At 38.0% G+C, this 115,064-nt stretch overlaps 2 protein-coding genes, 1 long non-coding RNA gene and 1 gene segment (V, D, J or C); 3 read left to right on the top strand and 1 right to left on the bottom strand.

Annotated features, from left to right (window-relative positions):
* Window positions 1-14,124: 14,124 nt before the first annotated feature.
* On the top strand, window positions 14,125-18,691 carry trdc (T-cell receptor delta constant). The gene is made up of 5 exons (XM_084912348.1): window positions 14,125-14,332; window positions 14,493-14,640; window positions 16,616-16,897; window positions 17,189-17,215; window positions 17,844-18,691. Exons 3-5 carry the CDS (start codon window positions 16,747-16,749, stop codon window positions 17,951-17,953), a joined length of 288 nt encoding a protein of 95 aa, XP_084768474.1. The 5' UTR covers window positions 14,125-14,332; window positions 14,493-14,640; window positions 16,616-16,746; the 3' UTR covers window positions 17,954-18,691.
* A 4,846-nt stretch (window positions 18,692-23,537) lies between these two features.
* Window positions 23,538-86,279, top strand: LOC146368659 (M1-specific T cell receptor alpha chain-like). 10 transcript variants are annotated; one of them, XM_084912330.1, is made up of 5 exons: window positions 23,538-24,920; window positions 69,632-69,835; window positions 70,207-70,251; window positions 70,339-70,446; window positions 71,683-86,279. In XM_084912330.1, coding segments are annotated over exons 1-5 (513 nt in total). In that variant the 5' UTR covers window positions 23,538-24,766; the 3' UTR covers window positions 71,685-86,279. The 10 variants fall into 10 exon arrangements, with proteins under 10 accessions (XP_084768456.1, XP_084768457.1, XP_084768463.1 ...); XM_084912331.1 differs by lacking the exon at window positions 23,538-24,920 and adding an exon at window positions 25,233-26,010; XM_084912337.1 differs by lacking the exon at window positions 23,538-24,920 and adding an exon at window positions 26,017-27,513.
* Window positions 86,280-108,676: 22,397 nt separating this feature from the next.
* Window positions 108,677-109,439, bottom strand: LOC146368658 (T cell receptor alpha variable 18-like). The segment is given in 2 exon segments: window positions 108,677-109,195; window positions 109,281-109,439. Coding segments are annotated over 2 exon segments (438 nt in total).
* A 3,501-nt stretch (window positions 109,440-112,940) lies between these two features.
* The window catches only part of LOC146368657 (uncharacterized), a 15,791-nt gene continuing 13,667 nt past the window's right edge, over window positions 112,941-115,064 (top strand). The window contains exon 1 of the long non-coding RNA XR_014797593.1: window positions 112,941-113,270. This is a non-coding gene — a long non-coding RNA (uncharacterized LOC146368657). The remainder of the gene's footprint in view (window positions 113,271-115,064) is intronic.

Here is a 115,064-nt window from a genome sequence, read left to right as displayed (position 1 = left end):
TCAAGTCTCACTTTAAGCATGAGAAGCATTAATGACCTCAGTGATGGAGAACATTTGGCTCGTTGTGCACACAGTGCAAAGTGCTCCCTCCTCCCTCCTCACAGTGATTCAAATGCTGCTAACAGTCTGTGAACCAGGAGGAAGAGGAAGTGAGAGAAGTGAAACTGAAAGAGGAGACAGAGGGCGACATCATCCAGTAGGCGGTGCTCTCCTTCTGCACTGTGTTCAACCATTGTGTCAATAATAAGTGCTGCTGTGAAGAGAACAATTCTCAGACTGAATGTTGAACATCAGCTAGTTTCTCCTGTTGATTTAAACCTTGTTGTACAGATGGAACATTGGCTGTGGATTATTCTTGCTGCTCTTTTCTTTGGTGAGATACAAACATCAACATGTTTCCTCTGTTTAAATAAATGTGTGAGTCTGATTAATGGTGAGTTTTTAACCATGTTTATTGATCCATCTCTTCCTCTGCATGTTCTGTTCTTCCTCAGAGTGTAAAGGAGAAGACAAAGTGATCCAGGAACAAGGAGATGTCATTGCTGCTGAAGGAGACACAGTTACACTTGGATGTAGATATGAAACATCTGATGCATTTCCATATTTGTTCTGGTACAAACAAGAAATAAACAACTTTCCAAAGTATGTTTTAAGACGTGACACTACAGGAACAGAAGATAATGATCAGGAGTTTCCAAAAGACAGATTTGATGCTGAGGTCAAGAAAACAGAAAAGTCAGTTCCTCTGAAGATCCAGAAGCTTCAGCTGTCTGACTCTGCTGTGTACTACTGTGCTCTGCAGCCCACAGTGACAGGAAACAGCAAAACTCTGTACAAAAACCTTTGGAGCAAAGACAACAGAATACTCCACAACATCCACTAGAGGGAGCCACACACTGTTAAACCTCTGCAGTTTGTTAGGAGACAGTGTAGATCCATTTTCATCACGAGATACGGCTGTGTTAAAGAACACAAGGTTTACACCTGCCCACTGGTAAATGCAGCCCGTGTGTGAGCTACATTTACCTCAAAATGAAAACAATTTCATCTCGGAAACAAATGTTCAGCTGCTCCCATCACAAACCATCAGTTTAATGTGTTGCTGCTTGATCTGTGTTTCAGCAGAGGAGGGAAGAGCCTCAGATGAAATACAATTCTTCTCCTAAATGCAACTTTACATTCCAGCTGTAAATGATGGATGACTTTAAAGATCATTTTTAGTAATAATCATTCATTGTGCCAACACACATTGTGGTACTTTATGGTGTGTTTTATGAGTTGGTGTGGAGAAACTGCTCACCTGCTCCCTGATTGAGAAGTGATCCCACAGCGAGTCGTTCCACGTGTCTGAGGTTTCATGCCTTTCCTCAGACTGTGGACCTTTTGCTTGTTAGCTAATGTGTAATACATGAAAGTTCACTTTCATCTCCGGCACCTGACATCCAGAGACCTACCAAAAGTTTGATCTTTGCTATGACAGTGGAAGTTATTGTTCTAAAAACTGTTGCAGAGACTTTGGAGAAAAGCTTTCCTGCAAGTCTGAACTCTTTCGTTCATTTAAAGTGCGTCCAAACCTGTAAAACCTGCTTTCAGAAACCGCAGCTGCTGTGTCGTCACTCAACTGCCACTAGAGGTCACTGTGTATCTGAAGTTTGACTTGAACTTGCTCCCGGAGGCTTAACTGAGGTCAGAGGTCACATTTTCATCCATCTTTGTTCAAGAGGAGTGAGGAGCTTCCAGAGGGAGGAGATCCAGCAGGGACAGTTTGGTGCAGAACTCCAGGAGAAACAATCTGACATGATGCACGTTTGCATTTGAAAGCAGACGTCTCTGCTTCTTCCTAATGTTTGAACACTTTCAGCCATTTTGGGTTTTTTGTGTGAGATCACAGGTTTAGTTAATGGTGTGGAGAGTGATTTACAACCAAGTTTGTTAACCTAATGTTAGATTGTCATTGATTATTATAGATCTAATTATTAAGTACACAAGTATGTTTTATTCACAATAGAGCAGTGAGGACAGTATAAAGTACACTTTTATACATGAACATATAGTTTCACTTTCAGTAAACTATATGCAAATCATTATGGCTGTAATGTTTTCATGTTTCAGGTAAAACAGGACATAATATTTTGTCAAAGTAGATGTTTTTCTCCAAAACACAGTTTTTAAAAATTCTAATAAAAAAATCTCCCTGCTCTCTGAAAGATGAATTAAGGATTAATCATCTATTTATAAGGAGATCTGCAGTTTATGATTCAGTATCAACACTTTCTACGAAGGAAGTTAAAATATGACTGACTATGACTGTTTTAGGACCAGATATTCATGTGTAATATTAGATATTCACTGAGGTTCAGCAAAATCACCAGAATAAGGAGCTGTGTGATGCACTTATTTAAACTCTTCACAAAAACTCATCTTCACAATTAAAGAATGTAGGTAAGAGAAACAATGAGAAATAAAAACTACAATCATCACAGTTTTCATACTCATCTTTTTTCAGAGTCACTGTGGTGCCTCAGTCGTGCATAAATGATGAACATTATTCGAGTCGGACCATATTTAGGGTAAAGAAACAATAACGAGCAACTAACACGTTTCCTTGTGTTTTTGTTCTGGTTCGTTTTAGACTCAAGATGCAAAGATTATGTAATGATTTTTGGTCTTATTTGGAGAATTATAAGTAGTAAGAGACTCATCAGCGATTAGTTGTCATATCCAGTTAATCCCACCAGGTGTCACCATACTAATAGTTATTAGTGAGAGGTTTGAACTAATAAGCAGAGCAATAAATTTCTATGTAAGTGTGTATGCATTACATTTTCTTTGATCTATAAAACACACAACACGCACGCACACACACACACACACGCACACACTCTTCGTCTTGATGCATTCTCAATCATCCAGGAAAGTAAATCTCCAAAAAGTTGATTCTGTTCACCTGAGATTCAGCCTCAAAACCGGATTACTCCTAAAAGTCTGCAAATGAGCTCAGTCTATTCACACCTACAGGCCAGTGGACACTCTTTCAATGATGAGGATGTAACATCCTGGACAGGGAGGAACGCTGGTTTGAGGGCGGAGTCAAGGAGAGAAAGACCATCTCTGAATGGAGGAGGGGCCTAAGGGTACGTCTGTCGCCATCTTACAATGCTGTGATTGCAGCCATTCCCCAACTCTCTGTGAATGGTGCTCATGACCATTGATCAGTGGTTGTTGATCAATGGTCATGAGAATTTGCATAATTAAGATTAATGAACTGACCTCACAGCCCATTGTTCCTTCAGTGGGCTGGTTTCAGTCATTATACAAATGTCCTGTTTATAAGATTTGGGGAAACCTGCAGTCAGCTGAGACTGAAGACGTCACCTGATGATGATGAAACGTTTCTCCCACAAAACGCTACGTACAGATGAACAGAATCAACTTTTTGGAGTCTTGAGCCTCTTTTTTATATTTTGCCAGGAATTTTAATGTATTGCAATTTATTAAAATTTACCAACATAAATCAAAATAAAGTACGTGGTAGTGTAGTACATATGGGGAGAAATCATGTGTTTTTGCTTGTAACAAAGTGCCTAAAGATACAATTTAAAAGTAATTCTTTGCCAAGTTGTCTGTTATGTGTAAACACAAATCTTGAGTTCATCCCTTGAATTAAGAACCTTTCTAGTGTTTCACTGAGTCATGTGCCATCTTTAAGGGGTTTAACAAACAAAGAGCAATTCTCTGAAAATGGTCAGGCACGAGGACAAGACTGAAAACAAGTGAAAAAGCTGCCAATGTCCAGGGGAAACTTGAAATTACAACTTTCAGCTCCACTGTTCAGAGCTGTGAAAAAAGACTAAAACTGAAGACTAACAGTTTACTTTCACACAAAGTCTGTCGTTAAAATAAATTCAAAAGAAATTTGTGGGACATAAAACATAACATAAATTAATCACAGGAGGTCACTCACCTGATGTCCAAGTTAAGTAAGCTCATTTCTGCCACTCAGGAGCAAGACCTGGGGATACTTAAACTTCTGCACTCTTGGCAGCAACTCTTCGCACCCCATCCATTTCCACCTGAGAACCATCGCCCTTCAGACGTCCTCCTTGTTTTGCTTTTTTGTCATGGGACATAAGGGTTGATTAGAAGCCTTTGTTCACTGCTTTGGGCACTGCTTAGCTCTAAGGAAAATAAAATATTCACTCGGTCGATGACTTTAATTTTTCTTAACTAAGTCACTATCATCAAGGATACCTATTAAACGTATCTGTGACTTTGATGAAGTTGAAGCTTGTATAAACATATAAGCAATAAATAATTACTATTTATTGCTTATATGTTTACGTCTGAAATAATTTCCACCGCAACACGGTGGCACGGTGGTTAGCACTGTTGCCGCACAGAAGGTCATGAGTTCAATTCCACCATCAGGCCGGGGCCTCTGTGCTGTGGAAGGCTCTGAAACCAGACTGATATTTATCCAGAATATTATGTGTGTCCAAGAATGAGGATAATTGGTGGAGGACAACTTTCTCGAGAACCTCAGACAAAAATGGCAGCTTAGAGATTGGTCTGAAATTGCCAAGAACTGACGGGTCCAAACCAGGTTTTTCTTAGAAGCAACTGGACAACAGCTTGTTTAAACGAATAAGGAACAGTTCCATTTGAGAAACTCCAGTTTACAATAGCGCATCTCTGAGAAATGGCGTAGGTAACACATCCAAGGGGCAAGTAGTTGGTTTCATGTGCATTATTATATCAGTAAGATGGGATAATCGTTTAAATTCAGAGAAAAAGAATGAACATGTAGGTGTTTTCGAAGGGTCTTGGGATGGGAGTGGGATATGTGCTCTGATATTATCAATTTTTTCAGTAAAGAACTTTTGAAAATCCTCAGAAGTGTGTGAGGCAGTCTCAGATATGGCTGAAGTGGTGGGATCAACAGAGTTGATTGTGTTGAATAGAACTTTAGGATTACCAGAATTCTTAGTAATGACCTTGGAGAGATAATGTGCTCTTTCTACCTTGATGGTGCGCTGATAGTTAATAAAAAATCCCTAAACACTTGGTAAGAGATGTGGAGCTTGTCTTTCTTCCATTTTCGTTCTGCTTTCCTGGCTGACGGCACGAGTGGCAGCTCTGTACAGCCAGTGATTACATTTTTACTTTTTTCTTTATAGATTTCATAAATGGATAATGTACTGGAATGTTATACATTCCAGTACATTATCAATCATTGTTGTCATCTTATCCACCACATTAAATCTCAATGATTTGTCCACATACACGGCCACTCCTCCTCCACCTTTGTTTTGCAGAGTTATAAATGTGAATTCATAACCCTCCAGTTCAAAGTCTGTTCCTTTTCCCACATTAATCCAAGTTTCAGATAAGTCAATGACACTGAATGGATGTGAAAACTGGTTAAAACATTCTTTGATATGATTAAATATAGCCTATAGGCTTCTACATTTAAAGTGGATAATTACTAATTGATTCTCAGTTTTATTCCTCTGATTGTACTCTTCATTTGTAGCAGCAGTCGTCATTGATACTTTAATTGTTGTCTGAAACTGTTTCATATTCCAAGTCCTGTGTATTGTGATTCACGTGGGCAAATGTTTTCTGTTCCATTTGATCCTATTCTGCAGCTGTCTGATTGATGCAGTTGTTTCTTCCAGATATAGCTGAGATGTTTCTTTCATTGTGTGTCAGAAGTGAGAGTGTAGCTGTTTGTTACCTTGTTTGTAGTCCAGATCATGTTGCTCACTGATATTTTTTGAGATCCACCATGTTTTTAATGGTCAAACATGCATCCCATGTTTTCTCTGCCTGGATAGAATCAATTTGAAGACCACAGTTACCTTTCTTTTTCGTTTTAACTGATAAGACTACTTTAGGCAGTGCATTACATGAACTGTAACCTAAAATAAATACGTGTCCTTAACTCACGTGCTTTCCCTCTTCTGTGGAACCAGTTTCCAGTTTGGATTCAGGAGACAGACACTATTTCTACTTTCAAGATTAGGCTTCAAACTTTCCTTTTTGCTAAAGCATATAGTTAGGGCTGGACCAGGTGACCCTGAATCCTCCCTTAGTTATGCTGCAATAGGTGTAGGCTGCCGGGGGATTCCCATGATGCACTGAGTGTTTCTTCTTCACTCACTATGTTTTTATACACCTCTCTGCATTTAATCATTTGTTGTTATTAATCTCTGTCTCTCTTCCACAGCATGTCTTTATCCTGTCTTTCTCCCCTCACCCCAAACCATCACGGCTGCCCCTCCCTGATCCTGGTTCTGCCGGAGTTTTTCTCCCTGTTAAAAGGGACATTTTTCTTCCCATTGTTAGTGTTTGATAATAGGGGTTGTTTGCTTGTTGTGGTTTCCTTCTGATCTTTACCTTACAATATAAGATCTTTGGGATGACGGTTGTGAACTGCTGCTATATAAATAAAACTGAATTGAAAAACATTAAAACCTTTCTCACTGGTGTTGCAGAGATAAGGTTTCTCACCTGTGTGAACATCATATTATCAGTAAAAATCAACAGTTCAAAATGTAACATTTGACCAACATGCATCTTTAAACATTTAAGTGCTCATTTGACATTTCACTGTTTTAACGTCTTTAAATCTTTTCTGACAGGTTTTGCAGGGGTGAGATTTCATGTGCTTTTATACCTTTAAATGTTTTAAATGATACAATTAATCAGAAACTTTAAATATGTTTGGCCAAAGTCTTTTAGTATTTTTTTCATGTGTGTACATGTGCACATGTCTTTAAATATTTTCTCACAGGTGTTGCAGGGGTAAAGTCTCTCTGTGTGAGTCCTCATATGAAGTGTAAAATCACCACTTTGAAAAATGTTCTCCATTTTTTTGGCATGGATATTGCTTTGAATCTGTGTGTCATTTGATTGGACATTGTGTTGTTTGTATACATTTTAACTTTATTCATGTTGTTGGACAGCCAAGCCTTCCTACCTGTGATTTCCTAATATTGACAATGAACTGATTCTTTTCCCAAAAGTCTAGCAATAATGCATCTTCTAGGCTCTTACAGCCTTCTTCAAAGGTTCAGAGGTATGGTTTCAGGGTTCAGGGATAATTCATATACTGTTTATAAACATTACAAATATATTGTTGAAAAAATAATGAAACAACAGGAAAAATAAATCAGCTCAGAAAACAAAAAGAAAACATTAAACACAGAGCATAACTAAAAGCAAAATTTGTCATGAAACGCAGAAGGAAGAGAACCGAAACACATGAAACAGGTAAGTGCAAAAACTTTTATTTCAGCAAAGTCTAAGAAAACAATCCAAAGACAACTACATTGAGATTTTTCAAATGAAGCCAAAAAACACACACACAGGATCAAATATGAGAAAGTCACACAGAAGGGAGACAAACAGCCACTCTGACAAGGAACAATTGGAAACTAAGACTATAAATAATACCTAATTCTGCTAGAACAGGATCTTGGATCTCTCAGAATTGGAGCAGAGCCTGTGTTATGAAATCTGGCAGCTCGTGTCAGTAAAGTTAGCATCCACACTGGCTCAAATGTCTGTGTACATTTTATACAGATACACGAAACAACAACAACAAAAACAAAGGCGTTCACAGAGATGCATGTAGGCTTTTAGAACCATGGACAGAGCTCTTTGTGTGGCAGTGCTATTACTTGATTGTGAAATGAAATGAGAGAGAGCAAGAAACATATTCACACAACATTAATTCAGTTCAGTTAAATTTTATTTATATAGCACCAAATCACATTAAAACACAATAATACAGAGAAACTCAACAACTGAGCAAACACTTTGGCAACAGTGGGAAGGAAAAACTCCCTTTAACATTAGGAGGATTTTGAGCATCACACAATGAATTAGCTGCATTTTGATGATAAAGTTATATGCATTAATTTCTACACTTTTTAGCATTTTATGGAAATATTTCTATTTTTATAAAAGAAAACATGACAGTTTAACACAATGAAAATAGTCAAAAAGCTATAAAAAGCAAACATTTGTGTTAATCTGAGTGCAAACATGTCAAATGTTTGAATTCACCTTTAACATGACTTTTTTTGACTGATGTTCAGTTGCATCAGATAAAAATCCTCCTCTCTTCAAACAAGCCACAGAGGCTGATAAGAAGAAACCTCAACCCACGTTCAGCTGCTTGTGCGACTCTCCCATAGAGAAACAGTTCAACAGTTTTTGTACGAGTGTTTTTCACCGTGTGGTCGTACCACAGTGACTGAAGTCAGTCTGACACCTTTACAAAAACTCCCAACAAGCTTTTCTTTATATCTGAGCACTGTTCCTGAGATCACATGAGTTATGTGTGAGGTTTCTAACCTCAGCTTTTATGTTGTAGATATCTCCTGATGCTAAATGAGACTTTCCCTCGTTTGAGTCGTGACTTGCTGGCTGCTAATGAAACCTGCTGCTTAACTGCAAAACACTGGTGTGGTCACTCCAGTAAAAGATAAAAACCAGAGATAGTAAATGTAACTCTATGCAAAAAGGAGGAACAATATTAAAAATACGGCCCTTATTGTGCAATATTCTACATTAAATCTTACAGATCAAATAATATTGTGCACAGTATAAACAGATTTATCGGTCTGCTGAGGTGAAACTGAGATTTAGCATAAAAAAAAGAATTCAGAAGATGACAGTGATGTGATCCTGTGGATAGCAGCTGGTACTTCAGTGAAGAAGGTCAGGAGGCTCTTTGTGATTCCTATGATGCTCAGCCTGTTCAGAACACACCAGTTAAATATAATTACAATAGTAATTTTGCTCAGCATGGCAGTAAAACCTCTGAAGCCCCTTTTTTGGACTGATGCTCAGCTCCATCAGATAAGAGCATCTGCTGTCTTCAAACAAGCCACAGAGAAGAAACCTCAAGCCGTGTTCAGCTGCTTCTGCACGTCTGCCATAGAGAAACAGTTCAACAGTTTTTGTACGAGTGTTTTTCACCGTGTTTACGGGGCACAGTGACTGAAGTCAGCCTGACACCCTTACAAAAACCCATCCACAGCTTTTCCAGGTCTGAACGCTGCTCATGCAGAGCAGAAGAATAAAGTTCACAGGAAGGCCTCTGTCCAGTCAGCAGGTTCACACATATTTTGTTTGTTTTTAGGTTCTTTGGAGACTTTTTTAACCATAAAAATAAAAACTTTATTAAAAAAAGACTTTAAAAGAAGCTCATGGAATAGCAAGTTTCATCCTTCAAACAAACCTTACATGTTTTTTCATGTTTAAGTCTTTACTAATATGTTTGTTGTTAGATTGTTCAGACCAGTTTCTTACTTCCACTTTTTGTTTTTAATTGTAAATGATGTCAAACAGCTTGAATCTACTGGATTGATTTTTAAAGGTTTGCATTGTCTGATTTGTGTTTTGATGTATAAACTTTACCTCAAGAGGAACTTAGCACTAAGATTGACTAAATAGAGATGAAGTTCAAAAACGTCAATTTTTACTCCAAACAAAAAATGTGGAGGTGAATCCAGGGAGGTGGAGGTGGGGGTGGGGGGTGGGGGGGGGGTGGGGGGGTTTGGTTTCTTGCAGGTTTATAAGTGTTAAATCCAAAGTAACTGCTGTAATGGTGAGTGAGAACAGAAGGTGTGTAGGGATTTACTTTGAAAGGAACAGGATGCTGGTTGAAATCCAGGTAAGTTTTAGCATTGCAGGTTTGAGCTGGCAGGTGGAGAAGTTGAGGGAGGTGACTGAGGTTGGTTTGATGTGTCAACCAAAGTATACCAGCAAAATGCACAAACGACCAAACAACAATACAATACAAGACAATCACATCAGTTTGTATTAAATGCAGTTAAAGCTTAGTTTTGATGTATTAGTATATCATGACTGCAGGGACTGGTGTACACATTTACTTTATGTCTGTTATATTGATTAGCCTTATCAGTTCACATTTCCTTGTATTTATTTTGTGTATATTATTTATATAATGTACTAATTTTGCTCCACTTGTACAATGACAGTAAAGATATTCTCCTCTTGTATGTGTGGGTCTTAAACAGTACAGTGAGGTCCGTGTATATTTGGACACAAGATTTGTTTATTTGCATGTTCACTGAAACATATTGTAGTTATAATTACATATTGGACATGGACTTAATGTAAGTAAGTCCACTGCTCCAACCGCTCCTTCCTTTGTGGTAACACAGATCAGTGGACCTCTCCAGATTTTCCTCTGAAAGGCAGAAAGTAAGCACCGTGGCTCAAGCCTTTTATTATTTCTCTGTGCAATCTTCTGGAAAAGATTATCCCTAACTGGTCTCTGTCCTCTACCCTGCACCTCCTCTGTGCGGCTCCCAGTCAGTCCTGCCAATGCAACATACAAACTTCTATTAACTTTGTTAATAAAAGACTTAAGCACAACCATTCCCCGTCTCCCTGTTTGGGTTTTGCTCTTGACTTGGTTTTACCACCAGTGTAGCCAGTTCATGACAGCTAAGTCTCTTTTCCGCTGCTGGAACTGCAGCTGCAAGAACACAACAAGAAATCCTGTTCAGTCGATCCATTTCACTTTGATCTCCAAACAAACTGAAGTGATTCCCACGTCTCCTCTAAGGCTGTGGGACAGTAAGCTTGAATATTGAAGGTCAGACGTGCAGGCATCGCATTAGAAACAGCAGCACTGAGAGCACACGCTCCCTCACAGTCACAAAAGAATTAACTAGAATTAAAAAGCTTATTTTACCGCTATGTGCACTAAATGACCAGAATGCAGATTCTCTGCAGCATATTGTCTTATTTGCAACAGTGTTACATTTTATTATATTTTTAAATGTTCTTTACAGATTTCAACTTTTATTTATATTCTATCATCATCATCTGTATTTCATTTTATTAGGCAGCACTCATAGGGATCATTTTAGGATCTTGCACATTGACAGCTGATGACCTCTGTTGTGATATCTGTTATGTCTGAGTGTAGTTTTAGTTTTGTGGAGCCAATGAATCCAAAGATTCATTGGCTGGCAGTCAGTAGGAGGAGCATTTAAGATCAGCATCTCCACCAACTCTCCTCCAGTCCATTAACTACCTTATGGTTTTTGTTGTGTTCTTTTGCGACCGGTTGGGGAGAGAGAAGGAAGACGGGATAAAGACATGCTGTGGAAGAGAGACAGAGATTAATAACAGATATGATTCAATGCAGAGAGGTCTGTTAACACATAGTGAGTGAGAAAGGTGACTGGAAAGGAAAAACTCAATGCATCATGGGAATCCCCCGGCAGCCTACGTCTATTTCAGCATAACTAAGGGAGGATTCAGGGTCACCTGGTCCAGCCCTAACTATATGCTTTAGCAAAAAGGAAAGTTTGAAGCCTAATCTTGAAAGTAGAGATAGTGTCTGTCTCCCGAATCCAAACTGGAAGCTGGTTCCACAGAAGAGGGGCCTGAAAACTGAAGGCTCTGCCTCCCATTCTACTTTTAAATACTCTAGGAACAACAAGTAGGCCTGCAGAGCGAGAGCGAAGTGCTCTAATAGGGTGATATGGTACTACAAGGTCATTAAGATAAGATGGGGCCTGATTATTTAAGACCTTGTATGTGAGGAGCAGGATTTTGAATTCTGGATTTAACAGGAAGCCAAAACAGGAGAAATCTGCTCTCTCTTTCTAGTCCCTGTCAGGACTCTTGCTGCAGCATTTTGGATTAGCTGAAGGCTTTTCAGGGAGTTTTTAGGACTTCCTGATAATAATGAATTACAGTCGTCCAGCCTGGAAGTAATAAATGCATGAACTAGTTTTTCAGCGTCACTCTGAGACAGGATATTTCTAACTTTAGAGATGTTGCGCAAATGGAAGAAAGCAGTCTTACATATTTGTTTAATATGTGCGTTGAAGGACATGTCCTGGTCAAAAATGACTCCAAGGTTCCTCACAGCGTTACTGGAGGCCAAGGTAATGCCATCCAGAGTATGAATCTGCTTAGATACCATATTTCTAAGATTTTCAGGGCCGAGTACAATAACCTCAGTTTGATCTGAATTAAGAAGCAGAAAGTTAGCGGCCATCCAGGTCTTTATGTCTTTAAGACATTCCTGCGGTTTAACTCATTGGTGTGTGTTATCTGGCTTCATGGACAGATAGAGCTGGGTGTCATCTGCATAGCAGTGTAAGTGTATGCTATGTCTTCTAATGATGCTGCCTAAGGGAAGTATAATGTCTGGTATCTCCTCCTCCTCTGTCACAGAAAAGCACAATGTTATTATCCATTGTTCTACTGATTCTAAGTTCTGGTTCAGGATATCTTGTACGGACGCTCTAACCCAGAGACTTATTCTAACCATTTTCTGTGTGTGTGTGTTGCAAACAACCCTCTGCAATACAGTTCCTACAATATCAGTCACGCCAAACGACGCTTTCAACCTTCAAAAGACGGAGTGCCAACTCATTGAGCACATTTGTAGTGTGTATATAAACATAAATAAAACAGTTTTATTTACAGTATACTAACAAAACAAAGGTTTTCAACCCTAACATCATCACCAGGCCAAGTAGAAATTCTCTGCATGTTTTTGATTGAAACTAACTTGTATCTCTTCTCATGCTGAATTACTCGCCTCCTTGGCTGCTGGAATACTGGATAACAGCTTGGAAGTTGCTTTCTCCTGATTCCCTCCCATCACGTCTACTCACCTGCAGATTCACTTCATGCGGATACCCTCTCGGCGCCAGCTGTGGTCTCAAGGCTGGAGCTGAACAAAACACCCTGATAACGACTGTGTTTAGACTGCTCCCCCCATTCCATGCAAGGCCACCTGGGTTGGCTGGAAGACTGTTTACTTAGCCTGGCGGGGCAAAGGACACTGTCTCAGCTGAACTCTGGACACACACACACACACTTACACTGATATGCACACACTGATCCCCCCTCCCTTTCCATTCGATGCTTGTGCCCTCCCGGGGAAGATGGCAGTCGACTGGACCAGCGCAGACATGCTGCAGGCCCGGATGCGCTGTCTACACCGGCTCTCTCTCACCCTTTACCCGCCCCTGTTGCTTGTCTTGTGTTTCTATGGTGTATTGATAGTCATGTGCTTTTGGTGCTGAGGTGTTTTTTCTGTTATCAAACTGTTCTCCCACTAGGAGCTCAGTCTGAGTGGAGTTTTTTTCTCCTCCTCTTACCTCATGTTATGTATTTTCATTGTTTTTTTTTTCCTATCAGCCGACCTTTCTGACATGTCTCCCCAATGTGATGTTTGTGTAAAGTTGGTCAGAAGGTTCCTTTGTAAGTGCGCATGCGCCATTAGCGTGCTGCCTGCTGTAACCCTAATTTCCTTTGGGATTAATAAAGTATTCTGATTCTGATTCTGATTCAAGTTAGCCTCTCACCTCACCTGTGTTACTGAGATTTCTGATTTTCTCCCCTCCGATCATCAACTCTTCTCTCCTCTGTTGCAGTGTCTTTTCCTCAGAGACTTGTAGACAGAACTGCTGTATTTCTTAGCAAAGATAAATATAACCTAGTGTTTGCCAAATTCATTCTCAGGGATTTCAAACAAAATAAGAGGAAACTGGAAGAAGATGGACGGTTCAGCAGCCTTGTGCCACACACACACACACACACACGTTGTTGCCCTTCCAGTATTTCCCATCCATCCATACCTGTGTTCATCTATCAGCCTGCACAGGATAGACCTGCCTCGCACTCCTTGTACTACAAACAATCCTTTTTTAGCACATTTACCAGCGTTTTTGTTTCTCCTGGTGTTTAATCTTTAATTTTGTTCGTCTTTTTCAGTGTTCTGTATTTTCCTGCTCTTTCTGATTTCCTTGATGACTTTTCTGTGTATCACCTGTGCCTGGACGGCCTCTCATGTCCTTCATTTAGCTCCTCTTCCTCAGTGTGCTTCAAGTTTCCTTAAAATCCCTCCTCTCCCTACGCAGCACTTTGCAAATGAAGATATTTGTTAAATAAAATACAGTCAAGTGCAATATGGTCGTGAAAGGTATTTGAAACTGTGTCTTTGATTTATGTGTTTGCAGCATTTATTTCCTAACATGCAGAAATGAAGTAAAGTCGTCAGTAAAAGACAGAGAGTCACAGAGAAACAGTCACAGTGAGCAGTAAGTTTTTGTTCATGTGGCAGCGACTCCCATCTGCTTCCTCCTGCTGCTGTGACAGGTTTTTGTACGAGGGTTTTTCACTGTGTTGGGGTGGTCCACAGTGATTGAACATCCACACAGAGCTGAACAAAAACCCTGCAGCTTCATCTGAACCGTCTTTAAAACATGGAATCGGCCAAAGTTCAGAAAAACATCAAGAAACAAAACATCTGCTTCAGGTGAGTCTTCGGCAGCTCGAATTCTACATGGAAATGAATATTTCTTCACTTTTCTGACCCTCATGCCTCTGCTCTGTGTGCAGGTACACGGTTTTATATTTGTACTTTAACCTGATGAAAACTTACAAATGACTTTCTGATTGTTCCTCTGGTGTAACAGCTCGGTGTCTGTCCTGTGGAAGTGGATTTTTGAACGTGTTTGAGCTGCTGTGAGGACCTCTGACAGCCGAGAGGTTTTTGTACGGGGCTGTAGCACTGTGATGCACTAACATTTGGAGATCCGATCCGTCTCACCGTCACCCCTAAAGGTAAGAAAAATCCCTTTTTCTTGGCTGATACAGTGAGAAATCATTTCCTTTTAAAGGTCTGTTTAGTCCAAAACGGAGTTTTTATGTTTTAAAGCTTGAACTTGATGGATCAGTAGTGGAGCGATGTGACGACGAGCTGCTGTGAGACAGAGCTGCTCTGTCTGACGCAGGATGTCCTGAAAATGCCTTAAATCCTGTTTTCTGTTCATTCAAAGTGTGAAAGTGTCCAAAATAGAGTCAAGTCAGCTGCAACATGTAGCTGGTGTGTTGTAACTCTGCAAATAATGACAGAGCAAAGCCAAAAGTAAAACAAAGGAGAATAATCGCCAGTAAAAAAGAAAAAAAAGCTCAGAGGGAAACCTGAACATTAGCTACAGAAACATGTCAACGAACCAACAAACTGTCAGATTTAAAAATCTGAAATTCTGTTTTTAAAATCTAGTTTTGAAAATATAAAATCAAACAAAGTCGGCCTGAATTCTCTGAAACGTCTTTGTTTTGATGAGTCTGCTGAAAATATCAATGAGTAGAAATAGTAAAGATATATTTAATGTTAGAGCCAAAGAGTCAAGTCTGTTCAAACAAACAACAAAACAAAATGTAACAGAAAGCTGCTGATAAGGACTGTAAAGCACTTAGTGCACAAAAAAGGCAGAAGAGTTATAAATGTGTACAATTTTAGTGACGTAAATAAAAGAAAATGCATCATATTCATGAAGCTGCTTTTGCAAATTGGCACAGAGAAAAGAAAATCCTGGATAAATAAATAAATACTACACAGGACAGAAGTTCAGGTTCTGGCAGTTGAACACTTCAACATGAGCTCACAGTGACTTTCTGAGTGTTACTGTCTGAACTGAAAATAAAGGTAAAAGCTGTGAGAAAAGTTCAGTTGTCGTCAAAAACATCAAATTAAAGCACTGAAGGTTCGGCACAGATAATATCTGTTTTTATATCAGAGCTTTCAAGGAAACACTCAGATGTGATTATGTCATAAATTATGTGTAAAGCATAAAAAAGCAGAACTGAACAGTTTGGTCGAACGTACGTCGGCAAGTGATGATATATAGTGTGGACGCTGCATTAAACAAAGATAAATGCATCTGAAAATAAAGTTTATACAACAGAAATAAAGAAGTTTAATATTTACTCAAACATTCAACCTCTGATTTTCATTTATTGGCTCAGTTTGGACCAAAGTCAGTTTATTTTATTTTTGTCGGACTGAAATTTGACTCTCAGGTCAAAGAACTCATCGTTAGTTATGTGAAATACAAACGAACATGATGGCTGGGTGTTATTGGCTGAATGTCACGGTGTTTTTGTCAAACTCTTAAATCCTAAAATAAAATGATTAAAGTGTTCGGAGCGGAGCGAGCAGCGTCTCAGTTCAGTCGGCTTCCTCTCAGTTTGACTGTTAGTTTGTGTCCACAGGAGCTTCGTGTCAAACAGTCGGCTTATAAAAAACACACAAACACGTTGCTCAATAATTAATGTCACCTTCAGAGCAGGCGACTAAACTGCTGATCTGCAGCCTGCTGTACGTACAAAGAACAACTAAAACTATTTTGTTATCCTTGAAGTTTAATGTACAAATTTTATACCACATGAATTTGGGGAAAGACTTTTGTGTGTCTTCTCCATCGCACAGTCTTTACTAACATTTAGACACCCTGGACACGAGCAAACTGTTCTTAGCTGCAAACTGCAACACAAACCCACAACAATCAATAAAGTAACAGAACTGAAATATCGATCACAGCACTTCTAAATGTAGAATCAAGGATTCAGGGTCACCCGAGTCATCATGTTTGGAGTTATAGTGTTTCATAAGATTTCATTTAGAAATGTCAGATAAATGAACCTGTTTTAAAGCTGAAACATTAACGTTTGTTTTGTGGACACTGAAACTTGGTTATTTTCTACTTTATAACTTTGTCTGTGTGGTTTTGGTTTGTCCTGTTTTGCTGTGTAGATCGGCCTAAAACGACCCCGTCCCTTCACGTTCTGAACCCTCTGGCACCTTCTGCTTATCCACCGCTGCCCGCTGATGCTCTGGGCCCAGAGGTCTGTCTGGCCACTGATTTTTATCCAAAGGAAGGAGAAATGATTATGAATGTCAGGGGGGGCCCAGTCAGCGTGAACATCAGCAACGCCGTTCTGTCCACAAAGACTAAAAGCTACTACTTTGTTGGATTCAGCAACGAGACCATCCACTCCTGCGAGCTGTTAGGAGTCTCCACCAATAACGAAGCTGGTATGAAAACAAACTCACTGAAACAATAAGTAACGTCAGTGTGAGACTCATAAACTTCAGCTGTGTTTGTTTCAGACACTTTTAATCTTTTATTTTTAACACAAACATGTAAATATGGTCATTAATAAAAAAAAAGATCAATAAAATGATTTCATGTCATAGTCGGTTGAGACTTTGTTTGACATTTCCAAATTTAAACCCTTCTTATATTATTTCGGGTAACAGTTCATCGAGCTCACAGAATCTGTGTGACGTGTTTGTGTGATTAATGCACTTCATATTTCCACACAGATGACGCCTGCAGCAGCGTCTACCCAGGTGAGCGTGCAAACACACCTGCACACCTTCAGCTTCTTCACAGTCACATGAATGAGACCCTCATGGACTCATCACTAACAGCATCACTGCTGTCGGGAAGATTTTGAATTCATTCACACAATGAAAGATTATTGTGTAACCTCAAATATTATATATAATATAATATTTGAACATGCAGTTCATATCAGAGAGCAGCAGAAAAACATCTGTTTGCTTTTTACTCAGTTTCATTTCCAAAAAAACAAACAACAACAAAAAAACAAAAGAAAAGAGAATAAAAGTAAAAAAGAACTAAAGTGTAAATATGATAAAACATGTCATCAGTCCTGCCTCGGTCTCATGTGTGGGTGCTGATGCATCAGTGCAGAGAACAACACACTGATGTGTTCACGTTAACAAACAACATGCAGGAACATAAATATAAAGAGTTTAGTGAGTATTAGTGTTTATTAATTAAACTGCAGTCATGAAAATGAATTTCTTCTGTGTCCTTTGTCTCTGTGTAACTGAGCAGCTGTGGTGACGATCGACACAGGAAACCTTTTTTATCTCTTTTACCTTCCTGTTGAAGTCGTGTTCGTGTCAAAGATTCAGTCCGAGCTAACGCGTCTGTCTCACTCCTGTATAGAAAAAGCAAAGCTCAACTTCTACCTGCTGGTGATGAACGGAGTCAGAGTGCTGTTCACCAAGACTTTGGCCTTCAACACCATCCTGACCATCAGAGGCCTGCTGGTCTGAGTCCATCAGCAGGTCGGCGACATGAGATCAGAGTTTCAGTTTCTTTCTCCTGTTTTTGATAAAAGCACAAACGTTCAGGAAGTCTCCTGTAAATTCACACTTATAGCACAAACATTTTTGGGTCTGATTTTAGGATCGTTTGCCTTCATATAAGAGCAACGTTTCAAATTCCAACAAAATCTAAAAGTAAACACAGAAATTTTGACCCAAATGGAAAAACATGGAAACTCCTGAAACATTTTTATCATTTTGTTGTAAATACATGCAAAATACATTAAACCAGAAACATAAAATCTGTTAAATGTTTCAAATGATTTATACAGCAAACACTTAACGTCAGCGTGCAGCGTGGCTTTGCCGAGCTCGCTGACGTCGCCATCTGGAGCTAAACTTTAATTTAAACATTCGTTTGAAAGAACAAAGACTAATTAATGAATCCAGTCAATTGATTCAACATGAAAGGCCCTGATGGTCTCAACAAGAAGAACAATGTCGTGTGTTAAATCTGCTGATGTGTGAAAGTGTGAGGCGAGCTGTGCTGACAGCTTCGTCTTCACTCTGCTTCGTCCTGCTGTAAATACAACCTGTCAGCTGTTTGTACAAACATTACATTTAGTTTTACTTCCTGTCGTTTATAACAACATCGTTTGTATCTGACTTTTGTCTGTACGTTTTATTCTCCGCTCTCACTGAAACGTCGTTTGCTTCTAATACAAAATAAACTTGCTTGTGTTTGAATCTTCTCTTCCATTTTCTGATACTGATTGAAACTTGGGCAGCATCATTACAGTCACTGCAGGTCTTTGGTGGCTGCACCGTCACAGAGCATGTGAGCTGCCACAGGGTTAAATAAAGGATTGCTCTTTGATTAAAAGCTTCCCTCCAATCGGATCATTTACAGTTTAAGTTTGCTCACAGGTGAAGTCTCTGTCTTATTGGACCTGTGACGTCGTCATCAGTTGACCCCGTTAGCCTCATCGTGCTTCACTGAGTCTTCCTGCTTTCAGTTGAAACCACAGTTCAACTGAAAGCTGAACAGTCAGACGTGAAGCTGCAGATAAAATCAGACAGAAACCAACAAGAAGCTCCGTTTCACATCGACAGGAAGCTGTGAGCAGCTCGTTTCCTCGCACGCTTTGTGCAACACTTTCACAGCAAGTTACGCGTGACAGCATCACACTGATCATTAAAGGGAAAACATGCAGTTCTCTTGTTTTATTGTTAATTAACTTTGACTTTTATCACACACTAAAATCAGATACAACAAACAGAAAAACATGTTTAAAACACTTTCATGAGACAAATGTCCTGTTTTGATGGTTGTAAGTTCAGCTCTGTAAAAGCTGCCGGAGGTTTCTCCTCTTCAAGCTCACAGATGCATAAATGATAAACTGTTCGATGCAGGAATCTTTGATTTCCATGTAAATCGTAAACCTCGTTATCGTGCTGCTTTATGGACATTTGGTATTGATCTGTTTACATCAACCAAACACTGGAGCGACCTGCTTTGGTGGAAGGCAGTCATGTGATCCCTGACAGCTGACAGGTTCTCGCCTCTGATTCTACACCTCTGATCTGACTCTCGTCACTACCTTCAGCAGCCCCATGAGCAGCATTTTATCCCCACAAAGTAAATCAGCTTCACCCTGAAAACTCAAACCTGTCAGAGTTATTTCTAAAAACAGAAGTGACAGCAGCACAAACGCGGCTGCCACAGAGAGACTCTGCCCCCCGGAGGACGGGACAGGGAGAGCATCAGGTATGCTGGGGCCTGCATACCTGCCCACGTTTACAGCATTGTGGCCTGATGATGTTGGCTGAGTCTGACTGCCAGAGGCCCACCTAATGTGAGTCAGATGAATTAGGTTGGCAGCGCTGTGACTGAACTGTAGTTAGCAAACATGGAAACTTGGATTAAGCTCAAATTATTCTGCAAACTGGGTCAGAGCCCAAAATACTCACTAACAGCTGGATCTTTTATTCACACTGTTTTTAGGCCACAGGTGAAGTTTGTCTGAGAAACAGGTCACATCAGTTCTGCTCTCTGCTTCCTGCGTCTCACACAAACTATAAATGTAGTCCTGGATGAGTCTGTGTGTGAGAGAAGGAAGCAGAGGAGGCGTTCGTCCAGAGATCCAAGAGACGCTTCAGTCAGGCTTCCTGCAAACACACTGTGAGTTTCATGTGTAACACACACACACACACACACACACACACACACACACACACACACACACACACACACACACACAGTTCTGATGAGTTTAGTCGAAACTATTTTTAGCCTGAATGATGCAATAATCTCCAAACTGTTTGTCAGTCAGCTTGTTTTAAACTTTCAGCTCATTTTTCATTCTTTTACTTTTACACTAATGACTCATTTTTGACTGAATCATTTCCATCATGTGTTTCAGTTGTTCTCACATCTGAGTTAACAGACATTTTTAAAAATATGGTTACATTAGCCTCCATCACTCTCTGCCGTGCATCCGTCTGACTGTAGGCACCTCCCCATGATATCCAGACAAACTCTCAACAGGAAGTGACATCACAGTTTACCTGCTGGGCAGCCTATTATCAGGTTACCACGACTACAGAGTGGATTATCACCAAATATTAATCAGGTGATAGCTAAAAGCTAACACAGACACTAGTTTGTACAACATCTAAATAAAAGCTCTGTTAGTGCCAGTAGCCGCTCAGCGAGCTGTATTATTGGTCGCTGGTTATTATTGGTCATTAAAAAGGCTCCAACAGCACAAACAGGGTCCAGAGGTCCAGCTCAGGGACTCTAATTAACTGAGGTGAAACCGAGCAGACAGCAGCCACCTGTGTCACCATCCACCTGTCAGTCAAAGAGGCCACGCCCCCAATAATGCAAACATTAAGCTTAAAATCAGCCCCTGTACTGTTGTGAACGTGTTTACGTCTGATGTGATGTGAACACGTAAGTGTTGCAGGACTGAGTCACTTTTAGAGGAAGTTTTTCTTCAGAGTTTGATGTTTGACAACAACACCAACGATCAGCTGAACTGAACTTCAGTTCTAGTCTTAAACTGTAACACAGCTAAACTTCACTGATGGCCACAGGAGCTGGAGATCGTTTATACAGAATAATCCTTTCATGTAACGCTGATTATTTCTGCACCGCACTGTGACCTGTGTGAGCTCTTAAAAGCTTTAAAAACATTTTAAAGTAAATTTGAACTTTTGTAATCTGGGTTTTAGGCCACACCCCTCTGACAGAGGTGGCACTCATGGGAATAACTGGATCACGGGACACAGTGACCTGTGCAAACACAGATGCTTCATCCAGAGGAACACAGACAGCGTGTTTGGTTAGACTCAGTCTGAAGGATTAAGGTGGATTTCTGAAAACGAGCACAGTGACTCTTCCACATCGTCTCGGGTAAGTTTCAGTTTACATGATTTTAATTTGAACAAACAGTGTTAGAAAAATTTTTATTTCTATGTAAAAACAAACAAACAAAACAGGATAAACAAAGTCTCGTACAAACAAAATGGAGCAACACAGAAAAAAGTGAAAGACACAATCTTTGTGGAGGAAATATCCGTTTTACTCTTTGATAGCAAAGCTTCTTTTAATGAATGTGTAATTATCTAAATGTTTCACACTGTCATCAGAGAAACGACCAGTTAATGCAAGAAAAGCAAACAAATGCAAACTGTGAAGGTGACAGGAGGAAAAAACACTGATCACGGACAGAAAATCTGAATATTTGACATCCACACGAGTCCGTGAGTATTCGTCACAGTGTGAGTCACAGTGTGACCAATCAGAGGACAGACAAACTTTATTTTGGTAACGGAACCAAACTCACTGTAGAGACAGGTAAGAGTTTTCTTTGCTTAAATGATTTTAGACTTTAAAAATAACTTTCATTTGTATTTTTTTTAATTTATTACTTTTTGTAGATTCTAATCAGTGCAAACCGAGATGGTTTCATGCAGTCTCAGTGAGAAACATCAGCTCACAGTGTGAAGCTTCAGCTCAGAACAAAATGTGAAACATTCAGAGAAGAAGAAATAGACACTGAATGAAAACAGCGCAGAAAGCGTCAATACAGAACCTGCAGTCAGGATTTTTATTCGCTTTCATTTTTGTCTGATTCGTTCGGATTGAGTGAAAAAAACATCAAAAACGGTAAAAACTGCGACACAAGTTTGAATATCTGAGACAAATAATTAAAATAACACATAAACAGATGTCCTGAAGATTAACGAAGAGACACAACAACAGCAGGAACAGAGAGCAGCAGTATTTGTCACAGTGTGCGTTACTGTGTGACTGGAGGGAACGACAAAATTTATTTTGGCAAAGGAACCAAACTGACTGTAGAAACAGGTAGGAGGACGTTTGCTTTCTTTAGTGTTTCGTTTTTTGTGCGTCTATAGAGAGTTTATGTGTGTGTTGCATTTGTGTATTTATAGAACTGGACAGATTTTGATTGATAGAAATAATCAGGCTGTGAGCAACACAGACAAACATGCAAATAACATAAGAGTTTAAAATGAATTCAGATTTGTTGATTAAACGATTAAATGTTCAACAGCGTGAATAAAAATATGACTCATGCTACTGTAAAACAATGAGATCAGTTAATAAATGAACCCAACAGAAGCACAAACAGATGCAAATTCGTCCATAAACACCATAAAAATATGAAACAAGTTAAATTTCCAGTGAAAACATCAAATGTAAGCTGTGAAAGACAAAAGTGGTATTTGTCATAGTGTGTGTTAGAGTGTGAATCAGGGAGGAAACAGCAGACTTTATTTTGGCAAAGGAATTAAAGTGACAGTAGAGGCTGGTAAGATGATTATATTTCTATATTTTTATGACTAACACTGTGAAACGAGCAACTCGGTTAAATGTTTTAATATTTTACTGAAACCATCCAGACTCTGCAGACAGTAACCATGGCTACACGAGCACCGTGTGTTAGACGGATTAATGAAAGAAATAAGCACAACATGAAAGTGAGTGAAAATCTAAAGCTGACCTGAAACACGGTGCAGCAGTTTTTGTCACAGCGTTTGCTGCAGTGTGACGAGAGGAAACGACAAGCTTGTCTTTGGCAGCGGCGCCAAACTGAGCGTAGAGACGGGTAAGATTTAACGTGGAGTCGGGTTTATGATTTTATGATCAGCTCAGAGTCTGCAATCACTGTTTGCATTTATTGAATATTACATATTTGAAAGGTTTTCGCTCAGTTTGATGGGCTAACACTGCAGGCTGACGACTGTCTGGGAAAATAACAGCAGTTAAAAACACGATTGGTGATACTGAGTTTAAATGTTGGGATGAAACAACTAAACTGGTTTAAACATATGAAAAACCCCAAAAACAAACAGGAGAAAACAACACAGAATGAGACTGAGTGCAACATTATAAATGACACAGAATAAATAAACAGAAAGAGGAGAATAAAGAGAGCAGCAGTATTTGTCACAGTGTGCGTTACTGTGTGACTCAGGGAGGAAACTACAGGCTTTATTTTGGTAAAGGAACCAAACTGATCGTACAAACTGGTAAGAAGAAGATTTCTTTATTATTTCATGATTTACATTTTTGTCTCATTGAAGTTGAATTTAGGCTGCAGATCGTGAAGTAAAACATATGAACACATTTATAAAATGTATTAAAATGATTTCCAAAAAGAAACAACCAAGTAAACCAAAAGATAAACATCATCAAAAAGACATCAGCATGAAATCTGGAAACAAATACAGATTCATGCAAAAACAACAAGATGAATAAAAACCAAAACGTTTCAGTGAAAAACAAATGGAAACAGTCCTCAAACTAACAAGGTATTTGTCACAGTGTGTGTTACTGTGTGAATAACCAGGGAGGCAAAATGGTTTTTGGGAGAGGAACCAAACTGATCGTACAAACTGGTAAGATCAAAAAAATGCTTTTATTAGTTTTAGTGTTGATGGTTTTATTGGTGCAAACTGGCTGCAAATGGAAATAAATAACATTTGTTTATTTTATGTGACTTTTAACGTAAAAAACAAACAAACCAAACACTGAGACTCTACAAAGACCTGATGTGAAACGTGATTAATAACTAACAGATGGGAGATAAAAACTGTGCAGCAGTATTTGTCTCAGTGTTTGTTACTGTGTGAATAATCAGGGAGCAGCCGGCAGACTTTATTTTGGCAAAGGGACCAAACTGACTGTAGAAGCTGGTAAGACTCAGATTTCTTTTAACGATTTCACACTTTGCAGATGCAAACAGCTGCAGACAGTAATCCTGTCAGAAAGGAAAGAACAGTTTATTTTGTGGCATTAAAATGAATAAATATCAGCTCTGCTTTCATCAAAAAAATCTGACAAGAAAAAAAAACATTCAAAAGATGAAAAATAAATAAAACTAAATCAACAGAATAACAAATATTGATACAAATAGAGACATAAGAAACAACAACACTGTAGCAGAAATATGAAACGAGCTCAGCCCTGTCAGTATTTGTTGGCGTGTGTGTGACAGTGTGACTGACCAGGGAGCAAGGAAACTTTATTTTGGCAAAGGGACCAAACTGACTGTAGAAGCTGGTAAGATGCTGATTTTCATGAAATTACTTTAAGTAGTTTTGTTTTAGATGTAATTTTAAAATGAGTGTATTAGAGCTTTATTTGGACCAAATAAGAAACAAGAAGAAAATTCAAATCAAACTGAGGAAACGTGTCCAAACCTGCAGCTGACGACAGACAATGATCACAAACAGGTTCAGAAACATTTTCAGATCCACAGAAACAAAATAAATGACTCTTATAATTAGATGAACATGAAGAACCGTGGAGTAGAAACAGACATGAACACACACACAGAGGAGCTGACACACAGCAGTTTTTGCCAGTGTGTGTGTTCCTGTGTGACTCAGGGAGCAGACAAAATGATTTTTGGGAGAGGAACCAAACTGATCGTACAAACTGGTAAGATCAAAAAAAATGCTTTTATTAGTCTTAGTGTTGATGGTTTTATTGGTGCAAACTGGCTGCAAATGGAAATAAATAACATTTGTTTATTTTATGTGACTTTTAATGTAAAAAACAAACCAAACACTGAGACTCTACAAAGACCTGATGTGAAACGTGATTAATAACTAACAGATGGGAGATAAAAACTGTGCAGCAGTATTTGTCTCAGTGTTTGTTACTGTGTGACTCAGGGATCAACCGGCAGACTTTATTTTGGCAAAGGGACCAAACTGACTGTAGAAGCTGGTAAGACTCAGATTTCTTTTAACGATTTCACACTTTGCAGATGCAAACAGCTGCAGACAGTAATCCTGTCAGAAAGGAATGAACACAGTTTATGAATAAATATCAGCTCTGCTTTTTCCAGTTTATTAAACAAACTGATGAGAAATTCAAAAGATGAAAACAAAGAAAGTCAAACTGAGTTTAAGCGTAACTTAAAAAAGAGACATTTGCAGTGAAATCCATCAACAAATAAATGAACCGTGTCAAAAACTGCAGCTGAGGACAGAAAATGATGACAAACAGGTTCAGAAACATTTTCAGATTCACAGAAATATCATAAATTACTGCTGAAATTAGCTCAGAATGAAGAACCATGGTGTAAACATAGATATGGATAAAAAGATATAGATATGCTGGCACACAGCAGTTTTTGCCGGTGTGTGTGTTACTGTGTGAATCAAGCAGGAACCAAAATGATTTTTGGGAGAGGAACCAAACTGATCGCACAAACTGGTAAGATTAAAAAAATACTTTTATTGGTTTTAGTGTTGATGGTTTTATTGGTGCAAACTGGCTGTAAATGGAAATAAATAACATTTGTATATTTTTATGTGACTTTTAATGTAAAAAACAAACCAAACACTGAGACTCTACAAAGACCTGATGTGAAACATAATTAATAACTAACAGATGCATAAAGTAGGAAAGATGGGAAATAAAAACTGCAGCAGTATTTGTCACAGTGTTTGTTACTGTGTGAATAATCAGGGCGTGAACAGAGTTTTCTTTGGCAGTGGAGCCACACTGATGGTAGAAAGCGGTAAGACTTTTTTATTGTCATGATTTTACACGTTTTTCATTAAAGAACCTTCAGTTTTAGTTGATGCAGACTAGATTCACATGCAGACTGTATGTGCAAGAAAAGTTAAGTAAAATGAGTTTTAGGAGGTGAGCAAATCCAGGATGGAGTAAAAAAAAAAAGTAGGAAAAGAAAATAATTTAAACAAAATAAATTAGAAAAATGACAATAAATAAAAAGTAAAACATTCTGAAAAGAAATGCTGAATAAAAAGTCTTAAAGTTATAAAAAAATTACTTAATTATTTTGGATTTCAGTGTAAGTGCAAAGTGTTTCTTCCAGTGACTGATAAACTGAGTCTCCTGTTGGTGAATGTGAGGTTTGTGAGTTTTACAGTTTTTTACTTTTGTAGGGCTAAGGAGGAAAAATGAGAGGTGACGAGCAGACGTTAAAGTTTTGTATTATTCTGACTCAGATGGGAGAAAACTAAGCAGTCAAACTGGTCCCAGTGCAGGCAGCTGTTTTTGCTGAGCGCTGTATCTTAGTGTGACTGGTCAGGGAGGCTACAGGACCGTGTTTGGACCAGGAGTAAAACTCAGTGTAGAGTCCAGTAAGTAACTTTAAAATGATGTAAAACATGAACTGAAGCTGCAGATCACAGAAAATGTTAAATACTGTGATGCTGTGATAATCCAGGATTATGTGTTTGATGCACATGAATCTCAATGAAAGCCTGATTTTTACAGATCACATGAACTTAAACAACATTTCTTTAACTTTAAAGTTATTTAAAGTTTCCACAAAACACTGAATATTTTCACTGTAACAGAAGCTGTAAACTGTGAATGAAGTCAAACAGAAATAATAATAATGATTCTGCTGAAAGTCGAATGTTTGTTTGAACTTTAAAATGAGGACAAGCGTGTGTGATAACTGTTTATAAGTGACTATAATGCAGCTGTAATTAGACCTGATTACATGTTGGACGGTTCAACATTAACGTTTGTCTTTCTGTCCACACGGCTGCCTCCAGCTGTTCACTGCCATAATATTAAACACATATTTCTGTCATTTGAAACCAGTCAGTGGATTAAAAATGATTAATCAGGAACCTTTCACTAAAAGATGAATGTGAGGTTTTTATCACACTGTTTGTCAGTGTGTGAGAGGAACTACAGACAAACTGATCTTTGGCCGAGGAACTCGACTGAGTGTTGAATCGGGTAAGATTTTATAGATTTTATAGACTTAAAACATAAACTCAGAGGAGACAATACTTTAATCCAACACACAGTTCAGTTTTTAATGATTTATATTTAGTCATTAAGGTTTCTTTAAAAATGTGAATCCCTGTTTTAGTGCAATGAAAATATTTCAATCATCAAAACCTGAAACGATTCAAAGTTAAGATTGAAACATGAGTTTGAACTTTGGGAGGTTTTTATTCAGCGATCAGTCACAGTGTGAAAGGAAATGCACAGAAAATGATTTTTGGCCGAGGAACTCGACTGACTGTCAACTCTGGTGAGTTTAAATATATATTCAACAAATATTTAGGACATTATGTGCAGAACAACATGATTTTATTTTTAGAGCTAAAGTCCAGTTTGTGTGAAGGTTTCGCCATCAGAACGAGTCAAAGTGAAACTGTTGTAATGCAGAAACGATGGTTAGATCCTAAACCTGTCACAGATTATTTTCTATGAGAGACGTAAAGTTTTCATTCAGAAAAAAAGTTCATTTCAGTGTCAAAAAGTAAAATATTCTCCTGAACGAGGACTGAAAATAAAAACTCTAATCAAAGAAGATCTGTAACTACAATCTCCCGTCATATTATCTGTCAGTGCGGTTCAGTAATGCTGCACCGCTGTGAAGTTTACAGCCTGTTAACCAGTTTAATTTTGACAGGACTTCATGGTAGAAACAGGCAAAATGTTTTAAACTGAGTCTCCACGTCAGACTGCATTTTACTCCTCGTCTGCTCGGTGAGATGAAGGTGATTCTTCAAAAACAAACATACACTAAAGAAAATCTCAGCATTGCTGCCATTTCTGTCTATAATAATGTCTCAGTGAATATTTCTTAATGATTGTGTTTACACCAAAACAAAAGTAGGAAGACTGTGTGAGGATTTGAGTCAGCTGTCAGTCACTGTGTGAGAGGAAGTGCAGAGAAACTCATCTTTGGTCGAGGAACTCGGCTGATGGTCGAATCAGGTCAGTTTAGACTGAAAGTTTCATTAATCTGCTGATAAAAACAAAAATCACGACAGGATAAAAGAAAATATGAAATCATTTAATGACTTAAACATTTATTCTAAAGAGAGAGAAATGTAACTGTAACTTGTTTCAACAGTAAAAGTTACATTTGTTTCATTAAGAGAATATTATGAAAACAAAACAAACATAACAGCAAAAGTTGATTCTTAATCTGGAACAAATGTTTTCATGTACTGGCAGCACAAAAGTAAAGAAACAAGAAATCTTTGAAACACTTGGATTCAGTTTAGTAACAAACAGACAATGAAAGGCTTAAAACTGTGTCATGGTTTAGTTGACGGTGTGGATACTGGAAGCACAGCACTGGTGTTTGGATCAGCGCAGACCAAATGTCCACGTCTGTGAGTTTAACACTAGAATCAGTCACAAGACTGAATTTCTATTTTTCATATTCTAATAGTCGAAGCACAGCGTCAACGCAGATTCTTTACAGTCAGTGTGAAAATCACCTTCAGCTCAGGAACGTTTCGGCCAGCAAAGAATTGAATGGAACAGAAGGAACATCACAGAAGCAGAACCAGGTTTTTGTTTCGTCGTGTGTCATGGTGTGAATACTGGGGGCGGTTATGGCAAACTGGTGTTTGGATCAGGCACCAGACTGAACGTCCAGAGCCGTAAGTTTCAATTAAATTATTAAAGCTGCTGTAATGTAGTCTGAGTTTTCTTCTTCTACTAAACTTATTCAGCAGAATCATAATACTCGTTTAATCAGCCTTTCCCTCGATTTGTGATGACGTAACAGTCACACCTAACGTAGAGAATGAGCTCATGAGTGTTCAGTTAAACTTGTTGGAAATGAACTAAACTGATGGCAGCGTCCATTAATCCAAACAAACAGATACAGATAAACATAAAAAAAATATTTAGTATTTAAAAATATATTCTTTCTTTTTGGCAGAGTGAAAATAATATCAGAACCATAAGAAATCATGATGACTGTCCACAATCTAACAACTGCATTAAATCCTAACATCAGGACGTCAAATTGTTCCTGACAAATAGTTTTAAGAAAATAAACATCATGAACATATTATACTGGAGCTCAGCAGCTGCTGTAGGCTGGTGGTTTTTGCTGAGCTCGTTTGTGCTGTGTGAAGACTGGAGCAGCACAGAAGATGATGTTTGGTAAAGGAACTCTGCTGACTGTGGAAGCAAGTAAGAAGTTTCTAACTAACAGACAATAATCAGTCTTATTAATAACTGTTTTCACTTTGACAGGTTAGATTGAATTAGTGACTCGAGCTCTTTGTCTAATGTTTAATGTTCAGTGAGTCATTCAATAAAAGTCCAAATAAATAGTCTGTAGTTGTTAGAAAGGTGAGTTTGCCACATTCAGCTTGGTGATGTTTCAGTAACAGCTGTGAGTTTGTGTGAAACAGATGAAATCGAGCTGAAGTCTGAGCAGTTTCAAGCGTCTCGTTGATGTTTCAGCTTGTTGTGTTCTGGTCTGAATACTCAGTGATTTTCTCAGCGATGCTGTTAAATCCTGAGAATATTAGAGAAGAACGAGTGTGTTGGTGTAGTTGTGCTTTTTGTCAGGCAGTGTGTTGCTGTGTGAAGAGCTCTGGTGTCGATAAAATCTTGTTTGGAACAGGAACTAAAGTGATTGTTGAAACCTGTAAGTCTGCTCATCTTTATCTTTTTATTCTCATTGAAGCTCATTTACTTACAGTAAACCTGCAGGCGTGTTGGTGCACATTTAATCAGAACGTTTCTGCATCAGTTTCTCACCGTGATCATAAATAAACACTTAAAAACTAAAGTTCATCAGAGACGTTCAGCTGTGTGGTGACAGGACTGCTGTGCATTCAAAATTCACTTCTGATCTTCAGTTCAAAGACCAAACTCAGAAAACATGACAGCATATTAAGATTATTATATCAGTCTCACACAGACTGAAGTGATGTGTCACAGTTTTTGCACTGACATTTGCTGCTGTGTGAAAACTGGAAGCAAACTGGTCTTTGGTTCTGGGATCAGAGTGACGGTCGAGTCCAGTAAGTTTTATCTCATGTGTGTTTTACTTGGACACAGTCAGGTATTTGTAAAGTATTTAAAACTAAGCCTTCCCTCTACATACAGTGAAACAGAGAATATATACGTTTGTGTAAAAGATAATAAAATGTTCATCTGAGCCTTTTTGAGCTGAGTGATGTGGAGCTGATCTGCACTCACATTAAGTGTGTGATCAGTAACACTGTGTGAGTACGTCTTCCACCGGAGGATGGAAAACTGTGTTTGGGGAAGGAACCAAATTGACCATCAACAGCAGTGAGTGTGTGCTGGAAATTCATTCAAGTTCAGTCTGTGAAGGTCAGAGTTTATCAAAGCAAAAAGTAGAAACTGACAAAACATTTTAAGTAAAGAAATTTAAAAAAAAAAATTACATGTATTTTTAAATTTGCATAAAATCTGTGATTTCTTGTAAAATGTGCAGTTACAAAAATACAGTAATTACTTCAACTAACAAAGGATTACTCATGAACACCAATACTATATGCAGTACTGTAAATATAAATATTTCTACAACAGTTCTGATTAATAATTCTAAAAATAACAGAGTTAAAAGTTAAAAGTAGTTAAAAAACTCAGAAATCACGTCTAAGATGAGCTTTTGTTCAGTTGATCATCTGCTAAGTTTGTGCTATGAGGCTTCATGTTGTGTGAATACTGGGTATAAGATGCTTTTTGGAAGTGGAACCAGGTTAATCATTCAAACCAGTAAGTGCTGAAAAACGTTTATTGTTTATTCCTTTTTTTAATGGCAAACAAGCAAAATCAGGTTCGATTTGTAAAAATCACATTTAAATGTTGACCAGTGTTTACAGCTGAGGGACATTAAATCAAGATGTTTTGACCCCTTAAAGGTCAGAAGATCAGCGAGAAATGTTAAATTATCTCTAAATTACAAATATTTCTGTAACATTTATACAGATAAATAAACACAGATAAAGAATAAAAGGAGAAAATACATCAACTGAACAAACTTGTGATAAAACACTTTGTTCTTCACTGTAGTGAAAATAGCTGAGCTTATGTTTATCATATATGTTAAACTTGTGTATTTTTAAATGTAAAGATCAAACACAGAGTTTGGCTCAGCTGATCCTTTCCTGACTTTATGTTATTGGGCTTCATGTTGTGTGAATGTTGGCTTAGAAAAAATTAACTTTGGACGAGGAATCAGATTAACCGTTGAACTGAGTAAGTACTGATACACTTCCATATATAAGTGACAGCAACACTCATAGTTTTAAGTTAACTGCAGTAATGCAAACAGAGGTGAAACATCTGCAGTGTGTTAAATATAAATGGATTTGAATTTTGGCCACAAAGCAACACCAAATGTTTAAATGCTGGAATATGAAGCAAACTGAGCATTAAAATAAAACGCTGCTTTTACAGGTACAATTAGAATAACAATGAAGAGTAAAAACATTCATCAAACACACAGGACTCGTCAAACATATCCACTCTGGATCACTTTGAACGATTTCCATGATCTACAGGAAAAAGTCAGAATTTACATTTTGTTTTACTCAGAAAACCATCAGAGCAAATAGAAAGAGGTCAGAAAACTCAAGTTAGATTATTCACTGTTGGCCCAAAAAGTGAGTGCAGAGACGTGAAACGTTCACATCTGAAGTAAAGTCTGTTTGCTCTGAAGCCAACGATCCATCTGTTTAATACTTCAGATAAATCATGATCACAACAAAAACATTAACTCGTAATAAACACAACTGACCAACGTGATCGACTTTAGAAGTTTGTTCAAGTTTATTCATAAAAAAGTCAAAGACGTTGATGAACGTATGCTGTGCTGAGTTTGTGTTATGGAGCTTCATGTTGTGTGAATGTTGGGCAAAAGATCATCTTTGGAGCAGGAAGCAGGTTAATCATTGAAGCCAGTAAGTGCTGCCACGTCTTTATTTCACTTCTGTTATGGATTCAATTAAAACTTCAAAACAAAGATCAGAATAAATATAATGAAGAGATCAAAGGATTAAAAACTGATCACTTAAAATAATTTACAACAATTGTACATGATATTGATAATGTCCAAGGTTCACAAGTTTGATTTAGTGGAGTTAAACATTTGCTGAGCCAAATAAGAAATTTTTTCCTTTTTTAAATTAAAATGGGATCAGTCTGTGTGAAGGTTGTGCTGCTGAGCTCAGCGTTCGTGTTGTCCTGGTTCACATCGCGGTGTGAAGACCGGCTCTCACGGGCGACTGCTGTTTGGATCAGCAGTAAGTTTAACACCAACAACAGTCACAAGATTTCAGTCCCATCAGATGTTTGTTTTCAGATTCTAACTGTGAGGACAGATTCTGACCCACAACATACTTCAGCATGTTTCTAGTCCAGGACAGTTTGTAAAAGCGAGACACAGAAGCAGCCAGGAACCCGTTTTTGTCACGCTGCCTCTCATGGTGTGAATACTGATTATAACAAGCTGCTGTTTGGATCGGGCACCAGACTGAACGTCCACAGCAGTAAGTTTAATTTTTAAATTAAAGCTACAGGTAACGAACATTAAACACGTTTTGTTTGGACTGAAGGTGAAAAAGTTACAGTTTAACTGTGTCTTTGAGTTTTGAGCTGTTTTTAGTGAGTGTGAACAGTAAAGGTGAAACGCTGCTGTTTGGTTATTGGTGCTGAACACTGAGTTAGAAACATGTTATCTGCAAACAGCGAGAAACACAGCAGCTGGTGTCGTTTAAAAAATTCAGATTACATGTTAGTCCTGACATCAGGACATCAAATTGTTCCTGACAAATAGTTTTAAGAAAATAAACATCATGAACATATTATACTGGAGCTCAGCAGCTGCTGTAGGCTGGTGGTTTTTGCTGAGCTCGTTTGTGCTGTGTGAAGACTGGAGCAGCACAGAAGATGATGTTTGGTAAAGGAACTCTGCTGACTGTGGAAGCAAGTAAGAAGTTTCTAACTAACAGACAATAATAATAAACTCTAAATATTTTGTCAGCTTGAATTAGTGACTCAAGCTCTTTGTCTAATGTTTAATGTTCAGTGAGTCATTCAATAAAAGTCCAAATAAATAGTCTGTAGTTGTTAGAAAGGTGAGTTTGCCACATTCAGCTTGGTGATGTTTCAGTAACAGCTGTGAGTTTGTGTGAAACAGATGAAATCGAGCTGAAGTCTGAGCAGTTTCAAGCGTCTCGTTGATGTTTCAGCTTGTTGTGTTCTGGTCTGAATACTCAGTGATTTTCTCAGCGATGCTGTTAAATCCTGAGAATATTAGAGAAGAACGAGTGTGTTGGTGTAGTTGTGCTTTTTGTCAGGCAGTGTGTTGCTGTGTGAAGAGCTCTGGTGTCGGTAAAATCTTGTTTGGAACAGGAACTAAAGTGATTGTTGAAACCTGTAAGTCTGCTCATCTTTATCTTTTTATTCTCATTGAAGCTCATTTACTTACAGTAAACCTGCAGGCGTGTTGGTGCACATTTAATCAGAACGTTTCTGCATCAGTTTCTCACCGTGATCATATAACCGCACATTCTGTTGCAAATTGTGACAAAGACTACTAAACCCCCCCAAAGTTTCCTAAATCAGTGGAAATGTATATATGTTTGTGTAAAAGATAAAAAATGTTAATTTGAGGCTCTTTGAGCTGAATGCTGTGGAGGTGATGTGGCTCAGGTTAAGTGTTAGGTCATAAATACTGTGTGACTACATCCTCTGGTGGAGGACGGAAGATTGTGTTTGGGGAAGGAACCACGCTGATAGTCAACAGCAGTGAGTGTCTGTTAAGAGTTTCTGATATTCATTTGTAGTTTGGTGAAAACTGTTTGGTACAAAGTAAACAAAGTGGATCTAAGATTGTTTATGGAAGTGGAGCCAGGTTAGTCACTGATGCCCGAGGGACAGAAGTGTGTTTCTGGATGTATGTTTGGAATTACAACATGTGATCTTACATATCTGAATGTTATCCAGCGTTTCACAGCCGAGTCACTAACAGGCAGAAGAGAGACAAAAGCCAGATGCTGTTTATGTGCTGTTTCTGAATAATAACAGTAAAAGCATAGAACTGAACACATTTATAACCCAAGTAAAAATAGAGCTTACATTTATCATACATGTAAAACATCTGTTTTTAATGAAAACAAGCTCATTAACCGAGAGCTGAATATTCATGTGTCCAGATGGTGTTTGGTTCAAAACGACACTCAAAGATAAAATAATTTCTGACAAATGATAATTATAATAATTATGACACTTCAACTTACAAAAATTGTCAGCTTTAAACATAAATAAATATTTTTCAATGATGATTTTACCTAAAGATATAAACAGATTTGAATCCAGTGGATCAGGTTGAGTTTATGTTCAGGAGCTTCGTGTTGTGTGAATACGCAAAAGATCATCTTTGGTAGAGGAAGCAGGCTGATCATTGAACCCGGTGAGTGTTGACAGAGATCAGTTATTTATTTATTTACTTGTGTTCTGCATCTATAAACAATTTAAAAGAAAAATGTGTCTGAAAAATTGTGATTGTAACAAAATTGATTAGCACCAAAATAATTTGGCTTTTTTGAAACAAATGAGAAAAAAACAAACAAACAGAATTACATTCAATGTTTGACAAATCATAACCTTAAACAATCACGTGTAAGGTTTGTCAGTCTGATCCAGTCAACCATCTGCTCAGTTTGTGTGCTGGAGCTTCATGCTGTGTGAATGCTGGAGGTGGAACTAAGATCATATTTGGAAAAGGAACCAAATTAATCATTCAACCCAGTAAGTGCTTGTTATACAACATGAATATAAATTTTTAGACAACAATAATGAAGCTAAAGGAAAAACAGGTGAAACCGTCAAACTGACATGTGTGTGTTGCACTTTTACTGTACTTTAAACTGTCGAATCAGAATAATCAAAAATAAAATTTACACACTACATAAATATATCAGATAGTAATAAAAACCTTATAAATCAAAACCATAATGAACACAGATGAACATGTCCATCTCTAAAATATTTCTTTACAATTTACATTTGATCTATAAACTGTCATCATGTAACTATCAGCTGATTTTCAGTTATAAAAACAACTGTAGTTGTAAACACGATTGTCTTTAGAAGCTGGCCAATCGCTGACTGCAGTGTAGATGTGATTTTGTAATATTATTATATGTTTTTAACAAAGGAAAACAAAAGCACAGAGACTGTAAAGAAGCATGTTAACATTCAAACAAAACTGTTACAGTTAAAATTACAGCGTGAGCTGGTTGTGCATGACAACATGGGTTTGTGTGCTGGAGCTTCATGTTGTGTGAATACTGGAGGTTTCAATAAGATCATCTTTGGCAGAGGAACCAGATTACTCATTGAACCCAGTAAGTGCTGATACTGAACACAAATATGACTGAGAATCAGAAAAATGTAACTACATGTTACATTTTTTTTTTTGAAGGGAAGTTAGTTCAGGTTTAAAACAATATTTACAGCCATTTATGAAGTTTATAACTAAAAAAAGTCTTATCTAATAATAATAATAATAAAAAGGAACATATAAAAACTGAGCTTATACCATACTCAATAACATTGTGATAAACAGCTGTTGAAACATATTTTCAGTGTTTTAATATAAAAAAAACAACCTGATAAGTTCTGACACATATTCAAATATTATTTATATTGAAGTTGTTTAAAGGAACTTGTAACAGTAGGTGAAATATTTAGAAAATGACACATATTAGTTTTTCAGTATGATTTTAGTGATTAGACAGATGGCTTTCAAACATTTTTAAGATGCCGTTCCTTTTAATGTATTTGAACAAAATCATAGTGCAAATCTTAGAGTTAGATCTCCAAACTTTGTATTATTTTTTGGAGTTATGATGCACGTCTGAATACGTCTATATAGCTGTTGATTTTTGCACTGAGGCTGGACACTGTGTGACATCTGGATATGGTGTTAACAAGCTCATCTTTGGCAGCGGCACTAAGCTTTTCATTAATGACAGTAAGTTCAGTTCTTTTGTTTTAGTCGTGAATAATTCAGTACATGGAACAAAATACTTTAATGAATCATTAAAAATCCTACAAAGTGCAAAAACAAGTTAACATCAGCATCTTAAATGCAGCATTTTCATGTAAAGTATCAAATGTAAAAACATGGTTGTGTGAATGGAGCCTGGTTCAGTTTGTCACTGGTTTTGGTCTCAGTGCTTCATGCTGTGTGAATACTGGTACAAATAAGATCACCTTTGGAAGCGGCACCAGCCTGATGATTGAACCCAGTAAGTGCATGAAAGGATCACCCAGAAACATTGTTATTACTGCTAATCTTTGGACTTTAATGCATTGTTATTGAAAGATACACATTTATAACGTCACTGTAATGTAAACAGCAGCACTGCCCTCCAGAAGTTTGTTCATTTGGAAATCTTTGAGAGCAAAGCAGAGACAGATTTTATCGGCTTTATCGATTAACTGAAATGTTTTTGTTAAAGCAAAAGATTTAGCGCTTAAAAGGTGAGTTTACTGCAGTCAGTCAGGTTTGTGTGCTGCAGCTTTATGCTGTGTGACATACAGCAGCACTAACAAGCTCATCTTTGGACGCGGCACCAAACTATATGTTAGTGACAGTAAGTAAAATCCTGCTGTTTCAGTGGTGGAAACCATTTTTGTGTAGATTGATGATCATTGTCTTTCTGTTTTCTGGAGCTCTTGATGTTACTGTGAACATTTTTAAAACAGAGAGTTTGCAGTTTGCTGCAGTCAGTCAGGTTTGTGTGCTGCAGCTTTAGACTGTGTGACTTACAACACAAACAAGCTCATCTTTGGACGCGGCACCAAACTATATGTCAGTGACAGTAAGTCAAATCCTGACCTCATAAAAAAAGCTTTAAAATTCAATAAATAAAACTCAATACAAACAAATCAAAGTAGTTATTAAAAGTATAAAGTTTTAATGTATAAACAGCAGCCTTTTGGTTTTCCCAGAAGGCTTTGGTGTAGCTTATTACTCAGTGTTTGTTAACGTGCTTCAGGCTGTGAGGATGCTGGTGGAAACAGGGTCATCTTTGGAAAGGGAACCACATTAACAGTTGCACCCAGTAGGTTTTACTGGTCCACATGAAATAATGTTATTACTGATCATACTGTGAAGACCAAACACAGGTTTCTATGGATACATAAAATATCTAAGATCACTGTGACATAGGGTCAGTGCTGGCCTTCAGTATCATGTCAGATGAATAATGTGTTTTCTTTTGTTTGTCTGACCAAAGAAGTTTATAAAACAAAGTAAATATTGTTTTATCTTCAGATATAAAAATAAGATGCAGATCTGAAAATATGGCAGTCATATACTGGGAGGTAACTGGTTATTCTGGAATTAATTTTTACCACATAGCTGATTGAATAGAACCATCTGAACTTTAAAGTGGACGGTCTCAGTTGTTAAAATGATGTTTTCTTAAATGGCTGGGTTCAGACGGCCACTGCTGGGTTTTTGTTGTGTAGCATCACATTGTGTGTCTACTGGAAACCAGCGTAAGCTCATTTTTGGAAGTGGAACCAGATTACTGATTGAACCCAGTAAGTGCAGCCGCCAATTTAAACATAAATAAGTAAATTAGTTTTTGAGTACATTTTACCATACAAAATAACAATAATGAAATAATAAAAATTAAATATTGTTTTTCAGGATTTGTTTAGCTGTCAGAATTTGTCATTATAAAATATTTATAGCAGTCATTAATGTTAAATGAAAGAAAGCAGCTCGTCTTTGTTTATTAATAATATGATTAATATTAAGCTTATTTGACCTTAATGTTCTGCAACAGTCTCCAATGTAAACACACAAGCGTGGTCCCGTTACTGTCTCTGAGTTTGTGTTATGGAGTTTCATGATGTGTGAATTCTGGGCAAAAGCTGTTGTTTGCATCAGGAACCAGGTTAACCATTGAACCTGGTAAGTTCTGATACAACTTAAAATATTATTTATATGCAAGGTTTTTAAAGGAACTTGTAACAAAACAAATGTAATATTTTCAACACTGATTTTTCAGTATGACGTTTATTACTAAAGACAGATCGGATTAAACTGTTGTTGCTGTTCCTTTCAGTGCATTTAGGCAAAGTTTTTACTGCAAACGTTTTTGTGATATAAAAGTACAATAAAGTACTTTTATAAAGTAGTTAATAATTGCAGAGAATGGCTTATCTCCAAAATTATTGTTGTTATTTGGAGTCAAGGTGCAGGTTTGAATACGTCTATAGTTCTATATTTTTGCACTGAGGCTTGACACTGTGTGACATCTGGCTCTGCTGTTAACAAGATCATCTTTGGCAGCAGCACTAAATTATTCATTAATGACAGTAAGTTTAATTCTGTTCTTTCAGTGGTGAAAAACTGAGTACATGGAACAAAATACTTTAATTAATTATTCAGAGTATTAAAAAACCTACAAAGTGCAAAAATATTTTAACATCAGCATCTTAAATGCAGCATTTTCATGTAAAGTACCAAATGTAAAAACATGGTTGTGTGGAGTCTGTTTAGTTTGTCACTAGTTTTGGTCTCAGTGCTTCATGCTGTGTGAATACTGGAGGTGTAGCTAAGATCATCTTTGGCAGAGGAACCAGTTTACTCATTGAACCCAGTAAGTGAAAAATGTAATTACATGTATTATTGTAAGCTGTCAGCTAAACTGGTCTTCCACAGGACCACTTTAAGTGAAGTTAGTTCCAGTTAAATATATATTTACAGCCATTTGTGAAGTTTATGAATGAAAAAAAAAAAACCCATCTAATCTTCTTCTAATAATAATAGCAATAAAAAGGAAAACATAAAAAATAAAAAGGAGTTTATACAATAGATTAAAGATTCAAAGTGTTTATTGTCATGTGTACAGAGGAAATAGTATTTCTCTGTGCAATGAAATTCTTCCTTTGCTGTCCAAACACAAATGCCAAGTTAGGCTGAAGGAACAAGATAAATAAGGATAAAAATAATTAAAGATAAATAAATAAGTGCAAAAATAAGTAAGTGAAGACAAGTGAGGTATGCAGATGTCGATGTAGATGGATGTACAAAGGAGCTTAATGTGCAAAATGAACTTAATGTGCAACAACATACTCAATAAAGTGGAAAATAACAGACTTATCTCCAAAATAATATCAGGAGTTAAGGTGCAGGTTTGAATACGTCTATATAGTTCTATATTTTTGCAGTGAGGCTTGACACTGTGTGACATCTGGCGCTAATTTTAACAAGCTCATCTTTGGCAGCGGCACTAAATTATTCATTAACGACAGTAAGTTTAATTCTGTTCTTTCAGTGGTGAAAAACTCAGCACATGAAAAAACATCAACTTTGTTTATTCATTCAGAGTATTACAAATTCTACAAAATGCAAAACACCAAAGAAATATTATGATTACTGCTGATATTTAAATGTAACTTTAATGCTTTGTATTAAAATATACAAACTTTCAATTTCACTGTAATTTAAAAAGCAGCACTGCCCAGAAGAATTGTAGAAAAGAACAGATGAGAATGGCTCATCTCCCAAATTATTATTATTATTATTGTTATTGTTGTTGTTTTTGGGTTACGGTGCAGGTTTGAGTAGGTCTGTGTAGTTGCAGATTTTTGCACTGAGGCTTGACACTGTGTGACATCTGGCTCTGGTTTAAACAAGCTCATCTTTGGACGTGGCACTAAGCTTTTCATTAACGACAGTAAGTTCAGTTCAGAAACGAGTTTTTCTTACTTACACATGTACAAGCAGACATGATGCTTGGAGGCCAGGGTTATCTTGTATATTTGATGTGCACGCGCAGCTGCTCCTTGATTTATATCCAGACTTATTATCTTAGTGAAGAATACAAACAACACCAAAGTAACAGAGTAATATAGTAACTATTAGAGTAACATTGTAGTCACATTATATTCAGACTCTTTTTAATCCATTTAAATGGGATTAACAATATTTTTAGGCTGTATTTGTAAGTAAGTCAGGTTAATGTGCTGAGGCTGCAGACTGTGGGACATACGGCTCTGGTGTTAACAAGATCATCTTTGGCAGTGGCGCTCAATTATTCATTAATGACAGTAAGTTCAATTCTTTGGTTTTAGTGGTGAAAAACATGGATGTGTGAATGGAGCCTGGTTTAGTTTGTCACTAGTTTTGGTCACAGTGCTTCATGCTGTGTGAATTCTGGAGGTGCAGCTAAGATTATCTTTGGCAGAGGAACCAGTTTACTCATTGAACCCAGTAAGTGAAAAATGTAATTACATGTAAACTGTCAGCTAAACTGGTCATTTGAAGTGAAGTTAGTTCAGGTTAAAAACAACATTTACAGCCATTTATGAAGTTTATAAATGAAAACAAAAAACAAAAAACAAAACATCTAATCTTCCAATAATACAAACACTAGGAATAAAAAAAAGGAAAACACAAAAAGGAGCTTATGCCATACTCAATAACATTAAAATAAACAGCTGTTGAAACATATTTTCAGTGTTTTAATGTTAAATATATTTATGCATACATCTATATATTTCATAAATGCTTGGCTCAGTTGATGCTGGGTTTGTGTTATGCAGTTTCATGTTGTGTGACTTCTGGGCAAAAGCTGTTATTTGCAGCAGGAACCAGGTTAACCGTTGAACCTGGTAAGTTCTGATACAACTTAAAATATTATTTATATGGAAGTTTTTTTTAAAGGAACTTGTAACAAAACAACAGTAGGTGAAATATTTAGAAAATGACACACAGCTGTTTTTCAGTATGATTTTAGTGATTAGACAGATGACTTTCAAACATTTTTAAGGTGCTGTTCCTTTCACTGCATTTAAACAAAATCTTAGTGCATACTTTGGCTTTTTATGAGATAACTCAATAAAGTAGATAATAATAGACTTATCTCGAAACTTTTATTATTTTTTTGAGTTACGGTGCAGGTTTGAGTAGGTCTGTGTAGTTGTAGAGTTTTGCACTGAGGCTTGACACTGTGTGACATCTGGCTCTGGTTTAACCAAGCTCATCTTTGGACGTGGCACTAAGCTTTTCATTAATGACAGTAAGTTCAGTTCAGAAACGAGTTTTTCTTACTTACACATGTACAAGCAGACATGATGCTTGGAGGCCAGGGGTATCTTGTATATTTGATGTGCACGCACAGCTGCTCCTTGATTTATATCCAGACTTATTATCTCAGTGAAGAATACAAACAACATCACGGTGAATGTAAATCACCTCAGTGATGCAGAACCAAAGTAACAGAGTAATATAGTAACTATTAGGGTAACATTGTAGTCACATTATATTCAGACTCTTTTTAATCCATTTGAATGGGATTAACAGTTTTTAAGGCTGTATTTGTAAGTAAGTCAGGTTAATGTGCTGAGGCTGCAGACTGTGTGACATACGGCAGTGGGAACTACAAGGTGATCTTTGGCAGTGGCACTCAATTATTCATTAATGACAGTAAGTTCAATTCTTTTGGTTTAGTGGTGAAAAACTGAGTGCATGAAAAAACAACTTTAATGAATCATTAAAAATCCTACAAAGTGCAAAAACAAGTTAACATCAGCATCTTAAATGCAGCATTTTCATGTAAAGTATCAAATGTAAAAACATGGTTGTGTGAATGGAGCCTGGTTCAGTTTGTCACTGGTTTTGGTCTCAGTGCTTCATGCTGTGTGAATACTGGTACAAATAAGATCACCTTTGGAAGCGGCACCAGCCTGATGATTGAACCCAGTAAGTGTATGAAAGGATCACCCAGAAACATTGTTATTACTGCTAATCTTTGGACTTTAATGGATTGTTATTGAAAGATACACATTTATAACGTCACTGTAATGTAAACAGCAGCACTGCCCTCCAGAAGTTTGTTCATTTGTAAATCTTTGAGAGCAAAGCAGAGACAGATTTTATCGGCTTTATCGATTAACTGAAAGTGAAACCTTGTTAAAATGTAGCTTTAAAAAGGTCATGATGACATTGATGTTTCCACTTCAACTTTGAAGTTGATGTTTTTGGTTATTTTTTGGTTATTTTGGAAGCACTGAGTGTGTCAGGTTTATGCGCTGCAGCTTCATACTGTGTGGCATACACCAGTGGTGGCAACAAGATTATCTTTGGACGTGGGACTAAACTCTACGTTACTGACAGTAAGTTCAGTTCAGTTCTTTTAGTGATGGAAACCCAAGTACATGAAGTATGAAATAATATACATCATCAGTGCACCTTAACTGATGATTACTCACAAGTAGAACATAAAACAAATGTTCAAAAGTTTTTAAAATCAATATTTTAATGGTGTATAATAACTAAACAGCAGGTCAAAGGTCACATAATGCAGTTTGGATGAGTTTATCACTGTGTTTTGGCTCTGCTGCTTCATGCTGTGTGAATACTGGAAGCAGGTTCATCTTTGCAAAGGGAACCAGATTAAATGTTGAGCCCAGTAAGTAAATCTAACATTCATCATTTAATATATCAATACTTGCATACATACATATGTCTGTGCAAACTCACTTTAAATGTAGTGAAACCTTTAAAGACATCCACTAAACCAAATGAGAAACTAGTTTATTTGAAAACATTAAAATAAGCTGAATCTGTGCATGTTGAATGTGCATTAAACAAAGACACATCAGTGCAGTACAAACACGTCTAACTTACATCTACTGCATATTTCAGCAAAGAATGTGTTTATTAGTTTAATTAAATGTAATTATTTAGACAAAAGGATTCAATATGAAACTAAATCAGTATTAACGAATAAACACTGTCAGTTTGCTGCAGTCAGTCAGGTTAATGTGCTGAGGCTGCAGACTGTGGGACAAACACTGGTGGGAACTACAGGGTGATCTTTGGCAGTGGCACTCAATTATTCATTAATGACAGTAAGTTCAACTCTTTTGGTTTAGTGGTGAAACACTGAGTGCATGAAAAGAAAAAAGACAAATTTTATTATCCAATCAAAGTATAAAAAATCATTCAAAGTGAAAAAAAAAAAGTCAAATCAACATCTTAAATTAAATTTAAAGTTACAATTTACAGACAGGATTTTCATGTAAAGTATCAAATGTAAAAACATGGTTGTGTGAATGGAGCCTGGTTTAGTTTTGGTCTCAGTGCTTCATGCTGTGTGAATACTGGTACATATAAGATCATCTTTGGAAGCGGCACCAGACTGATGATTGAACCCAGTAAGTGTATGAAAGGATTACTAAAAATTATTTTCATTACTGCAAACACTTTGATTAATGTTAATGCTTTTTATTGATAGATAATGCAAACAGCAGCACTGCCCTCCAGAAGTTTGTTATTTTGGAAATCTTTGAGAGCAAAGAAGAGACAGATTTTATCTCCTTAACCTAACTTAATCTTGTTAAAGATTTAGCTTTAAAAAGGTGATGATGACATTGATGTTTCCACTTTATTTGGGCAACTTTAAAGTTGATGTTTTTGGTTATTTTTGAAACGCTCTATATTTCACCAAAGAATTTGCTTGTTAGTATAAGTAAATGTAATTATTTAAACAAAAAGATTTAATATAAAATGAAACAGTATTAATGATTTTCACAAACACTGTCAGTTTGCTGCAGTCAGTCAGGTTAATGTGCTGAGGCTGCAGACTGTGGGACATACAGCGGGAGTGCAAACAAGGTTATCTTTGGACGCGGCACCAAACTATATGTTAATGACAGTAAGTCAGTTTGTGTTTCTGCATAATAAATATGTTCAAAGTGTTAAAACTCAATGCAAATACATCTTGTAAGTAATTTAAAGTATATATTTATAATATACAAGCAATAGTAGGAAAAACTCACTGCAGGTTTTTCTATGGACACATAAAATATGTAAGATTACTTTGATTGAAACTTAAATCCAGTTCCCTTCAGTAGAACATCAGACAGCAGAATAATATTTTACCTTTTGTTTGTGAGTTAAAGAGGTTTATGAAACCAAAGTTGTTTTCCTTCATATTTGTAAATAAGATGCAGATCTTGAACAATGACAATTACACAATGAGAGTTAACTGTTGTGTTACAAAGTTGTTCTGAGTAGTAAAGGGCCACTGCTGGGTTTTTGTTGTGTAGCATCACATTGTGTGTCTACTGGGAATCAGTTTAAGCTCCTTTTTGGAACTGGAACCAGATTACTGATTGAACCCAGTAAGTACTGCTATTGATAAATAATAATAAGTTTGTTTGTTAAGGAAAGGTTGCTATAAAAATACATACAAATAAAACCTTATTTTAAACTTATATTAGCTGAATATTCTTCACCAGTCTCACATGTGAACGGCTTTGAGTTTGTGTAACAGAGTTTCACTGTGTGTGACTCAAAATACAAACAAGCTCATCTTTGGACGTGGAACCAGATTAACCATCCAAACCTGTAAGTTTATTGTTCATGTATATGAGTGCAAATAAACCAATAATAATCTAATAAGCAACAAAAGGATAGCTGCAAAATCTCTGACCTCCAATTGTTTTGTAGAAACTGAAAAGTGATTAAAATGTAAAACTAATGTTTAAGTTTAAGTTTGCACTAAACTGAACAATTTTACATCAATTTGACAGAAAAACCAAACACTCGTACAAAAAGCTCATCAGAGTCGAATTTATTCTCTGAATGAAGTTTGATTCAGTTTGTGTGAGGGAGCTTCATGCTGTGTGAATGCTGGCTTACAGAAACTTACCTTTGGAAGAGGAACCAGACTAAATATTGAACAAAGTAAGTAAAAAGTAAACATTTAGAATCATATTTTTAATACAAAAGCAGGTTACGCATGAAATTCCCTGAAGATGAAGCAGATATGTCAGTGTCAGTGGCTGAAATGCTGAAATTTGAACATTTGTCAATTTAAAAAGAAATCTTACCCAAAGCACATTTACTTTGAAACACAAAAATAAGACACAAAGATACAAAATAAAAGTGGATGTTATGACTTTACACAGTATTTCTACTAAATATAGATGCATAATATAATATATAATATAAAATAAATACAGTTTTAACATATCGTCACTCTGAGAGTAGAAAAAGCATTTCTAAAGGCGTCTGATGTTACATCACAGTTTATGTGCTAGAGCGTCATGTTGTGTGAAAACTGGAGGTGGTTATAAGATCATTTTTGGAAGTGGAACCAGATTAACCACTGAACCCAGTAAGTGCTGATATATGTTTTAATGGTTTAGCATGAAATATGCTTAGAAATTGTTTTTACCTTTCAAACAAACAAACAAACAAACAAACAAACAAACAAACAAACAAACAAACAAACAAACAAACAAAACAGTAGCCCAGTTTGTGTGTAGTTGTGGTATTATAATAATCATTTTTAAAAGTTACAATTTGAAGTAACTTGAATGGAATTGATTAAAAAAATATAATGTTTGAAAATCTTTTTAAAAATAATTGAGTAAATAAACAGTAAGTCAGCAAATAGTAATTCAGTAAAGTCAGAAAAAGTTAACTGTGTTTAAAGAAGGATGAGTTAGAAGACAAATAAATAAAGTTAGTTGAGTCTTTTCATTCAAATTGTTTTAACTGTACTTGGCTACAGTCAGTTACTGGTTTGTGTGCTGGTGTGTCATGTTGTGTGACTAATTCAAACCGGAATAAGCTGATCTTTGGAAGAGGGATCAGATTAACAGCTGAGCCCAGTAAGTGCTTTGACATCGATTATAATTATTATTTATATTATTATAGAGATGCCTCTGAAAGCAGCACTGAGTGCAGTTTATCTGTAATAAATTCAAACCATTGTTAACATCAATTAAGTACATTTACCTTTACTGTAGAAACACTTTAGTACAATTGCTTTTCATGAAACTGTAAAATGTTACTGGTTTCTATGTGTTTGGTTCAGTTCCTTACTGGGACTTTGTGTAATGGGGGTTCATGCTGTGTGACAACTGGTGCAAATCAGTATAAGATATTCTTTGGCAGTGGAACCCGGCTAAACACCGAAGCCAGTAAGTTTTCATATTAATAATAATAATAGTAAAACCATATAACCAGTAATATAACACTGTTGTTAGGTGGAAAACAAAATGTCATCGTATTTGCAGGATAAAGTATAGTCACTCATATATATATTATAAAGGTTTTACTCAATGAATTTGCATTAATCTTCGGATTAAAAAAACGAAATAAATATATGAAATTATTATTTTTTAAATAACACTAAAATAGATCCACAGCTAATTTATTTGATGGAGTTCATGTTGGGTTACTACTATAAATACAATTTTTTTGGAGTGTGAATCACACACTTCATAATACAAAATCTAAAAAAGCTCACATCTTAATATGAAAAATTTAATTTTCTATATTCTGCAAATACGGATCACAGAGTTTATGTTATGAAGCTTCATGCTGTGTGAATACTGGCAATGCTTATAGGATCTTGTTTGGGAGGGGGACCAGATTAATCATTGAAACCAGTAAGTAATTATATGCAGTGGAACATGATTTTATTTATGTATTTATATTTAAATATGGATCATCTTTAAATGCAGTGCATGCTGATGAACTGATTGATTAAAACCTGATTATACGTGAATCATGACCAGCATCATCAGTGTAATCATGTGAGGTCAAATAACACAGCAAAATGTAAAAACATGTGAGAGGATCTCGATGATTTAATCACGTCTGAACATTAATGTTTAGAGTTCACGTCTCAGTTCTGATCTTTAGCTCTGCTGAGTTTGTGTTATGGAGCTTCTTGTTGTGTGACTGGTACAAGTCAGAATAAGATCTTCTTTGGGAGAGGAATCACATTGACTGTTGAATCCAGTGAGTAAAAGAAATATTTCATATAAATCAGAAACTATATCACACCTTATTCTGAGTTAGTGTTAAAGTGAAGCTTTAACGTCTCATCTGAGTTTTATCAAAAGTACAATAAATACAGATTGTTTGACTCTTATCTTTGACCTGAATAAAGAATTTAATGATATAAAATTACTAATTTTAGTATCAGCTGTACATCATAAATCTAAACTTGCAGATTTTTACAGTAGTTATTTTAATGAAAACATCAACGTGTTTGCGAAACATGAAAATCCTGTTTAGTTTAGCTGTTTGTGTTACTGAGCTTCATGCTGTGTGAGTGTTGGTGGAACTAAGATGACATTTGGACGAGGAAGCAGATTAATGATTGAACCCAGTGAGTACTGTTATTGATTATAATCAGTGTTAAAATGACAACTGTATATATAAAATAATTAAAATAACAACTTAATCACTGGAACACAAACAAAACCTCAGTTCACTTTGAAATTCTATATACATATGATATATTTGATGGAGAGATTTTATAATAACAAATCTGCAAATGCATTTGAATATTGAATAATCTGACACAGTTCATGTGACAAAAATGCAGATCACATGTTTCCTTTTATGGACTCACGTCAGCAAGTCAAACATATAAGATATAATGAGCTCTTTGAAAAAACATTTCCAGTTATTTGGTGTCAGTATTAGAAATGGACTCTTAAGGCTAACGACTGTTCTGTTACACAGAACGCTTGTAACATGAAAACAACAACAACAATTGTAGAAGATAAAAATCAACAGCACCCAGCTAAAATATTTATGTAAACTCGTAAGACAATAAATTCTGTAAGAGATATTTTTTATGAGCTTCCTGAGTTGAGTCAAAGTCAGTGGTGAGTTTGTGTTGTGGGTCTTTATGTTGTGTGACATCTAGCAGTGGATACAAGCTTATCTTTGGAAGTGGAACCAGATTAATTGTTGAACCAAGTAAGTAACTTGACTCAGGTTCATGAAGGAAAATCAGAAAATATCAAGCTGAGAAACTGAAAATTTAATTAGAATATATGGTTTTGTGTTTGGGTGCTAAAAGTCAGGATAAGATCTTCTTTGGAAGTGGAACTAAAACTATCATTGAAACCATTTGAATTCTGATATTTATGAAAATCAGGGTTAATATAGCTCTCACCAAACCAGAAATGTATAACACTGTTGTCAAGCGGAAAACTTCAAAACATCAAATTTTCACAAATTAAGAGTTTTTGTTGGATGTACATGATGCTGTGGTGTAATAACAGCTCAGAGAGCTAATAAAGGTTTAAGCTGATTAAGAAGTACTAATCTATTAATAACAGGGGAAAACTAAAATGAGTGTTCTTTAGAAATAATCTGAAATACAAAAGTGAATAAAGCTCAAATCTTAATATTAGAAATTTGATTTCCTTTATTTTACAAAGATATAAGTGGATCACAGTTGGTCACATGCAGAGTTTATGTTATGAAGCTTCATGCTGTGTGAATACTGGCAATGCTAATAAGGTCTTCTTTGGGAGTGGGACCAGATTAATCATTGAAACCAGTAAGTATTTATATGCAGTGGAGCATGATTTTATTTATGTATTTATATTTAAACACAGTGCATGCTGATGAACTGATTCATTAAAAGCTAATACATGTGAATCATATCTTCAGTATAATCATTTTACTTTAATGCACATTATCATGTGAAGTCAAATCACACAGCAAAATGTAAAAACATGTGAGGTGATGATTAAATCAAATCTGAATATTAATGTTTAGAATTAACATCTCAGTTCTGATGTGCAGCTCAGTCCATCCCTTTGCTGAGTTTGTGTTATGAAGCTTCATGCTGTGTGAATACTGTCAATGCTAATAAGGTCTTCTTTGGGAGTGGGACCAGATTAATCATTGAAACCAGTAAGTATTTATATGCAGTGGAGCATGATTTTATTTATATTTATATTTAAACAATGACCATCTTTAAACACAGTGCATGCTGATGAACTGATTCATTAAAACCTAATATATGTGAATCATATCTTCAGTATAATCTTTTTACTTTAATGCACATTATCATGTGAAGTCAAATCACACAGCAAAATGTAAAAACATGTGAGGTGATGATTAAATCAAATCTGAATATGAATGTTTAGAGTTCACGTCTCAGTTCTGATCTTTAGCTCTGCTGAGTTTGTGTTATGGAGCTTCTTGTTGTGTGACTGCTGCAAGTCAGAATAAGATCTTCTTTGGGAGAGGAATCACATTGACTGTTGAATCCAGTGAGTAAAACAAATTATATAATTATATAAATCAGAAACTATATCACACCTTATTCTGACTGAACATAGTGTTCATGTTAAAGTGAAGCTTTAACGTCTCATCTGAGTTTTATCAAAAGTACAATAAAAACAATCATTTGTTATCTTTATCACATTATTAACAAAGAATTCACTGATATGGAAATGAATGTTCTTCATGTCAGCTGTACACCAAAAATCCAAATTTGCAGATTATTAATTTTTCTCACACAGTCGTTTTTTTGCTTGTTTGTTTTGTTAAAGTAAACTATGCAGCTAATGAAGCATGAGCACCATGATCCATTAGCTGGTTTGTGTTATGGAGCTTCATGCTGTGTGAAAACTGGTGCGACTAAGATGATATTTGGACGAGGAAGCAGATTATTGATTGAACCCAGTGAGTACTGTTATTGATTATAAATACAAAATATTTAAAGCACAACTTAACTGTATTTAACAAATCAATATGATTAATTTGGTAAATGTTGAGAAATAATTCGTAACATTTATATCAACATGCAAGAGCATAAATTCTGTAAGAGATATTTTTTATGAGCTTCCTGAGTTGAGTCAAAGTCAGTGGTGAGTTTGTGTTGTGGGTCTTTATGTTGTGTGACATCTAGCAGTGGATACAAGATTATCTTTGGAAGTGGAACCAGATTAATTGTTGAACCAAGTAAGTAACTTGACTCAGGTCCATGAAGGAAAATCAGAAAATATCAAGCTGAGAAACTGAAAATTAAATTAGAATATATGGTTTTGTGTTTGGGTGCTAAAAGTCAGGATAAGATCTTCTTTGGGAGAGGAATCACATTGACTGTTGAATCCCGTGAGTACAAAAGTGTTTAATATAAATCACAAACTAAATCATACCTTACTTTTTTAGAGTTACATACTAAATCCGAAATACTAAAAATAGACTTTTAATGCTTCAGTAAATGTGAATAACATATTTAACACTGACTGAACATAAAAATCATCAGTATACCAGTAATACCAGTTACGTAAATATATATGCAATAATGATGGCAGTATTTTTAATAAACAAATGTCTTAAATGAGACAAAATCACTGTTGATAAATGGAGTTCACCAGTGCTCAGTTTGTGTTGCGGAGCTTCGTGCTGTGTGAATGGAGCTGGAAGTAAGATGATATTTGGGAGGGGGACCAGATTAATTATTGAACCCAGTAAGTACACACCAAAATATTCCAAGTAATTAAATTTGTGATTTTATATGCACAAAACATCATGTTGTATAATAAAAGAGAAAAATCTGTAGACATTGAAATTAAGTAATTAAGTAATTATATGCAGTGGAACATATTGTATGTATTTATATTTAAATCGAATCATCTTTAAATGCAGTGCATGCTGATGGACTGATTGATTAAAACCTGATTATACGTGAATCATGACCAGCATCATCAGTGTAATCATGTGAGGTCAAATAACACAGCAAAATGTAAAAACATGTGAGAGGATCTTGATGATTTAATCATGTCTGAATATGAATGTTTAGAGTTCACATCTCAGTTCTGATCTTTAGCTCTGCTGAGTTTGTGTTATGGAGCTTCTTGTTGTGTGACTGGTACAAATCAGAATAAGATCTTCTTTGGGAGAGGAATCACATTGACTGTTGAATCCAGTGAGTAAAACAATTTATATAAGTATATAAATCAGAAACTATATCACACCTTATTCTGACTGAACATAGTGTTCATGTTAAAGTGAAGCTTTAACGTCTCATCTGAGTTTTATCAAAAGTACAATAAAAACAATCATTTGTTATCTTTATCACATTATTAACAAAGAATTCACTGATATGGAAATGAATGTTCTTCATGTCAGCTGTACACCAAAAATCCAAATTTGCAGATTATTAATTTTTCTCACACAGTCGTTTTTTTGCTTGTTTGTTTTGTTTGTTTTGTTAAAGTAAACTATGCAGCTAATGAAGCATGAGCATCATGATCCATTAGCTGGTTTGTGTTATGGAGCTTCATGCTGTGTGAAAACTGGTGCGACTAAGATGATATTTGGACGAGGAAGCAGATTATTGATTGAACCCAGTGAGTACTGTTATTGATTATAAATACAAAATATTTAAAGCACAACTTAACTGTATTTAACAAATCAATATGATTAATTTGGTAAATGTTGAGAAATAATTCGTAACATTTATATCAACATGCAAGAGCATAAATTCTGTAAGAGATATTTTTTATGAGCTTCCTGAGTTGAGTCAAAGTCAGTGGTGAGTTTGTGTTGTGGGTCTTTATGTTGTGTGACATCTAGCAGTGGATACAAGATTATCTTTGGAAGTGGAACCAGATTAATTGTTGAACCAAGTAAGTAACTTGACTCAGGTCCATGAAGGAAAATCAGAAAATATCAAGCTGAGAAACTGAAAATTAAATTAGAATATATGGTTTTGTGTTTGGGTGCTAAAAGTCAGGATAAGATCTTCTTTGGAAGTGGAACTAAAACTATCATTGAAACCATTTGAATTCTGATATTTATGAAAATCAGGGTTAATATAGCTCTCACCAAACCAGAAATGTATAACACTGTTGTCAAGCGGAAAACTTCAAAACATCAAATTTTCACAAATTAAGAGTTTTTGTTGGATCTACATGATGCTGTGGTGTAATAACAGCTCAGAGAGCTAATAAAGGTTTAAGCTGATTAAGAAGTACTAATCTATTAATAACAGGGGAAAACTAAAATGAGCGTTCTTTAGAAATAATCTGAAATACAAAGTGAATAAAGCTCAAATCTTAATATTAGAAATTTGATTTCCTTTATTTTACAAAGATATAAGTGGATCACAGTTGGTCACATGCAGAGTTTATGTTATGAAGCTTCATGCTGTGTGAATACTGGCGATGCTAATAGGATCTTCTTTGGGAGTGGGACCAGATTAATCATTGAAACCAGTAAGTATTTATATGCAGTGGAACATGATTTTATTTATATATTTATATTTAAACACAGTGCATGCTGATGAACTGATTCATTAAAACCTAATATATGTGAATCATATCTTCAGTATAATCATTTTACTTTAATGCACATTATCATGTGAAGTTAAATCACACAGCAAAATGTAAAAACATGTGTGAGGATCTCGATGATTTAATCACGTCTGAATATGAATGTTTAGAGTTCACGTCTCAGTTCTGATCTTTAGCTTTGCTGAGTTTGTGTTATGGAGCTTCTTGTTGTGTGACTGCTACAAGTCAGTACAAGATCTTCTTTGGGAGAGAAATCACATTGACTGTTGAATCCCGTGAGTACAAAAGTGTTTAATATAAATCACAAACTAAATCATACCTTACTTTTTTAGAGTTACATATTAAATCCGAAATACTAAAAATAGACTTTTAATGCTTCAGTAAATGTGAATAACATATTTAACACTGACTGAACATAAAAATCATCAGTATACCAGTAATACCAGTTACGTAAATATATATGCAATAATGACGGCAGTATTTTTAATAAACAAATGTCTTAAATGAGACAAAATCACTGTTGATAAATGGAGTTCACCAGTGCTCAGTTTGTGTTGCGGAGCTTCGTGCTGTGTGAATGCTGGAGCTGGAAGTAAGATGATATTTGGACGAGGAAGCAGATTATTGATTGAACCCAGTGAGTACTGTTATTGATTATAAATACAAAATATTTTAAAGCACAACTTAACTGTATTTAACAAATCAATATGATTAATTTGGTAAATGTTGAGAAATAATTCGTAACATTTATATCAACATGCAAGAGCATAAATTCTTTTAAAGATATCTTTTATGAGCTTCCTGAGTTGAGTCAAAGTCAGAGCTGAGTTTGTGTTGTGGGTCTTTATGTTGTGTGACGAGTGGCAGTGGATACAAGCTTATCTTTGGAAGTGGAACCAGATTAATTGTTGAACCAAGTAAGTAAAGCACTGACTCAGGTCCATGAAGGAAAATCAGAAAATATTAAGCTGAGAGACTAAATTTGTTTTGGAAATGGGAGCAAATTAGAACGCAGGCTTCCTGATTTTGTGTTTGTCTTCATGTTGTGTGACTATTTGTGGTCCTGTAACGACACACTGTTTGGACAGAGGTCCAGGTGTAACAGTTTAAATGACATCACATGTATATTAACAGAAGGCTGCTGAGTTTGTGTTGAAGGCCTTCGTGCTGTGTGAATGATGGCAGTCGAACAAAGCTAATGTTTGGAAGTGGAACCAGTTTAACCATTGAACCCAGTAAGTATTATGATGATGTGTTTTACTTAAAAACAAAAACTCAAGAACAGTAAGAATAAAATGAACAAATCTAGAAAAATCACGTCAGAAACATTTAAAAAAGACAAAATTTAAGAATTAATATATATTTGTTGCTTAAAAAACAAGATGAATAAGAATTATCAGCTGTAAAAAATGTGCTTTTTAAAGTGTAGTTTAGCCCCGTTATTCAATGCTGAGTTTGTGTACTGGGGCTTCTCATTGTGTGAATGCTGCTAATAAGATCATCTTTGGACGGGGAACCAGATTAACTATTAATCCAAGTAAGTCTTAGTATTTTATGTTATGCTAGATGTTGATGAGAAAAGGTTTAAATTAACTTCAGAAATCCACTGATTGAAAATCTATGATTATGAATATTAGAATTGAATATTTAAATCAACACCAAATGAACAATCTGACAAAAAAGAAAACATGAAACAGTTCAGTGCAGCGCTGCCATCCAATGACAGAATAGTCATAGAATAGTCTTTATGGTTACTGAAAGACTTTTTACTTTTAAAAACAACCCTAAAATCACACATCTGCATAATGTGTGTGTTTGAACAACCACAGCAGAAGAACTAACTGTCATAAAATAAAATAAAATTAAGATTAAGTTTAGATAAATTATGTTGGGACGTTACAAAGCTGCATCTCTAAAATAGAAGCAGAAACCTTTTAAAAAATAGACACTAATTAAGAATGAATGTAAATTTGTTTGTTAGAAAAGAGCATCGAACAGTGTAATTATTAATGGTGAAAAATTCAGTTACCCAGTGTTAGTTTGTGTTAGTTTGTGTTAGTTTGTGTTATGGGGCTTCATGCTGTGTGAATGTTGCTGATAAGATCATCTTCGGACGGGGAACCAGATTAACCATTAATCCAAGTAAGTGTTTAAACAAAGGTCATATTAGACAACAGTAGCAGCAAATATTGTAGTTCACATTAATTTAATTAATGTGTGATGAACAGTGATGAAAATGAGGAACGGGATTATAAAACTGACAAATAAAAGAAACATAAACAGACTGAATATGTGAATACTGATAAAACATGGTTGTTTGACAGAAATCAGGGGAAACGATGTAACTACTGCTATGTTGTCTTTGTCATTCAAAGACATTAACTAAGAATTCCTGTATTCAGTAAAGAAAACCACACAGTACTGCATATCAGATTTACACTAAACATCAGAATTTATATGTTAATAACTGTTCTGGTTGGTTTGGCGATGCTGGCTTGTGTCTTCGTGTTTTCCTAATAGTTTGTTTGAGATGATCACAGCTGAGGTTTGTGGCATGGAGCTGTGTGCTGTGTGACTGTTAGTGGTGGGAATAAGATCACCTTTGGAAGTGGAACAAGATTAATTGTTGAATCCTGTAAGTATTAAAAGCAAGATAAGACATTAAAAGTATGAATTTAAATGGACAATGGCAGTGATGCTCTATTGCCTCATCTGAGTCTCATTAAACCATCATAGAGTGAAGAAATATTCAGTAATACTTTTAATTTCATCACATAAATACCTGTACGAAGGATGAATCAATGCCATGTTAATACTATGAAAATAACATAGCAGATCATTTTTCTCATAAAATAGTTATTTAAAGAGAAAATTGTCAAATATGAAATTCATGTTTTCCAAAGTTCAGCACGACTCAGTGTCAGGTTGGTGTTATGGAGTTTCATGCTGTGTGAGTTTTGGTGCAGCTAAGGTGACATTTGGAAGTGGAAGCAGATTAATCATTGAACCCAGTGAGTAATGATGTTAATTATGATCAGTGTTAAAATGAGAACTGTAAATACTTTTAAACAGCTGGAAACCAAAGAAAAACTCAGCTCAGAGTAAAACTTCCATATAAACAGCGTATATAGTATTTAATGGGTCATTTCATTAAGAAATTAATAATTTTAATAATTTTAATTTTAACTATTAATTAATATTTAATAATTATACAAACATATGTTCCCAATGTTATCAATTTATTCTGATAACATTGGCATTGGCCCATGAAAAGAAATCACTCAATCAAAAAGGAAATAATACAAAACATGTTGATTAACCATTGAACCCAGTCGGTGCTGAGTTTGTGTTGTGAGTCTTCCTGTTGTGTGAAGGATGCTGGTGGGTTTAAGCTTATATTTGGAACTGGAACCAAACTAACTGTGGAACCCAGTAAGTACAGAGCACACTGTTGTTTTCATATGAAAAACGTGCGTATGTGGAACTGATTCAGATCATTTATCATCTGAAAGCCAATGATATGCAGACAGTAGATCAAAGTGGCATAAAATAAGAATAAAGTTAAGAAGAATGGTGTGAAGTCAGAAACCTGCAATTCTGCCAAACAGTGATTTAATCTTTCAACATGAATCATTGGAGACGTTTGTGTTATGAAGTTCTTCATTGTGTGACTGGAGGAGGTGGATATAAGCTAATGTTTGGAAAGGGAACCAGATTAACCATTGAAACCAGTAAGTAATATAAGTAAAGTTGTTTTTTAACAAATCATCACTATATTAGGATACAAACTAACAATGAAATAATAAAACAGACTCTGAGAAACGTCAGTCTGAAGTTCGACCTTTGCTGTTTCACACAAAACAACCAGAAAAAGTCAAATGTGATTGAATCTGAACTCCAGGTTCAGCTTTTGGCTCCTGGCTCTGGTTCACTGGTCACAGTATGAACTGTGTGTGAAACCATGTTTGCTGTGGAGCTTTCAGTCTGTTTGGTTCTCACTGATTTTCTAAATTTTGGAGCGTAAAAGTTTAAAAAGACTTTTTTACAGTTCAGTTTTTCTAAAAATGCTTCCATAATAATTACACACAGGAACTTCATAATGAACTTTCTGCCTTAAATTACATTATTTTACAATATCAACAACTGTGCTATTTATTCAGATGAGTCAGATGAATTAATAATATGAGCGGCATCACTGTTAGTTGTGTAGAGTTTGTGTAGAGGTGTTTCCTGTTGTGTGTATACTGGAAACAAGCTCATCTTTGGGTCGGGAACTAGGCTGAGCGTTGAAGCCAGTAAGTCCAGTTTGAATTCAAAATGAACTAAAACAAAATATTCAAACATGTAATTATTCACGCAGCAACTTCCTGTTTTCTAATAATAAGTCCGGCGGACGACACAAAATAGGAGCCATGTTTCTATCGCCCTGTTCTCTCATTTATTACTGCTTGTTTCACCTCTCATTGGATATTTCTAATTCAGACTTAAATATCTAATAACACAAATGCAAATTTAAATCCTGAGATGAAACTGTGTCAGAGTTATTGTTGAGGGGAGCTGCACTGTGTGACTGGAAACCAAAAAATACTTATTGCTGAGGGAACTCGGCTTTCTGTTGATTTGTGTGAGTATGATTCACTGTAATCCTCTAATTTCATTATCCAGGACCCGTCTGACTGTACGTCACACATTTATAACTGATTAATAATACATTTTAATTGAATATATGTATATTTCTTCTAGATTTATACAAGCATGCTTTTATAGCTCCAGTTATTGTTGAGATGATTTGAACTGTGTGACTACTTCCTCAAACTGGAAAATCATGTTTGGAAAGGGAGTCGAGCTGACTGTGGAGAGCAGTGAGTATCAAACAAAGATCATTTTTCTTTATCGACTCGTGTCAGCAAGTCACAAATGCAAGATGTAAAGAGCTCTTTGAAAAAAACAAAAACATTTCCAGTTATTTGGTCTCAATATTAATAATTGATTCTTAAGGCTCAATAATCAATTGTTAACATAAAAAACACAACCAGCTTGTAATAACATCAATTATATGAGATTTTATCTTTCTGAGAGGACTCAGAGTCGGTGCTGAGTTTGTGTTGTGAGTCTTCCTGTTGTGTGAAGGATGGTGGTGGAGTTAAGCTTATATTTGGAACTGGAACCAAACTAACTGTGGAACCCAGTAAGTACAGAGCACACTGTTGTTTTCATATGAAAAACGTGCGTATGTGGAACTGATTCAGTAATGTTAGGCTTATGTACTTTTATTTTGAAAATTGTCAGTCTTTAGATGAGTGTGGAAACAAAAGATCCTAAAAAAGAGAATTTTAACTCTTTTAGTTTTACAGAAATAAACAGATTAAACATTGAAATCAGTAAATACGAGCACAGCACGTTAATATTAGACCAGCCTAACAGAAACATTGAAGAAGTAAGTAAAACCATAACTAATAAACAGCAGTGCTGAGTTTGTGTTAAGGGTCGACATGTTGTGTGAAGGATGGTGGATTTAAGCTAATGTTTGGAAAGGGAACCAGATTAACCATTGAAACCAGTAAGTTCTCTGATCCTGACCACAGATATGTTATATCCTTAGAAGCCAGTGACACATATGGTTTATTAAAAAACGATATTTTAATTTTTAGTATTAATTTCTTTTTATTTCTAAGCAAACAGGAGCATTAGGAAATACAAAGGAGAAGAAACGGTGTTTCTAAAGTCAGCTTGTTGCAGTTATTCAGTGTTCAGTTTGTGTGTTCGGGCTTCATGTTGTGTGAACGCTGCTGGTAAGATCATCTTTGGACAGGGAGCCAGATTAACCGTTAATCCAAGTAAGTGATCAAGAGTAACCACAAGTATTGTTAGGATCGTTAATATTGTCTAAATAACAATAATGATGACTCGTGATAATCAAGCTGACGAGTTTGATTGAAGCACCGACACTGAAGTGTTTAGTCTGAGCCCAACGAGACGTTTGTGCTGTGAAGCTTCATGTTGTGTGAATGCTGGATATAAGATGTTGTTTGGAGGAGGAACCAGATTAGTCGTTGAAACCTGTAAGTAATGATATGAATTCAAATCAATATTCAGGGGCTCAGAAATGGTACAAAGAAAGTCAGACCGCAATTCAGCTTTTCTGTGGAAGTGGAACCAAAGTAAAAGTCCAGTTCATTTATCAGTAACATCGTTGCTATGGGGATTTTTTTTAAAGAAGCACAGACAATGATTAACATGATGATTTAATGAGAGTTGATTGAAATATTTGAAAAGTATATTTGTGCTTCAGGAGTCCATCTCAGCAGCGTTTCTGCAGAGCTGCACTGATGGTGTTTTAGCACTGGCGCTTTGAACTGTGTGAATGTTAATAAGATTATTTTTGGAGGAGGCACAAAGCTACATGTTGCTGCCAGTAAGTTGAATTCATTTTAATCTTAAGGTTACTTGGTATCATTAGTGTACATATGATTAAATATATCACATATATAAATGTTTAAAGTAGAAGGAAAGTCAGCTTTTGTGAAACTCCGTCACTGAAAAATAAATCCTGAGGATTCAGACAAACAGAAACTTAATACAAACGATATTTAAATAGTTTGAGCTCCAAACATGTTCGCTGCATGAAGAATGAGAACAATGATGGATGTTTGAAAGGACTCTGGTAGTTTTTGTTCTGTGGGTCAAACACGTGAGTCTGACCGGCCAAACTCCATCAGCCACACATAATATACACGTTATTCAACACATATCACTTTAATATTTCATCAAGTTCATTTATTATTAAGTGAAATGAAATCTCCAGAGTTCTGTTCTTTTTTAACAGTTAAGTCTTTTATTAGAAATGCAAAATCTTCAACTGCAGATTTGCAAAGATATAAAAAGATCCATCATGAAATTCAAAGGTTAAACATATATTTTCTATTTATTTATTATGTTATCTGGTGTGCTGGATGACGTCAGCTCTGTCACTGTGAGTTTGTGTTTCTTATTGTGTGGAGAACAGAAACAACAAGCTCGTCTTTGGAGCAGGGATCAGACTGAACACTGAAACCAGTAAGACCAGTACAATAAACCATGATCAGAATAAACTGAATATAATGACGATGCGCTTTACGCTGATAAAAATCAAATAATGAAACAACACTTTTTATAAATGTTAATCGCAGTGACTTTAACGTCCAATCCTAATGATTTCAACTGACTTTGATAACAAAATTAACGTTCTGTGAAGAACACAATGAAAAGTTTTATATTTTATTTTTATCATTTTTATTAACTGAATTTTCACTGGTAAATTAAAATCTAAACTCTATATGTCGATATACGTTACACAGACAACTGTAGCTCTGTTTGACCCGTCTCTGCGTGGAGTTGTGCTGATATCTTTCACTGTGCGTCTCTGACTGGAAGCTACAAACTTGCCTTTGGCACAGGAACCAAAGTAATCGTAGAAACGAGTGAGTATCTCTGTGCAGTAAACAGCTGCTGTGTCAAACATTTAGAATTAACGGGGCAGCGATGCGTGACATTCAGCTGCTCCAGTGTTTCATGTTAACAAACTGCCAAATTCTTTGATCAGTCAGTGAATAATTATTTGTAAGAGTCCAAATATCAACTAAATGTATCAGACATCAGGGGAAACACACACGTATCCTGACACATGGAACTGTGAGCTCGTAGTTGTTGTTGAGCGTAGGCGCACTGTGTGACTGGAACTGGAAACAGAAAAAGCGTTTTTGGCGAGGGAACTCGGCTGACTGTTGAAGTGTGTGAGTATCATTTCTGTTATAGATCAAGTGCATAAAATCAAATAATAAACCCTCGAACAGTGTTGCTCAGTCTGACTGTAAAGCAGACACAGTCACTCCAGGCTCTGAAAAGACAATCATGGGGAAAAATCTCATCGTTCGTTCTTTGTACAGACAAACTTCATCATGTTCAACTATTTTTATTTTGCATTTTTAGATTTAAAAAAAATTAAAGCTCCTATAAAACCAATATTTTCCTCTAAAATATGGTTATTGAAAGAAAAGTTCAAGTAAAACCTCAAATTTATAGTTGAGTAAATTCATTTTGCTTTCCACCTTTATAAAGAGGAAACAGATAATCAGCATGTCCTGTACAAGTGGACATTACAAGTCTTTGTTTACATTTACTTTTAGAAAAACCAAGTAGATTAGCTGTCGTTGTGTTGTCACACACATGTGTGCAGTGGCAGCCAGTTTGTGTTGAGCTCAGATCCACTGTGTGACTTCTGGATCAGGAAACTTCAAACTGATCTTTGGAGAAGGAACCAAACTTACTCTACAAACCAGTGAGTGTCAGGAGTTTGTACTTTGACACTGTGTGAAATATGAGTGATAACAACATGTTAAACTTGCTCCCTGTGAGTCAGCTCTTTGATACATTCAGCTGTTTTTAACCGTTGCTTCCACACAAAGATGTCATTTCTGTTTGGGCTTTTTGGCAGAGCTCAAAGTGCTTTAATAATAAATGACAGATTATAAAAGTGTTAGTTTGGATTAGAGCAGTGGTGCATGTACAGCCTGGAACACATCCTCTCTGACTGCTGCTCACAAACCTAAAAACTGACATTTGGGAAAAACACATTTATTATCTGAGCATTGGACACGTGATACTGGTGCACTTATACTGGTATCTCTTGTACTAGTGATGTTGTGCGTCCATGTTGAGCTTTTCCATATATGCAGCTCACAGATCACGACTTCAGTGTTCATCACTGTCGATCACTTATTTGTGTGAGAGGAGCGACTGTGTGACTGCTACTGGAGTAAGCTGGAGGTTATTCTTTGGGGCTGGTGTTAAATTAATCACTGAAGCCAGTGAGTATCCAAATAATTCAAATAATATGTAAACAATATATTTACTGTTTCCTGTAACATACGTACTGTACATTTGTTAAAGTGATGAAACTGTGAAATCCTGAGAACGAGAGCTCAGCGCAGGACTGAAACACTGCCCACAGTAGTTACAGCTACTTGTTGATTTGTGAATAAAAACAGCTTTTTGATTTAATACCGATACGTAACATGAAGTCCTTAATCAAAGCACTAATGACCATTACATCACCTTCAGCTATGACACCACAGTTAGAAAAGCAGTGCAGTTTAGATGTTTCAATCATTATCTGGAAGAACTGCGGCCAAACTCAAAACGGACCCGTGTTAAAGTTTTAATCATTTTCAAATACTGGAAATATTTTCAGATTCATAAACATGCTGCACGTGTTCAGTACCTGTTGCTCTTCCATGTGTCAGCTATGAGTTTACGTGGTAGCATTTCTCCAAGTGTGACTGGAGGCGCCAGACTCCTGTTTGGTTCTGGCATTAAACTGTCCGTCAGTTCCAGTAAGTGCAGTTTATATTTTTGCTGTTCTGTTAGTTTGATTAAACAAATTTGCTAAATAGTGGTTTGAGAAACAGCAATAAAACAACAATATATAAAATACACACATGACGTCCAGACAAAGTTTCACTTGTCTGCCCATCATTGCTGTGGGTAAATGTTCATGTTGCCTCCACTGTGTGAGCTGGAGGGGCGACCAAAGTAACCATAGTAACCAGTGAGTAACTTTAGTAAATATTAAGTATTGGAATTAAAAATAATTTTCATGTACTTTAGTTACCTAAGTAGTTATACGTGTTGCAACAACTAAACACCAAGTGAGTCCTTTATGTGGCGTTTTCAACAATGACTGTAAATCAACTGATTTTACTCATTTTGCAGTTTGATTAATCAAGACGTTCATGATTTCTTTAAACACCTTTAAAGGTGAAGACGTTCACTCACGCTCCCCTGCAGCTCTGGGTTTAAGTGCTGACAGCAGTCACAGTGTGACGTTCTCTGGATCATCCAAACTCAGCTTTGGGTCTGACATTACACTGACAGTTAGCTCCAGTAAGTCCTTTTTCACATCCCAAACAATGTTACATCATCATTATTATTATTATTATTATTATTATTATTATTATTAGACACAAACACAGTTCTTGTAATGATTCAATTTTCAAATCAGTTTTATTTATACAGCATCAAATTACAACTACAGTCACCTCAGGGTGCTTTATACTGTAAGGCAGACCCTACAATCACACAGAGAGAAACCCAACAGTCACATGACTGTAATACTGTAACTGTTCACATCTATACAAACACAGTTCAGCCTCTGTATGTGTTTGCAGTTTAATGATATTCTTCATGTTATAATCAGTTGTGATGTTAAGGTTTTTAACTATAAAGATATAAAACATAACACATAAATTACCACAAACCGATAATCTAATAATCTAGTAATTCTTTACTGATTAGCGCACAGCTTCTTACAGACCACGACCTTCTCAGGTAGTTTTTGCTGAGCGCACACACACTGTGTGACTGGGACGGGGAGCTGGAAAATAGTTTTCGGGAACGGCATAAAAATGACGGTGATGGACAGTAAGTGGAATTATTATCAGCAGTTCATTAAATCAAACCACAGTTAGTAATAAAAACCAGGTTAGTCCAAACATTGAAAATTATTCCTGCGTTTTGGATTATTCCACATTTCATCAGCACTTATTTTAGTTTCTATGTCAGAGCTTATCTCTTTATGTCACTGTTAGTGTTACTGTGTGAATAACTATGGAAACAAGCTGGTCTTTGGTTCTGGTAGTAAACTCATAGTTCAGTCAGGTAAGTGTTTGTAAACATCTGAGTTTGTCTTTTACTTATTTGGACAGAAACTTTAAACTTTCAGTTCTGTAATTATCACTTATGTTATTCATCTTTACCTGACATACACACGTCATCACACTCTGACCTGCATATAACTGTCACGTGTAGATTTTGGCTACTCTTACATTTTTATATATATTAATATTTCATTTTAAGCCAAATGAGATTTGGTAAAAAATAAAATAAAAAATATTATTAGCCAAAGATGTTTTATGAATAAGTTGATATGTTGTTTGTGGGCATGTGCACTCAGGAAATGCATTTAACTGAAGTCAGTTTGTGTGATTGTGTTTTTTGTTGTGTGAGTGGCTACGGAAACTCCAGAGTCGTCTTTGGTTTGGGCACAAAAGTTAGAACTGAATCAAGTAAGTTGTTTTTATTTAGGGAACAGAAATGATACAGCTGACTTTTCTCAGCTAACTATCCCCGTTTATACCCAGAACAACGATACCAGCAGTCCACAGATATCTGTGAAGTAAAAGTAGACACAAAGTCTGTTTCTAGAACATCTGCATGTTGTTACTCTTCACTGTCTCACAGATAAAAAACTTACTAAAAGTAACAAAGTGTTCAAAACGCCAAAGTTGTCCCATCATCAGTGATTTGATTATGACTCCAGTTAATGCTGAGATCAGCTCTACAGTGCGACTGCCTCAGGAGCAAACTGGAAACTTCTCTTTGGAAAAGGAACTAAGCTGACTGTAAACAGCAGTGAGTCGAATTCAAATATTCCAAACATATAATACAGTTTATTGATGACAGTGTTGGAGTTTGATTCAGTTGCAAAAGAATGATTTATAAAAGTCACATGTAGTTTTACTCTTAATGTGCTACACGTCAGACATTTAAACAGCTGTTAACAGAATCAGTTTAACTCTGAGATTTAAAAACAAAAACATTTTAATAAAAAATGTTAACAGTTTTTTTATTAATTGACTCCAAAACACATAGAGAGAAAGAAGACTTAAAATAAATCCTAATTTCTTTCGCTGTTCTCCTGCTGAGGCATCAAAACAACTAAAATGAAATCAAATATAAATAAAAGGAATAACTTTACATTTTTTTCTTTTCATGACGTCTGACCTCATCATGGTCGGATGATGTTCTCACAGGAGAATAAATATCACATAATATAATTCAAAAACATGATGAACTAAATCACTATGACTGACATCAGAAACATGTCTCTGTGGTTATTCTTCATCGGGCCCCTAAACGTATCACACTTCATGGTGCTGTTTCAGTCTCTGAGTGTGTGACTGACTCTGGGCTTTATAAACTCACCTGTGGTGAAGGCTTCAGTAAGTCCATCTGTTTAACCAAAGGAGTAGTTCAGTACGTGGAGGTTTGCTAACCTTGGTAATTACAGTTATATTGTGTCTGCCACGTCTACCTTATGGTAACATTGTGTGTTTTTAAATTCCAGTCGCTTTAAATCCTTTATAAACACAGGAACAAATGTCCAGCCTTAAACTGGTTTCATGTATTTCGCCCTCGCTGAGCCCTCACTGGTTTTTGCTGAGTCTGTTCTCAGTGTGTGAATGACGGCGTTAAGCTCCTGTTCAGCACTGGAACAACTCTGCATGTAGAAACCAGTAAGTCTGAGCTGTAGATGGGACTGAAGGTAGTTTTACTACATTAATATTCAGTCTTAAATAAAACTGAGGTCAGCTGTTATTGTAACATCAGCTGGTGAATTATTGTCATTAGATGCAGATGTGATTTACTTTGTTGGGGTTTTGTTCTCTTAAACCAAACTCACAGTTGATGCCTGTAAGCTCGTTTTATTCATAATCCAAAGATCGTGTATAGAAGTTATCAATCACAACATTACAGCGGAGCAATCATTCAGATTAACTCTACAACATTACACACAAAAACATGCTTTAAACTTCAACCATTGAAAAATGTCATAATTCAGCAGTAAATGTAAACTGCCTGCAGTTACTTAAAAGAAACATTACAATAGTTTCATGTATTCAAGAAAGTCTTTCGACAAAATTTCATAATTTCATGACTGAATGCATGAAACTTGAGTTTTATATGTAAGAAACACTTCACTGAGTTATCAGAAGTTATTGTCACAAACAAACCGTTTACACTAAATGCAGTTTTGTAGTTCAGGTTTTTGGTTTGCAGCAGCGTGCAGTGTGACTGACTCTGGAGGCAGAAAACTCCACTTTGGAGGTGGAACCAGGCTGATTATTCAGACTCGTGAGCCATTTATCATTTATTAATATTGACTCAGAACTAAATGTGTCCTTTCTGTCTTTGAAACCGTTTTTCTTTTGTCCTGACGTCTTCTTGAACATCATTACACTTTAATACGTCTGTTACAGAGCCACAGTTTGTCAGCACAACACGGAGTAATCTGTATTTATTGTATTCTTAAGAGATTTTACAAGTTAATATTTCAACAACCCAAAATAATCTTGAAACGATCGGCTTCATCTGCAAACCAAAGTTGATGAATAAGATTATCACCACTGAGTTTCAGTCTTTTAGGTTAAATTTGAGGTAAATACACAACTGATCCAACGTGCTTAGTTGTTAATATCATTACGCTTATAATTATATATGTTATTAGTTACTGTGAAGATGTCAGCAGACATTCAGCTGATTACTGAGTTTAAGTTAAGAAGTGTTTCACTGTGTGAACGATGGGACGGGAAAACTCGTGTTTGGAGACGGAACCGAGCTGAAAATAGAGAAAAGTAGGTTTATGAAACAAACAAACATCACTGAACACTTCTCATTTTACATTTGGAATATGAGTTTTAGTAAATAATAATTTTTAAATAAGATCATTCATCTAAAAACATGCACAGAGAAAAATGACACTGAGCACAAACGTCCTGTAAGGTGTAGATAAGTTATTGATCAGTCTTCTGTAACTGTGTGACTGCATCAGCTGATGAAAAACTACAGTTTGGTTCTGGAATTAAAGTCATCCTCTCTGACAGTGAGTGAGTCGTGTTTACTGCAAGAGAAGAAGAAAAACGAGGCGTTATTAGAAGTTATTAGTTATTAATTTGATTTTAATTTGATGGTTATTGTTCATTCTAAGAGTCCAAACACTGTATATTTATATAACCATTTAAGTTACAAAGCGCAGCTTTAAGGGTGCGAGGTATGAGTGAGTGAACTAATGTCCTGAAATAATGCTTTTAAACAACATGGCAGCTTAATGTTTGGTTTTAAGGTTTAAGCAGGCCAGAGACACTGGTTCTGAATATGTCTGCACTTAAATGTCCTCGAGCCATAAACAGCAGGCGACACTTTGACCTGTTCAGTTTCTGTGATGAAGTAAGTCAGTGTGTGAATGATGGGACACGAAAGCTGATCTTTGGACGAGGAACTGAGCTGAAAATACATCAGAGTAAGAGTTTCCCTTCATTAAAACTGCACATCAACGTTCAATGTTTAGTAAATCTCACATTGTTAAAATTATAAATAATCACGACTTCACCAATCCCACATGTTTGACAGAAGAGAAGTTATCAGCACCTGCAACTTTAAAAATGTAAATATTATTATTCTGTCTGGCTTTTAATGTTAGATTTAAATGACATGAGCAAAAACATCCTATAATTTTCAAAAGATAATTCTGTTATCACATTTAGTGACACACACACACACACACACACACAAATCTGTGAATGTAATGAAAAACAAGTCTTTGAAAACAAATATAAGTCAGATGAACAGAGTCAACCTGCTGGGATTTTCTTACATGGTCGAGACTTTTAATGTTATTTATTATTTCATGTTTTTTATTACACAAATACATTTAACCTCAGTTAAGCTTCGTTCAGCTTCACCTTATTCACAGTTTCATTTGGCTGATTTTTCCTTCTTTCTTTTAAACACTGAATACTTTTCCTGACTCAAACCTCAAAGGATCTTTTACCCACTTAGATTAATTAAATACATAATTAACAAAAGCAAATTGTAGAGATTATGGGGAAAAGGGAAAATGTAAACACATGATCAGTGACTCAGTTAATATCAGTTTGTTGTCTGTTGGGCTCCACTGCTGCTGCTGCTGCATGTGAATCGCAGGTTTTTGTTGCTGGATTGTTCATAGTGTGAAGAGTAATAATGTGAAACTGATTTTTGGTTCAGGAAGTCGTCTGAGAGTTCAAACAAGTGAGTGAAAAAGTGTTATTCAGAAAAAAAGCTTCTACACCAACAAAATATATGCCATCTGGTTTTAAAGTAGTGATGTGGAGAAAAAGAGGAAACTTCCGCTCTGACTCCCAAACAGTCCAGGCTGAGTCTTTTTAACTTGAATGGATTTGATGGGACCTGAGTGATTTTAGTGAGCGATGATGGAAGAACAGGAGCAGCAGTCTTTGTTTGGACAGATGATGTTACTTAAATCAAACAAACTCTTCCAGGTCAGCAAAACACAAACTGTAAACCAAACTATTGTTTCTGAATTTCTGATTTAGGTTGTAATGATGGAAACATTTTATATAACACAGAAAAGTGTGTTTATTTATTTAGTAAAAGAACCAGAAGCTTAGTGAAACAGAGAGTGTGATGAATCTGGAGTTTTTGAATGCCACTGATTCACTGTGTGAACAGTAATAACAACAAGCTGGTTTTTGGTTCTGGGGTCAGAGTTACTGTACAGTCACGTAAGTGCGTTTACGTATAATCTGTCTGCAGTGTTCAGGGTGGTCGTATCAGTGCGGTTGTTAAATGTAAATTAGTTTCCATTATTTTTCTGTTCACACATGTTCAGCATTTTTGAACATCCTAAAATATTAGAACTCAGTAAACAAACGTAAATCCTGATTCATCACTAAAGAGTAAGTTTCAGACATCAACATTTGTTATCGTTGCCTGTTTAGAGGAAGCAAGTAAAATATCCAGATCGAGCTCCATGTGTAGGATCTGAAATTAAACGTATTATTATTATAATTGGTGAGACGTTTAAGCGCACGTTAGTTTATACTTTAACTTAATGTTGTGACTCTGATGTGTACAGAAGCAACTTACTAGATCCAAACACTCTTTAGATCAAATGTTTTCACACCCATCACATGACAGTGTTGATGTTGAACTTATATTTCTTACCTTTTTCCTCTGTCACATTTCAAAAGTCTTACACTAAATTAAACACAGTGATCTTATAACCATGATTCATATTTAAAGAACAAATAAACTGTATGTGGTGAAGAGCAGTAACTGTCCAACACCACAACAATGTGTGAAGCAATCTGAAGCCTCTAAACTCATATTTGGTGATGGAACCAAATTTTGGGTCAAACAAAGTGAGTCAGCGAGATGATTTTAAACATTGTCTCAGTTGTTTTTCCTGATGTGCACCTCAGAGGCAAACACATTAACTTTATGTTAGGTTGCTTTTTATTATCAGAATTGTATCCTGTTAGCAATTAACAAAAACTCAAACATGCTTGTAATGTTACTGATATATTACACTAAAGTAAAACAATATGACAGACATTTACTGAACTAGTATTATTTACATATACAGGGTTAAGAGCTGCACTGGTTTTTGTAACTGGTTTAGCTGCAGTGTGAATAACAATAATTTCAAAGTCATATTTGGATCAGGAATCACACTAATTTCATCCTCAAGTAAGTGGATCGTCTGCATAACCTGAAATATAACTGAAATTATTAAATGTTTTTCATTTCCCTGAATTCAGAACTGAGTTAAATATATAATCTCAATAGGAAATACTTTGCACTTAATGTAATATAAAGTAATATCTGACCATTATTTCACCTCACTGTATGAAATATTTTTGAAACTAAATAAACTTTTGTATAAATACATAGCAAGCAGGCGCTCATAACTAAAAAGCTCCAATTTAATATTTTAACTGAGTACAGTATTTGTGAACAGATTTATATTTATTTAATACTAAATACTACAACACAGAGAAATAACTTGTTTTTATGAAACTACTGCACCAAACACCATGAATGCACTTTAAACAAGTTTAAAACAAAAGACTGATTCACGTAACATGTTTTATAACGCTGGTAAAAAATATATATTTAACTTAAAATATTAGATAAATAATTTCAACATATATATGTCCACTCATGTGAGTCACAACAGCTGCTACCTGAAGTTGTAATTGTGTTGTGATAAAGTAGTAAATTCCTCCTGTGGACCAAATGAAAGTGAATCCACATGAGAAACTTCCTGTGGAAAAGCGATTAAGTGAAAGTGTTCTCGTGTTAATAACATAGAAAACTCTACAAATACCATCAGCAGAGTTTTACAAAGTTTAGAAACCGTGTTTTACAGAGTGCAGCATCATTCTGATTATCCTTTTGATGAGTTTGATCTTGGCAGCTCAGATGTTTTTGACCATGTCTGAATCACAGTGTGTCTGTGAGTGAACTCATCTCTTTGGATTAAACCTTGTTTCTTTGGTCAACAAGTGATCAGAGGTTTTGAGACGAATGCTGATAATTCCACATTATTCCAGTTTGTTCATGAGTTGTTCGTTTGTGTTTTTCAGGGACAGAGTACGAGCCATCCTATTTCAAACTGGGAGAAGGCGACGATGCGGCATGCCTGGCAACTGGGTTCAGCAGACACAATGCAACATCCAGCCATGGGTATTTCAGGACTTCCAATACGACAAAAGCTGTGGCAATATCACCAAACTTGGATCTGTACAACCAGGTGGTTTTTCCAGGCGATGGTGCAGAGGAATGTGAACGTGAGTATCAAGAAATTCATACGAATTCTTTTCATCATATAATTAATGACATAATTGGGAAAAAACAAAACATTGATACTCCAGAAAAGTATCCTCCATCAAAAGCTTGATATTCACATTTGGATTTAAGTAGCAGATTGTTTTGATACGTAATTCCCCAATCCACTGAATCTACTTTTCCATAAGAACATTTTATGTATCGTGTGTAAATAACACTTTAATCTTAACATAAACCTACATATATGTATTTTACTGTCAGACTACATTTTGTTGTTTCTGCTATAAGTGTGAAATTTGAAATTCCTGCTCAAAAGGAAGATTTACTTTGAAATGAAGCTAATTACCACTTTTATCTGTTTGATTTTTTTCAGGTCAAAGCAGTGGTGACAGCAAATGTGTTGATGTTTTGGAGCCAGGTATGTATTAGATCTGATTAAACAGGTGGATTGAAAGAAGCTGTTTGTGTTTGTTGGCTGACATTTTTCTGATTGTGCTGTTTGCAGATCCAAAGGTGAACCTCATGTCTCTGACCATCCTGGCTCTCAGAGTGATCTTCATCAAGACCATCATCTTTAACATCATAATGACTCTGCGGCTGTGGATTAGTCAGTGTGAGTACAAAACAAATGTAACGTGTTTGTGTTTGTGGCCTGGTGACTGGGGAGATGTTTGACTGTTATCTCCATCACACACAGAGAGACAAACATGTTCGAGCTTTATTGAACCTTTTTGTTCATTTTCCAATGAGAAGAAAAAGTTTTAGTACACAGATCACTGACAGTTAATATGGAGCCTGCATTTGGGAAACTTTTACCTGCATTTGCCAATTTTCACACATTTGAGGACTGCAGAATAACCCAGGATCAGTCAAGCTGTGATATAAACTTAGAGCATGTTAGAAATGGAAATCTGCTTTATGTCCATTGGGAGTTGTTGGATAATCAAAGCTCTGGATCAGAGTTCATAGTCCACATCCTGTCACGTTGAGGCAATAAAATCTTTTTGGTAACGGTTTGGACTTCTTAAACAAAAAATAATAATTTCCAATATTTAAACATGAAAATTTGATGAAATATTTTTAACTGACCAAAAAAAATCCTAAAACATGATAAATACGGTCCATGGAAATGTGTCGCCTCAGTGGAAGTGATACAAGACGACACACGAAGATCCAGTTTATACATCGACCTCGAGATAGAAAAGTTGTTTTTTCCCTGATCGTCTAATCCAGGGATGTGGATAAAACCAAGGTGAATGTCAAACTTCATAAACTCTGTCTCATGTTGGGTGCTGGCTTGGGTGATCTTATAAAATCTTTTGTTTTGCCTTTGAGATTATCACAGTTAAAAATTCACTGTGGGAAGCAGCAGAGGTTATTACAGAGTCCTCACCTGTGACTCGCGTGGTTCAGTAACAGTGTATGGGTTTCTCTTTGATACTCTTTAAAGCTCTGTCTGTATGAAAAGCTGTTCTTTTATTTCTTCTACATACAAAACAGAAACTGTTACATTTGAAAATGATTCTCTTGGTGTTGGTTTGGTCAACAAAGTCCTGAAAACTCTCTCACAGGACCAGGTTAAAGAAAGGAGAGCTACCTGACGTCTTAATCAACAGTTACATTTTATTTTAAAACAGCAGGAATATTTTTGGTCAGTTTTCATATTTAGATAATATGTAAATGTGTCATTGTACTCGAATCTGCTTTCTCTCCTGGATAGAAAAGAAACTGTGACAATAACAAACGTCAGGTTTCAAACCAGCAGCATGTGAAGTTTGTTTTTACTGTTTGTATTAAAGCAGGTTCAGTTCACATGAATCAAATTTCTTTTTTATGTTTTGTCTTTCAGAAACTTCACAGAAATCCCAAGAGGACAACTTTCTGTGTGACTGGATGAAACTTGAAGTTCACTGAGCTTCAGCGTGTATATCATGTATAAATATCATATTACCTGTTTATCATACCATCAGTTAATAACTCTCTATAGAAGTTATCCTTTAATACATTGTTGATTGTTCCAAAAAGTTTGATTTTATGTTATCTTTACATACTGTCACTGATGTTTTTTATGAATGAATTAAACTCTGTCTCGCTTGATGATGTAAATGTCACAGTTATGTTTAACAGATTGTCCTTTCAATCATTTCTTTGTGTGATGTGGTAATAAAAGCTAAAAAAAAACACAGTGAGATTGTTTTTATTCTGAATTATTTGCATTTATATAGCATGATTCTATTTTTACTGACCACTCACAGCACGTCAGACTGTAGGTCACATGTTTAACCATAATTTTAGAGAAGACTTTCCAAAGAACCTACCGAACTGAACAAAAATCTGGAGCTCTCCCTCATTTCCTCATTACTTTCTTCTGATTTCTAAAGTGACCCTGAGCAATATTTCTCAGCTCTCTGAAGGTCTTTCAACGTTTTCTTTGGACATTTGCTGCCTTTTCACTCAGTCAGTCTAGTTCTTGCCCCCGAAAGTTTCAGAGGAATAAGCTTTTTGTTTGGTTGGTTGTTTAGTTGCTTAAGTCACTTCACAGTGACCTGTTAAACATTTAGGCAGAAAATAGACACAGAACCTGAGAGATGCATCAGAAGCCTCATCAGATGTAATCTCAGTGGAAGGGTGACTGTCAAAGCCTCTCTTAATGAAGATAAATGGGATGTAAAAGGCTGGGATGTGTCAAATTACACAGGAACAGCTCTAAATCAGTGTCAACAGGTCTGATGGAGTGAAAATTTTAAATCTTTATCACTATGTAAGAAGCGTTCTTGAGAGAGGTACAACAGTGATACAGCTATCTGTCAGCTTTAGGCCGTGTCATGGTGTCGGGCTGCGAGTAGTTTTGAGGACCTTGTCAAACTTGATGAAGTTATGAACAGTACTGTCAGATTTTGATCAAGCAAGGCAATTATTGACAAACTATAAGCGTCCAGCAGAACCAGGAGAGGGAGGAGTGACCATCTGCTGTGGCCGTCTAAGGGTCAGGGGAGGAAGACTGGACAAAGACTCACTATAGAAGAGAGCCAGAGATGAATAATATCATTCAGGGTCACCTGGTCCAGCCCTAACTATATGCTTTAGCAAAAAGGAAAGTTTGAAGCCTAATCTTAAAAGTAGAGATAGTGTCTGTCTCCTGAATCCAAACTGGAAGCTGGTTCCACAGAAGAGGGGCCTGAAAACTGAAGGCTCTGCCTCCCATTCTACTTTTAAATACTCTAGGAACAACAAGTAGGCCTGCAGTGCGAGAGCGAAGTGCTCTAAAAGGGTGATATGGTACTACAAGGTCATTAAGATAAGATGGGGCCTGATTATTTAAGACCTCGTATGTGAGGAGCAGGATTTTAAATTCTGGATTTAACAGGAAGCCAATGAAGGGAAGCCAAAACAGGAGAAATCTGCTCTCTTTCTAGTCCCTGTCAGGACTCTTGCTGCAGCATTTTGGATTAGCTGAAGGCTTTTCAGGGAGGTTTTAGGACTTCCTGATAATAATGAATTACAGTCGTCCAGCCTGGAAGTAATAAATGCATGAACTAGTTTTTCAGCGTCACTCTGAGACAGGATATTTCTAACTTTAGAGATGTTGCACAAATGGAAGAAAGCAGTCTTACATATTTGTTTAATATGTGCGTTGAAGGACATGTCCTGGTCAAAAATGACTCCAAGGTTCCTCACAGTGTTACTGGAGGCCAAGGTAATGCCATCCAGAGTAAGAATCTGGTTAGATACCATATTTCTAAGCTTTTCAGGGCCGAGTACAATAACCTCAGTTTGATCTGAATTAAGAAACAGAAAGTTCTTTGCACTTTTGCATCCAGGTCTTTATGTCTTTAAGACATTCCTGCAGTTTAACTAATTGGTGTGTGTTATCTGGCTTCATGGACAGATAGAGCTGGGTGTCATCTGCATAGCAGTGAAAATGTATGCTATGTCTTCTAATGATACTGCCTAGGGCACAGGTGTCGAACTCCAGGCCTCGAGGGCAGGTGTCCTGCAGGTTTTAGATGTGTCCTAATCCAACACAGCTGATTTAAATGGCTAAAAGACCTCCTCAACATGTCCTGAAGTTCTCCAGAGGCCTGGTAATGAACTAATCATGTGATTCAGGTGTGTTGACCCAGGGTGAGATCTAAAGCCTGCAGGACACCGACCCTCGAGGTCTGGAGTTTGAAACCCCTGGCCTAGGGGAAGCATGTATAGTGTAAACAGAATTGGTCCTAGCACTGAACCCTGTGGAACTCCATAATTAACCTCAGTGTGTGAAGAGGACTCTCCATTTACATGCACAAACTGGAGTCTATTAGATAGATATGGTACAAACCACTGCAGCACAGTACCTGTAATACCTACAGCATGTTCTAATCGCTCTAATAGGATATTATGGTCGACAGTATCGAACGCTGCACTGAGGTCTAGCAGGACAAGCACAGAGATGAGTCCACTGTCAGAGGCCATAAGAAGATCATTTGTAACCTTCACTAAAGCTGTTTCTGTGCTGTGATGAGCTCTGAAACCTGACTGAAACTCTTCAAATAAACCATTCCTCTGCAGATGATCTGTTAGCTGTTTGACAACTACTCTTTCAAGGATTTTTGATATGAAAGGAAGGTTGGAGATTGGCCTATAATTAGCTAAGACTGCTGGGTCTAGAGATGCTTTTTGAGTAAAGGTTTAACTACAGCCAGCTTGAAGGCCTGTGGTACATAGCTGATTATTAGAGATAGGTTGATCATATTTAAGATCGAAGAATTAATTAATGGCAGGACTTCTTTGAGCAGTTTTGTAGGAATGGGGTCTAAAAGACACGTTGATGGTTTGGAGGAAGTAATTATTGAAGTTAACTCAGAAAGATCAATTGGAGAAAAAGAGTCTAACTTAACATCAATGGTACTAAGAGTAGCTGTAGATAATATTACATCTTTGGGATGATTACTGGTAATTTTTTCTCTAATGATAAAAATTGTATTTGTGAAGAAGTTCATGAAGTCATTACTAGTTAACGTTAAAGGGATGGTTGGCTCAACAGAGCTCTGACTGTTTGTCAGCCTGGCTACAGTGCTGAAGAGAAACCTGGGGTTGTTCTTATTTTCTTCAATCAGTGATGAATAGTAAGATGTTCTGGCTTTGCGGAGGGCTTTCTTATAAAGCAGCAAACTATTTCTCCAGGCTACATGATGATCCTCTAAATTTGTGACACGCCATTTCCTCTCCAGATTACGAGTCATCTGCTTTAGGCTACGTGTTTGAGAATTATACCACGGAGTCAGGTACTTCTGATTAGAGACCTTAGTTTTCACAGGAGCTACAGTATCCAGAGTCGTACGTAGTGAGGAGATCAAATTATTAACAAGATAATCGACCTCTGTTGGAGCAGCGTTCAGATAGCTGCTCTGCTCTGTGTTGGTACAGGGCATTGAAGATGATAACAGTGGGTGGATTATATTCTTAAACTTAGTTACAGCGCTTTCAGAAAGACATCTACTGTGATAAAGTCTACTCTCCACTGCTGTGTAATCAATTATTGTAAATGTAAATGATCAGACAGGAGAGGGTTTTCAGGAAACACTGTTAAATGTTCAGTTTCTATGCCATATGTTAAAACAAGATCTAGAGTGTGATTAAAGTGGTGGGTGGGTTCTTTTACATTTTGAGAGAAGCCAATTGAGTCTAATAACAGATTAAATGCCATGTTGAGGCTGTCATTTTTAGCATCTACATGGATGTTAAAATCACCCACAATAATTATTTTATCTGAGCTGAGAACTAAATCAGATAAAAAGTCTGAGAAATCAGACAGAAACTCTGTGTAAGGCCCAGGTGGACGATAGATGATAACAAGTAAGACTGGTTTCTGAGTTTTACAGCTGGGGTGGACGAGGCTAAGCATCAGGCTTTCAAATGAATTAAAAGTCTGTCTGGGTCTTTGGTTGATTAATAGGCTGGTGTGAAAAATTGCTGCCACACCTCCCTCTTGGCCTGTGCTTCGAGGTTTCTGGTAGTTAGAATGACTCGGGGTGTTGATTCATTTAAACTAACATAATCATCCTGCTGCAACCAGGTTTCTGTAAGGCAGAGTAAATCGATTTGTTGATCAATTATTAAGTCATGTACTAACAGAGACTTGGAGGAGAGAGACCTAATATTTAATAATCCACATTTCACTGTTTTACTCTTTGGTTCAGATGTGGATACTGTATTGTTCTTTCTTTGTAATTGTTTATGTTTAAGTTGTTTGTTGCTGGTTTTTAGTTTGTTTTTTGTCTGTTTGGGAGCTGACACAGTCGCTATGGAGATGGGTTTTTGGGGGGGTAGCAGGAGGAGAGAAGCTGCAGAGAGGCGTGTAAGACTGCAACTCTGCTTCCTGGTCCCAACTCTGGATAGTCATATTTTGGGGGGTTTAATAAATTTGTCCATATTTCTAGAAATGAGAGCTGCTCCATCCAAAGTGGGATGGATGCCGTCTCTCCTAACAAGACCAGGTTTCCTCCAGAAGGTTTGCCAATTATCTATGAAGCCCACATCGTTTCTGGGACACCACTCAGACAGCCAGCAATTTAAGGAGAACATGCGGCTAAACATGTCACTCCTGGTCTGATTGGGGAGGGGACCAGAGAAAACTACAGAGTCCCACATTGTTTTGGCAAAGTTACACACCGATTCAATATTGAATCAGTCTGTCATTACTGCTGATCTGAATTATAATTTTACTGACTGAGTGAAGAAGAAACACTCTGTGCATCCTGGGACTAAGACATTATTTTATTAACCTTTATTTAACCAGAAAGATCCCATTGAGATTAAAAACCTCTTCTTCAAGGGAGACCTTGATAGGCTGCTGCCTATCTTGGCCAGGTCTCACAGTTACAGAAATTACTCAATCAAACACAGGCAGCAACAACACACATGCAACAATAAATGAAACAATACAAATAAAATAAAATAAAATTCAATAAAATTCAATAAAATTCAATAAAGTTCAAATAAAAATAAAAAGTCAGTTAAAATGACAATCAATCTAATTGAAACAGTTGCATGTTATGGACATAAAGACCTGGATGGCCTCTTCCATTTGTGCAACATCTCTAAAGTTAGAAATATCCTGTCTCAGAGTGACGCTGAAAAACTAGTTCATGCATTTATTACTTCCAGGCTGGACGACTGTAATTCATTATTATGTCCTGACAGGGACTAGAAAGAGAGCAGATTCCTCCTGTTTTGGCTTCCCTTCATTGGCTTCCTGTTAAATCCAGAATTGAATTCAAAATCCTGCTCCTCACATACACCGTCCCTGAGCCTGGTTCTGCTGGAGGTTTCTTTCTGTTAAAAGGGAGCTTTTTTTCCCCCCACTGTCACCAAAGCGTATAGAGAGTCATCTGATTGTTGGGTTTTTCTCTGTATTAATAGAATTGTTACCTTACAATATCAAGTTCAATTCAAAAAAGTTGTATTGATCTGAAGACTTTTTTTTTTGAAAATGAATCAATAAATTAAAACAGTTGAATGTTGCCCCCAGTTCACACTGAACACACTGAAGAAGTATTAATATTTCAGTTGTATTATGTATCAGTGTGAAAGGTTTACCCTCTGTACTACACACAGAATGTAAAAAGAGAGAATAATGTTACTTTGTAACCCACAACATTTAGTATTGATTAAAAAAATGTGAGTATTTAAACAAATAACAGGACATTATAGGTAATTCAACTGGTTTGGTTTTGTTTTTTGCATTGAAACGTGATGGACTTTGAGAAATTCCAGCTGCCACAGGATTAAAGGCAGCGTGTACCATACACAGCTTACAGGGTAAACACACAGGGACAATTACTCCAAACATCATCGATTTAAACTCATGACCTTCTTGCTGAGTCAGCAGCACTGTTCACGGCACCATTTTTACATTTTAATTAATTAAAATTTTTATTTTCAATCATGACTCCTAAGATGTCTGTAACATGCAGCTGATTTTAAAGATAATTCTTTGATGCAGAAAACAGTAATCAGTGTTTGAGATCAGCAGAGCTGCTTAAACTGCAGCGAGCTGCGATTCTCTCTGTGGTTTGTTGTGTTTCCTGTTTGCGCAAAATACAAGAACAATACAAAGATAACTGTGTGTGTGTGTGTGTGTGTGTGTGTGTGCTCTTATCCTCATGTGAGTACATTTTAACATAAACTTAAATAAATAATGTAGAAACTCACTCATTGGTGCAAAGTGGATGTGAGGCTGTGGGATGTGTCACCAGCAAACAAAGAAAATATATTTATTTGTTTCAGATTTGTTTCATTTTAAAGAGATATAAATCATGAAAGCTGATAAAATGTATATTAATTACAGAGTCTCAATTTTCCTTAAAAAATATCTCACTTCCAAAACAAAGTCTTGTCTTCCTGAAGCAGTAAAACAAGTGTTAATTAAAACTGCTGATTTAAAGTAAAAAAAAAAGAAAGAAGTTTGCAAATACTGGAGAATTTAAGGTTTCTTCACTTTATGGAAGGTGTGGAAGCTGGAATGGAAGAAACTGAATCTGGGACAGATGTTCTTTATAACAGGTAGAGATGAGTATCAGTACCTGACAGATTGACTGTAATCTGTGGGAGTCAGATTTCTGTCAGTGACATAAAGAACATGCAAATTCATGCAAACTTTTTATGTAACGTGTTTTTCTCTGGAACTGCTCTGCAGCAGTTTACAGCCGAGTGTGAAGCAGTGAGAATGAGAATCAGCACCTCCAAGTCTGAGGCCAAGGTCCTCAGCCGGAAAAGGGTGGAGTGCCCACTCTGGGTCAGGTTCTTGCCCCAAGTGGAGGAGTTTAAATATCTCACGAGTGCTCACTCGCTGCAGCCGCTGCACCAGTCTGAGAGCTGAGTGTAAAAACTAAGCTCTCGATTTCCCGGTTGATCTACGTCCTCACCCTCCCCATGGTCACGAGTGTGGGTAGTGACCAAAAGAACGAGATCGCAAATACAAGCGGCAGAAATGGGCTTCCTCCGAAGGGTGGCTGGCCTCTCCTGCAGATTAAGATTTTACTTTACCTTTACGAAATGTGATGAAACGATCTAAATGATTTTCAAAACAAATAAAAATTAATTAATTAATAATAAGAGTTATTTTGGCAAATCTAATAAATAATTTGGAAAATAAATGAAAGATTAACAACTTTTTCAATAAATGACTTGTTCACTGTTTCTGCTGTTGCAGGATGGAGACAAAGATTTTTCCCGTGGGACAGAAAAGTATGAGGACTCTCCAGAGTTCTCCTGGGTCCTGGTATAAGATAAGATGCCTTTATTAGTCCCACAAGGGGAAATTTCATGTTAAGGCTGCCGACCTATTGCACGCAATGGCGGCGCCATCTTACCCTCCGACCATACGTACATTACAGAAAACATCACATGGGGAAGACACGTCAGAGAGGTATAACAATGGAAATGCACCACCTGAGGAAAGATAAGGAGAAAAAAACAACTCCCCCCAGACTGAGCTCCAACAGGGAGATCAGTTTGAGAACAGAAAAAGTTCGAGTTGTATCAAGTTAAAGTCTAGTATCATGATAACCCTGATTTATAGCTATCAGTGTCATTAGTTTGATTATTTGTGCTTTGAAGTTTCTAACAGGTTGGATGAACCTTACATGTGCATAAAGTTTCATAATGATACAGAGGATGTGTTTACCATCACGGTCCAATCACACATTTCTCGTCATTGGGATGTTTTGCTGTGAGGTATAAAGTTCATTTGTTTGTGCAGTTTACTGATCTGAGTGCAGATCATCAGATCTGTGAGGATGAATCATGTCGGTCTGATCACTGAGTGCTGACACTTCCAGGTTACACAACCACACTCAGTGGAAACAGTGTGTGTGTGTGTGTGTATGTGTGGGAGAGAGAGAGACATCCACACCACTTCCACTCCACCTGTTTTCCACGGGCAGAGAGGATCCGTCTGTGTTTATTCTTTAGATTCTTTTCTGTCTTTAATGTAACAACATGCAGATTAAACGTTCAGACTGCAGCTGACAAACTTTGTTTTTAAATGAAGTAACCTTCTGCTAGGTCAGTTTATCCAGGTCATCACTCTGAATGCATGACCTCTGACCTCTGTATTGTACACATACTGTATGCAAACTTGTGTTCTGGAATAGAATAGAATAGAATAATCCTTTAATTGTCCCACAAGGGGAAATTTGGTTGTAACAGCAGCCAAAAAGACACATATACAAACAAACAGGACACAGAACAGAAACATACACAATTTTTCTTACATATTTACATCAAGGACGATGGTTACTATAAACAGAGTACTGTACAGTTATTAAATTAAATAAAAATAACTACAGATAAGATATAATATACAGATATGAGATAATATATACATACATATATACACATAAACACACTCATTATTGCTATATACTGTGTGTTTTAATATAATATGTACAGATTAAGACATTTTAGCTGCAAACTGTAACCTTCTGTCTTTGTAAGTTTTATATCTTTGAAAAAGTGAGAAATGCTTCAAATTTTAAAAGAAAAATTTCACCTGTTAAACATCCTGTTTGTCTGAGCGCACTGACTCTGTGCTCGAAGTACACGAGCAGACCCGTCCACATATTCTAATAATGCTTAATCTTAATCCTGCCGCACGCAGTGATCGTTAAGAACAGTTTCCACTCAGTCAGTGTTTGTTAGACGATGTTAATAAGCGATTTAAAGACACTGAAGAAGTTGAATTGCGATCAAGGCTTCATGAGGTAACATCAGTTGTCACAGTAACTGGGAGATGAATCCCATAATAAACCATACCGCCGTCTGCAGGCTCAAAACTCTCCGTCCATTTTCTTCTGTGTGGGTTTGAGTCGCAGGAGCAGCAGGCGATGCAAAGCTATGCGACTTTTCTCCTTAAAGTCAAATTTGTGTGATTTTGTTTGTGTGACATTTTCATCTAAGATGTGCGTAACAACCCCGTGCATGTCTGATCAGATGCTGCCCTCAGCTCGGTCGCATTCTTGTCCTAAAGCCAACTTTCTACTTGTGTTTGAGGCTCATTTAAAGGATGATTTACAAAGAACAGTTTTGGAATATTGGACTGTTTTCTGCAGAAAACTGCAGATTTTCTTTTTCAGAAATGTTGTGACAGAAGTTTTTCATTTGCAGGCACATTTACATCCAACAACTGAATGCACATGATTATCAAAAGCACCGTATTCTAATCTGCTTTATCTCAGTGTGAAAGTTGACACATTTTTCTGTAGTGTGAGAGATTCGCTGTCATTCTGCGGAGGTGTTTGTATCTGCGATCTGATTGGCTGCTGCTGCTGCTGCTACTGGAAAATCTTCTGCCTCACTGTTTCCACAGGATGTGGTCGCCCGATGTGATCGAGCTGCAGCGTGATGGCTGCGTCACAGACGAAGGCGGCTGCGGTTTCTGCCTCAAAGCCTGCTGGGACAGGAAGCGTGTCAGTGGGGGTGGGCGGGGAAATCGAGGTCAGGCGGTGCTGGAGGTAAGGATGTACGATCAGGTGTGGCCTCACAATCGGTGTGAGAAAACAGATTAGACGCCTAAATATGAAACGTGTGCAGCCGGTGGCACCGCCGCAGTTTTCACGTCACAGAGATGAGGCCAAAAATCCGACCTCAGGTGCGTCTGCAGGTGGACACGCCAACAGCTGCACCAGGAGACCCAAATTCATCTGTGCACGTGTTACAGAAAATATTAACGATCAAAGAAACCTGTCATATTATACGACTCTGTTTTTCACCAAGCTTTCATCTCTGAGACGTGAACAGAAAGAAGGACTCCGTGATCGTGGGCTGTTCTTGTTAGTGAGCAGCAGCTCAAACTGTTAAATATCTCCATTTATTTTTATTTATGTCTGATAATATCTTTACTGTCATGGGTGAATTTCACTGATTTCTACAGATTCTGAAGCATCATTGAACGTCCAGCTCGAAGGGTCGAGAGAGAGGTCAGGAAAATGAAAACAGACTTTAGCTCTTCTGTTGTTGTGATGTCAGAACCTTCTCAGGATGTCACAGCATCAGAAACAATTGTTGTTTCTTTTTTAAATTTCTTTTTCAAACATATGACGAAGCTGCTCCGATGAAGCCCGACCTTCTCTCAGTTCAGTATTCAGTGAAATGCACACGAGTACAGATAATTACTGTGAACACACGTGGATATTTATGATGATGTTAGAACATGTAGAATAAATAAAGAATGCAGTCTTGTGAATTTGCAGGGTTTGCTGTACCAGGTTAGGTCAGAACTCAAACAGGAAACACTTTTCAGGCCAAAGTAAAAGTTTTGCTCCCAAATCTTCACTAAAGTCCAAACGTTTCAGTAAAATGTTGCATAAATGAAGCTCTTTGTCTTACTTGGATACTTTTCTTTCTTCCTGTGTTTTGGCAGCAAATGTTTCAGTGTTGAAAACTGGAGCAGCTTTAATAATCACAGCTTATCTTTGATGTTAGAAGCTCCACTTTATATTATAATAATATAATATATAATATATATATAATATAATATATAATAATAATATTCTAATCCTTTTACTGAGTAATTATGGACTTTTATAACTCAGAAGCAAAACCGAACCTTGGCTGGGCCTTTAAGATGCATGTAACAGTCGAGTCAACTTTAACGACTTTAGTTTTATTTTGAATAAAATCTGCTTGTTTTATTTCTTTAATGTACAAATATGTCAGTTAGTCTGATGAGAAGATTCATTTACTAGGACACGTGTTCAGTTTATTTGTATTTGTTTCTGTAATTATCTGAAATGATTTCATCACTTCCTTGACTTTGTGTTCCGATGGTGAATTTTCCTGATTCTGCACATGTAGCTTTGAAATTAAAATGCATTTCGATAATGCTTCAAAAAAACAAACAAACTGCTACATTAGCCTCCATATGCATCTGAAGAAGGCTGACAAGTTGTGCTGTTTCTGTTCTACATACAGCAGCAGTCAGATCAGTGTTGAACTGTTTGATGTCTCGACCAACAGACACAGAAAAAGGCTTCAGGGATTATTTTTGCGTTACTTTGTGTATTTTATTAGGACTTCCTGTGTCATCGTGTGTTACACACTGCAGCGGAGCCTCGATGTTCCCTTATTGATATTATGAACCCAATCAGAGCCGTCTGCTGGAATCTGACCTGCTTCATGTTTTCTGTGTTTGAGTTTGAAGAAACACAACTTGATTTAGTAAAAAGCTCCACACAGAAAATAAACCAACAAATGTTTCAGACTGGAAGAACTGGTCCCAGACGTCACCCTGGGTGCTGCTGCTGGAGGCCCTGCATGTTTGCAGACCTCGTTCACTCTGGTGTTTTTCTTTTGTCCACTGTCATCACACATCTTTCAGTTTCACTCATCATTTCATCATTTCATCATTTCATCATTGCATTTGTCCAGTGTGACTGTCCTTGTGTGTCCTTTGCTTTGTTCTAGAGTCCCTGCAGATGTTTACAGATGTCACCATCATCATCCTCATTATGAAGAGTGTGACCTTGTTTTTGTGTGAGCGTCAGAGACGTGGCTGTAACCACACAAACATCACCGTGTCTGTTTGTTGGTGGGTTTTATTTGTTGTTTTTGCAGCTTCACCGCTGACAGGAAGCCAGCAGCAGCAGGGCAGAGCGAGGAAGCGGCGCTGCAGCGGTGGGAGGCTCTGAGGTCGCCTCACAACCTGACAAACATCCGGCAGCAGATGCGGAAGAAGAAAAACCCGACCTCAGAATGTTTCCAACACACGTGGTGGAAAAAAGCTGCAGCTGAAGCAGCCTGCACACTTTCAGGAACTTTGTGCCTCTCAAGAAATAAAAATATGGCCATTTAAAGTCATTATAATACAGGCAAATATGCTTTATATACAATACATTAGAATACAGCAACATCGCTTTCTTCAGTGTAGCAGCAGAGCCAAAGTCTTTTACAGACACATGGGAAATGCAGCTGTGTTCTGATCTGTGCGTCACATGTTAATCTGCTGATTGTGGAGGTAAAGCTTCCACATATAAACACTAAAGGAGACAAACAGTAACAACATGTTAATAACTGGATTCAAAAACGCAGCAGACGAGACTGAAAGAAACAGATAATGTTTGCAGACTGACAGCTGAGCATGCGTGTAAAACGTGATCCTCAAATACTGAATCTGCTGCACAGATCGTCTCAGACTGAAGAGCCTCACTCAGCTCCAACAGTGTTGTTTCCCCTGATCTGGACCTCAGCTGGTGTTGGACTGAGTCTGTGTGCAGACCAGAGAGCACAGCATCAAGCAAACCAGGAAACACAGGAAAGAGCCAGAGGTCAGTGCTGAGCGCTGTCGACATGCCGTGATCTTTATTATTATTATGTTTTCATATTTGGACTTTACATGCAGAATGTAGCGACCAATCATCGCTGATGGAAGCAGAGCGGGAAGCTCTGAGAGGGACACAACATGTGATTGCAGACGCTCAGAGTTCTTCCACATCAAACTGGAAAAGTGTTTCTTTGTTCACGTCTTTATTAGCGCCGAGTGTGTGTGAACTTCACACTGTTGTGCGCAGGAACAAACACAGACCGATGTGTGTGTCTGTCAGTGACCGCTGAATGCTGCGGCGCATGTTCACCTCAAACTGTCACAGTCAGCAAAACTATTACAGAAGTTATTGAGAAGCAGTGCAGCCTGGAAATGTTCCCATTGATTAAACCGTCCACAGACAGCTTCACCAAAACATGCAGTGGGCCGACTCGGGGCCTCTGGCCTTATGTTTGACACCACACATTAAAAACTTTAGATACATTTATGACGCCTGAACCGTGAAATAAATGACTGAAAACTGAACATTTAATTAATTTAATTAATCTTCTGACATAAAGAAAATATATAAATATATGATAGACGAGGCGTGATGGTTAAACATGAAATAAATCGACTTCAGTATTTATAGTTGATATTTATGCAGCACTTATTATTTTTTAGAGATTCAAAAACAAAAAGATGATACATTAATAACACATTCATGTATCCATTCATTACAAATAACTGAAGGAGTGTGTGTCCCTGTGTGTCTGTACGGACTGGTTTGCTGTGATGGAGCTGTGGGGATTTTTGGGTGGAGGCTTTAAGGTCATGTTTTTGTTGCTTAATGTGAGAAACAGCCAAACACCAACGTGTGAGACCAACAGCTCAGTAAAGACTCACAGTTTAAAGATTAGTCATGGTTGGATTATGGCGGCACAGACGAGCAAACATGGTTTCAGTCTGAGCTTCTTTTTCATTCTGACTGAAAGAGTCAGAAGTGAAACTGTCTCTGTGGAACAAACTCTGTGGAACAAACTCTGTGGAACAAACTCCGTTACAACGAGTGTGTAAAAATCTAGTGTTAGACGTGATTCAAAGTAACAGCTTGTTCTGCTGGTCTGAATGTCGGACATCAGAGAACTGATGATTGATTATAATTATCATTATCCTGTAAACCTTACACAGTATCCATGTTACAGCTGTTTATTGCAGCATAGATCTAATATCATATTTCTTCACATGATTTTGCACCGAGAGCCTGACAGTTGACAGCAGGGGTGTCGAACTCCAGGCCTCGGGGGCCGGTGGCCTGCATGTTTTAGATCTCACCCTGGGTCAACACTCCTGAATCAAACAATTAGTTCATTTTCAGGTCTCTGGAGAACTTCGAGACATGTTGAGGAGGTCATTCAGCCATTTAAATCAGCTGTGTTGGATCAAGGACACGTCTAAAACCTGCAGGACACGGCCCTCGAGGCCTGGAGTTGGACACCTCTGGTCTACACTGCAGCTGCAGCAGTGCTGTGAGGGTCCTGTAGGTGGCGCAGTGCTTTGCCTGTTGGGTGGAGCACCAGCACCATCATGTGGCTCTTTTATAAACTGCAACAAGCCGGCTCTGAACAAACGTTTCTTTGCATTCAGCAGTAACTAGACGAGGACATGTTGAGTGACACATTTATCAGCTCCGTCTCACAGCTTGGATCAAACACGCGATGCCTTTAAAATCATTTCAGTGTTAAAGCTGCTTCTTCCAACGATGACTCCCAGTTTCATTTCCAGGTGTGTTTTTATTTATTTTTAAAAAATGAAATTATGAGACACAGTTTCAAAGTCCATCAAAGCGTTCTGAGTTTGGACATGAAGACAGGACACAGACATGGTTAACAGCTCACGCACGTCCTACTTCCTGCTTGTGTCAGTCCTGATGTAAATGTGCTGTTAATAAGGCTGGGAAGCTGCAGCTGAGGCTGAAGTTGGATGAAGGAGGAAACGTTGGTTCATCCAGACGAACAGAATCAAATTTCTGGAGTTTGTGTTTGATCGTTTCTGTTTTTCTATTGTTTCTATTGTTGCTAGTTTATTCTCTTTGTTGCTGAACTTTGCCTGATTGTTCTTTTATGTCTTTATTTGTAATAAACATTTGTGGACTTTGATCTTGAGTTACTTTGAGTTAATACCTAACAGGAGTAAATGTACTTTTCTGTGGTACGTTTTACACTAAATTTTAAGCTTTATTGTCATTCAGTTATTTGACCTGATGTGAATGTAAGACAGTTTGTAGGTCCTGGTATTTGCAGCCTGCCACGAATCAACGGGTCAAACAGCTGAATTAAGTAGAATAAATATAAAAATTAATATTAAAAACAAAGTACAGACATATATCCATATAAATAACAGATGTGTGCTGTGTGGCCAGGAGAGTAAACAGTGCATGTGCAGGGTGGGGGAGGAGGTAGGATACAGGTGGCTCTTTCTCTGCACCTGACGGTGTAGATGTCCCTGCTGGACGTTCAGCTGCACCTGATAGTCCTCTGCAGACTTTACGAACACCCACCCCCTCAGTGAGCTGTAGAAGAACCCGAGGACACCAACATCCAGTCCAGCGCTGTTCAGCCTCCTCAGGAAACAGAGGGTTGACTTCTTTATAAGAGTCGTGATGTTGATGCAGGTGATGGTGTTGGTCAGACAGAGGAGCTGCTCCATCTATGTCGAGAGGAGGATTATACATTATAACATTATAATGAAACACTTCTTTAAATGAAGACTTTTACAAACATGGTGCATCAAATAAAAACACTCCTCAAAGAATCTGTGACTCTTACAAGCACCTGAGCTCTGAGTGCATGCACTGAACTGTGAGATAACTCTGACCTTTACTCGTGCAGACTGAGTCACATCAGAGCAGGAACACTGTGATCTGTGTGAGTGCAGATCAGATGAGCTCCTTTGAGTCTTAAATCTGACAACACTGCTGTGTTCATAACGGAGAATAACAGCAGAGGGGAGAGGTCAGAGGTCAGGCTGATTATGACTGAAGTGCTCTCAGTACTGCTCACAGCAGCCAGACTTGACTCTGTCAGTGAAGAAGTCTGAGGCAGCAGTGGTAAACGGACTGGTTCTCATACAGCTCTTTTCAGCACTCAAAGCACTTTATACAACGATTTCATTCACCCACTCACACTCATTCACTTCTTCTAAGCTCTTAACTGCTCTATCTAACATTCATGACCAGTGTGTGAATGTGTGTGTGAATGGGTGGATGACTGGATGTGTAAAGTGCTATACAAATACAGGCCATTTACCACACACATTCACACTCTGATGGATGCATCAGAGAGCAACATGGGGTCAGTATCTTGCCCAAGGATATCTGACATGCAGCCTGGAGGAGCCTGGGATCGAACCACCGACCTGGCTGACCTGCCCTGGCAGGTCTGAGCTACACCCCGGGCACACATTTCTGCTGGGCTGGAGATGATTGATCAGAACGCAAAGTACAAAGTCAACATACATTTATAGATGCAACCTGCCTCCAGCCTGCTCTGATCAATTCAAATATAAAGTTAGAAAGAGAAAAGTCAAACTGGACTCAGGAATCGAGGATCCCAGTCACCAGAACTGGATCCAGTAGAAACTCTGGCATGTGATGATGGGCTGAATGTCACTGGTTTTATAGGAACGTTTCCATCAATCCAGACATGAAGTGTTTGCTGACTTTAGAATAACACACGACTGGCTCAGTTCAGCGTCTTCACATGTTGGATTCATGTCTTTGTCACCTCATCTCATGCAGGTTACACACAGCCATCATCTCATATCTGCTGTCTGTAGTTCTGCTGTCGCGGACATGAAACATGGCCAGTAGGTGGAGAACTGCAAGCGCCTCATGAGTTTTTTCATGTGGCACTAGCACCACCTTGTGGTATTTATTTGCAACTGCACATATGTGATGTAAGAGGGCTGCTGGATACAACCATATGAATGTGAGTGCCATTGAGTATTATAGAGACAAAGAAACGAGTTTCTAATACATGAAAGTTTTCTGTAGTTTTCTCTGGTCCCCTCCCCAATCAGACCAGGAGTGACATGTTTAGCCGCATGTTCTCCTTAAATTGCTGGCTGTCTGAGTGGTGTCCCAGAAACGATGTGGGCTTCATTGATAATTGGCAAACCTTCTGGAGGAAACCTGGTCTTGTTAGGAGAGACGGCATCCATCCCACTTTGGATGGAGCAGCTCTCATTTCTAGAAATATGGACAAATTTATTAAACCCCCCAAAATATGACTATCCAGAGTTGGGACCAGGAAGCAGAGTTGCAGTCTTACACGCCTCTCTGCAGCTTCTCTCCTCCTGCTACCCCCCCAAAAACCCATCTCCATAGAGACTGTGTCAGCTTCCAAAAAGACAAAAAACAAACTAAAAACCAGCAACAAACAACTTAAACATAAACAATCAAAAAGAAAGAACAATACAGTATCCACATCTGAACCAAAGAGTAAAACAGTGAAATGTGGATTATTAAATATTAGGTCTCTCTCCTCCAAGTCTCTGTTAGTACATGACTTAATGATTGATCAACAAATTGATTTACTCTGCCTTACAGAAACCTGGTTGCAGCAGGATGATTATGTTAGTTTAAATGAATCAACACCCCCGAGTCATTCTAACTACCAGAAACCTCGAAGCACAGGCCGAGGGGGCGGTGTGGCAACAATTTTTCACACCAGCCTATTAATTAATGAAAGACCAAGACAGACTTTTAATTCATTTGAAAGCCTGATGCTTAACATTGTCCACCCCAGCTGTGAAACTCAGAAACCAGTCTTACTTGTTATCATCTATCGTCCACCTGGGCCTTACACAGAGTTTCTGTCTGATTTCTCAGACTTTATATCTAATTTAGTTCTGAGCTCAAATAAAATAATTATTGTGGGTGATTTTAACATCCATGTAGATGCTAAAAATGACAGCCTCAACATGGCATTTAGTCTGTTATTAGACTCAATTGGCTTCTCTCAAAATGTAAAAGAACCCACCCACCACTTTAATCACACTCTAGATCTTGTTTTAACATATGGCATAGAAACTGAACATTTAACAGTGTTTCCTGAAAACCCTCTCCTGTCTGATCATTTCCTGATAACATTTACATTTACAATAATTGATTACACAGCGGTGGAGAGTAGATTTTATCAAAGTAGATGTCTTTCTGAAAGCGCTGTAACTAAGTTTAAGAATATAATCCACCCACTGTTATCATCTTCAATGCCCTGTACCAACACAGAGCAGAGCAGCTATCTGAACGCTACCCCAACAGAGGTTGATTATCTTGTTAATAATTTCACCTCCTCACTACGTACGACTCTGGATACTGTAGCTCCAGTGAAAACTAAGGTCTCTAATCAGAAGTACCTGACTCCGTGGTATAATTCTCAAACACGTAGCCTAAAGCAGATGACTCGTAATCTGGAGAGGAAATGGCGTGTCACAAATTTAGAGGATCATCATTTAGCCTGGAGAAATAGTTTGCTGCTTTATAAGAAAGCCCTCCGCAAAGCCAGAACATCTTACTATTCATCACTGATTGAAGAAAATAAGAACAACCCCAGGTTTCTCTTCAGCACTGTAGCCAGGCTGACAAAGAGTCAGAGCTCTGTTGAGCCAACCATCCCTTTAACGTTAACTAGTAATGACTTCATGAACTTCTTCACAAATAAAATTTTTATCATTAGAGAAAAAATTACCAGTAATCATCCCACAGATGTAATATTATCTACAGCTACTCTTAGTACCATTGATGTTAAGTTAGACTCTTTTTCTCCAATTGATCTTTCTGAGTTAACTTCAATAATTACTTCCTCCAAACCATCAACGTGTCTTTTAGACCCCATTCCTACAAAACTGCTCAAAGAAGTCCTGCCATTGATTAATTCTTCGATCTTAAATATGATCAACCTATCTCTAATGGTCGGCTATGTACCACAGGCCTTCAAGCTGGCTGTGGTTAAACCTTTACTCAAAAAGCCATCTCTAGACCCAGCAGTCTTAGCTAATTATAGGCCAATCTCCAACCTTCCTTTCATATCAAAAATCCTTGAAAGAGTAGTTGTCAAACAGCTAACAGATCATCTGCAGAGGAATGGTTTATTTGAAGAGTTTCAGTCAGGTTTCAGAGCTCATCACAGCACAGAAACAGCTTTAGTGAAGGTTACAAATGATCTTCTTATGGCCTCTGACAGTGGACTCATCTCTGTGCTTGTCCTGCTAGACCTCAGTGCAGCGTTCGATACTGTCGACCATAATATCCTATTAGAGCGATTAGAACATGCTGTAGGTATTACAGGTACTGCACTGCAGTGGTTTGTATCATATCTATCTAATAGACTCCAATTTGTGCATGTAAATGGAGAGTCCTCTTCACACACTGAGGTTAATTATGGAGTTCCACAGGGTTCAGTGCTAGGACCAATTCTGTTTACATTATACATGCTTCCCTTAGGCAGCATCATTAGAAGACATAGCATACATTTTCACTGCTATGCAGATGACACCCAGCTCTATCTGTCCATGAAGCCAGATAACACACACCAATTAGTTAAACTGCAGGAATGTCTTAAAGACATAAAGACCTGGATGGCCGCTAACTTTCTGCTTCTTAATTCAGATAAAACGGAGGTTATTGTACTCGGCCCTGAAAATCTTAGAAATATGGTATCTAACCAGATTCATACTCTGGATGGCATTACCTTGGCCTCCAGTAACGCTGTGAGGAACCTTGGAGTCATTTTTGACCAGGACATGTCCTTCAACGCACATATTAAACAAATATGTAAGACTGCTTTCTTCCATTTGCGCAACATCTCTAAAATTAGAAATATCCTGTCTCAGAGTGACGCTGAAAAACTAGTTCATGCATTTATTACTTCCAGGCTGGACTACTGTAATTCATTATTATTAGGATGTCCAAAAAACTCACTGAAAAGCCTTCAGCTAATCCAAAATGCTGCAGCAAGAGTACTGACAGGGACTAGAAAGAGAGAGCATATTTCTCCTGTTTTGGCTTCCCTTCATTGGCTTCCTGTTAAATCCAGAATTGAATTCAAAATCCTGCTCCTCACATACAAGGTCTTAAATAATCAGGCCCCATCTTATCTTAATGACCTTGTAGTACCATATCACCCTATTAGAGCACTTCGCTCTCGCTCTGCAGGCCTACTTGTTGTTCCTAGAGTATTTAAAAGTAGAATGGGAGGCAGAGCCTTCAGTTTTCAGGCCCCTCTTCTGTGGAACCAGCTTCCAGTTTGGATTCGGGAGACAGAAACTATCTCTACTTTTAAGATTAGGCTTAAAACTTTCCTTTTTGCTAAAGCATATAGTTAGGGCTGGACCAGGTGACCCTGAATCCTCCCTTAGTTATGCTGCAATAGACGTAGGCTGCCGGGGGATTCCCATGATGCACTGAGTTTTTCCTTTCCAGTCACCTTTCTCATTCACTATGTATTAATAGACCTCTCTGCATTGAATCATATCTGTTATTAACCTCTGTCTCTCTTCCACAGCATGTCTTTTATCCTGTCTTCCTTCTCTCACCCCAACCGGTCGCAGCAGATGGCCGCCCCTCCCTGAGCCTGGTTCTGCCGGAGGTTTCTTCCTGTTAAAAGGGAGTTTTTCCTTCCCACTGTCGCCAAAGTGCTTGCTCATAGGGGGTCATATGATTGTTGGGTTTTTCTCTGTATCTATGAAGCGCCTTGAGGCGACTTTTGTTGTGATTTGGCGCTATATAAATAAAATTGAATTGAATTGAATTGAATTGAATTGAAAACAGTATAAACAGAGTAAAAATCAGAGGTTTCCTTTTGGAAACTGTACAAGATTCAACCAGCGTGGACACGTGTGACCGAGTTATTGTCTCCCCAGAAACATTTCCGTTGTGTTGTGTGTGCTTTTGCAGCGTTTTTCTTTTTGCAGCGTTTTTCTTTTTGCAGCATTTTTCTTTTTGCAAGTGTTTTCTGAAGCTGCAGTCCGTTTGGCCTCTCAGGGCCACCGTAGTTTCCTCACAAACACAAGTTTCTGTTTTGGAAACTGTACAAGATTCAACCAGCGTGGACACGTGTGACCGAGAAGATAAAAGTTTAACATGAAAAACAAGTCAAATCAAAAGATCTTTAGTTCATCATTTCACACATTTTTGTGACTGTTGTAGTTGAAATAGTTTTTCTGCCTCTCCTGAAGCTCATGTGTACAAATGTATCCTGAACATGACAAAAACCAGATTTATTAGAGATGTGTTGATATTTAGTATAATCTGTCACTGTGGATGAAACTACACTGGTACGAGACACAGACAGTAAAACACTGACTTTATTAATTCTTCTTTAAACACCTCCAAGCTTCATGTAATTAAAATTGATTTCGTTTCTTTTCATTGTATGTGTACATTGATAATAATTTATCTATTCTTAATGATATTATAGTAATCGTATTCACTGGACACAAAGAATTAACAGGTTTATTAATAACTGCAGGTACGAATGATGAACATGTTTTTATAATGGAGGAAAGGCTGACTGGGAACAGGCTGCTCTTTTTTATCAAGCTACACTTCTTACAACTACAGTCACACATATCCATGTTTCAGTTTCAACATTTTACAGTTCAACTTATTTCTTGTATTAAACTCTCATCAAAGAAGAGAACTAAAAAAACACATTCGGACAATAAGAAAAGGAAAAATATTGTTGGGTCTGTGTTTCCACATCCCGCTGGTTTAGAGACGTATTCCTCATGATGAGCGAAATCAAGACAGAACATCTTCAACTGGTCTTTAACTCGCTAAGGAGGGAAGCTTTGGTCAAGAACCAGCTCTTAGTCTCGATCCTTCAAAGAGCAGCTTCCTCGTAGCCTTTTCATTGACATGCAGTTACAGTACACATCACAGCACAAGCACCTCCCTCCATAACACCCCCTTTGGTTAGAAAGACAAGGAACTATTGATTGATTGATTGATCATACTTTATTCATCCCGAGGGAAATTGGGTTAAGGCTGCCAGCCGTGCCAGCACCATCTTACACGTGTGTGTGTGTGTGTGTGTGTGTGTGTGTTTGAGTGAGTGTGTGAGAATGTGTGTGTCTCTGTGTGCATGACTTCCAACTGTTTCTAACATCATCCTTGGTCATAACATGGTAATCCCCCCCACACCCAATATCTGGTTCAGTTCCTGTGTTGGTTCATCATGCACAGCACAGTGAAGCCATACAAAGAGCAGGAAGCTGACCAAACGTCAAACAGAATCTTGTGTCTGTGATCAAACCTCCCCCAGCACAGAGCGGCTGGAGACGTGCTCAGAGACAAAGGAGTGTCTTGATCCTCCTGCTTGAACTAAGACTTTACACATTTAAGAAACACAATGACAACATTCAACAATTAGACTTAACAAGTATTTTAAGTTGTAAAAAGTTCTGTATTTTATGAGATAATCACTTTGACCTCTGACCTACTTTGTTCTGAAATGTTTGTGTATAAATGGCATTATTATTTTGACCTTTGACCCATTTGATCTGAGATATTATGCAAACAGTTTCTTTATAATTTACTGCGTAACCTTCAGTTACTGTTGTAGGCTGACCTGGATGACACACTGTACAATGTTGGGTGGAGACTTTGGACTGGCACTAAGAATGACCACAGAATGTGCTCCAACTGCAGGAGGATCACACTCATCGACACTACAGCATGGGAGTTGCATGAGAGTTCGCCCAACCAGTCTGCACGTTTTGGAGAAAGCGTTCGACCATGTGCCTCTGAGTATGTGGGAGGAGCTTTGGGAGTCTGAGGTGTTCTTTGTTTGAGGTGTTCATTCAAGAGCTCGATCACATAAGAAATGTCAGGGCTGCCCTTTTATCATTTTTATGGACACAGTTTTTAGGCGTAGCCAGGTGGCTGAACACTTCCAGCTGGGTGGTGTCAGAATCTCATCTCTGCTCTTTGTGGATGATGTGGTTCTGTTGGCTTCATCAGCTGATGGCCTCCAGTTCTCCCTGACTCTTCCATCGTGTCCAAGCCCACAGACACTGAAGATAATAATAATAATAATAATAATAATAATGGATTGCATTTTTATAGCGCTTTTTGAGACCCTCAAAGCGCTTTATAATTCCACTATTCATTCACTCTCACATTCACACACTGGTGGAGGCTACAGGTGTAGCCACAGCTGCCCTGGGGCAGACTGACAGAATGTGGCACAGAGAAACAAACTGCAAGTTGGTTTGGTTTGGCTCCACACTGGAAGAGTTCATGATTTATACTGAAAGCCTCTTTCTGTCAAACAGAGGTTATTCATGTTTGCATGTTTCCATAAATCTCTGCATCTATTTGCTATCAAATGACCAACAACGACTCTGATTGGTTATTGATTTTCAAACAAAACAAGAATAAATATGATTCAGAACTTTTCTAATTCAATTCAATTTCATTTATTTTTCACCAAATCACAACAAAACTTTCGTCACGGTGCTTTTCCACACAGCTTACATCCTCCTCATGATGGAAACAGGACATAAATAAACTGGCTGTGGTTTCCTTTTCACTGCTTTCCTCTTATGAGCAGATGAGCACAAAACATCTCTGCTGTTCTGTCTGAGCCATCAAGCAATAATCAGATATTTTCCCCTGTTGGCGACGCTGATGCTTCCAAACACGCATGGAAATGTTCTAAAGTTTGTGATTTTCATTTCATTCTCTGATACCAACGTCTTTACAAACTCTGTGAATCATCAGTTCTCTGTAAATGAATCAAATCAACTTCTGGACCAAATGTCTAAACTTGCAGATTGTATTTCAGCATCATCAGAGTTTTCGTCCAGCATCATGCAAAGCTGGAAGAATCCACTTGATGGCGGTGTTGTCTAAGAGAACAGAGGCGCTGAAGCCTGAGTGCTCTTTGCTGAGATGATGGGTTTTTGTACAGGGACTCGGGGTTTCCTGTCACTGTGGGCTTCACGACGCAGAAGTAAACAGCAGAATCTGCCACTGTGGCAGAGGAGATGTTCATCTGGATCAGTTTTTCCTCCACTTTGACCTTCAGTCCCGGGACTGGATTATTTAGCACAGATCCTGATGCTGAGTGTGAGATGAGAAACTGAGGTGGTTTTCCTGGATGTTGCCGATACCAGAAGAAATAATCTGTAGTTGTAGGACAGAGACACGGTGTTGCCTTCCACAGAGAGCTGATTGTGCTCACTGTGGACTGGACTGAGCTCCTCACAGCTCACATCTACAGGGGAAAAAGGTATTTAAGTTATTGTGGTCCGAGTCTGAACAGCAGATATAACAGATTCTTTGTAAATGTGAGTTACCAGTGAAGACACAGAGGAGCAGCACCGGCACCAAAATCATCCTGTTGGACAGAAACGAAGCTTCTACACAGAAAAAGTCTGCATGTGGCTCAGAGCGACACTCGAGCTTTCCTCACATGCACGGGAAGCCCCTCCCCCTCGTGATGTCACTGTGACGGTCGTACCACAGATAAGAACGGGTCGTCATCTCTTTCTTATGCTCGTGTAATGTTGTGTAATAAGCTCATATTTTAACATCACAGCTTGTGTGTTCAGCAGCAGTGTCGACGGTGTTTTGTAGTCAGGCTGTGCTTGTGTCACGCTGAGCTGCAGTCAGTCAGCTGTTCACTTTGTAGGACCAAGTACTTCTAATCATCTTTTGTCAGTAATTCAGCACATTTATTTCCTCCCTGTTATTAACTTGTTTGTGCATTAAAGTGGGAAATTAACATCGTTTCAAACGCACAGCGAGGTGTATCAGCCTCTGTTAGCTGCAGGAGTCACATGTGTGCACTCCTGCTGCCATGGCAACACTTCCTGTATCTGGTCAGAATGGAAATGCTGATGTTGTGATGTTTTTGACAGATTCATATTTTTGGTGAGGATAAAGCAAACAGCCTGGACGTGAGACACCTACAAATACCCGGGCCTCTGGTTTCCTGATTTTAGTGTCGTGAGGTGACTGTTGTGATTTGATGCTATAAACATAAATCTGAATTCAACTGAAGTTTAAAATCCAAATGAACTCCGAGCTCATGCTGAGGAGAGAGAGAGAGAGAGGGCTGAGAGGAAATCCAAATCTTCTCGATTCTTTCTCAAAGTCCAAAACTATGAAACTATGTGCAGGTTCACAGGTTGTGCAGCGGTCATCGGATCACCCACACCTCATCATCTCTCTTTATCGAGTTAACTTTCTCCACATACAGAAAAGAAAACGTTGAAAGAACTGAATTGAAAGCCTTTATTGCCATTATACATAACGACAGTATAAAAGTGGGAACAGCTCTATAAAAGTGCACATGTGCTTACAGCACATTATAAAACTATACAATAATAAAAGTATACACTACTATAAATATAAATACACAGTACAGTTCTGACAGAGACAGACAGGCAGAGAACTGATGATAAATCAGTGCAGATTACTTTTGTACAAGTTTGAGTTGAGTATGGTGATGGCTTTGGGGAAGAAGCTGTCCCTGAGTCTCTTTGTTCTGGCCCTTATGGATCGGTAGCGCCTGCCAGAGGGCAGTAGGTTGAAAAGATGGTAGCCGGGGTGGGTAGTGTCCTTTAAAAGGTTTCTGGCCCTGCTAAGACAGCAGGAGTTGTGGACGGCAGACAAGGAGGGCAGGGGGCGGCGGATGAGTGTTTGTGCTGCGTTCACCACCCTCTGCAGTCTCTTCCCGTGTGCCTCCGTGCAGCTGGCGTGCCACACTGTCGCTGCATAGGTCAGCAGGCTCTCGACGGTGGATCTGTAGAAGGTCACCAGCAGCGGGGAGTTCAGTTGCTCCTTCCTGAGCACCCTGCTGGGCTTTCAAACAGAATTGAAACTTTCCTTCATTACATTTTCTTCTTCTCTGTAACACAGAAACCTTCATCACATTCGAATATTCACTCACATGAGATTATATTTCACTTCATGTTTCATTATATTTCATTACAGAATGACATTTTCTCAAGAACACTCATTTTAGTATACTGCTGTTAACCCAGTCATACACAAATACTTTTTACTTTTACTCTTTAAACCTATTTGTCAGTCACAGTTTACTCGACCCACTGACACTGAGATCTGTGGCTCCCTTCATCCTCGTTATTAAACATTAACCATAATTAAACATCTGTAAAACCCCATTGTTGGGTCTAAACATGCGATCCTGCTGGAGTCGGACCACGAGAGACTGCAAACAGAACACAAGAGCCACTGCGCTCACAGAACTGCCACAATCACACCTGTAGCCAACACCAAAGCTCCTGTCTCCCCTCACAGCTTTTATTCCTGGTCATAAAAGGATCATCTCCCCTCAGCCCTGTATGTGGCTCAACTCCTTTAACGGTCCACAATATACAAGCACAGGTGAGCCTGTAGGGCTTTGGAGTGTGATGTCACTGGAGGGGGTGTGACCGCACCAAACAAAGGGCTAAAAGAGTGTTTGAGAGCGCAGGACCTGAAACACAGACAAAGTTAATTTAAAGACACGAACTCTAATGAGCCAAAGCCGACACAAGTGTTTTATCTACTTTCAAACCCATTTATCATAAATGTAACAAATAAAGTGTTTAGAAAGTTAGCACATACATTAATGTTTTTTTCTTTTTCTGTATCCATCTCTGCATGTTATATAAATCTGCCTGTTCTCTTTTTAATCTGCCAGCAAAAAGATGAACCTACAGTAAGTAATGCAAGGATGTTCACTTCAAGATGGAGACAGCATAAAGCTCAACTTTTATGAATTACTTAAAATGATATAGAGACTCTGCAGGTCATTAATCGATGTATAAAACTAAAATAAAATGTATTTTTAGTGACACAGGACACAAACAATGAAGCAATATGTATAGTTAGGATTATTTATAATAAATATGAATTAATTAGTGCAATTTCCTTAACCGTAGAGAATAACTAAATCCTTCAGGACAAATCAGTGCACTATGTTATCCTTCTAACAGCCTCCACATGTTCTCACTGTCATTTCCCCTCATGAATGAATTTATGCTGCACTAATCTGAGTGTTCGGAGGAAATTCAGATGCATTTTACTCGCAGTACTCGGGCTGACGTACCTTTGTTTGAATGACGGCGAATTCACGATGTGCAGGCTTAAAAATAGCCAAATCTTGTACCCAGTCCTTGGTAGGGATGGTTACTGGTATCCTGTCCCATTATGGCACCGGTTCTGACTTTAACGGTAGTAACCAGACCGAAAAACACTGGATGTGTGTTACTGAGTATTTATAATATTAAAATTATGACTGAATGGGACACCTGTGTTAATTTAGCTGCCTAAGAATAGAAAATTAAACTTCATATCTTGCTTTGAACATTTACGGGGCGATTGTGGCTCAAAGAATTGGGTGTTCGTCTTGTAACTGGAAGGTTGCCGGTTCGAGCCCCGGCTCGGGCAGTCTCAGTCGTTGTGTCCTTGGGCAAGACACTTCACCTGCCGCCTACTGGTGATGGCCAGAGGGGCCAATGGTGCAATATGGCAGCCTCGCTTCTGTCAGTCTGCCCCAGAGCAGCTCTGTGTGAGAGAGCTGTGTCCTGACTGCAGCTGATTCCTGGAGCTGTTACATGATGACTGGAACAAAGAAATCTAACCATCAGTTTAATCAGGCTTTTGTTCATTCTGATTATTTTTGTTGAGGACGGTGTACTCAGAGAGGAGATGTAGGTTAAGAGTAAGATGCTCTTTGTCTTACCTGCAAGTTATTTTCAGGTTATTTCCAGCAGTCCATCCTAAAATAGCAGACTAGATCAGATCAAGAGGCCTCTCAAAGAGCATTAATCACTCATGTGGGAAGTGCTTAAGGAGGGAATTTAACTCTTATTTTGAAACATGAACGTCAGGCCTGTAGTCTGCTGCTGTTGTGGGACTCATACTGCTCTGAATCCTCCCACAGTTTCTCCTAAGCAGCTGTAACCACAGTGAATCTGATAAAAAAAGGAAATGGCAAATTGATCAGATCAGAAGCCGTAGTTTCAAAACCACTTCCCTCCTCTTTGAAGAGTAGTCAGATATCTGTGTTCAGGTTTTTGTACAGCCTCTTCTACACTTTGTATCACTGTGTTTGTAGAGCACAGTAGTAGAGAGCTGTGTCTGCCAGGGTTAGGGCTGCTATGGTCAGATTAGTTGATGTAGAAGATGTTTCTGATTTATATCGTTTATCAGGAATATACTCAGATGTCCCCCCCTTTCCTCTTTTCCAGAGTATAAACTGAGGAGCCTGAAGGTCAGAATCATGTCTGTACCAGTAAAGGTAAGCACTGGTTGCACTTGTCTGATAGTCACATGTGAGTTTGACAGATTCTCCTTCTGTTTTAGTGACTTCAGGTTGTTGAGGAGTGATTGAGTCTCCAGCTGTTAGTCCTGGAAAAAGAAAGAAGAAAAGTAGTGAAATGCAGTCTGTATATCTGCTTAATGCAGCAGCTTCAACTAAACTTTAATCCCTGTTCTTAAACTCACCTATAATGTGAGATAGAAGCAAAAAGAGGTGCAGCAACATGTCTTTGGAGTTATTAAAGCCAGACAGACAGCACATGAACAATGTTCTTCCACTGCAGCACAATGACCAACAAATAATGTCATTGGATGAGCTCAGGTCTAGTGGGCGGGGCCAGTGTAGTAGCTCAGCCAATCAAATAGTTTTGTGCTTCCACAGCAGCTCTGTCTCTGTCTCTGATCTTTACTGCTTCATTTCTCTGTTGTCTTTGTCATCAGTCCAATGACACAAGAATCAGAGGTTTAACAGTGTGTGGCTCCCTCTAGTGGATGTTGTGGAGTATTCTGTTGTCTTTGCTCCAAAGGTTTTTGTACAGAGTTTTGCTGTTTCCTGTCACTGTGGGCTGCAGAGCACAGTAGTACACAGCAGAGTCAGACAGCTGAAGCTTCTGGATCTTCAGAGGAGCTGATCTGTTGTTGGAATCCAGTGTGGATGAAAATCTGTCTCCAGCCTCTGTTTTCCCCTCACCAACCTTAAAGCGACTCAGGATGAATTTGGGGCTGTTGTTTCCATCCTGTTTGTACCAGTAGAGATAATGATTTGATGAGCTGCTGTTATAGAGACAGCCAAGTGTCACTGTGCCTCCTTCAGCAGCAGTCTCTTCTCCTTTTGCTTGCAGCACGTTGTCTTTTTGTGCTCTGCATTCTGTAAAACACCAACAAACAGTATCAGTGTGCTGTTAAAGAATCACGTCAATGTTGATATCAAAGAAACAGAGTTGTGTTCATACCGAGGCACATAGCAGCCAGCAGCACTGAGATGAACAGAGGCGTCATATCTGCAGTGTAGAGTAACTGTGAGCTACAGCAAGTATAAAGAAGCTGTGATCTCTCTGTTTAGTCTTCATCAACACTAAGTTGGTGGATTAGAAGGAGGAGCCTGATCACAGTGACAGGACTCATTCACAGCCCTGTGTTATTCCCCCTGCTGACAGCTTCACACTCAGCACGTCTTTCTGCTGCTCTGCTTTCAGTGGAGATCTTGTCTTTGATGAAATCACCTTCAGAAGATCCGGTAGATGAGTTTTCTTCTTTTAGAAGTTGTTTTCCCCTCACAAGACCCCAAAATAGTAAAACTTCTCTATTTCTGGCAGCCACTTGTCTGCGACCTGCAGAGGTGACATCAACATTTTATCTGAGAACGTCAGCTCAGACGGGGAGGTACTTCACAGGTTTGTGTAAGGTTGGTGGTTCAGTTCCTGGCTGCTCCAGTTTGAATGCCAAATAATCCTGAGTATGATACTAACCCCAGGTTGCTCCCTGATGTCTCCGTTGTAGTATGAATGCTTGATAGAAAACATTATATTCAGTATAATTTATATGGCACCATGTGGTAGGACTTGACTCAAGCGGCCAAAGAAGTGCAGGAGACTGATGCTGTCCAGTGTAACAAGTGATTTATTCACCATTTTGTGACCCAAACAATATTTACAAAAACAAATAAGAAACTCAACTCCATAATTAACTCAGCTCAAATAAACATAACTGAACTTAACTCAACAGAATATTAAGGTCAAACTGCACACAGCTACACTGACCTGGTCCTTTCTCCTCAAACGCCCGAGTTTTCTGCTTAAATCGTCCACTTAACCAAACTATTTCTTCTCTGGACTATTTCACTCAGTAGATGAACATCATATTTAAACCTCTACTGCTACTCTTTACTAGCAACATAAACTCTGTGGTGTAATTAATACATATTACAACAATAAATCTATTTCTCCATAAACCCTCTAAAATCAACTTTATTAAATTACACAAATTCTTCCCCTTCTGCACTTGGTCTCTTCCTGTGACCTCAGATTGACCCAGAAGCTATAAAGCAGGAAGTAAAACTATGTTTCCTCCTTTTGTTTCTGGAAGACAGGTAGGTAAGGTAAGTTTAAACAATACAAATTAACAGTTGAAATAAAGAACATGTTAACTTAACAAACTTGTAGGAATTGATTTAAACCAAGATGTTATATTATATAATCTGTAAAAGTGCAAAACATAACAGGGAAAAGTTAGCTAAACACTCGAGAAACACACCGAGAATTCCACACGACCATGAGGGAGGACCCAACACGGATCTGAGGACATAAACACACAGAAGGATAACGAGGGACGTGGGAGCAGACGGGGAACAGCTGACACTGATAATCATAACGAGACAGGGCAGGAGCAAACACAACATGACGTATACTGACGGGAGACTATCAAAGTAAAACAGGAAGTACGCGGAGATGCAGACTGGAGGGGAAGAGAACACGAGGGAGAGCACAGACATGACGGGGAAACATGGAATAAAATACAAGGAGAAACAAGGCAGAAGAACTCCACACAGAGGGAGACACAGGGGGGAATCTAATAAACCGTACTGTACAGAATAGGAACCATAGGATACAAGCAGCGATGGGCAGTAAGGCGTTACTGTAATCCGATTACTTTTTTCAAGTAACGAGTAAAGTAAGGGATTACTATTGCAAAAAAGGTAATTAGATTACCGTTACTTTCCCGTAGGAACGCTGCGTTACCGCGTTACTAAAACTGTGATTTTTTTGGCAAAGTGTCTCATGACAGTGACGTTAGCGAGTGCGACGTTCGTGACAACAGCTGTGTGCAGATCAACAATGGATCATATATCGAGTGCGGGAGAGAGTATGAGCGTGCAGCGTTTAAAGCGTGGAAGTACTGACCTTACTTTGAGTTTGATTCCATAAAAAGGGACAAAAACATTAGTGTCTGTTGTTCACTGCGTGGGAAGAAAACTTCTTTTTACAGCGAAAAACCCCCTAAACTTCCGAGCAAGCACCGAGTAGCTACGACGTAATGGGAAACTCACAGAGAAACTCGCGGATTCTTCCACTGACCGCTGCGGCACACCTGCACCAGGGTAAACCTCCGCCTACCCTGCTCCTGCTTTACAGGTGAAAATAAAGCAAAAGGACCGCTGAGTCTTTGATTTTATTTATTTTCTGCTGTGTTTTACTTGCATCTATTTGAAAGACTGCGTGTAAACACAAAAAAAATATATTTTATTTTATGTGCTGGAATGTGCAGAAAATAGGTTTAAATATTAAAAAATTTCTTCAAGTCAGAGAATGTTACATATAATTACATTTTTGCTTGAAGCATAAAGTTAAAATATTACAACTAATAAACAAGTTTTAAAAAGAGACTTTTCCATTTGATTACATTTTGTATGATGATTATGTAGAAAAAGTAGAATTGGGCTGAAAGATCTATCACTTTATCACCTATTCAGGTTGTAAATCGTGTTTTTAAAAAGTAATTAAGTAACTAAGTAATTAATTACTATTGAAATAAGTAATCAGTAAAGTAACAGGATTACTTTTGGGGGAAGATTACTTTTACAAGTAACTTGACCAACACTGGACACAAGAGAACTCAAAAATAACACAGGAAAAACAAAAACTTAATGTAGTGGCACTACAGTTGCTATAGCTGTGACAAATGACCTCATCTGTGCATTCGGCAGAGAACAGTATGGTGCTGATCAAAGAAAATCCAAACTGGATCCGTAACGCTGTAAACATGTCTTTGAATTTCAGGTGTTCCTGTCAGAAACAGGTTTTCCATGTTTCCAGAGGAGAAATGTAGGAAGTGATGTTCGGTCAGGTCGCACATTTTGAAGCCAATATGATAACCCTATCCCACCAACGCTGTGGAGGTCAAGCTTTTCGGATCCAATTAAAAACAAATCACTCATAATGATTCTCTGGAAAAGAGTAGAATTGTTAGAACAGAGTTTATTAAACAGTGTCATATGAACAGCAGAACAGTATGTTTAAAAGCAGAAATGACACATAGAAAGCAAGAAAAATGAATGAAAATCGAAGCAACGCCAGGGTGTAGAGCTTTAAAGCACAAACACGCACAAAAGACCGACAGGAAAGAAGCAGCAGACAAAGGAGAGGATATCAAAGTCATCTTACAGGGACAGTGGTCCCCTCTCCCATCTTTGGATATACTTTCATCCTTTGTTTTTGTCTGTTCATCTTCTACTTATGATATCCCCGACCCTACACCATAACCTCTTGCAAACCAGTCTCTCATCCATCACTGCATTGGGTCCCTTTGACAGTTTCATGGCCAAAGTGAGTTAATCAGTTAATCTATTCAACAGTTTTGTTGGACCATAACAAAATCAAAGGTTTCTTACTGATCGTCATTGTTACATTTTCAAACAGTATTGATCAACATGTGTTCATAAAACAAATGGCACAAATTCTTCACTAATAAATGGTAGATATATTTACCCTAAATATATGGGTCATGTGATTTGAACATGCAGGTTAAATGCTTCATGCAGTGACTCCCCCATATAAACACTTCATTGGGAGCATGCATGTATATATGAGTATATTTAACATCAATTTACTGGGAGTTAGCTGTGATTGGTCTGATGTTCACAGCTGGAGTCAGACAGGTTTCTGCAGTCAGGAGGAGGAGGAGGCTCAAATCACATTCACTTCACCTGAAGCTCATCACAGCTGTGTTATGATTCTGTATCCTAGCAATGGTGTGTGGCTCCCTCTAGTGGATGTTGTGGAGTATTCTGTTGTCTTTGCTCCAAAGGTTTTTGTACAGAGTTTTGCTGTTTCCTGTCACTGTGGGCTGCAGAGCACAGTAGTACACAGCAGAGTCAGACACTGCAGCAGAGGAGATCTCCAGATCTGCACGTTTCTCTGTTTTGTCAATGTGAGCTGAGGATCCCGACACAACTTGATGAACTGATCCTCCCTCTGTGATGTAGAGCAGGAACTCTGGTCTGGATCTCTGGTATTGTCGGTACCACTGGATATTGTTGATAAGACCATCATATGTACAGGTCAGGTTGATGTTTCCTCGCTCTGCAACAGCTTCTTCAGCACGTTCCTGCTTTATGCTGTTCATGGAGCCCAAAGCTGCAAATGAATGATTCATGTCAGTCAGTCTTTTTCTTTCTTTGTGAGCATAATGAGATGAAGAAATCTGCTAATAATAACTCTGATCAAATCTTGTCACAATGAGACGTTTCTGTGTTCTAACACTCACCTATGCAGTGAGAGAAAAGTACAAACAGGTAAAGGAACATGTTTCAGGTGCTGAAGTCACACAGCAGATGAACAAAGTTCAGCAGAATGAAAAGACTAAGCAGCCTCTCTGCTGCACAGCCTTCTCCTCAACATCAGGCTGGCTGTAGTTCTGCAGAGAGAGACCATCTCATTGGCTGAGTTCAGCACCAGTGGGTGGAGCCAGACAGAAACCTGTTTAGAGTCTGTTGGAACAGCGAAACATCTGCAAATAAAACAGTACTGATTGGAATTGATATGTGAGAGATAAGGTCAAATATAAAATAAAATATTTAATAGTGAGAACATTTTTCTAACACCTGATTTTCTCTCAGATTTCGTCTGTATTTTATACTTAAACTTTCTGTGTTCAGTAGGTATCCTGGTGGTTTGTTTCAAAATATTCTTTAAATTAAAATAAGATCAGTAAGATTTTGTTGCTCAAGTGTAAAAAGGGCAATATTGCAAAAACATAAAGAAAAGCGACAGCCAAAAGAAAAAATACAATATGTGAAATCCAGTAAAGAGTGAGTGTTCTGTGATACTCAGGGGCACTGTTATTACCCCATATTAATAAAAGTCAGGTTAATACAGCTAAACAAAAAAATGACAAACAATTAAAATGTTTTCATCTGAGAGTGTTCGCTGAGCTTTCACTGGCTCTGCTCAGGTCCCACCTCGAGGCACTCATTTCACTTCAATAAGCTCACATTTGGAGATTTCCCTTACAAAGCTGAATATGAAATCCTTCACATCCACTTCTGAACGCTTCTGACTCCCTCACTGCTGCAGAGCTGTCTGCAGGAAGTGTGGCAGGATTTAAACATTGCTGAATAATCAGTTTCCTCTGAACTACCAAAGTTTCCTCAGGAAGCCTCGCAGTGACGAACTTGAATCACCCCGGGTTTGTTAAAGCTCTCCTAATTCTAAGGGAAGGAAAACTCACCTGAACAAATCTGTAAACTGTGAAAAATGACAACGCTGCATCCTACAAACGAGCTCTGTGTCGTGATCAATAAAATCTAACTTAAAGTTCTCGTTTCTTACACGTTCTGACCTTTCTCATTGTCCTGGTCAGTGACTCAGTGTTTTCTGTATTATTATTATTATAATTATATGATTTCATCATGGTTTATGACCGGGTCAGTCCTCCCCACAAGACTGACCAGGCTGTCGACTGCAACGTGCTGGCCCACCTGGCTAGATCAACTAAGCCTGCTGTCAGACATGGTAACTCCAGCATCAGCTTCGGTCTGTTAAACGTCCGCTCTGTCACTGGTGAGGGGCATCTCGTCCAGGATCTCCTCTCCGATCGGAAGTTGTTGGATTTTCTTTGCCTGACTGAAACGTGGCAACAGCCCAATGATTGTTTCATTTAGTGACTCCACTCAGTCTGAGTTTGTTTACACCTGTCGACCTCACAACTCGGGGAGGGGCGGGGGTCTCGCGATAATTCACCAGAAGCACTGGAAAGTTCTCCCTGTCTCTGCCCCTCCCTCCCATTCATTTAAAAACATTGCATTACAGCTCCCTGGATCTACCCCCACCATTGTATGTACTGTTTATCGGCCACCTGAGCCAAATAAGGAGTTTTTAAATGATTTTTCTGCGCTTCTCACTCATTTCTCTGAACTTTCTCCAGATTTGATAATTGTTGGTGATTCAATATTCATATGGACAATGACAAAATCCCTCTTTCCAGAGATTTTACCTCCTGCCTGGAAGGTTTTGGGCTTCTATAGTACATACAATGTTTACTCATTCCAAAGTCACTGAGGACTTCTCCTGGACCCTCACACAGACACTGCTATCAGGAAAGCTCGCCAGCGGCTTTACTTCCTGAGGATGCTGAGGAAGTTTGGCATGAACGTGAACATCACCTCAAATTTCTACAGGTGTGCAGTCGAGAGCTTGCTGACGAGCTGCAATGCAGTTTGGTATGAAGCTGCTCTGCCGGCAGCCGTGAATCACTACAGAGGGTGGTGAAGGCAGCAGAGCACATCACTGGCACGAGGCTTCCTGCCATTCAGGACATTTATCCTCAGCGATGCCTCCGTAAAGCACACAGCATCATCAAGCACCACAGCCACCCAGCACATCAGCTCTTCTTGTTACCATCTGGCAGACGTTACAGGTTCTGTCTGCTCCGACTACAAGACTCAAAAACAGTTTCTACCACCAAGTCATACGACACCTCAACCACAACACTTCAACACACACACACACTCCACAGGACGCACTCAGCAGCTGTCCTACAGTTTCACAGGTACACTCTGCACTGGTCACTTCACTCTTATCAGTATTTAAACGAATAAAAACCTTACTCCGTGCAATAACTGCCACTCAAAATGTTGTACTGTTCAGTTTGTACTGCTGCTCACTCCTGTGCAATATTCCCCCAACTACATGTCAACGGTCATATTCCTGTTTAAGACTTCCTTTATCTATTCACAAGCGTGTACATATATATTTAGCCTGTTAACTTTTTTCTTTTTACTATATATTTACTATTTTTTACTTACTATACTGCTGATTGACTGTCTGCTGCTCGTCAAAAACATTTCATTGCAATGTTGAGCCTGTGCTAGCTTACATATGACAAATAAAAACTGAAAACTAAAGGACATATCTTGGATGTGGTCTGCTGTTGTGGCATTACCCCCACACATTGTAAAGCCACATTGTTTCCCCAGTCTGATCATATGTTTATTTCTTTTACTGCAAACATAACCGCTTCCAAAACCTGTACTTCCATCTATTCAGAGCCCCTCAACCCCTCATCAACTTGTTTCTCATTATAATGTCAACCTCCATAACCTTCTTAACATGTTTGCTCCCCTTAAACATCGAACTGTCTCATTTTCCCGTTCGGCTCCATGGTTTACCTCCGACCTGCGTCACCTTAAAGCTAAAGGACGCCAACTCGAACGTCTATTCAAGAAAACTGGACTCACTATACGTAAAGAAAACTGTATACTGATCATGTTTTGTGCTATAAGGACTGCATTGCCTCAGCCAAATCTTACTGCTCTGGTTCAATCAGTTCTAATGAAGGTAACTCCAGGTCTCTCTTTTTGTGCTGTGTAAATAAAACTGAATTTAACTGAATTGTTATTGTGGTTTTTATTACTTCTTTATGTCTGAACGTTCCTGCAGTTGGTTTGTGGTTGATGTGGATTTGCTGCTCATGTGAATCCTCCCACAGTGTTTCATTAGCAGCTGTAACCACAGTGACTCTGATAAAACAGGAATTAGCAGAATCCATCTGATATGAAGCTGTGCTTTGAATACCACTTCCCTCCTCTTTGAAGAGTAGTCAGATATCTGTGTTCAGGTTTTTGTACAGCCTCTTCTACACTTTGTATCACTGTGTTTGTAGAGCACAGTAGTAGAGAGCTGTGTCTGCCAGGGTTAGGGCTGTTATGGTCAGATTAGTTGTTGTAGGTGATGTTTGGGATCCATATTGATTATCAGGAATATATTCATAACCACTGTAGGCTCCTTTCCAGAGTATAAACTGAGGAGCCTGAAGTTCAGAATGATGTCTGTACCAGTGAAGCTCTGGATGTGTATACCTTGTCTGATAGCTACATGTGAGTTTGACAGATTCTCCTTCTGTTTCAGTGACTTCAGGTTGTTGAGGAGTGATTGAGTCTCCAGCTGTTAGTCCTGGAAAAAGAAAGAAGAAAAGTAGTGAAATGCAGTCTGTATATCTGCTTAATGCAGCAGCTTCAACTAAACTTTAATCCCTGTTCTTAAACTCACCTATAATGTGAGATAGAAGCAAAAAGAGGTGCAGCAACATGTCTTTGGAGTTATTAAAGCCAGACAGACAGCACATGAACAATGTTCTTCCACTGCAGCACAATGACCAACAAATAATGTCATTGGATGAGCTCAGGTCTAGTGGGCGGGGCCAGTGTAGTAGCTGAGCCAATCAAATAGTTTTGTGCTTCCACAGCAGCTCTGTCTCTGTCTCTGATCTTTACTGCTTCATTTCTCTGTTGTCTTTGTCATCAGTCCAATGACACAAGAATCAGAGGTTTAACAGTGTGTGGCTCCCTCTAGTGGATGTTGTGGAGTATTCTGTTGTCTTTGCTCCAAAGGTTTTTGTACAGAGTTTTGCTGTTTCCTGTCACTGTGGGCTGCAGAGCACAGTAGTACACAGCAGAGTCAGACAGCTGAAGCTTCTGGATCTTCAGAGGAGCTGATCTGTTGCTGGAATCCAGTGTGGATGAAAATCTCTCCTTGAACTCGTCTGCTGTTTTTCCATCATCGATGCTAACACGACTCAGGATGAATTTGGGGCTGTTGTTTCCATCCTGTTTGTACCAGAAGAGATTATTACCTGATGAGATGCTGCTGTTATAGAGACAGCCAAGTGTTACTGTGCCTCCTTCAGCAGCAGTCTCTTCTCCTTTTGCTTGCAGCACGTTGTCTTTTTGTGCTCTGCATTCTGTAAAACACCAACAAACAGTATCAGTGTGCTGTTAAAGAATCACGTCAATGTTGATATCAAAGAAACAGAGTTGTGTTCATACCGAGGCACATAGCAGCCAGCAGCACTGAGATGAACAGAGGCGTCATATCTGCAGTGTAGAGTAACTGTGAGCTACAGCAAGTATAAAGAAGCTGTGATCTCTCTGTTTAGTCTTCATCAACACTAAGTTGGTGGATTAGAAGGAGGAGCCTGATCACAGTGACAGGACTCATTCACAGCCCTGTGTTATTCCCCCTGCTGACGGCTTAAATCTAAAGGACGCCAACTCGGACGTCTATTCAAGAAAACTGGACTCACTATACATAAAGAAATGTTTCCCCCACTATTTTCCTGTCAGTTATTGTCAAGCTTTACTCTTCCCTCCATAACTGACGTATCTAATCTTATTATAAAAAATATAAATCATCCACCTGTCACCTTGACCCTCTCCCCACTGTGTTAGTTAAAGCCTGTCTTCCCTCGTTAACTCCTCTCATAACCAGTATTATCCATTCCTCCCTGAATACGGGAATCGTTCCTAAATCTCTGAAAAAGGCTTCTGTTATTCTAACTCTCAAAAAGCCTGGTGCAGACCCCAATAACTTTAATAATCTTCACCCTATATCAAATCTCCCCTTTATTACAAAAATTCTTGAAAAAGTTGTCGCCTCTCAGCTTCACTTACACCTCAATAACCATAATCTCTATGAACAATTTCAATCTGGTTTCCACCCCAATCATAGCACAGAAACTGCTCTGTTGAGGATTACAGGATGTGACAAATAAAGGCTTTCTTGACTTTAATCCAGTGAACCAAAGAATGTGAATCTCTGTGTGGTAAGGCCCAGAGGCCAACATGAGAGATGGAGCCAAATGCATCAAACCATCTGAGACAGCGATGGTTTGAATAAGTGTTATATAAAGTTATATAGTGTAGTATTAAGTGGACATGGCCCTGAATAATATCATCATCATCGTTTATTCATATAGCACTTTAAAAACACACCTGGTAGACCAAAGTGCTGAACACTATAAATAATAACAATATAAAAACTCAAAACAATAAAATTACTAAAAATTACTAAAAATATCAGTTACCCACAGAGTTAAAAGCCAGAGAATAAAAAATGGTCTTAAAAACTGGTACTGATGTAGCCTGTCTAATTTGAAGAGGAAGATTGTTCCAAAGCAAGGGGGCCACAGCAGAGGACGCCCGGTCCTCTGAGTTTCAGCCGTGACTTAGGGACTGAAAGCAGCAGCTGCTCAGCTGACCGGAGGGAACGAGTGGAACATAAGGCTTCAACAAATCGGACAAATAAGCGGGTGTCAAACCATTTAAAGATTTAAAAACCATTAAAGAACGGATCCTAAATTTGATTGGAAGCCAATGCAGAGAGGCCAAAACTGGAGTGATGTGGTCAAATTTCCTTCTACCAGTTAAAAATCGAGCCACAGCCTTTTGCACTAATTGTAAGCGGGTTCTCTGCCCAGCCCCTATTAAAATGGAATTACAGTAATCCAGACGTGAAGTAATACAAGCATGAATTACAGTTTCTAAGTTACGTTTGGAGAGAAAGGGCTTGACCTTCGATAGACGTCTGAAGTGGTAGAATGCTGATTTTACGTTCACGTGGTCATCAAAGGTAAGTGCAGAATCGATCTTTACTCCAAGATTTGTGATCGAACTCTTCAAATGAGAGGTCAAAACAGCAAAATCAACATCTGGAGGGTTGGAAAATCGATTTGGGCCAAATAAAATTGCTTCCGTTTTAAAATCATTAAAATGTAAAAAAAAAAATTTGCCATCCATGACTTAACATCACTAAGACAGTCAAGGAGAGGTTGAGTTGGAAAGGTATCGGCATGACTAAAAGGTAAATAAAGCTGGCAGTCATCAGCATATGAATGAAATTACACTTTGTGTTTTGGGAAAATCGCACCAAGTGGGAGAAGATATGGCGAAAATAAAAGTGGCCCAAGAATAGATCCCTGTTGCACTCCCCCAAACCACAGAGGATGAAGCCGACCGCAACATAACCCGAAAACTCCTGTTCAACAAGGGATGTATAACCGCGTGCTTAAACTCACAAGGTACTTGACCAGACAGGAGACTCGTGTTAATAATGTTCACAATGGGAGGTCCAATATTAGGAGAAAGCGGGGAGCAACCACATCATTCAGAGAACCACACAGTTTAGCTTTCAACACCAGTTTCTCTAAATCAGGCAGAACAATTGGTAGGAAGGCAGAAAGCAAACATGAGCAGGAAACATGCTTAGAAGGATCGGGTATAGAAAGAGTTGAAGGTCTTAGGCTAGCAACCTTCTCCACAAAGGAATGAATAAACTTATTGCACAAAATCTCAGAGGACAGCAAGGATCAGTTAACCAGGGACTAGCCTTGGACTTGCACTTCCTGAGTCTTAAAGGAGCAACAACTTCGAGGACACATTTACAAGCAGAATCAAAATACGAAAGTAAAAACTCAGGAGGATAGGACATGACTTGATCAAACAGTAAGGAAAACCACTCGGCAGAATCTGAGACAAAAGCACGATGATAACGAACATGAACAGCCTGTTTAACAATAGAATAAGAACGTGCTGAAGAAGAATGTCACATAAAATAGGCATGTGGTCAGAGAATACAGGTACATTACAAATAGTTAGACTATACGATAAAACCAAGTCCAATGTGTTACCACGTTTTTGAGTAGCACCTTTGACAGATTGAACAAAATTAAGAGTTCACTACGTCCAGAAAGTCCTTGGCCAAGGGCTTCCCAGGGTAGCAAACATGTATATTAAAATCACCAAGCAGAAGGATCTGATCATAGCGTGATGCACAGGCAGCAAGAAACTCTGAAAACTCAGCTAAGAACTCCTTATTATATTTAGGGGCAAACTTCCGAAGCAGTAGCATCTAGATCCACCGGTCGAAGGTTAGTCTGGTCCACTCCGCTCCAACGCAGATGCCGAAAAGAAGGGGATTTTGCAGGACTCCTCTCAAAAGTTCCAACAACAGGAACCAGCCAGGGGTCCACCGGGTCCAAGGCACGCAATGGCACCAAGAGTCGCGGACAAGATCGACGAATGGAGCGGCGCTCATGTGGAAAATGAGAAATCCAAATCCTCAGCTTGACAAGGCGGCCACTACAGTTACCCAGTCTCCAGCGTCGCTTCCGCAAATCTGGTGTCAGTGGTAAGGAGCTCCAGTGCCATGGTGTTACTTCCAGGTAGGGATGCATAAAGCATTGGTTGTTGTTTCCATCTAAGATCTGCGTGAATAAACCTATTCCCAATGATGTCTGGTGATCATAAGACAATGTTGGGCTGAGACGTTGCATAAAGTTAGCTAAGAACAATAAAATAAAACAAATAAAAGAGAGCGATAGACGGCTTGCCAAACACACAGGTGCCATCTTGTCCAGATGTAATAAAGGCTCTTACAGCGTGTTACTCTCTTAGAAGTAATTTTGCAGGAGACTCTCTCCCATGCTTGGCTGTAAAAAGTAAAGATAACGGGAAAACGGTCAGAGAAGAAGTAGGGCAAGGTCGCAGCCTCGCTGGAGCTGCTAAAAGATGTGTTGCAGCTAGTAGACAATAACCTCTGAGTACACTATGCAACGTGACTGCTGAATGCCTGTGTAACACTGCTGTTTAGACTCTCCCTTCTAGAAGTATTGTGTAAGAGAATAAAGTGTAAAATGTCTACTGAGCAGTGCGTTGTCTTCCATCAGATGCCTATGAGGAATTCAAAGAACCCGGTGAAGTGTTGATATTTAACATTACATAAAAACAGGAGACAGACAGCTCAGCCACATCAATGCTGGAAAAACACTGGGACCCGCATTCATGTTTCTGCTCCCACGTTCATGTTTCTGCTCTCAAATAGGTTGACTTACGTTGGTTCTTGTGCTCCAGGACTTTCTCCAGTGCCCACTGCCGCTCACCTCTTGGATCTCGGTTCGTACCTGCTCACTGGGAAGTATCTCCAGACCTCACCTGCCTGCCCTCCTGCCTGCCCACCACTTTGGATCCAAGGGTCCCCAGGTTAGCCGTTTCACTTTCTCAAACCCCGAGAAATTACATCACCTCCACCTCAACACCTCACCTCCACCTCCTGCAAGTAAGCTGGAAAGCCTGTTATACTCACCTTCTCGAGTAGTCCACTTCAACCCAGCTCTAACTCTGCTCTTCTCTCTCCCCAGTGTGACCATTACTTTCCTTCCCCAGATCCACTTGATCTTATGGTCTTGCCACTTTGATAGTTTCACGGCCACGTTCCCACGCCACAGTTAGCCACGTCCCTGTGTATTCACCTTTGCCACATATATTGTACATTCACCAGTAAATTGTGTTACAGTTTTTCTCAATTGCTTAAAGACATTTCTTGAAACTATGCCTCATATTCCCAAAAAAGTAAACTCAAATCCAGAACGTCTGACCCAATTTCCCAAACATTATATTGTCAGGTCAAAATGAAGCTCTACACTCAAAACCATTCACTCTTGCTGAAAAAACAAACTTTGCCGACAGACAGCTCAGGCCTCAAACACACACACAACCACATAGTCGCACACCACATTGGTGCAATAAATGTAAAACAATATTCCCAAAACTGGCAAGTTATGTTGCTTGTGGTTCTTCCCCTCAAAAACCTTTTCACATGATGAACACAAAAGACACAACAAATGTATATACAGTGGCACATTTTTATTCATGTACCATACAGTACAACACACAACACAACACATGCCTGATCCACCCCTGGCATGCATCTACTGATATGTCTACACTGTTAAAAAAACGGTAATATTCCAGCAGCTGGGGCCAAAATACTACCGTAAAATAACAGAAAATAACTTCCTCATCAAACCGGCAACCTTCTGATCACAAGGCAAACTGCCAACTGTTGAGTCACGATCGCCCTAAATTGCACTGATAATAATACTTATGTGATGTAACACAAGCTTATAGGAATCATTTTATATATTTTTCCATAGCATTACATTTGAATTTAACAGATCATTCTCTCACATAACAGACAAATATTTGTGAAATTATGATACATTTGTGAATGTATTTCTACAATCTAAATATGCACATGTACAAAAAATATATTTAAAAAACAAGTAAATTGTGTTTTACTATATTTACAGTGATGTTATGTTATTTTACCTCTGACATGTAAAGTCACAGTCTACTTATGTAAATTTAATGATATTCTAGAAAGACAGTACAAAACTGTAAAATATACAGTAAGATACTTTGACATTACTATTTTTTGGAACAGTGTAGGCAGGCGTCTTCCACGGCCAGGAATAGGTGAACACAGACATAAAGTTCTCTGTCGTACACCTTCCACCGCCATGCAGAAAAGAACTCCTCTATTGGGTTAGGCAGAAAGATGATAGAAAACCTTGGGTTATTGGTAAACCAGTCATGAAACATAGCAGCAAAATAGAAGCTGAAGTTATCCCAAACAACAATGTAATTATTGTGCTCTGGCTGTGCTGGTTCCCTGTAGTCCAGCTGGAAAATATGTTGTCTCAGGCCATCAAGAAAAGCAAGGAGAAGCATAGTATTATAGGGTCCTGGCATGGCAGTGCAGTACCCCTCATTGGCTGATGGCTGTGCACAGAGTGACATTCCCTCCACGCTGACCAGGGACATTTACAATAGCCCAATGGCCAATTATGTTCCTCCACCAACTGTCTGCAATCTATAATCCAGTTTTGAGATCCCTTCCCAGACGCCTTAACGCCCACTCACATCCTGGGCCATCTGACCTCAGGAAATCACATGATAGGGTGGGGCCAGGTTTCACAATGAGCTCACCCGAAA

Source organism: Perissodus microlepis, chromosome 18 (genome assembly GCF_051167445.1).
Source record: "Perissodus microlepis isolate ML-2025 ecotype Zambia chromosome 18, ASM5116744v1, whole genome shotgun sequence".
In the NCBI taxonomy this organism is placed as follows: domain Eukaryota; kingdom Metazoa; phylum Chordata; class Actinopteri; order Cichliformes; family Cichlidae; genus Perissodus; species Perissodus microlepis.
The sequence above is the reverse complement of the archived record's forward strand: the minus strand, read 5'-3'. Positions and strand labels throughout refer to the sequence as shown.

Excerpts from the sequence above, each read along its gene's own strand:
- trdc (XM_084912348.1), top strand. The coding sequence starts at position 16,747 with ATGATTATGAATGTCAGGGGGGGCCCAGTCAGCGTGAACATCAGCAAC. Across the intron at positions 16,898-17,188 it reads CTCCACCAATAACGAAGCTG|ATGACGCCTGCAGCAGCGTC; the intron begins GTATGAAAACAA and ends ATTTCCACACAG. Across the intron at positions 17,216-17,843 it reads CTGCAGCAGCGTCTACCCAG|AAAAAGCAAAGCTCAACTTC; the intron begins GTGAGCGTGCAA and ends ACTCCTGTATAG.
- LOC146368659 (XM_084912328.1), top strand. The coding sequence starts at position 35,422 with ATGTTTTTAACAAAGGAAAACAAAAGCACAGAGACTGTAAAGAAGCAT. Across the intron at positions 69,836-70,206 it reads TGGTGCAGAGGAATGTGAAC|GTCAAAGCAGTGGTGACAGC; the intron begins GTGAGTATCAAG and ends GATTTTTTTCAG. Across the intron at positions 70,252-70,338 it reads TGTTGATGTTTTGGAGCCAG|ATCCAAAGGTGAACCTCATG; the intron begins GTATGTATTAGA and ends TGCTGTTTGCAG.